This window comes from Pinus tabuliformis, chromosome 8 (genome assembly GCF_031772625.1).
Source record: "Pinus tabuliformis cultivar Carrire ecotype Pingquan chromosome 8, CPIR1, whole genome shotgun sequence".
NCBI lineage: Eukaryota > Viridiplantae > Streptophyta > Pinopsida > Pinales > Pinaceae > Pinus > Pinus tabuliformis.
Genome location: NC_142294.1, coordinates 1,505,492,939 through 1,505,637,117, shown reverse-complemented (window position 1 = coordinate 1,505,637,117; position 144,179 = coordinate 1,505,492,939). Strand labels below are relative to the sequence as shown.

Here is a 144,179-nt window from a genome sequence, read left to right as displayed (position 1 = left end):
AGACTAGTTCAGTAGAGCCAACTTGTACGACGTGCCACGAGTCACTGTTTCGATATTTGGATCTGAAAAATGCATACGAGAAACTACAGTCCGTCCTCTTTCTGTACCTTCTTACAAAATTTCAATCCGATCCCCAGAGAGAAAGTTATGACGATTTTCCCCAGGTCACCTGTTTTGAATGTAATTCAGGAGTCTGCAAAAAGACCAACTTCCTCAGATCATATCTCTGCAAATATCACGCGAACTGCTCTGAAATTTGGAGCTGAGGTTCAACGCAATTTCTTCTCAAATGGGTTTTTTTTACGACTTCTGAAACGTCATAGAAAAAAAGTTATAGCGAAAATGCCACGATGACCTGTTTGGAGCAGCGAAACCCTAGAATCCAAAGCTCTGATACCAAATGTTATGAAACCAGCTCAAGAAAAGATAGATCAACGCCTTAGAATTCAGCCTCTTTGAGGGGGCAACCTCCTTTACATTACATAAATGAACAATTCTTGGATGATTCAAATGACAAAACCTCCTTTCTATATATAGGAGTCTAAGGAGTCACAATATAATCCAGCCGACCTAACAATAATAATATAAAGCCACAAAAATAATAATAGAGGGATTCTATGGGGTACAGAAATAACAATATGGGGGTAATAGGGGCACAACAATATAAATAAGGGGTATAACTACAATAGTAATGGGGTAATCACTAGTATTATAGGGACCCAACAGACTTCAATATTTCATGCCCTTCTAATCTCATAGCAAGCGCATGATGATTCAACAACAACAGCCTCAGGGGACAACTCAAGTCTTGTGACAGGATCTATTGGCTACATTGCACCAGGTAAATACTGATACACTTGATTGATGAGCCATATTGTATATCGAATATATACATTCATGAGTCACTGATAAAGGTTTTACATATAAATTATTGATATTGTATATGGGATATATATATATATATATATATATATATGAGTCACTGATAAAGGTTTTATATATAAATTATTGATATTGTACATGGGATATATATATGAGTCACTGATAAAGGTTATTTACATAAAAATTGTTGACAAGATATTGGTTACAAAATATGAAAGGGGATGTACACAGCTACAACATCTTGGTGTTGGAAATGATCACACGAAAGAAGCTAGCAGATCTAGCATTCTTAGAAAAAGGGAAATCATTGCAAAGTTGGGTGGGCGATGCATTCCTCGATAGATTGTTGGAGGTGATTGATAGGAATTTGGTGGAGGAGATTAGAAAGGAAGAAGAGTATTAGGAACAAGAATCACATGATGTAAGTGAATTTATGGGGAATGGAATTGTTGTGATGTTGACAAAGATAGGTGTGATGTGTACCAAATGGAATCCCCATGAACAACTGACCCTTCGAGAGGTTGAGGAATCACTATAGTAGTTGGTCGCCAAAATCCACAAGAGTTCATAAAATGGTTGAACTTCGTTTGATATGTGAGTGACCAAACCATTTCAGCATCTTATTAGAACATATCTATGGACAAAAATGATTTGATTGCAGTATTCCACTTAATGTGGATGACATAAAATAGCTAGATTATATAATTTTATTTTAGATGTGATTATATGTTACATGAGTATGTTTTTAGGAATTGGTTAGATTTATTTAGATTCAAAGCTATTTTTTAGTTAAATAGTTTTGTATATTGATATGGGATTGAGAAACTTGTTCAGTAAGTTGATTATGCAATTTAAATAATTTCTCTATCTTAAAATAATATACATGTATTTATCTATATCATTATTTAATCAATGTAACACTTTTTTCTAAATTTATAATAAAATATGATAATTTGGTTAATTATTCTATTCAAATATTGTTTCTTGATGCCATTATGTTGAAAACGAAATATACACGTTTTGATTTGATTTTTTTTTGAAAACTAAGATACTTTCTTAGTCATTAACAATAATGATTATTGAATACAATGTTTTTTTAGTGGTTTAGAATAATGATGATTGAATAAGATGCTTTTTTAGCAGTTTCAACATAATAATGATGGAAATTATGGAATTTAGAATGAAAGAGACTTTGTTGAGAACAATTTTATGAATACTTTGAACAAGTTCATTTTGTCCTTTTTATAACATGATTTTTTATTAGCTTTTTTGTTGTTGTTAAGAATAATTATTATTAAACAATTTATTTTGTAAACTAAAGATTATGTATTAGTTTTGGGATTTATGTATAGTTAATGATTCAAGATTTGTTTTTTATTGACTTTTTTTAGAGATAAAATTGGTATGTTATATTTTTTTTTATTATATAGAGTTTTAATATAGTTATGAAATTTTATAATCATATAAGGTTATAAGTTGAAGCAGGATAATTCATATGTGATGATAATTGGGATGAGTTTTCTCAAAATTTTATTACCAATTTCATACTGGCCCATAACCTGTATGACAACATTACTAATAGTCTTGCATATTTAATATTACAAATATTATATACTTATATATATATATATATATATATATATATATATATATATATATATATATATATATATATATATATATATATATATATATATATATATATATATATATATATATAGATATATATCTTCATTCATAAAATATTTGTAACCCGTCCTCCCACATTTACCACTTTGGTTTTCCTAGGATAAACATGAGTTGAGGGTTACTAGGATAAGACTCAACCTCCTTTATGACCTTCAGGAAATGGATTCAATAAATTAAGACTTTACTAACTTCCCTCAAGTGCTGCAGGACCTACAGGAGCAACCCAACCCCTATAGGTGTCCAACACCTTAGATAAATATCTATTTCACTAACCTAGAGCCTTAGTCGCTTCATTGATAAGGAATGAAAGTGAATATAAGCCTCCAGTCACTCCCATAGGCCTACTTGCTAGTGACTGTGGAATTTTCCAGTCAATTCTATGCCAGTGACCTTGAATTTTGAGCCACATTTTTAGGGATAGGACTCAGGCCTCTGCCCAAAACTCAGTGAAAATTTCATAAATTATGAGTGATATAGAGGCAAAGCTTATAAACCAAAACTTGAAACAGGAATTGACCCGAACCTTCCCAACCGGGACCAGAATTCCATTAAATACATGGTAAACATGCAACCTACAAGTCATGAATGCATATATGAACGTAAGGATATGAAAACTTATCTGAGGTTTAACAATAAGGACCAATTCCTTCTCACACTAATTTTTATAACATGGGTTAGGTTGTACATTCATGAACTATACATTCATCAATTAAAATATGATAATAACCATACTTAGATCCATCAAATAACCATGCTTATAATGAGCATATAACCAGACAAATACCAATGATAGAAAAACTATTATAGCCACAAAATAACAAGTACATTTACCCATCAAAGAAAGATAAACTTAACTCTTATTAACCATATGCAAAATCCAACTAAATCTGGGACTTCCACATACCACTCGACCATAGATTGGGTTGAACTAAATATTCCTTTCAGCCAATTAGCCGCATGCCATATTCCAAGCATGAATATGGGATCTCATGGGAGAAACCAATCCATAAACAACCAAGGGAATCCAAAGGTTAAACCACCTCGACCCTCACCATATCGTGATGTCACCTAAACTAGTCATGAGATCACAAAACCAAAACGAGAGTGGATGCCTCATAAGTCCTTTACCATACCTCAAGGAATTTTTCTGTCTCCACCCACCTATTGAGGGAATCATGGAGAAAACCATCTCCAACCCAACCCTTGGGATTTTCCTGAGCCCACATCACTGAGATCCAAAACCTTATGGTAATCCAAAGCTCAACTGAGAAAGAATCCCATCACACAATGGTTTTCCAGAAATGGCAAGGGAAGGCTAAAATCAATGTCAAAACCCGAAAAAATCCATTCCACCTACAAAAAACAAACCAAGTATACACGTGCATGTACCATTCATGCCAAAAAAAGCTACGAAATCATACATGCAACCTGTTACCTGAAAGTATTCCTTTTGAAGTTTCTTGATCCTTGCTTTCCTTTGCCTTCCTTGTCCTCACTTTTCTTGTTTGTTTTCCTTCTCCTCTTGGTGCTTTTCTCCTCACTAAGACTAATCATGAAAATCAATTGACCAAAGGTTGTGAATTGATTCTTAGAAGCATTTTTATTATCGGTGCCTCTAATTTCTTCATTTCCCTTAATTTTCCTTCAATTTCCTCCTCAATACAACATGTGACCTTTCACCTCCCTTTTCTCCTAATTTCATTTATTTTCATAAATAAATTGCAAAAAATACCTTCTTTCCTTTTTAAATCCTTTGTCATTTCCTTTGCCAATTTCCCCTTAGTCCTAAACACAATAAGTGATGCCCACGAGAATATTTTTCCCAACATTAATCTAGCTCGATACAATATTTACAATAATATACACATATATACATATGCACATTTGCTCAAACAACTAATAAAAGGAGAAAGTGCTTGTATCAGCAACAAGGGAATCCAGAGGCTCACACCTCCACCCTTAAAGTAATACCAGGATTCACCTCCTTTCTAGGAATTCCAAAATCCACTGCCAAACTCAAACCTGCATCTAATGTCTAGTGCTATAATCCTTGTGTTACATGTTCCTTCAGTGAACAGTTACCAACTCATTTTCCAGGGCATACTCCCAACGTGCATCTAATTCCATATAGAAATGCTAATGACAAAAAAAATCCATCCCCTAACCTTCCCTTCTCCACTAAACAATCCCTCGAGAAATTTAGTTACTCACCTTCCAAGTTCCCTGAAATCCCTTTCCCAGGAAATCCATCCCTTGGCAAAGTTTCCTCGTATCGGAAGGTACAAAAACCAAGGCATATTCCTACCTCAAAACCAAGCCTTATTCCTACCTCAAAACCATCATACCATTCATAGCATGCTCATGGAAATCATTGGACACTATTGGGTACCAATGTCTCGCAATGACCCTTCTCCTAAATTCTTTACAAACATACTGTTGCCTATTCCAATTCCTTGTGTTGCTGTTAATTCTTCCAGTTAGTTTCAACCACCCAACTGGGAATTTTCCATACTTTCTTGTACCAAGTATTGTTGGGCATGACCTAACTTGGTCCAAATTTTGGATAAAAGACTCCACGAAAGAAGGAGCATACTGAGCGGAGCGGGCGAAGTTAGTTAGTTGCACGAAAATCTAGGGCTTTGAGGTGGGTCAAAGCCCATTATTTTGTAATGGGTATCAGGTAGTTGTCCTTGTTTTGTGGATCCATGGTATGTGGACCATGGTTTTTGTAAGAATGAAATATATTTAAGGATGTGTAATACCATAGTGAAGAATAATCAATGATAGGAGGAGATGACCAATTTGCATAAAGTCTGTAATATGTAAGTTACGTTCTGTATTTTGAGGAAAAGAGTCTGAAGCTGAGTGTGCAAACCACCTACAAACTAGGTGTGCAAGTCGACGAAGACTGTAATCATTGAAAATATGTATCAATAAGGAAGAAGAAGTTTGAAGAAACACTGTGTAATTTGAGTTATATTTGTGCTTATAGTTACCGTTATGCATGTTATATACTCCATTTGTGTGAATTAATATGTATTATGCTACTTTTCTGTTATATTTATATGATAAGTAAAATATGTTAAGTACAATATTTTTGTCGTCTTTTATAATTGTGAAGTTGTGGATAAGGTTAACATAGAAAAAATGCATTGGCGCCTTAGCTCAGTATCCCTTGGAATGTAGAAACCTGGTTTCTGCAATCTCCCATAACTGCTTTGGGTGAGACTGCGACCTACTTGCAGGTTGTTGCCAAAAGGGCCAGTGGTTGAGGCTTTTGTTGGTTGTGCAGTGCATTCTGAACCTCGATCAAGCCTATTAAGCCAACAAATGGTTCTGTTGCAAGGACTGGGATATGTGTGAGGGATATTCTATGGCGTCCCTCGAAGAAAGAGATCGAGAAGTGGGTTGATCAGAAAGAAAGAGAAATTGCATAAAAAGAAAACAAAACAAAACCCTTAGACAGTCGACTAAAGATTTGTTGCAGAGGTATAATTTTGAAGATCAGTACAAAGTTTTATTTGGTGCATTCCATGTTGAGATATATGAGTGAGTCTCAAAGTTGACCGAGCATAAGACCTATTTCAAGAACGATGAACCCAAGGAATGGAATCCCAATTTGATACAGAGACTCAAGAACACCAACAACAAGATTTCCAAAGTTGTTGACTTTTGGATTGATATTATTTTGGGAGGATTTATCACTGAATTTATAATAGACGTTGTCATATCATATATTGAAGCTGAATGAAGATTTTTCAAAGGTCTGCGAGGTAAGTTTTTACATTCTCTCAATCTCTGGATTAAGATGCTTTGTACAAAAAGGGTATACTACACATGTAGTTAGACTGTTGTTCGGGCGAAGAGGGAACTAGTTTGAATTAGGATCTACGCGAAAAGGGAAGTGTTACAGAGTACATAACAAACCAATTTTTTTTATTAACACTAACTATAATCCATTACTAGGAGGATCTAAAATCGAAGAAGAAAATTGTAACCCCGCCAACCTGCCATATTCCCCTCCCCATCCTGAAGGTGTGACAAAAGTAGGAGATGTAAAGAACCAGGCTACGCTTGGGATTCCACATATATATACATCACTCACACCCCATCCCCCTCCATATAATTCACCCACACTGCCACCCCCTCCACCTAAGCCCCTGAGAAGAAGAATGGTTGATGATATTAGGATGCCTACCTTTAAAGGCCTCATATCGGAGGATCCTGACCAATTTTGGTTCGCTGCTGATGCAGTATGGAAGGTGAAATAGGTCAATTATGAAGATGTTAAGAAGATGCAACTCATTACGACACTACGGGAAAGAGCACTAACCTGGTATATGAAGTATTCTATGAATAATCCAACTGCTATGTTGGATGAGATTAGGAAAGAAATGGTTTTAGAATTCAGAAAGTTGAAGTCGATTCAAAATGTATAACGAAGTTGAAGGAGAACAAACAAGTAGTCACTGAATCTGTAAGTGAGCTAGATCATCGATTCAATGTGTTAATGGGATAGGTGAGCTTATAAATATGTATAAAGAGGCACAAGGAATGTTTTATAGCTATGATATTGCCACATATCAGGTTGCCATTAATGCAGCAAAAGATTGGGACTCAAGCTGAAGCATTGGAGATTTTGATGAAACTAGAATCTTCGTCAATCAAAGAAACTCATACAAGAGTGCAGCAAATTTAGAGTCATTTAGTGAACTTGACCTTGGAACTACAAGACCTCGAGAAGGGAAAATAAACTAGATCATAAGTCTGGTATATGAAATGCAAAGTAGAAGGTCATTATAAGGATTAATTCCATGTGTTCATAGATTATTTTTCAAGTGGAGCACCTAATCTGGTAAATCCATAGTCGTGTTTATGGTGTGAAATATGTAGAAGTAGAGTTCAACATTGCTCAGAGGACTACTACTTAGTGTAGAAATATGTGCAGATCTGAAGCAACTATTTTGTAATTTCTGTAGATTGGTGGGCCTTGACGAGAAAAATTGTTGAAACTATGATTTAATGATGGAACACACTTCTAGTGCCTATAGATTACAAGATTAAGGACATAACCATGATGGGCTAGTCCAACACTCTGGTCGTGGAGGTTTCCCTGGACGAGAGTGAGGATGAGGAGGAGGAGCTGGCTCAGGGTGCGATCAGATTATATGTTACAACTATGGGCAGGAAGGACACTTTGCAAGGGATTGTCAGAACCCTATAACAACCTGTAGCTATTGTAGGTATTTTGATCACGTAATAGACGAATTCCATGCCCTCATTGCAAATATGTAAGGAGAGAGGAACCAGTAGCCTGCAACGAATACCCAAATGATGACCACTTAACCTAGAGAAGAAGAACCATGTGTTAACATTGTGACAAGAAATGGAGTTGTGACAGAAGATGGTGAAGGTAAAAGGAAAGTAGAAGAGGCCTATGTAAGTAATACCACTAAAAAGTCCCCTGGGTTTAACATCCAAGTGGAGAAAGAAACATTCATGGGAGTGAAGTGGAGTTTCATGGACGTTGTGGCCTCTACTTCTTCTACGCAATCAAAAGTGATACCACAAAAGGATTGTGATCGGGTGACTTCCCCAAAACAAGATGTAGACCTAGGTATTTTGAAGTCATTTTGGAAACCCTACTTGAAGTTGTTAAGAAATCAAAGGGTTGTTGAAGGACTTTAGGAGTTGATAGACTCTTGTGCTAATAAGGAGTTACCGTGAAGTGATATGCACATAATAAACAATTTACAATGGCAGAAGAAGAGAATGGGGAAATAAATGAGGTTAACTATGCAGATTGGACAATAGGACATGGACCAACTGATTCTGGACTTAAGTTCTGATGCTAACGTGTTCCGAAAATAGACATGGGAATCAATGGGGAGACTGAAGATGCAATGGTCACTCATTCAATTGAGGATTTCTAATCAACAAAAAATCATCCCTATGGGAAGATTGCCTACCATCATTGTATATATTGAAGGAGCCATAACTATTGCATATTTTGAAGTAATTGATATTGTAGATTATTGCAATCCCCATCCAACATTTCTTAGACTAGATTAGGCCTCTGACAATTTGGTAATAATCAATCTAAAGAAAAGACAGATGGTATTTGAAAAGGATGATATGAGGGTCATTGTCCCTCTAGAACCTTCAGAAGAAATGCGGTACACTGAGCCTGTATGAGATGAGTACTACACTGCAGATGTAGATAATATTTATTAGATCACTACTAAGAAATAAGATTGGATCAACCCTACTGCAGATGGAAGGTTGGGCTAGGAGCGTGACAGTTCGTGCACTTTAGATTCTGAAGAAGAATTGGAGAATTGGTAGAACAAGTTATACGAAGTCTCTACTACAAAAGCACCACGTTCCGTAACTTTAGAGGTATGTGAATTTCCTTATTATGATGGAAAAGGAGACGTAAGTTTGTTCCTTGATGAATACGAAATAAGGATCCCAGAGGAACAAAAATATCAAGATCTGGATGTCGCGTTGAGAGCCACACCCACCAGATGGTTGGGTACTCATAAGAAGAATATAGCAAAATGGCAGGAGTGTCAGAGATTAATTTGGATCAGGTTTGGTGTGATTGATATGAAGATGGGCATAAAGTATGATGGTCTAGATGATCCTTGCAAGAATATTAATCACTATACTTTAGTATGGAAAGAAATTCCATAACAAGAACGGGTGCATGGGTTCATCTACACACTTGAGATGATTCCTATGAACTGGTATCTAGAGACTAAAGTACGACATGGCACTGTGAGCTCGAAAGATGTAGTTGAAGGATTCATACTAACGTTTAGTTTTGAGGATGATTGTCCAGGAATCGATTTAGTCGTTTAGGTAATTAAAGAGAAAATCTTTGAGAATCAAACCCCGCTGATTTGGCAGCATGATCGAGCCACGCAGCTGGAAAATGATATAGACTATTATAATATCACTGCTAGAGAACACGAATATTGGTGCAACATTGATATACCAAAGTCAGAGGGACATCGCAAAGTCATTGGACCAATACTATAAATTCCAGATATTATGTAGCTAGTAAAAGAAAAGAAACTAAACATTGGGACAGAAGAGGACCTGAAGTTCGCAATGATGGAGATTATTGGGATGAATATATAGTAAGTAAAATCACATAACTATTACATGAATATGAGGAGTTGTTCCCGACAAAGTTTTCAAAGATGAAGGGCATAATGGGTGACTTAGGAGTTATGAGAATCCCTCTGAAACTTGGTGCGAAGCCTGTAAAGGAAATACCGTATAGGATCAATCCAAAATACAAGGAAAAGGTGAAGGAAGAGTTATATAATATGGTCACAGCAGGGATTATTGAGCCTGTAGAGGAGTACGAATGGATAAGCCCCATGATAGTTCATGAAAAGAAGACCAAGGGAGAAATAAGGATTTGTGTTGACTTGAGGAAACTAAATGATGCATGTGTGCATGACCCCTTTCCTACACCATTTATCGATGAAGTACTGGATAATGTAGGAGGTCATGAAGCCTACTCTTTTACAGATGGGTTTTTAGGCTATCATCAGATTCAAATTGCGTCAGAGGATTGACATAAGAAAACTTTTGCAACATAATGGGTTTCATCTTAGTACACTCTGATGTCGTTTGGATTGAAGAACGTGCATTCCATATTCTCAAGAGTCATAGTTGCAACATTAAAGCAGTATATACATAATTTTTTGGAAGTTTATTTTGATGATTAGACAGCTTTTAGGTTATTAAAGAAGCATATTGCGAGCTTGAGGCTTATGTTGGATACGTGCAGACATCATTAGATTTCATTAAACTTGAAGAAATGTATATTTTGTGCACCTTGTGGTATCCTGCTAGGACAGATTGTGTGTAAATATGGATTGCTAGTGGATCTCGTGAAGATACAAGTAACTGTGACCTTGCCACCTTTGAAATTTGTCAGACAATTACGCACTATGCTAGGACACACTGGTTATTATAAAAAAATTATAAAGGGATATGCACAAATAACCGCGTTGATGGAGAAGTTACTAAAGAAAGATGTCACATTTAAATGGGATGAAGAATGTCAAAAGAGTCTGGATATTCTGAAAGAAAAGATGGTAATTGCATTAATATTAGTTTTTCTAGACTGGAATAAGGAATTCCATGTGCACGTTGATGCATCCTGCATAGCATTATGCATAGTGTTGGAGCAACCAAGAGCAGGCAAATTTGATCCTCCTATAAAATTTGCAAGAAGGAAGTTGTCCAAGGTAGAAAATAATTACACTACGATAGAGAGGGAAGGCCTAGATATAGTTTAAGTGATGTCGAAGTTCAATAACTATTTATTGGGAGCACATTTTAAGATTTTCACTGGTCACTCTGCACTAAAGTACTTGGTGAATAAGCCTATCCTAGGAGGAAAGATCTGTCTATGGTTGTTACTATTTTAGGAGTATGATTTTGAAGTTATAGTCAAGCCAGGAAGATTAAACATTGGACCAGATCACTTGTCAAGGCTAGAGTCAAGTGAAGAACCCAACAATCTCGAAGATAACTTACCTAACACATAGTTGTTCACAATCAAGGTTGCGGATGAAAATTTCACTAACATTATTAAATTTTTGGCCATAGGAAGGGTGCTTGAGGAATACTCGACACAACAAAAGAAGGAATTCGTAGTAAAAGCAGTTGATTTCACATTGATTGCAGGACATCTATGCAATATGGGACCATATGAGATACTATGAAGATATGTCCCTAAGCATGAAAGATAAAACATCTTGATAGAAGCTCATGAAGGTGTTGCGGGTGCACATTATGTAGGGAGGGCTACTCTACAAAAGATATTGAGAGCTAGGTTATGGTGGCCGACAATGCATAAGGGTGCAAAGGATTTTTGTAGAGTGTGTGATAGATGTCAAAGAATAGGAAGAACATCGTGAAGAGATGAAATGCCATTAAATCTGCAGGTGAAATTAAAAGAATTTGATAAATGGACATTGGAATTTATTGGTCCTATTAATCCACCTAGGAAAAAGACCGGAGAGAGGTACGTTATCACTGCGACAAGCTATCTGATGAGGTGGGCTAATGCACAACTGGTGAAGGATTACATTGCAGAAACTGCCGTGAAGTTTATTTTAGAATATATTTTGTCTAGATTTGGGTGCCCAAAGATACTAATGAATGATCGATGTTCGCACTTCTTGAATGAAACTATTGAGGCATTGACTGGAGAATTCTAGGTATACCATTAGAAGAGTACCCTGTATCACCCTCAAGAAAATGGGATTGTCAAAGCATTCAACAAAATTATGGAGAACACACTTACGAAAGTATGAAATGTGAATAGGAATGCATGGGATTTAATAATTGCAGAGGTGTTGTGGGCTTACAAAACTACATGCAAGAAATTGGCAGGCTAAACACCATTTCGACTAGTATATGGGAAAGAAGCGATCATGCCCATGGTGTGTATTATGGCCAGTTTGCGAATTGTAGCTTTCACTGATATGGCGGATTCTGAGATAATGGAGGAGAGGATGGCTTAGTCTCTCACTTTAGAAGAAGACAGGTTTATTGTAGGTTTTCATCAACAAGTCTAGAAGGCAAGGGAGAAAGCCTGGCATGACTGGCATATTATGTAGAAGAAATTTTTCAAAGGAGATTTTGTGTTATTATACGATATAAAGTTCACAAAGTTCCACGGGAAGTTAAAAAACACTAGTTAGGACCTTACATTATGAAGCATATCTCGGATGGTGGTGTAGTATAACTCTCAAAAATGAATGGACAGATGATTTCAGGATGAGTGAACGACAACAGATTGAAAATATACAGGGACAATGTTGTACCTGGAACCTTACAATAAAACAATGAAGTGAAGAAAATCTTAGTGCCACTTACAGTTGAAAGTGGGCATGAGACTATAAACTACTCTATAGGAAGGGACTTCACCGAAGGGAAATTACTGTGTGATTCTCAGGAGTATAAAAAATTCCAAAGGAGCTGCGACAAAGAAGAAGTTTCTACGTGAGAAGGAGAGGTTTGACGAAGTTATCTGGAAATATGATCACTGGAAAGGAAAGAGGGAACCATCAAAAGGAAATTACCATTAAGAGGCATGGGAGAAAAGCATGTATGAACCACAATTGGTTGTATCTAGCCCATACCTACATTAAGTAAGCCAAATCTAAACCAATCATGAGGTTGGGAATTCAAAATTGTTATAAAAGCCACATCCCATGCCACAGTTTACACTTTGCTACCCAGAAAATTCAGAAATTGTGTCTAAGTGGGAAGGAGCGGTTGCATGTCTGAGAGGAGTTTTGAAGAGTTGGTTATGATATTTTCAAAGAAGGGACTAGCCGGTATCATGTAGTAACAAGTAGGAGAAACAACACCAGTCAGTGTGCCTATGTCCCCGATGTGCTTGAGGTTGCCAAGAAAACAACCACTATCACAAGCATAACCACATCTGCAGAAGACAAAGGAGAAGAGACCAGTTGAGGTCTCTACAACAGAATTAACAATATCATCCGGAAAGAAAACACAGAAAGAAGTGTGCACAAAGAATAAGGAGAATAAGGATAAGAAGCCAATACAGAAGGGCAAGAAGATGGTGTAGTAGGTCAATGATAGTGAGGAGGATGCCAGATTCCAGTGTAAGGAGGTAGAGGTCGAAGAGATCCCCTCTGTGCGCCCACCCTGCATGCCACCTAGAAAACCAAGTGCAAAATCGGTTAAGGAGCTAAAGGAAGGAAAGTTTTCTACATACACTCCCTTGCTGCCAAAGGAGGTGCCTTTTGAAGCTAAAGTGTTGGGTAAAATTCCCCAACTGAGGATGGAGGATTGGGACTTCAATCACAGGAGAAAGTATCCTCAATTCGAGCCCAGTCGGTATCTGAACTAGGTTCAGTACCCAGAAAGAGGACTTACAAGGTTGGATCCGCACACATGGGATGTGGGATTGCATAGAGCAGGGCTTCTAAACATGTTAAATGTTCCACATTTTGGCCGAAGCTCATCCAGCACAGCCTGTGTGTGAAAAATCCTTGCACTAGGGTATGATGGGACTCTGTGGTTCGAGATGAGGATCCCAATTGATGAGATGCTTATCAGAAGGATAACAACACTACCTCATCAAGGAAAAGACCCTGAAACTAAGTTTGTGGGAAATAATAAGGACAATGAGATGGCCTAGATGATGAAGAAAAAATTTGGGCTAGTGAAGAAATCCAAAGGATATGAAATAAATATATTTCTAGGAGCAGGGTGTATGCTTCACCGCACACATCATGGCAGAAAAAAATATGCAGAAGTGCATGGCCAATGAAGTGCCCACACCAGTATTATCCTTAGTTGTGCAGTGCGAGAAAGGAGTCTAGTTCAACTGGGCCTCTTATCTATGTAAGGAATTTTTAGCAGTTTGCAGGGAAGCACAAGAAGAAGGCAAGCAATTCCACTATGCTTGGCTACTAATACTCATCGTGCTGGTTTCATATAAATAGCAAGAATATTCACAATTCTCGGCTCTCAAGGTAGATGTCTACCAAGCTGTGAGATATGGTTCGTTAAGGTTTACGAAGGATTCGATGAACGCAATAGAAAATCAGATTTTCTTTGTGTTAATGGCAATGGATTTACATATGGTGGTAAATCAACATCCCAAGCTACCACCAAGCTTCTACAAACAGTATTTCCACATTACAAATTTCAAGGCAGACTTTCACAAGGCATATGTGAAAGAAAGAAAGGTCCCGACTGAGACATGGCATCCCTTACCATATCTAGTGGTTGAAGATGATTTGATGACAGTAATACAAAGTTGGCCAAAGGAATGGATGACTCCACCCAGTGGAGCAGGGGGAGTAGAGAAGGGTACCTTGTAGGGTGCAAGTACAAGTGGAAAGGATGTTGATGTCGAAGTGGAAGCAGAGGAAATAGCACATGAGTAGAAGTACAAGAACACCTCATCGATGCAGGTGTATCAGAAGACTCACCCTTCATAGTAAAACTGAGACCAAGGATCAAGAAAATGGTGGATAGGTCCAAGGGAGCAGTGCTGCTTGTTCTCACTGATGGGGACATCAATGAAATTGCAGAAAATGTATAGGAGATCAACATGGAGAACTGGGATAGGATTGATGATCACCGTAAAGCAATCTTCGTTGAGGTACATCAAGGCATTAGGGAGCTAAAGGTGTTGCCAGAAACAACGAAGCAACTTGAGCAGGTAACCCATCCATTAAATATTGAAAATAGAATAGAAACGTAGCTTGGAATTTGACATTTCCAAGTTCCAGCTAGGGCACTTCATTAGTATTCACCATAAGACAAAGAACAAGCTTAAGGATGGAAGAATGTGAGCATAAATATCATTGCACTACCCATTTAGATGGAGCATGAGTTCCATGAAAGTATAGCAACTGAGCTGTAGAAGCGGGAGCAACAAACCTCGAAAATGACGATGCAGTTGGAAAAGGAGAAAGCTACACTGAACAATAAGCTATACGAGATAGATAAGAAAAGAGACAAAGACCATCAGGGATAAGAGAAGTTGGAAAAATACATCGAGGATAGTTTCAACACATTCCTAGATGTGAAGGTCAGCAACGAAGAACCACCTGCAGAGAAGGTCATAAAGCTTTCCCTTATGATCAAAGAATCAAAGACCACAATATCCAAGATGCAGTTTGACTACAAAGTGAAGATATCGGAGCTACAAATAAGGTTGTAGCCAAGCATGCCACCAAAAGTAAGGGAGCAACGAAAAAATAATTTAAAGGCAACATTAAAAGGCATCAGTGACACAGTGGTGGACCGCAGAAAGTTGTTGGATGAGACAATGTAGATTTGAACCTCACTGTAGGAGGATCCAAATATGCAAAAGATAGAGGAGGAAATAAAGGAAAAGTGGAAATGACGTGATGAGATTCTCGAAGTTGTGAATAACCTACTAGTTTTGCAGTGGTTGGCCAGCATCATAGAAGGGAAAACCTCTAGAACTAGGTCGACAATATTTGGAGGAAGGAAAAGATTTTGAAGGAAAGGACACAACCATGAAAAGATAGGCCATCACACTCTCGCAGGTGGTAAATGGGTGGTTGAAGGACTTAAAGCAAAGAGAGGAAGACATATTAAAGAAGGGTGTTGGCCCAGTGATAGAAGCATTGTTGACAGAGGTGTGAAAAGCATATGGTAGGAATAATTCAGTAGTACAATCCAATATACAACAGGATTGCAACAAAGGTCAAGGGAATCGAAGCTGAGTGACTCAGTATGAGTCATCACTGAGTATTGGGGGCCTGTTGGGCAAGACCCAACTTGCTCCAAATTTAGATAAAAGACTCCATGAAAGGAGGAGCAGACTGCATGAAATGGGCGAAGTTAGTTAGTTGCATGAAAATCTAGGGGCTTTTGGGTGGGTCAAAGCCCCTTATTTTGCAATAGGTATCGAGTATCTTTCCTTTTTTTGTGGATCTGTGGTATGTGGACCATGGTTTTTGTAACAATGAAATGTATTTAAGAATGTGTAATACCTTAGCGAAGAATAGTCAACGATAGGAGGAGATGACCAATTGGCATAAACTATGTAATCTGTAAGTTTCAGTTTGTATTTTGGGGAAAGGCTCCATGTTTGAGTGCGTGAAGGCCTAAAGAGTCAGTATCTGAGTGTGCATACCACCTCCAGTTGGGTGTGTAGGTCGACAAAGATTGTAATCATTGAAATATTGTATCAATAAAGAAGAAGTTTGAAGAAACCTTATGTATTTTGAGTTATATTTGTGCTTATAGTTACTGTTATTCATATTATGTACTCCATTTGTGTGAATTAATTTGTATTATGAAACTTTTCTATTATACTTCTGTGATAAATATGTTAAGTACAATATTTGTGCAAAGTCTTTTACACTCGTGAAGTTGTACATAAAATTAACATAGAATAAAATATGCGGGTGCCTTAGCTCAGTATCCCTCAAATTGTAGAAACCTGGTTCTACAATCCCCCATAATCGCTTTGGGTGAGATTGCGACCTACTTCTAGGTTGCTACTGAAAGGGCCCATGGTTGAGGGTTTTATTGGATGCACGGTGCCTTCTAAACTTGGGTCAAGCCCCTTAAGCTGACAAGCACATAACCGCCATTATATTCAAAATAAATTGAAATAAACTCAAATCACACCTCATTGGTGGCTTGTCAATAAGGTACATTTGCAATTTTGTTTATTTCCTGTCACAACAAGTCAAACTAGCTCTCTGATCAAATAATCACATATAAACATATTAGATTCAGTTAGCTCAAAACTCAACCATCATAATCAAAATAATATATCACATGTAACCATCATAATTCAAATTCATAGATCACATACATAATTAGAAATTGAAATAAAATATTGATACTTATCTTTTCCTAATTCTTTGCTTATGCCTTTGTTTTTTATCCTTTTCATACACACACTGAATCGGTTTTTAAACCTAGCAAGCACCCAATGGCTTCTCTTTAAGGAGCATGGGAATTCAAAGACTAAACCAAGTCCTCCCTCAATAGCAACAAGAGTATCCTGAGACTAAACCACCTCAACCCTTAATAGCAACAAGGGTATCCTGAGACTAAACCACCTCAACCCTCAATATAAATAACAAGGGAATCGAAAGACTAAATCACCTCAACCCTCAATAGCAACAAAAAGGGGCATAAAATACCATACCTATCTGTCCCATCGCACTGTAAAACACATACACATACGCAGTTTGCCACACCACATACACCTACACTCGGTGTACAACATAATACATATAAGTACGCACCATACAATACCATGAGTATACATGTCGCATTACAACAACTGCACAATACCTATAACACCATACCAAATATACACAACACAACATGTATGATGTGTACAAAATACCCCATGTACACAGCACCACCTACACAATGTGTACACAACACCCAATGTACACAACACCTCTTTCACAACATGTACACAACACCACATGTATATTTCACTTCTATAAAACACGTACACAACACCATATATACGTAGCACCACATATACAACTCATACACAACACTATATGTACACAATACCATATATGCAACATGCACACAACACTGTATGTAGATAGTAATGCATGAAATAAGAACACACCACTATATATGAAACAATAGTACTACACAGTCGTAGGCCACATTGTCCTTACCAAGCAACCTTTCTTCTAGTGTCTCTCCACTATCCATGCTTGTCCCCATGTCATGGATTACACTACTTTCATTCCACTGATGCATCCCTTAGAATTACCTGTCCATAACACAAACATAGGAATACTATAAGCATATGAAATCAATTCATATCCACATGATACTGACCTTGTATATCTGTCAAGGTTACTCTTCCCACTTGGTTCCTCATAAACACGAGCCTCTTCATGTCATTCACCTGCATAAGAAATCATTCCTCCACAAGAATGATCCCTAATGAATCTTTCAAAAGATGACTTATATGCATTTTGTTGATGGTGTTGGACCTGCTAACATTCAGGGTATCTCATTGATAAGAAGTCCCAACTAGACCTGAATTATTTGGAGTAGGAGTCCCAAGAGTGGGTGATAGTGTACTGCCTTAACTGCAGTAGTGCACAAAGGTAAGTAAGATAAATTTGGGTGAGAGAAAGTGGGTGACCCTACAGAGATTCAAGTGTGTTTCATGAAGGTTCTAACACACGAAGGGGAAAAGGAAGTGTGCCCCTTAAAAGCCTGTAATAGTACACAGCTTGAAAGGAACACACGAGTGGAATGACATCACATGCTAAAATGCAGAATAGTCCACATATTAAAGTGATGAGTTAGTCCAACAACATGCATTCAATAGGATTCGTAAAATTGCATACAAAGTAGTTCATAAGGAAATGCATAAGTTAAACAACATATATTGCTAAATAAACTAGAATAGTCCAACTACAACAACAACATATGCAAGAAATGTGTTGGCTCTAATATTATTATTATAAGTGAAAGTTCCATCGATACATACACCGTTGATGACAGCTAGCCCCAATAGTTGAACATTACAGTCAATAACACCTCCTCCTCCAAAGAAGTATACTCGCTCTATGCTGTGGAGAAGCCAAGGCTCGTCACAATACTCCCAAGCCTTTTCTAGCCTAAGCCTAAGCCTAGACAAAAGCTTGGCTCCCAAATTCTTGTTCTATGAGTTATGCAGTTTTATTTATAACAAAGGTTGGGGTGACTCTTGACATTCCCCTTTGTGACTCTTTGACTACCCTCATGACTCTTCAACTTCCTTACAAGTAACTCATTACATAACATGATGATATTTCACATTCCACTAATGACACTTGGAATTTCACATACAACATATTCACAAATAATATTACATCTCCCCATGTACCCATGTAAGAAAAAATAGGCTAGAGACAACCTAACAAGACAAAACACTATAACTCCGAAGTTTGGGGAAAGACAAACTCAACAAACTCTACTTGGTGCTTCTCGGTCACATATTGATGCCAAGATTGGTACTGTGTGATGATGTCCCCAAACTACTTGATGCTTTCTTTTTGATAATGGACTCTTGCCTCCATAACATCCAAGTATATGGCCTTGCAATCTGTATCCAACTCATCTTGAAGCATGCACAACATGGTGTTGACCATGATCGGACCACCAATGTACTTCTGCATGTTATGTGTGCTCAGCTACAAGTCTTTCCTGGTAGCCTCTCACCTTATATTCTCCATGTACTCATCGATCTCTAGCCAGACTTGGTTCTTGGGTCTAACCTCGGTGAGGGAACCAAATGATGGGATAATCTGTGTTCTCAACATTACATCTAGATTGTTATATAATCATGCATATGAGGCTTGTATGCTACTAAAGAATGGGGTGAGCTACTCATAGTTCTGGATCAACATCCGGATCTTTTCTTTCTCTAGCTTTTCTTATCACTTCATCTTCTTTTACAAATGAAGTAGGGCCCCTTTGTACCACACTGTCCACTCATGCACATGGGTGATGGAAGCACGTATGTTCTTGAGAGTTTGAACAAACTCTTTGCAACACTGCTATAAGAAATGCACACGCAGAACTACTTTATGCACGATGACAAATCCATCATAGAGCTTTCGCATGGTAGTCTCAAGTGTTGATACTTCAGCAAGTATCACTTTCCTCGTCTCCCTCATTGCGGAAGCCACACTCTACTCTCTGATTTGTTTTGCCTCTTACCTGGGAGCTTGCAAGTTTTTTTCCAGTTTTTATTCTTGGCGAACAGGAACTTAACATTTGAATTTGTGGCTCTTGCATAGGCCAAGATGGCATCGACAAGGGAAGTTGGATGTTTTCTTGTGTCTCAAACTATCGCCCTTTCCTTCATGAATGCAGGTGATGCATGATCATCCATAAATTTTTTCCTATGTGTCTATATAATCCTCTTCTTCAACTCATCAAACGATAAATTGTACACATCCATGACCGAATCATCATCAAGGAGGACAACCTCTCCTTGCTCGCTCAGGACTGGATCTAACACTAGAGGTGGTGGAGACTAGAGCTACCCTTGGGTGCCCTGAGTATAAGGTCAGTGTCTTCATTATGTGGCTCTTCTTCCAACTCCATATCTTTCACTTCAATCAGTTGCTCAATACGCTAAGAAAGTTCCCGATCCTGCATTTATTCACTGTCTTCCTTATCTACTGGTTGTTCTGACTCCTCAACCTATATGGGCATTGTTTTCATTGTCATGGCACCTTTCTTTTCTTCTTCCTCCTGTTTTTATTCCTCTTCTCTTTCTCTCTTCCTTAGCTCCAACTCTTCCTTCAACTTCTTGTCTGTCTCCCACAACTTCAGTTTGGCTTCCTGCAGCCTCTGCTTTTCTCACTTCCTTTGCTATGCTCTCTTGATTTGTTGCTCCCTCTTTGCCTCTACTGCCAAAGTTTCTTTCTCCATGATAGGATCTGCGCTCATCATGTAGCTTTGCTCTGCCAATGGATTCTCATGAATCTTCCTTTTTCCCTTATCTCATGCTAGATTGTTGCCTATTGCTGATGTTTTTATTACTTCTTGAGTTGTTGTCTATAGAGAAAATTTCCAAGATGTTGATATATTGATCGGTTCATTGAGGTTGGAGGCATTATAATAGTACCTCCAAGGGTCCTCCTTCACCCAATGAAATGTCCCGTGGATCCAAGGAAAGTACACCCTTGCACAGTGGTCCTTGCAAATACCATGGGGATCATATGGATTAAATTCTTTAGTGCCAAACTCAAATTCCACTATCTCATTTGCTCGGGCATCTACATCCTTCAAGCTCTTAATCTCTTACAATCCAATCTGCAAGGGAAAAGTGGACCATGGTGCTTTCTTCTTCTTATGTAGTCCTAATGAAAACCTTGTGGATAGGTGATATGAGACCTCTTCCATGACCAAATTGTTAGTGGCATACCTTGGTAGAAAATGTAGAGGCTTCTCTTCACCATACACTCTGATGAAGGTGCCACCCGGTGAGGCATACCAATCTATGATTTTCACTATCACCTCCATTTCTTCTTGGGACATGCAAGGGGGATTGTGCTCAAATATAAGCTTGTACAATGGGATGATAAAATGGTTAATTAGTCTTTACATCACTCCTTGATAGCTGCAGTTGGAAAGTAACTTGCAATAAACATTGATGGTTGTCTCCTTAGGTTTCCATGTCCATCTCATGTAAGGGAACTACTGCTAGGCACAGATTGCATGAAGTAAGTATGTAGACATGTAAAATATTGCTTGCTCATTCTTAGGTAGATTCTGAGCGTTAGTCACATGGATCTTCAACTAAGGAGCCAACAAGTCTGACCAGTTTAATGGCTTCCCATCATTCACCAACTGGTCTAGCATGACTACCCAACCTTAAGGAAAGGCTGTTTTGTTCTCTTGACTGTATATTCTACATGCAAAGATGATCAAGAACTGATAAGCCTTCGTGAGATACTTTGCCTTGTAAACATGATTGGGTGTCTGTCTAATATTTGGTGACTCTTTCACCCAACACTTAATAAAATCTTTAGTGTTCACAAAGCTGTGGGTGGCATAAAAAAAATGAATCCATGCACTTCACCAGGTAAGGTAAATGATACATCTGTTGAAATTTCTCCACCTTAAAAGTGGCAATCTCTATCCTTTTGGCACTACTCAATGTCATAATATCTTGATTTGTGCGTGATACAATCCAGCTAATAATGGCTACACATGGGAAGGTGGGGTACCTACATGCAAACTTGTATAAGTCTAACTGCTAGATACTGATATATAACTTATGGTCCTCTAAGTCTTCCTTGAAGTCCTCTACGAAAGTATCCTTGATCTGCTACCATGTCAACTTTGTTCCCTTCTCAATGAACAACTGAGTGTCTGCATAAACTAGTCAATCAACTGATATCTGCTCAAATGTTTCCCCAGTACCACTCTTAGCAGTTTCCTTTGATGCGTCTCTCCTGGATGCCATGTTAACTGTAACTTTTTAAGAGATTCTTAACAACTGTTGTACCTGTGGGATATAGAGGACACTCATGGCAAGCAAATGTCATCTCAAAAACAAAAGCAACTTCAAGGCAAGATCAAGCAACAAACTGGGCTTAAGATGGGAAGGACTGTGTAATTCACATTCATAGAGGTCATACGAGGCCTGTGGGAACTATGCATTGCACAGTCGCAATAGTCAGTTGGGAAGCTTGATGAATAGAAATACGTAATGTACAATTTAGTCTGGGCAAAGGGTTGGGACAGACTATGCATTACGCATTCTCAGTGACCAAGATGGGAGTCTGGCTCCTAGAACTACATAGTGCATAGCTTGAACCAAGCCAAGACAACCTCTGCACAATTCCAAAAGCCAAGGTAGAGGCCTTGAGCTCCCTGAATGTGAAGTGCATGCAAGGAAATATAAGATCTAGGCAAGGGGAGACCATATCTTCCCAAGGGGAGTTTGAAATTGAGAATATCTGAAGGATGATGTGATGTTGAGTGCATATTTGACTAAGTGATGATGCATGCAAGTAAAAAAAGTGTAGGGACCAATCAAATTGATGGAAAATGAAGCATGTGAAGAGAGTTGCCACAACAATGGCCGTTGGTGAGAAAATGGGGAAATACTTGGCAATACATGGGAAAGGAAATCTAAATCTTGAAACGAAACATCTACAAGCTAAAAAAAAGTTAAAACGCCAGCAATCATTCAAAAAAACAAGTGAATCAACACTCTCACAAGCCAAACAAAAAAAAGTGACAGAAAAAAGCGGCAAAAGACTAGAAAATAAAAACTCACCAATAAAAATGACGACGATCTCGCTGAAGGTTCCTTGATCTCCTTGGGAATGCTAGAGGTCCAAGATCAAATGAGAAAATGAGCTTTGGCAACGTCGATTAAATAGATTTGGTTGATTTAGGGTTTATGATGTGCATGCCACAGATTAAGGAAAAAGTGACACTTGGCAGTAGTTTCCAAAATAACTCAAGTGCCTCCTTCGGGTTGCTAAAAACATATCCCTATTTTTTAGGAATTCTTTTTCTCTTTTTACTTTTTTCCTTTTTGTGAAAAAACTATCATGCATTACCCGAAGATATTTAGTAGTTCTGGGAGGAACCGAGCAATTATTTGGTTCATGCACTGAGCAACTTCTGAGTAGAAATACTTCTGCACAATTTCTGGGTTGAGTGGCTCTGGGCTGGCTCTCATGCTCTGCACAATTTCCTAGCTCAAGGCTAGCTATAATCTGATGTTGCGCACTTCTTGAGCTCAAGACTCACCATCGGCTTAGACTACACAATTCCCAAGAACAAGGCTAGTCACCCTCAAGGATTACACAATTCTCTAAGGAAAGCCTGGAACTACATGAAAACTAAGTCAAGAGATCAGATTGTGGGTTAGACAATAAACCAAGCAAGCAAGAAAAAGGTAAGATGCAAAGGATGAGGCTCAATCAAAGCACAAGTACTTGTATCAGTGCAAGATGAGTTGTTTTGATTTAGAGGGGAGGCTCCAAAATGAAGCATAGGCAATTTTGGAGAGTGGTTGTAGTTGCTACAACATTGGTGACACACTGGTAGAACTCTAGTTATCAGTATGGACCTTGTCTCGTGTAAGACATGTCTAACTCTTCTGAAAGTATTGTTTAGTTCTTCAATCATCATAGCTTCTTCACTAGATTGAGTTAAAGATGTATTCCCTACCGTTCTCTTTATCGGCAGCATACATACCAAGCCAAGTCAAATTGAGTTGTTTCAATTGGGGATGAGGGGTATGTAAATGCACAAGTAATCTAGACTGTCAGAGTTTTAGTTTCATCTATGGTGTTTCTCTGTTGTCATCAAGCCTAGACAGTACCCTAGCGGGGTCACTTTAGGAACACAAGCATTTTTTTACTGTCAGCGAGCCTAGAAAATTTCATAGTGGGGTTACTTTGTTAACCTCCCTGAGCAGGAATCCTTTCTCTTCTTTTGCATTTATTCAATTTTCCATTTTTCTTCATTTTTCAGATAATTGTGCATAGGCACTTAGTTATTTCATGAAGTAGAAGATGTATCCCGACTTTTTGAGAGAAGAAGAGTTTGTCCCTTCAAAGAAGGATATTTATATATACCTATGACATAATGTTTAAGGTTTCCCCCCTGTCCTTACTCTACTTGACTGAATTGAGAAGGGTTAACTGATAATAGAAAACCAAATAGAGTAGGCGGTACAAGTTAAGAGTGGAAGAATTGTGATTTCACCATGAATCTTTCTGAAAGGAACATCTTTTCCATCAGCGTATCATCGACTAGATGAAATGAAATATTCTCATAAAGAGAAGGAATATACATATAGCCAAGTGTTGATAGCTGTACAAGTTCCTCTTGGATTTCACCCTGCTTGTCTAAGAAGCCAAACACAGTTTCATGCAGAAACTAACCCATGGGTACAAAAGAAAACAAACAAATGAAATAAGAAAGACAACACAAAACAAAGTAGGATAATCTACAAAGAAAACACTACTCCTACTCTTAAGCTAAACGGACCATAGCCAACTCACGTGAAGTCATACTTCCAATGCAGCCATTGGCGCATTGGTTGGCCCATGTAGGTGAAAGCATGATCAACAAGAAATATATGAAGCAAACCATAGACAAGAAATATATGAAAGAAAACAATAGACAAGAAAGATAAAACAATGAAAACCAATTCATTTGAAGCTTGAATGCATCCATAGAAAATAAAAAAATGAAAGCACATGAAAGGAACTCTATGGATGTATCATGGTGTCCTGGAACATTGCACATGGAAGACAAGCATGTACACTCCTTCGAACTTGAAAAATGAGCAAACATAAAGAAATAAGAAAAATTTCGTTTCACAAAAATGCTTGCTATGTATGACTCCTCCAATGTATGAGCAATAGGATCCTGTGATTCTGGTGGAGGATGCAAAAAATGTGAAATATATTTATTTTCAATCTAAACACCTGAGTGATGAGGAGCTTGGACAGATTCAAAAAATTTCTAATCAGAAGTGGAACTAACCTCAAGGCTATAAGAACTTGACATAACCATAAGCATGAGCTAAGGTGCCTCTATAGCTTGAGGAGTTTCCACTTCATCAGAAGATGGATCATCAAAGACCGGTGGCTTAGAAAGATCAACAATATGTGAATCATAATCATGTTCAGATGAATGAATTAAGAGATAATGACAACCATGATTAGAAAGTTCAAGATGAACAATGACATCCTCATGAACTGACAAATCATAAAGAGGGGATGATGAAAAATGGGAAATTTCACCCTCTTAGTTTCCGCAAATGAAAGATGAGAGATTGGCTGGATTGGGGAAGATAGATTTTTCAACTTCACAATAAAATGAAACACTGACATCCCACATGTGTTGTGAATGATCACAAGTAGAAAAGATTGGAAATGAATTTTCACAAGATGGAATAGAAATGGAAGAACTGTGGAAGATGTCATGATAAAGCGGACGAGGTGCAGACAGAAGGAGGTCATCCTTCATCGTAGATTTTTTTTCAGACTCTCACACATGCTCCTAAAAAAAGATAGCACAAGTTGGCTATTCAACACCACCTCAGTCCAAAACTTGATCCTCATGAACATCACATGAGAGATCTGAGACAGATGAACACAACACACCAAAATACGAAGGATTAAAGGAACCAAGGGATGGAGGCTGAGGAGATAAGACCACATGATAGCCATTGGCCTTGCAGTCCAAATATGTGCAGAAATCCTGAGTGGGTGGGGTAGGAGGAGATGGTGATAGATCAACAGGTGGATTCTCAAGTTCTCCCACCTTGACCTACAGAGCTAGAGTTGATTGATGAGAAGGGGACAGAGGGTCATTTGGGACAACAACCTTGTCCGTATCAAATTTAGAAGCTCTAACACTAAGGTATTTTGGGAGAGGTTTGCAATATTCTAACTCATGCAGATTCTCATAAATGTGAACATGATACTGAAATATTTCCTCCAAAATTTTCCATTCAACTTCATCTTAAGGACATTCATAATAGTAATGAAGAAAACGATCATGAAAATTCTCAAGGGATTCATCGAGTGATTTTCAAAATTTTAAATTTCTTTATTAAGTTCTTTACAATCATAAATAATGGAAGCATGACATAATTCTCTGAAAATGTGATCAAAATAGTGTATAGAGTTGTGGGAAATGGTTGTCACCATTGCTTTTGCCCTTCTAACGTGAAAGAGAACAACCCACATGCAATGTCATCTGAGGGGACATCATGCTTATCAGAGAAGTTAGTGAAGGAAATTGTGTGCTTGAATAAGGGTGTTCCATTGTCGCCGTTGAACTTATATTTGGACAAGTCATCTATAATTCTTGCCGGCACACTGAAATAAACAAAGTTATAGAAATATTTCAAGGTTGTGATTTGGATAGAAGTCATGAAATACGTGTAGAAATTCAAAACAAACTTCAAGTGCTCAGTTTGTCATATGACCTTCCTTCTAGCACCATAAATGTTGATGGTGCTAGACCTGCCAACATTCAGGGGATCTCCACAATAAGAAGTCCCAACTAGACCTCAAATCGTTTGGAGTAGGAGTCCCAGTAGTGGGTGGTAGTATAATTCCTTGACTGCGGTAGCGCATAGAGGCAAGTAAGATAATTTTGGGTGAGAGAAAGAGTGTGACCCTATAGAGATTCAAGTGAAATTCATGAAGGTTCTAACATATGGAGGGGAAAAGGAAGTGTGACCCTTAGAATCTTGTAATAGTACACAGCTTGAAAGGAACAAACAAGCGGAAAGACATCACAAGCTAAAATGCAGAATAGTCCATAGATTAAAGTGATGAGTTAATCCAACAACACGCATTCAATAGGATTTGTACAATTGCATACAAAGTATTTCATAAGAAAATGTGTAAGTTAAACAACATAGATTGTTAAAGCAAAGAAAATAGTCCAACTACAATAACAACATATGCATGAAAGCATGATAGCTCTGATACTATTATTATAAGTGAAAGTTCCATCTATACATACACCATTGATGATCACTAGTTCCAATAGTGGAACATTACAGTCAAGAACACCTACTCCTCCAAACAAGTATACTCACTCTATGCTATGGAGAAGTCAAGACTTATCACAATACTCCCAAGCCTTTTCTAATTCTAAGCCTAGCAACAATCTTGACTCTCAAAAGACTGTTCTATGAGGTATGTGGTTCTATTTATAACAAAGGGTGCGGTGACCCTTGAAATTCTCCCTTGTGACTCTTTGACTACCCTCACGAATCTTCAACTTCCTTAGAAGTAACTCATTACATAACATGATTACCTTTCAGCTTCCACTAATGACAATTGGAATTTCACTTACAACATATTTACAAATAATGTTGCATTTCCACATGTACCCATGTAAGAAAAAATAAGCTAGAGACAACCTAACAACACAAAATGCTATGACTCCAAATTTTGGGGAAAGACCAACTCAGCGACCTCAAACTGGTGCTTCTCGACCACATACTGATGCCAATATTGGTACTGTGTGATGATATCCCCAAACTTCTTGATGGTGTCTTTCTGATAGTGGACTCTTGCCTCTAGAACATTTGGGTATATGGTCTTGGAACCTATATCCAACTCATCTTGAAGCATGTACAACATGGTGTTGACCATGACCATACCATCAATGTACTTCTACATGTTATGTTTGCTCAACTCCAAGTCTTCCCTAGTGGCCTCTCACCTTAGTTGCTCCATGTACTCAACAATCTCTAGCCAGACTTAGTTCTTGGGTCTAGCCTCAATGAGGGAACCGATTGATGGGATATTGTGTGTTCTCAACATGACATGCACACTGTTATAAAACCATGCATATGAGGCCTAAATGTTGCTAGCGAATGGGGTGAGCTGCTCATAGTTCTAGATCAACATCCAGATCTTTTCTTTCTCCAACTCTGTCTATGGCTTCATCTTCTTTGGCAAAAGAAACAAGGTCTCGTTGTAATGCATTTTCCACTCTTAAAAATTGGCGATGGAAACATGTATGTTCCTAAGAGTTTGAACAAAATCTTTGCTTCACTTCTCTAAGCCATGCATACAGACAACTGCTTTATACATGGTGACCAATTCCTCATAGAGCTTATGCATGCCAGTCTCAAGTGTGTAGAAAATCCTATAGATTCACAAGATCATGCAATTTACTAAAGCAAAAGACAAGAATCTACTTCTAATTTCAACCAGCATAAGCCAATAGATCGATGAAAACAATATGAACAAGAAGAAGATAAATGAATGGCACATAATACAAGATGTATTTGGGAAAATCCACTGCTCAAAACCTCGCTATATATATTGCATATATCAGAAATATGAGTCAAGATACAAAGCTTGTTCTCATGAGAACAATTCCGCACAAGTATGATCAACTCTCTCAGCTCACAAGCTAGCTCTTGGCCAATACATAGCCAATTATGTAGCTCTCCAAGCCTCTAATATCTTGTGTAATTCCTAGGATGAATAGCCTGTATTTAAAGGGAATTCATGCTTCCAAAACTGCACAATCCAAACATAGGATCAATCTCTGATGCATGCATGATATTTACACTCTAGTAAATAAGACAATTGACTGTATGGGTTCCAACTCCTCAAACTGTATGGTTTCTATTTGATATGTCATGGCACCTTGCCTTTCTTCTTCCTCCTGTTTATGCTTCTCTTCTCTTTCTCAACTCCTTAGCTCCCACTTTTCCTTCAAATTCTTCTCCGTCTCCTACTACTTCAGTTCTGCTTCCTGCAACCTCACTTTTCTCTCATCCTTCACTCTACTCTCTTTATCTGTTACCCCCTCTTTATGTCCACTACCAAGGTTTCTTTCTTCATGAAAGGATCTTCCCTAATCTTGCAACTTTGCTCTACATCTTGATTCTTGGAAATATTCCACTTTTCCTTATCTTGTGCTGGATTGTTGCTTATTACTACTATTGTTGTTTCTTCCTGAGTTGTTGTTGTCTGCAAAACAACTTTCTAGGTTGTTTCTATACTGACCAGTTCATTGAGGATGGAGACATTAGAATAGTACCTCCAAGGGTCCTCTTCTTCCAAATGAAATGTCACGTGGATCCATGGAAAGTACACCCTCGCATAGTGGTCCTTGAAAATACTGTGTGGATCATACATATTAAAGTCTTTGGTGCCAAACTCAAATCCCATTATCTCCTTATCTTCAACATATTCATCCTTCAAGCTCTTAATATTATACATTCTAATTCAGAAAGGAAGAGTGAGCCATGGCGCTTTCTTCTTCCTATGTAGTCCTGCTAACAACCGCATGGATAGGTGATATGAGACCTCTTACATGACCAACTTGTCAGTGGAATACCTCGGTAGAACATACAAAGGCTTCTCTCCACCATACACTCATGAAGGTTCCAACTGGTGAGGCATACCAATCTGTGATTTTCACTATCACCGCCATTGCTTCTTGGGACATGCAAGGGGGATCCTGCTCAAAGATAAGCTTGTACATTGGGATGATAAAATGGTCACCATCACTCTTCGATAGTTGCAGTCGGAAATAAACTTGCAATAAGCATTGATGATAGTCTCCTTAGGTGTCCATGTCCATCTCATGCTATGGAACTGTTGTTAGGCACATATTTTATGAAGTAAGTTTATGAACATGTAGAATCGCGCTTGCTCATTCTTAGGCAGATTCCGAGCGTTAGTCATATGGATCTTCATCTAAAGAACCAACAAGTTTGACCACTTCAATGGCTTCCCATTATTCACCAACTAGTCCATCACAAGTACCCAGCCTTCAGGAAATGTTTATGTGTTCTCTTGATTGTATATTCTTCATGAAAATATGATCAGGAACTGATAAGCCTTCCTGAGATACTTTTCCTTCTAAACATGATTGGGTTTTTGTCTAAACTTTGAAGGCTCTTTCACCGAACTCTTAATGATATCTCTAATGCTAAAAACATTGTTGGTGGAATAGAAAAATGAATCCATGCACCTCACTGGCTGAGGTAAATGATACATTTGTTAAAAATTCTTCACCCTAAAAGTGGAAATATCTATCCCACTAGCACTGCTCAATGTCACAGTCTCTTGATCTATGTGTGAGATAATCTAGCTGATAATGTCTGCACATGGGAAGGGGAGGTACTTGCATGCAACCTTATATAAGCCAGACCACTGGACACTGATATATACCTATTGGTCCTCTAAGTCTTCCTTGAAGTCCTCTCCAAAAGTATCCTTGATTTTCTACCATGTAAACTTTGTGCCCTTCTCAATGAACAACTGAGTGTCTGCATAAACTGGTAGATCAACTGATATCTACTCAAATACTTCCCCTTTACCTCTCTCGGTGGTTTCCTTTGATGTAACTCTCTTGGATTCCATGTTAACTATAACATCTTGAGAGATGCTCAACAACTGTTGTACCTTTGGGATAGAGAGGACAGTCGTGACAAGCAAATGTCATCTCAAAAACCAAATTAACTTCAAGACAAGATCAGGAAACAAACCAGGCTCAAGGTGGGAAGGAATGTGAAATTCTAGTTGTTAGAGGTCACAGGTTGATTGTGGGAACTGCACATTGTGTAGTCCCAACAGTCAGTCGAGAAGCTTGTTGACTCAAACTAGGATATGTGTAGTTTAGTCTGGGAAAAGGAGTGAGAGAGACTGCACATTGTGCAGTCTCAATGCACAAGATGGGAGGTTGACTCCTAATACTATGCAGTGTGCAGTTGGAGCCACCTTAGGACAACCTCTGTGCAATTCCTAAAGGTAAGGTAGAGGCATTGAGCTCCCAGAATGCGCAGTGCATGCAAGGAAATACAAGATATAGGTAAGGGGAGCTCATATCTACCCAAGGGGAGTGTGACAATGAGCTGATTTGATGTATGATGTGATTTTTATGCATATATAACTAAGTGATGATGAGTGCAAGTAAAACAATTGTAGGACTCAATCAAACTAAATGAAAATGAAGCATGTGAAGGGAGTCACTGCAACAGTGACCATTGGTGAAGAAAAGGGAAAATACATGCGACACTTGGGAAAGACAATCTAAAAGTTCAAACAATAATTCTACAAGATAAAACAAGTTAAAATGGCAAAATTCGTTCAAATAAACATATGAAACAACACTCTCAAAAGCTAAACAACAAAAAGCAACATAAAAAGCTGCAAAAGACTAGAAAAGAAAAACACACACAGAAAAACGATGACGATCGCATCGAAGGTTCCTTGATCTCCTTAGGAATGCCAAAGATCCAAGGTTGAATGTGAAAATGAGATTTGACATTGTCAATTAAATAGATTTGTTCAATTTAGGGTTTATGAACCACATGCCACAAATTAAGGAAAAAGTGACACTTGGCAGCATTTTCCAAAATAACTCAAGTGCCTCCTTTGGGCTGCTAAAAATAGATCCCTATTTTTTAGAGATTCTTTATTGCTTTTCTTATTTCTTTATTTTTTGGGAAAATATGTCATGCATTTCTCGGAGAGATTATGTAGTTTTGGGAGGAACCGAGTAACTCTCTGGTTCATGCACTAAGAAGCTTCTAAGTAGAAAGGCTTCTGCACAATTTCTGGGTTGAGAGCCTTTGGGTTGCCTCATGCTCTATGCAATTTCCTAGCTCAAGGCTCACTATCAGCTTATATTGCGTAATTCCCGAGAGCAAGGCTAGTTGCCCTCATGGATTTCTCAGTTCTCTAATACAAGCCCGGAACTGGATGAAAACCAAGTCAAGAGATCGGCTTGTGGGTTAGACAATAAAGCAAGTAAGAAAACAAAAGCCAAGATGTAAAGGATGAGGCTCGATCAAAGCTGAAGTACCTAGATCAATGCAATATGAGGTGTTGGGATTTAGAAGCGAGGATCCAAAATGAAGCATAGGAAAAATTTTGGAGGGTGGTTGTAGCTGCTACAACACATACATACATACATATAAACATTAGCATAAAAAAATCATGATCCTTGACAAACCCATCAAACAATTTCATATATACATACATACATATGATCACAACATAATTACCAGATATCATAAGGTTAAGGTTCGGGGAACTCCCTTTATCCGTTCACAACATGCACAAAATTGAGAACAATAGTTCCCAACATATCCAAGGCATATAACACCTTAGATCCATTTACTTCACCTTTCCTAGTACCTTTCTCATGATTCTCCTACCATCGACCATTTACCCCAATGGACCCAACTAGTCCAACTAGTTATCATACCCTTTCCTTCAACTTTCTTTTACATGCATCAAGATTCATTTGAGTCTTATATTACTTGTTGGGTTTCTTTCATTTATCCACCCCCCCCCCCCCCACCAAGCTCCATTAAATTTCCGCTTCTCCAACTAATTCCCAAGACCCTCAAAACATAAAAGGTAAGAACAAGAAACAAACAAGAATAAAACCATGAAACCAATAACAATATGACACCACAAACAAAGTGGCATGATCATGCACTAGACACAATCAAGACTGCAAATAAAATGCAAACAAATAACAAAGAATGGAAAGCATAAGACTCTCAAGAGACACCATGACTCAATCCCCATGGGTTCCCAACATCTCCAAGGGAAATCTCAACCTAAGCCTTCTTCAAGATTCCATGGCACTCTCTTTGTCATGCAATCCCTTGCATTAGGCTACCATAAATACGTAATTGTCTGTGTATAAATAGACATAACTGTCGAGCAGTAAAAAGGGTCTTTTTCACCTCTATTTACCCTACATTAATTGTCAATCCAGAAATGATTTGTTATTTCAAAGAGTGTACTTAGTTTGAGGCAATCATTTGTTAGAGTAATTCTTAGTAGTATAGTGTTCTCAATACAAGAGTAAATAGATGCTTGGAATGAAATCTACTTGCAAAAAGAAACCTGAGATTCAAATCATGCATTTAGAAAAGCTACAACTATTTATTAGTCAAGGGTACAGTAACAGTAACTCTTCCCTCTATAAACTGATGCAATCAAAAAGGCACTCAAAGGAAGGATCATCAAACTAGGAACTAGACAGCGTATGTCGATGTTCACTACAATCTTAGACCTTCTACACACCAAAGCAATGATGATCTTCAAATGATAAGAAATAGAACAGCAACTATCTCTATAAACAAGATTGAACAGCAAAAACTTAATCTATAGAAATAAGTGCAACAATCATTATAATCTATCGGAATTAAGTAACAGCTTCTGAATTAAACAACAAACAGAAATGGAACAACAGACTATCAGAAATAAAGTATAGAACAGCAACTTAAATCTGAATGTACAGCAACCCAAGTTAAACACGCGATACACCTAACATTAACAGGAACAGTAATCTGAGCTTCGATACAATATGCATGAATCACAATTATAAAGTAACAACAATTATAATGGAACAACAATCCCGAATGAACAACAGTCACAATTTAGGAATGAATCACACAGTAGTACCGATTTAGAACCATACAGCACAGTTAAATTGTAATCGAATGGCAATCTGTAAGGAACAACAATGTTATATCAATTGTCAAAAGGAACAACAATGTGATACAAAGTTAGAATGATAACATAGCATTCCAGTTGCAGATAACAACAGTATTTAGCCAAGTATATATAACAGAGCTAATATGTAAAACAGTAAAGCACGACAGATTACTGAACAGAGTAAATGGAAGAAATCAAACCACACATAAATCAAAAGTATGATATAGGAGCAAATGATCCACCAGGGCCGGGCCCTTAGCCTCCAGGGACTCACTGCTTAAAGCTACTCCAGAATCAACTATAGAATAGCAACCAGGTCTTTATATTAAAACATTAAACAGAGTTACAATGAATCACTCTTCAAAGAGAGTCGATGATCAAAGTTCAAGTATCAAGGAAACTTTCATAAAAATAACAATAGTTCTCTCCACCCCAAGCTAACAGTGCTACCCCTTTTTATAACAGCCAAATGGCGATATCAACAATGCAGAGGATTGTTAAGATAGCGATCCCTTAGGATCAAAGGATCCTGAGGGATTCACCAAGCTGTTAATTTTCAGTTATCCTCTTGTTCTTTTGCACTGATTAGAGATCTCCTTTTCCTTTTTCTGGTTGTTACATTCCAATTTGGATCGCCTTGTTTGAATGCGGTTCCTTGCCAAAGGGATAGCAGTTAACTTGGTCTCGTTATTTCCTTTGGGATGACAGTATTCCATTTTCTCCTCTTTCTGCATAGAAAAAGGGTAATTATTAGTTATTTTGTATTACATATAAATCCTCTAGATTCTATCATATTCTTTTGTCATATGCCTAGCTCATGATGTGAAAATGTTGTGAGTTTTGAAGAAAAGATAACAAAGTAAATGAAAATAACGTACCTTCTCCAGTGCACAACAATAACAATATACCAGTTACCTTATCTTATTATGCAAAGCATGCAACTTTGTAACTAAACACATCCATGTTGTCTCTCAAGGGACTCTAATTCCCTTGATGGATCTAGATATAACTAGAAACCAGTTGTCATACTTGTCAAATATATGTTTCTGAATCTAGCACATATCCACATAATTTTAGACAAAATCGAGGTTAAGAAGACTTCCTATATTCATGCAAAGCACTCATTCATTTGGAACTACGATTTCCAAACATTTCCAAATGAATTCTTAAGCAATTCATTCCTTTTACCATTTTACCTTGTTGCGATCGATTCTTACTATGTATTGTCACATCACCGAACTATAAGTTATATAGAAAAAACAAATGTTATCCTATCATGATAATACCAAGCATGTTTCCCTACAATTTTTCACACATATCAGTGACACATTCCAAAGATCAAGACCTCATATATATTAATTTGAAATCAACCCTTACTAAGACTAACAATCATGTCATAATCCACAATCAACTCATAATGATTAATCATAATACTACAACTAGCACCCACTTGCACTCAAGCACATATCAACTGTCTCAGCACATAAGATGTTATTACAACCATCTTAAGACATGACCTTTCCTTAATGTTATCTAATAGACACTTACTAATATCATGTGATTAATCAAAAATTAAAACAATAGATAGATGACATAATAGACACCAAACACTCAAACACAAAATAAACAACATAATCAAACTCATACCTCAATGTATCACGAGGAGGCTATCACATTTACACAAATCATTCCAAATTAGTATGACACAATATCAAAAGTATATCAACTCATACCTGAAACATCATAAGCATATCCATCTGCACAAAACAATCCAAATTAGCATGATACATATAAAATCAATATCTTAGTTACAATGATGATAATAATCATGCATATGACCACACAACATATAACAAGAAGTTGCTACCATTCACAACTATTCGACAAATATGCATATGACCACACTAATTAACTAGAATCTATCATGCATGTAACCATGACAAAAATAGAATGGTAGGCATGTACATAACCATAATTCTTATAAAACCATTAACTAGCATACATTGTTTCCCAACATGCAAAACTGTATGAGGATCTGCTCTTACCCCAAGGTCCAGTGCTACAAAATCACTCTAATGATATGCATCTCTTGCTTCATCTCAGCTCGCACATCAACATCATAACATACCAATAGCATCATAATGACATAAACGACATGCAATGACCTCATGCATGAAAACCTTAACCATGATAATGCATGCATAAGAACATGCATATATCCAAACAAGTCCAAGTATTGAACCATACTCTGATACCACCTTGAAACCCGCCCTCCCATATTTACCCACTTTCACTAGTTTTCCCAGGGTAAAGATCAGATGAGGCTCACTCTAACAAGTTTCAACCTTGTATATGACCTTAAGGAAATGGATTCGACAACTTAAGACTTTACTGACTTCCTTCAGGTGCTATAGGACCTCCAGGTGAAACCCAACCCCTCCAGGTGTCCAACCCCTGATATAAATTTGTTTTTCACTGACCTAGAGCCCCATCTGCTCTCTTTCCAAGGAATTCGAGTGAGTATAAGCCTTGAGTCACTCCCATAGGGCTACCTGCCAACAACTGTAGATTTTTCTAGTCAATTATATGCGAGTGACCCTGAATTCTGAGCTAGGTTTTTAGGGCTAAGACTCAATCCTCTACCCAGAACTCAATGAAACTTTCATAAGTAATGAGTCACATAAAGACAAAGCTTATAAACCAAAACTTGAAGTAGGACTTAACCTGACCCTTCCCAACCGGGACTGACATTTCATCAAGCACATTGTTATAATCCATTTTGTCACATGTGATCAATAGGCCTACAAACTGGATCCACAAACATCCATGAACACCTTGTCATCATCCCTACACAAAGCCCTAAGCATGACTCTCGTAAATCCCTTAGATTTGGATCCTCACTTCTTTATTTCAGTGGCTTTAAGTCCCAACATACCTTATCCCTTTAGGGACCTTTTTTGAGTGGCAGGTTGCTTAATTATGAACCAACTCTGATCATAGCAGGTTTTCCCTTGTTTGGGGTACACTGATCAAGATAATTTGGGAAAAGTCAAAATAATCTCAAATATTCCTCTTCCAAAAGCATCCAAGAGTTGTTACAATAATTTATCTTGGATAAGAACTTTGAATACTATCTCCCCTACCTTGGAATTTTCACTTTTTTATCCCTTTAGCTCATCCTCCCATCAAAATTGGATCTCAAACCTAGATAGGTAGATGGATAAGAATTCCTAAAATATCATTTGTTCCTATATATTTACTGCCATCCACAAGCTAGAGGTTAGCTTTTGGAGATTAATCATACCCTTATGTTGCTACTTTGATCATAAGAGAAACATCATTCCCATTCATTAGGGTGGCTTTGAGGTGTATATTGTTGCAAGGAAGGACAAGTCAACTTGGGAGGTTGTCTACAAGATCAACTTCCAATTTTGGTTGTAAACTCTCTCCCTTACATTTTAATAGAAAGAGTATACCATTTTACTACATGTGTTATGTTATGCTTATGTGCATGTGTTTCAATGTTATTCTAATCCATTGAATAAAATGATTGGATACTGCTACATAGATGGCTTAGATATTTAGCTTGTGTTGTTTTCTTGGGCGGGTTATAATTATAACCTTTAGAACTATAGTTGGAGCTGACAAGACAATATGAGAGAAGATCTTGCGACATATCACAATTAAGCATCTTTCCATTTTCGAATTTTTCTAAGGAAAACTTTTAGTCTTTGATTTCAATTGTAATAGAATGGGCCACTAGGTTTAGGGAAGATACTCTTGTCCATAGTCATAGATTCCATATAACAAATTGGCAACCATACTAGGGACTGATTCATTCCCTTAGTGGTTTCTTTCCCTTTTTCCCTTGTTACACCTCTTCATAATACCTCCAATGTCTCACTCATCTTGAATTGACCTTAGGAAGACCCTTCATTGAGTTGCAGTTCAGTGGTTGTGTTGGAAAATCCATTTTCCTTTATCAATGCACCCCCTAATCTATTGACAGAGCATTTTAAAGCACCCTGGCCTACTCTGTACTTGCATTACAAAGCGTTGGTAGCCTATTTTCACCTGCGTTGACTTCTAATTTATGCAAAAAAAATCCTTTTGATTCTTTTATCTCTGATTCAATTGATTCTAGTTGTTCGTCCTTGTGTCCCTCAGTAATTTAGTTGCAGCAATGGTCTGAGAATTCATTCTGGTGTTAGTGATGATCACCCTTTTTGTGTGAATGAAAGCAAGATGTGCTAGATCATTGGGGAAATATTTCCTCCTTTCCTACACAATTCTATTATGGAGCTCATTAAATCTTAGGCTCGGAATATCCATGATCATGTCATCATCTAGAGGAGAGATTTCTTCTTTACCACCTCGGGTTTTCCCATGTATAAGGGGAGGTGGAGGCTGACTTGTGATATGTTATTCAATACGCATGAGGTAAAAATATTAGTTTTGTTCCCCTTGTTCTATATCCATGTCCTGAGGTAATATCTTCTCATCAATCTCTTGAACAAGATCTTGATCCTACTTTTGTCTCCTCTCTTCTTCTTCAAGATGTTTTTTCCTTTCCTCTTCTACTTTCTTTAGTCTAGCTTCTTCTTCCTCCTTTATTTTTACTTATTCATGTTCATGCATTTCCTCTTGTTATTTCCTTTCCTTATCTTCCTTATGCATCCACTCTTCCTCCTATTTATTTTATTATTACTATCTCCTCTTTACATCCCACTACTTCCTTCTCCCTTCTATTTCCATAGCCGCTTTTAGAATAGTTGGGTCTACTTTGAACTTGTGGCTTTTCTCTTCTGTTGGGTTATTAGAAACCTTCCTCTTACATTTGATGCTCATTGGGGTGCACTCTTCTAGCTACTTTACTTCTTGGGAAATACTTTGCTCCGAAACTACACTGGAAGGGCCTTCCTAGTTTCCTAGTGTATGTGACTGAGAGACATTATAAAAATTCTTGATTTCTTCTTCCTGTGGCTTGGAAAAGATCCCATACGGCAAGAAAAAGCACAACTTGGCACAATGTTTCATGAAAACTCCTCTGGGATCATATTGATGAAAGTATACAATACTGAACCTGAGCCTTTCCAATTATTTGGCTTCACCTTCTATAGCCTTCAAGTTATTAATCTCGTAAGATCCCACGTACAAGGGAAAAGCAAGCCAATGTTCCTTCTTCTTCCTCTAAAGTACTACAATTAGAACTGTGACAAGACGATAAGAAACCTCTTGCATGAATACTTTATTTGTGGCATACCTCAGAAATAGATGAGATGGTTTCTAACCACCAAACACTTTGAGGTAGGTACCATCTACTGAGGAAAACCAATCTGAAACTTCCAACACTAAATTCATTTCCTCACGAGACATGCAAGGGGCTTATTATTCAAAGGTTATCTGGTATAAGACTCTAAATAAGTGATCAAACAATATTTTAAAGACTCCTCTGTAGTTTCATTCTACTAACAATTTGCAATAAATATAAGTAAGAGGCTCTTCAGGTATCCATTTCCAATCCATGATAGGGAAAGCATTGTGAGCACATATTTTGTCCAATAGGTAGGAAAAAATTAGAATTGTTCTTTCTTACCTTTTGGTGGATTTTTTTCTTTGTTCACATTGATCTTTAGTTGTTGAGTAAAAATATTGGACCAGTCAAATATATTCCCTTTTGAGACAATCTAATATAGCATGTAAAACCATATTTCTCGGAAGGATTCAATATTTCTATGTCCATAAACTCGACAATACAACACTATCAAATATTGAAACACCTTTTTAAGTGATTTGGCTTTCTAAGTATTGTTTGGTGTCTAGTAAAACTTTTTCGGTTCCTTTACCCACACCTTCACCACTTCCTTGGTGTTTATATAACCTATTTCTACATAGAAAGAATAATCCATATGTTTCTCATGCTTAATAAAGATGTGAATGAAGTGGATATCATGTGGTTGGTAAGAGGCAAGTTGTTTCCCACTAGCACTATTTAGTGACATGCTCTTTGTATCCAGGCATTGCATAATCCATTTAATGACATTTGCACATGGCAAGAATGGGTATCTACAAGCAACCCTATGAAGCCTTGACCATTGGATGTTGATGTAAACATGTGTATTCTCCATATCTACTTTAAATTCTATAGCAGTGCATGCATCCTTGATAGTATGCCAAGTGATATTAGAGTCCTTCTCAATGTACACGTGTGTATTAGATAGAATGGAAACTGATATTAAGGGAATTTCAATAGCTTCCTTGTAACTGCTCTATGTAGCCTCCTTTATGTAGATCTCTTGGGAGACATGGTGCTATCTGTTGATGAGAGAGAAATTTGTTAAAGACCTACAGTACTTGTGGAAATAGATGCACTCATAGCGATAACAAGTTATCTCTAGTAGATAAGTTCAACAATCAATCTTAAAGAAGAAAAACAGTGAATGAGGAGAGATATTACACAATGTTGGGCTGCAAGGAGGTAGACTAGGCTCTGGAATTGGACAATGCATAGTGAGAGAGGGTATTATGTAGCCTTGTCTGGTAGAGGGTTGGAATGAGGTTTGGAACTGCACAATGCACATTCTTAGCTGGCAGAAGAGGGGAAGGATTGTATAGTGTGTAGTCTCAATGGTAAGGTTGGGCCATTTAACTTGGATTGCACAATGCATAATTAGAGGAGGCCAATAATTGTACATTGCACAGTTTCAGCTAGCAAGAAGGTGGCTTGCTACTTAGGATTGCACAATGTGTGGTAGGAGGAGCCAACAAGCCTTGAGGATGTTGTAGTTCGACATAGGAGAGTAGAAAGCTTCAAATATGTGACTAAGGAAGAGAAGAGTTTAGATTTCCCTTGGAATGAGTTAGATCAATCACTAACATCAACTAGAAAATATTATGCAAAGGGAAGAACACGCATGTATAAAAATGCCCAATGATAATAGCTCATGGTAGCAAAAAAGACTAGAGAGGGATGTGACACTTCTAAAAACATCTTGATAGAATAAAACACACGTGTACAAGGTAATAATAGTAGAAACACTAATAATTGCAATAATAAACATCCAAAGAAGCACTTGCAAACACAAAAGCGACAAAATCAATAGAAAAAGCAACAAAATGTGATACTTTAGAAACTTATTTGGGAAAGGCTTGCAAACAAAATATGAAGCTCCTTGAAATCACGGAGATGGCTACAACTCTAATGTCGAATGTGAAAATGATCTCTACAATCCTCTATTATATAGATTTACCCCCATGATATTAGGGCTAGGTTTTATGATGCACATGCCTAAAATCAATGAGAAAGTGACACTTGTCCATATATCATAATTAGAAACTTGTGCCACATGGTCAAATAGGAATGTGCACTCCCTATTTACTAAGGATGCATAATTCCCTTGTTCTAGAAGACTGCACAGTCCACTGGCAAAAGAAACTGTGCAATTCCTAGTGACAAGAAATTATGCAGTTCACTCGCTTAGTGGATTGTGCAATTTTGACTCTCAAAGGAGGAATGTGTTAGGGTCCAACCCTAACCCCTTTATTTATGTAATAAACCCTATAGGGTCGAGTCATAGTCATAGTTAGTTAAAGAGTCAATAAAGCATATATTAATAATTGTAAGTGGTTGACCCGCATTTAAGAAAGGGACCACAGTTAGTTTCAAACTGGCCATAATTAATAAATAAAGTGGTTAACCCATGTTATGCAAAGGACCACTAGTCATTTAGTTGATGAAGTTCATTTAGCTATAAATAGTCGTATTTAGAAGGGAAATATCATCAAGTCTTATTTTGTAATCGAGCTCTACTCTGCTGGAGGTTGCCCCCTCGAAGAGGCAAGTGAACATTGCTTTTATCTTTGAATAAAAGAATATGTGGTTCTTTTCTCATTTTATTTTGTGTTCTAGGTTGTATTTCTTCACAAATTTGGTATTCTAGAATTTCTCACATGTCAACAGCATAACAAATGGTATCGGAGCACTTTCTAGGGCCGGTGGTACCTCCATTTTTGGCAGAATGTTTTTTAGGCTAGAGACATGTTCTGGTGTCTTTAAACCATAGGATCTATCATTGAGCATATAAACCTGTGGATTTGGGGAGGCATGCACATAGGAAATACAAGAGGTGGTCACACTTGTTGGACTCCCTTGTAACCCCTATGGGTACCCATTCGAGTAGTAGTGCATTAGACAGAACTGCACATGAACTTCACTTCAATGTACCCTCTGTGTATATCAAAATCCCCCTAGGCTCATCTAAAACCTCACCTTAGATAAGCCGTTCGTCGACTTGTTGCTACAGTACACTTAGAACAGCACTCAGAGAGATTACTCATGCATGCGATAGGGTAGTCGGGTAGTACGGCTAAGGGTATGGTTGATCCTCCTTAGTTAGTGCCCTAAAAGATTGGGCCAAGTACTATAGTTGGACCCTTATGTATATTGCGATCTCTATCACCTGACACTCCTTTGTGACCATAGTTTCCTAGACTCTCTGAAGATCACCCATTATATTATTTTCCAGATCAGCTCCACCATTTGGGGTTCTACCCCCGCAGTATGATTTAGATCTAGTAGGTGGGGTTATGTCACCGTTGCAACAATTAGATCTACCATTTGGGGTTCTACCACCGCAGTACAATTTAGATCTAGCAGTTGGGGTTCTACCGCCGCAATACAATTTAGATCTAGCAGTTTGGGTTATGTCACCACTGCACATATCAGATCCACCATTTGTGGTTCTGCCACCATAGTCCCGCTCACATTCAACTATTGGGGTTTTTTTTGCAGGAATATCTGACCCTTTGCACAGTGAGGCTTGTGGCTACTATAGTTTAGGCCCGATTTTTGCAAGAAATTGGGCAGGATCATGTTTGCTAGAATTTGGCCACTGTAGTATTGATCAACGGGGAGTAAAACTCTGTTCAGAGTAAAAAAAATAAAAAAATATGAGGCCTTGCTGTGATGCTTACAAGAGACTCAGCCCATAAGATTCAGGATGACGAGCTGATCGCAGTGGTACCATTCACTTGTCAGCTTCAATTTTCTGGCAGTCCCAAATTTTTTTGATGTGATGTCAAGTGACTAAGATCTGTGTATGGTAGAAACCAGAGCTCAAGTCATGGCCAATGAGAAGATCGAGTGCCTTGAAAAAAGGTCGGATACCTTCTAGGGAAATTTGTAGAAAATTTCACGATTCATTGAAAATGTCACTAAGAGCACATCGGGTTTGCATCAGGAGGCACATAGTATTGATGAACACCTTGAAGGATTATTGTATTGGCAAGAATATGGCTTGTGGATTGTTCTCCTTTGATGACATTCTCATCTACAACCTAACCTGGGAAAAACATCTTCAGCATGTAGACTTGATATTGCAACTGCTCCGGAATCACAAATTATTTGTCAAATTGTCCAAGTTCTATTTTGGCATGGAAGAAGTCAAGTATTTAGGACACATTGTGGGTCATGAAGGTGTTAGGGTTGATCCCAAAAAGATACAGGCAATGCAAGATTGGCCCCAGCCAAAAACCTTGAAGAGTTTGAGGGGATTCTTGGGTCTCACCGGCCACTATCGCAAATTTTTCCACAATTATGGTTGCATTTCTAGACCCCTCACTCCAGTATTGTAACTACCTGACTTCACAAAATATTTTGTGATTGAATGTGATGCTTCAGGTACTAGTATTGGTGTTGTCTTAATGCAATAAGGTCGACCCTTGGCTTTCACCAGCCAACAACTGAGTGGGAAACATCTGGGACAATCTACCTATGAGAAAGAGATGATGGCCATCATACATGAAGTAGATACCTCACGACCATACTTATTGGGGCAGAGTTCCAAATCCACACAGACCATCAAAGCCTCAAATATTTTTTGGAGAAATGTCTATCCTTGCCATTGCAAAATAAATGGCTGGCCAAAATATTGGGATATGATTATGAGATAATTTACAAGAAAGGGCATGAAAATGTAGTAGCGGATGCCTTATCATGCCAATTTTAGGATGAAAGAACATTTCTATCAATCTCTCTTCCCATACCAGATTAGATTGAAGAAGCCCGCAAGGAATTGTTTTCACACCCCTCTCTCTCCCAACTCATTAGTAACTTGAGAGCATATCCTAATTTCTCAATTGGCTACTCTTGCAAGGATGATATTCTTCGCTACAAGGATCAAGTAGTTATATCGCTGACATCCACCCTCAAAACTCACTTTTTTTAGAGTTGCACTCATCTCCCACTACACGGAGTGCAAGCTTTCAGAAGACTAATGCTCACACTCGTCATTCTTTCTTTTGGACAGGCATGAAAAATGAAATTCTTACTTTTGTAGTTGAATGTGATTTTTGTCAACACCACAAAGGAGAAACAGTCAAGTTACCGAGGACCTTACAACCATTTTCAATCCCTGCCTCCATCTAGACAGATTTTTTTATGGATTTCATTACTAATCTCCCGAAGTCGGGCAACAAATCAGTCATCATGGTGGTTGTGGATAGACTTTCTAAATGGTCATTTTTGCGCTCTACCCCACCCATTTAGCCCCACTTTGGTGGCTCAAGATTTCATGGACCAGATCTTCAAACTGCATGGCATGTGAACTCCCATTGTGTCTAATCATGACCCAACGTTCACCAACAAATTTTGGCAAGAAATTTTCAAGATACAAGCAACCCAACTCCAACCAAGTACTTCCTATCATCCCCAAATTGATGGTCAAACTAAAGCACTCAACAAATGTTTGGAGACATACCTAATGTGCTTCACTTCAGAAAAGCAGCATCTGTTATCAAGAAATCTAGTGTCCACTCGGAGCTGCTAGTCCCACTAAGACGGGTAGCTATCTTAGAAACAAACACACTAAAACTACTTTTGTTTTCCTTTATGAGAAGTACATAAGAGGGGAACAAAGGTACCAACCTTAGTCTTGCACTTGGTTCCTCACCCTTCTGACAGATCTTTGCCACTTGCTTCCTTGCTACAGAGAGCACCTGTAAATTCAAAGTAGCATAACACTATTGAAGAACAGAGATCTACAATCATAAACAATATAGGACCAGATATATATTGACCACACAAATGCATATGTCATCAAACATACAAGAATGTGGAGGAAAACTTGAATAGCTTCATTAATAAAAAGAATAGCAAAGAGGATTACAACCAATTGTTCTGACCCAGCGTCATCCTCCCAACATGAAATCCCTTCTTCACCTCATAAAAAGCTTAGATCACCCAACACTATGATGTTTCACCAAGAAACCAACAACACTTCCTTACAAAATACAAGATTCCAGCCCTGGATCTCTATGATGAGGGATCCATATATAGATGTTTGCAGGGGGGTGAGTCAACTGTTGGGTTTTTTATTAGTGTCCTCTCTCTGATAGTTCTTAGTTCCACTTGGAGATTCATGATCTCTTACTCATCCCTAGGCGAATTCAAAGAGGCAAGTATCAGAGGAGAAGTTTCTGGAAGATTCCATGATCATCCACCTTGCAAACTATCTCTGCCATTTGTCTACTCTCGCTCATTGCACCCTATAGAAGGGCTATCTAGTATGCATCACACCTTTTACACTAAGCAGGTGGGATGCATCGCACCCTTAGCACTAGGCAGTCTGTATGGTCTAGTTTTGACCAGTTCTGAGCAACTTTCCATGGAGAACTTCTGGGAGATGATGTAATCAGCTGACCTTGCTCCTGGGTGTGAAGCAACATTTTTAGGGACTTAGAAGCCCTTGGTTTATGGACATGTATGATTGGGGTTGCAGTGCCCAAAAATGTCTATAACAGTTGCCCCCTAAAGCATGAGGTCATTAATCTTTTGATGTCGGGTGAAATGCTTTATCATGAGGATCTGAGGTTTTTCGAGCTGGAAGGCGACCTGTAATAAGATACAATACAATACATTATCTTCATAATATTTTCATGATATAGCTGAGGTAGGCATTCCCATGCTCAGCTTTATAAATTCATTTTCATGTACATAGGACAGACAATCGTCTATGTGCAGACTGATGATTTTGGTAGAGCCATCATCCCTTAGTTTGGATGATTATCTATGCAGCAATGATGTACATTTGATGTCTTTATTTCCCTGAGTATATCGTAGCCCGAATGGATGACACTAGATTCAGGGTCTTCAAACTCATCCAATCTTCGCCCGAAGTACAAGTCGATCCATGTGAAAGATGTTCTGGAGTCAAACATGGATAAACATTGCCTGATTACCAGCCAATGATGTAAGCTATTAACAGGTGCGAGAGGAATAACCGATAATGATGATGACCCTCAAGGTATGACAGTACAATTTACGTGGTGTGAAAAAGGGACTTGGCGTCGAACACCACGTAAAATATTTTGGTCGAAGGCCATTGATGTAAACCTATCACCGGAAGTGAGAAACTTGCCATTGAGGCATGCAAGCTTCAAAGTACTGAAAGGGTTGTTCCTAGGTCAACTTCTTGGATAACGATCTGATGTCGACAGGAAGTGACCCGTCGTAGGAGGGCCTTAATGAATCTCACATCTACGACATGGAATGGAGCAAATGATTTTTGTGGAGGTGAAAACAATCTGATGATACAAAGTTTAGGGTGGTGGTCATGAAAGAATGGAGCGTGAATGTCCTGTAGTGAATGAGGCACAAGTGAATTCTCTGAGCGACTTCTCTTGAACATTTCGGTGACACTGAAATGGATTGGTAGCGTTAACCCCAAATATGGATGGTACGATGGACCAATGGCAATATGACCGGTGAATAGAATAACCCAACCCAACTCAGACATGGAGTGAAAGTGTCATGTTCAAGAGCGACTTGCTACCAATAAAATTTCTTCAAGTTTTCTTCCCAATTTTTCCCCAGTCATTGCTGACCAGTACCTCTTTATTTTTATCAAGCTTGAGGAGGATAACATATGCTTGTTCTATAATTTGCCCTTCGGGCGAACCCATCGCTATGTTTTAACGAGCCCAGCGATAGTGAAACTCGTTCTTGTCTATATGACAAGTTTTGTCGCTATTTGTTTTAACGATTTTAATGACAATGATAACTCGGTCCTTTTTCAATTTTAGAGAGTCTGAAAAAGGGACGGAAAGGAAACTCCAATAGTCCTTTTTCATCATATAATCCCTTAAGTCCGAAAAAGTATAAAATAATACGAAAGGGATGAATTTTTGATAGTTTTAATGAGACGAACAAGACAAGCATTCGATCTTTTTGTGTAATAATCCCTCAGGTCCAAAAAGATTAAAATCTAGAGGAGGGATAGCACTTCCAGTAGCTTTAACGATCTGGAGAGGCCAATCGCTCGGCAATATTTTCATATTTTACGAGTCAGATGCAAAGATCTTAAAGGAGACTCGTTTTTTGAGGAACGAGTGATGATTTCAGGTAGCAGCTGATTCTAGGTAAGGTTTGGAATTTTCCAATCACGGTAGTGTCACAAGGATGGCTAACAAGATCACTCGTCGCAAATGTTCCTCAGAAAGGGCAAACAATCAAATGGAGGCGTATAATCGGCCAAAACAGAGTGGAGGTGATGATGAGAACACGACCAAGGCTCAAAAGCTGATGATAATTCATTCACAATGGTTGTTTACCGGAGATTGGTTCATTTTTAAATGAGCTTAAACTCTGGGGGAAACATTTGTTCATTGCTTAGGTTTAATTTTTAACAAGCTTGAACTTCACAAAAACTGCTCGTGCCAGTCGTATAATAAGGATGTCTCATCGATAGGTTCATTTTTTAGGGAGCTCGCACCATTCGAAATTTTGCTCTGACTCCTTTTATTATGTAAGCTAGGAACAACCAATCCTATGAGTTTAAAGGGTTAAGAATCTACAAACTAGGAAAATAAATGGTCTCTTTTCACTTTCATGCAAAAAGGTTTGCATGCCTACAGGTATAGCGAAGTAGAGTTTCCCAGGTTACCCCTCAATTTGCAGACAAAAAATTTGTTTTATCGGGAAAGGCCTACCTTTTCCAGGTTACCCCTCAATTTGCAGACAAAACATTTGTTCTATCAGGAAAGGCCTACCTTCTAATAGAGGTATCTTATTATGGTCTAATCCCATTTTCCTAAATGGACGGGTGTGTCAGACGAGTCATATATCCCCTGCGGAAACCTACCCTATACCTAAAGTTTTTCTGCTGAAGCAGACTAGGGTGCATGCCCCCTCAGTTTCAGTCATGACTCCCGAATTACTCACGTTCTTCAGGTCGCCAGACTGGAGATTGATGAGACATTCCTTGCGCAAAAAGACCTGTTAGGGATGGTATTTGACTATTGGCTATGTGTGAATCGGGGAATGAAAGCTGGTCAACGAGCTGGACCACTCTGCCTTCATGCGGAAAACGCATTACTCGAAAGAGTGAGGAAACAATGGCTCCCATGCAATAAATATAGTCACGTCAGAGGAGTAGATTATAATCTAGAGGTCCCTGGACTACCATTACGTTCATGTAAATGGTTTTCCTTCTCAATGTTATAGGTACATTGGAAAGGATCCCTAACGGTCGACTGGTTCCTTTGTTGAAGCCTGTCAGATTTCTCATTTCAAGCAGAAGCAATGGCGAACCAAGCGCTTTCCAAGAAGCTAAGGAAAGGATACTCACGGAAGCCCCTTCATCTATGATGGTACCAGCCATGACCATTCTGTAAGCTTGTACAACTATTCGTAATGGTACACTAGCTAGTAAATGGGGTCTGCCTAGTAGATTCCAATCGAAGGAAATGACTAGGTTGCTTGGAGGTGGGATCGGATAGATGGCCAGATATGACTCTGACGAACTTCCTTCCTGTAGTAAAGGAACGGGTATATTTCCCCTATGTTCATTGGAGTCTGTGTTTATGAAAAGGATTTGAACGGTGTCGTTCTCATCCTCTTTAGTGACTGTATAATCTGAAGATGGACCTTCTGAAGGAAAGACCGAATCAACCACTATCTCGATCTTTTGACTTTCATCTAGTGTGGATTCAGAGGGTTTATCTTCAATGATAGATGCTTCGACTGACCACAATGGCGTTTCAATCAGATTTTCAACTAGTGATGGACTCGGCAAGAGTTTCTTGTATCTAGGAGGAAGCCATCGCGGTGAAGTAGGACGTTATCCAAGACTCTTTTAGCCTCATCTAGGAAGGGACAATGGTGGATGACGTGATCACCTTCACACAGTTTACAAGGAAATTTACATTTCCTTTTTTTTCCAAATACTTTGCTTTCACTAGTTGACGGTGTAATTTCAACATGATCCTCAGATGTTGACGACACCGGATTGTGCAAACGAGGAGACCAGTCCCTTAAGATCCAAGGGATGCAAGGACAATCTCGATGATAGTGGTCTCCTTTGCAAATGACACGGGGAGATTTAGGCTTGGATGGTGCAGTGTGTGGATTTTCGCTAGACGATGCCTGGTTACCCCTTTTTGCCTTTGGCTCCTTATTCTTCTTTTCTTTCTTCTCCTTCCCCTTCTTCTCCTTTTTAGTTACTTGATTTTTAGCTTTACCAGCTTCATCAAGCGAAGAAGAAGGAGGAGAGGGAGAAATGGATGAATTAGAAGGTTGGGGGGCAACTCTAGTATCATCTAGTTGCTGACTTGATTGTTCAAGAATCAAGGCATTCTGAACGATGGAGGTCGAGAAGAGCCATATTGGCAAGCCAATCGTCAATCCTGGAAGTGACAATGTGGCCATATGGGGTGCACCAACATCTCCCCAAGAGGAGAAAGGACTAGGATTTCCTCAAGGGGAAATCCTTGGTTGGTGGACTCCATTTTCCTCAACCTAAGACCAACACGGGAATAGTAATATTATTCCGGTTAAAATAAATTTTAGATGCTTTGACACAACTTGTTTTTTCAATTTCTAAGAGTCGAGAAAAAAAAAAATATGACTCCAGTCGCCTTCGATTTTTAATGAGCTTGAAGTGACAAGTGCTCAGATGGACCTTTTCCTTTAAGGAGTCTGAAAAAGAACGAAAGAGACTACTCTGGAAATCTAGACAAAGGGATTAGCAAACCAATCACAAAACTATAGAATACTTTTTACGGTACGGCAGTCAATCTTCTCGAATGTTGTGTTCAGTGCATTGTGATCGATAGGGTGGCAGACACGGCTTCCTAAGGATAAAGGATATAGCCTATTGTGGTCTCCCAATATATACTCGATGGTATGTGGGAGCATAAGTCCTTACTGGCACTTGTCGTCTCAAAGTGGAGGAATTACCCAACCAACAATGAAAACAACAGTTACCAGGCTTTACGACGCCGTAATGCATCTCTAGCCTAGACTTCTAAATGTTGTGCGTTAGGTTCCAAAGCGTTTTTATGTTCATTGAATTTATTTTACAGTTGATCTTGCTTAAGAAATTTTCCTTTCAGGTTCACCACAAGATGTAGATATACAATTCCTAAAATGCAATCTAAGATGATAAACAATCGTTTAATCTTCTTTTTGTAATGAAAATCTTAGTTACTAAGGAAAGAGAAATGAGATTCTTTCAACATAGAGCAGAGAGCACACACTATATGCACTATCCTAAATCAAACCAACAAGCAGTCTAAATGAAAATGCACATGCATGTATTTTTTTTTTCACTTTCTTAATGTGTGAATGACAAAAAGAATGCTGAGTACAAATCTGAATTGTCTTTTCAAGGCGACAATACTAACAAATTTTCTTCAAAACGAAAGGAAGATAATGACGACACTTTGCGATTTTGAATTGAAAATTGTTTTTGACACTTGAAAAACTACTAATCCAAATCAAATACAAGAGTAACAGTATAATCAACTATCAAGAACAATAGGATTCTCTTCTTGGACTGAAAACAACACTTGCGACACTTTCAAATCAAGAAACGACAGTTCGACTACGCTACTTTTTTGTAAAATAGAACTGAAAATGGCGCACAATACATAAAAACATTCACAATTCTTTGCACGATGGAGGCAGAATAATGGAAAGGAAGGGGGTTTCTATAGTGGTATACTGATCACAGACAGCAAAACTCCTGAATAGAGCTGAAGAGAGTGGAGAAAAACCAAAGTCTGAAGGCGAAATTAACCTTTTTTTATCATCGCACCTGTTACACAGGGAATCCAGTATGCATCCCACCTACTGCACATGGGAGGTGCGATGCATACTGATGTCCTTGAAGAGAGGGATGGTACCAGGAAGAGACTTCACTTGGCTTTTGATCACAGTTTGCAGCTCCATTCAGGGATTTAGGTCGAGCAAGTGATAGTCAGTAAATATAAATCACAGGGGCTGATCTAATGAGGTTACTAGAGCCACCACCAGGGCAATTAGGATGTTTGCAAATCGATTGTTTAGTTTATAAACCAAACCCAGAGATAGACTGAAGCAGCATTGATCTACTTTGCACTTTCATAGCAAATGCAGTTCGAAGGCTAGCTGGCTTGACTTCAGGCTCCGTTTGTAAGTTTATAAAACAAACAAATATAGACAAGCAAACAAGCTATTCGCTCCCCAGTGGAGTCACCATTTTGTTATCAGGAAATCTAGTGTCCACTCGGAGCTTCTAGTCCCACTAAAACGGGTAGCTATCTTAGAAACAAACACACTAAAACTACTTTCATTTTCCTTTATGAGAAGTAGATAAGAGGGGAACAAAGGTACCAACCTCAGTCTTGTGCTTGGTTCCTTGTTTGGTCCCTCTCCCTTTTGACAGATCATTGCCACTTGCTTCCTTGCTTCAGAGAGCACCTGTAAAGTCAAAGCAGCATAACACTATCAAAGAACAGAGATCTACAATCCTAAACAATATAGGACCAGATATATATTGACCACACAAATGCATATATCATCAAACATACAAGAATGTGGAGGAAAACTTGAATAGATTCATTAATAGAAAGAATAGCAAAGAGGATTACAACCAATTGTTCTAACCCAGTGCCATCCTCCCAGCACGAAAGCCCTTCTTCACCTCATAAAAAGCTTAGATCACCCAACACTATGATCTTTCACCAAGAAACCAACAGCACTCCCTTACAAAATACAAGATTCCATCCCCTAGATCTCTATGATGAGCGATCCATATATAGATGTTTGCAGGGGGGTGAGTCAGCAGCTGGGTTTTTGATTAGTGTCCTCTCTCTGATAGTTCTTGGTTCCACTTGGAGATTCATGATCTCTTACTCATCCCTGGGCGAATTTAGAGAGGCAAGTGTCATAGGAGAAGTTTCTGGAAGATTCCATGATCATCCACCTTGCAAATTGTCTCTGCCATTTTTCTACTTTCACTCATTGCACCCTACAGAAGGGCTATGCATCACACCTTTTACACTGAGTAGGTGGTATGCATCACACCCTTAGCAATGGGCAGTTTGTATGGTCCAGTTTTGACTAGTTCTGAGTAGCTTTCCATGGGGAACTTCCGGGAGATGATGTAATCAGCTGAACTTGCTCCTTTAGGGTGTGAAGCAACACTTTTAGGGACTTGGAAGCCCTTGGTTTATGGACATGTATGATTGGGGTTGCAGTGCCCAAAAATGTCTATAACAACATCAATGGGTAGAGTGGCTACATTTAGCTAAATGGTGGTATAATACTAACTATCATGAAGCCACCAAGATGACTCCATATGAAGAAGTGTATGGCCAACTCCCACCTTCACCTATTTTTTATATCCCTGGATGCTCTAAGGTGCAAGCAGTTGATCAACTCCTACAGAACTGTGTCGCCATGCTAGCTCATCTCAAAGATAATCTCCATCAAGCTAAAAATCGAATGAAGCAACAGGCAGACAACATCATTTAGAGCGCAGATTTCAATAAGGGGATCCAGTATTCCTGTGGATGCAACCATATAACCAAACATCGCTCAAAGAAAAGGGCTTCTAGAAATTAGCTCTGAAATTCTACGAACCTTATCAAATACTTCAATGCATTGGAGTAGTAGCGTACAAGTTGGCCTTGCCACCAACTTTAAAAATCCATCCAGTCTTCCATGTATCATGCCTCAATAAAGTGGTGGGGAACAATTGCAGAATTCAAACTAGTCTACTTGAATTGGATGAAGAAGGTTCACTCTGGCTCCAACCTGAAAAGGTCCTCGATACTCGTGAAATACATCTGGGTGGCTGCACGATCAAGGAAGTCCTTGTCAAGTGGAACGACACCTCTCCAGAAGATGTGACCTCGGAACCAACCACTACTCTTCGACAGTTTCTGCATCTTCAACCTTGAGGATAAGGCTCCTTTTGATGGGGGAGGGCATGTTAGGGTCCAACCCTAACCCGTTTATTTATGTAATAAACCCAATAGGTTCAAGTCATTGTCATAGTTAGTTAAAAAGTCAATAAAGCCTGTATTAATAATTGTAAGTGGTTGACCAACATTTAAGAAAGGGACCACAATTAGTTACAAACAGACCATAATTAATAAATAAAGTGGTTAACCCATGTTATGCAAAGGACCACTAGTCGTTAGGTTGTTGAAGGTCACTTAGCTATAATAGTCATAGTTAGAAGGGAAAGATCATTGAGTCTTATTTTGTAATCGAGCTCTGCTCTGCTGGAGGTTTCCCCCTCGAATAGGCAAGTGAACATTGCTTTTATCTCTGAATAAAAAAATACTTGTTGTTTTTCTCATTTTATTCTGTGTTCTGGGTTGTATTTCTTTGCATATTTGGTATTTTGGAATTTCTCGTAGGTCAAGAGGATAATAGATTATGCATTTCACTTACTCAATGACTACCTTTCTCATAAGATTGCATAGCTCAATTTCTCAAGGACTTTCCAATAGCAGAGAATTTTGCAGTTCCCATAGGCAAGACTAGTAATCAGTGCTAGATCAGGACAAGAGTTAGCTTGTGTTTGGGAGGGTGTTTACATGTCATCAAAAGTTGTGCAATTGTCGTCGACAAGACTCAGTTGTTGTTAAGACAACTTAGTTAAGACACCACACAAGGGCTGCATGAAAAGATAAGTGATTGTGGCACTAGATAATCAAGAGGAACACTTAACAATAATGAAAAGGATAGTCCTTATAGAAAAAAGGTAGGCTCCAAGTTTGAAGCATAGGAAAAATTTTGGAGGGGGGTTGTAGTAGCTACAACACTCTCCTAGGGATATTTGGAGAAAACTCTACAAAAATAAATATGTTCTAGATGTTGAATAACACAAGCTAATCTAAATATATGAGGACATTAAAGGCTCATACATCAAAAATGTATTGTCAGAAAACTGCTCCGTCATATAGTATCATAATTTATGGGAGGCATAAGAATTCCATCATGTCTATTTCTAGGAATATTCCTCGAATCAAATGCCTCAATTACAAGAGGAGGATAACTTCCAAGAAATAAAAAAATTAAAGAAAAAGTCAACAAGGTAAGGATAAAGTAGTTGAATATTGATAAGCACAATCATCAAGAATAGTGAATTTGGCTTACCTAAAACATAGTGATTAATCCCAGATAGGAGGAATGTGATGGACAACTTATGGACAAACCAATAGGAAAGGAAAATAAAATTTCAAAATGGACTTGATAAATTTTGATGGGGTTACAAGGAAAGAGGAAACTACAATTTAAAAGAGGCATAAAATATCATTTTAGGATTCTCATAACCGCTATAAGAAAACATATGGAGTAAAATATGGAAAATGGACTTATGGTTGAAGGTTTCACTATTTTTATTGTAGATTGCACATATGAATATGTTAACTTGGGAAAGTTACAAATATGTGGCTTTTTCGACCAATATCTTTGTCAATTATATTGTCAAAAATCTAAATCCTCAGAGACCCTACCTAACTCATGTTCAGATGTGTGTTCCCTCTAGGATAAAGTGGCTCTTATATTTCATAAATGTGGTAGAGTTAGAAACATTTTAACCATAATATCTGAGTAGTGTATGTCAGCCTTCTCATATAGTATAATCAATTAAGAATGGTAGTCGCTCCTAGGAGTTATTGAATGGGAGACTAGGAATGAAAAGAACAAAAGAATTTCCAAAAGAACTTTGCAATCAAAGGAACAAATTCGGAGAAGAATAATCAAATCTATTAGAGAAATTATTTTATCTCACTGTTTGTCTCCATAGGAATGGTAATGCAATGGTCCATGCAAACCAACTTTAATTGAATCCCTCAACCTAGATGCTCCAATTCAAAAAAATGGAGTTTCCCTCCCCTAGAAGCAATAAGGGACCTTCAAAGGAAACCTAGGCCTAACTGCATATGGACGAGCCTTCAAGATCTCTCATGAATCTATATTACATATTTATTTTGGTTCATTGGCCATCAATAGAAGCAATTCAATGTAACTTTTTGCACTAGAATATGGGATTAGAATAGACATTCAACATCAATATAACAACCTACTAATAAAACAAGATTCTCAATAGATAATAACCATGGTGAAAATAATTTAAAATGGATCTCACCAATTTTGTTGAAATATATTACAAGTACACTCATCCTTGAGTTAGAAGCGAGATTGAAGAAATTGAAATAGAGGAGTAGTTTCCTTAAATTTATTACAAGAACACTCTCCCTTAATTTAGAAGAGAGATTGAAGAAGTAGAAATAGCAGAGTAGTTTTTATGAATATATTACAAGAACACTCCTCCTTGAGTTAGAAGAGAGATTGAAGAAGTTGAATATGGTGTAAGTATAGATCGTCATTTTATTTCAAACACTGAAGTTGAATATCAAATAAGAAACAAGTTCTTGGAGAAAAGTAGCATTAGGAAGATGCAAACCTAGTATATGAAAACTATGAACATATGCTAGAAATTGAAGACCATGATGGGTAGAGTCTTGGTTAAGTGACTAGAGGAGCAAAAGGATATTTTGTTAAGGTGGATGAAGTGTAGGGTCAACTTTAGAAGTTGGATAAGAAGACATCTATGCTAGCGAAGAAGTTAGCAAATATAGAGAGTGTTGATTCTAAGGATGTAATAGGCCCATCTAATACCATTCAGCTGGATTTTCCAACTACTTAATTCATGTCATCATGTTTGTCATGTTAGTCATTAGTTTCAATTTTCTTATATATTTTGTTATAGGAGGCTTCCTAGCCACAAACATAGGATATAGTTGTAATAATACCGAAAATATGTTTAGTTTTGTAATTTTGTTCAAATTCTTTACGCAGTCTCAAAAAATTATGTTATGCTACTAATTTGGTTTTCCTACCACGACCCAAGTATTATATATAAATTTACCAAAATAGATACTCTCTCATTGTAAATACAGAAAACATAATCCCTTATACTTTTATGTTATTTCTCAAATATGTTTAGATCTCTATAACACAAGTTAGTTTTATTATTTTTAATTGAACGAAAAATTAGTTTTGTTTGAGTTGATTTCAGATTTGAATAAACATAAAAGTCGGACATATAATTTCATAGTAATAATTACATACAACATATTATTTATCAAAAACATGTTTTAAAATTTATTGTTTCTATTTTTATATTATTTATTTTATTTTAATATTTATTTTATTTTATTTTAATATTTTTTATTTTATTTTAAGTTAAAATTATCTTCACATTTATTTAATCAAAATGTTTATATATATATATTAAAATTATATATAGACAAATACAATTGTAGTCATTCAAAATATAAAAGGTATATTATAGAATCACAGTATAAAAGGAACAAATAAATACATTAATTTTTATTCATAGATTTTAGTTTTTTTTTAGGAATTTAATGTCATCTAGAGTAAATATATATATATATATATATATCTCATAGATTTTAGCTTTAAATTTATTTCTTTGAAAAAAATAAAATCTATTGTTATAAAAAAAATTAAAATAAATTTACTGTAACTTATGATGATGATGTTGATGATGATGGTTAACGTACACTGAGACCAAATTTTGATCTATCGGACCTAAAGAAACGAATTATTTAGTTTGATTTAAGAATTTATTCCTATGCTCAAAAAGCTTGGAGAGAAGCCTCCCAAGCTCACTGTAATTTTGACATTGTAAAAGGCTAGGAAGGTCAGTATTGTAGCAAAGATATTGAAACTGAGATCTAATGTGGTTGTATGCGGGGCACTCTATGAGGAAGTTATTTTCATCCTCGATGTTCGTATTCTCATAGAGATGGCAGAACCTTTCCATCCATGGTGTTTTAGGGACTGCCCAACGACCCGTTTCACTATGGAGCTCATGCGAGTTCGTTCTAATCTTGACTATATTAATTTTCTTCTTTGAGCTAGTTAAAACAGAGAGATACTTTTGATCTTCTAGGGTGGGGTTGATGACCTCCTTATAATATCTTAATTTTTCTTTTGGCTGCTAAATATTTCTCACACCACATTTTTCCTTTGAACTTAGAAGTAACATTATTTTTAATGTTATTAATGTTTTGCAATGCAACATTATCGTCGATCTCCCAATGGTTTAACCAGGCCCTGGTGTCTTTGTACCAACCTTGCTTGAGCCTTAGGTGGTTTTGGCTAGAAGTAAAAGCTAGCTTAGGAAGTCTATGGTCTCCTATGTTATTGAGTTTGTGCTTGTACAACAGAAGCCTAGTCATAGCTAGGCTCTCGATAGGGGAAAGACCCACTTCTATAAGGAGAATAGGATAGGGTGTGTTGCTTTTAATTTTGAGGTTATGCGTTATAAAACGCTTTTGGATTTGCTCAATCCTTCTCCAGGATTCTCTAGAGATGCTACAACCCCAAACCTCACATCCATATAAGATAACTAGAATGACTAAAGTTTCAAAGAGGAACTTCTTTCTATCCCACATTACGAGGTTTGTTGTTTTGCGATTATTTTCAAGACCAAAATAAGCTTTCCATCCCCCATTAATCCTTTCCTCAATGCTATAGTTCCAGTTGAGCTTGTGATGAATATCAACTCCTAGGTACTTATAAGAAGACACTTCCTCCAAGTTACTATTGTCATACATAAAATTAGCGTAAGTGTCCTTCTTGGATTTGATAATCATAAATTTTGTTTTGTTAGTGTTAACAATCATACCCATGGTAGAGAAGAAATACTTAAGAAGTATAAGTTGCTTATCAAGATCAAATGGGCACCTTGCGAGAAGAACAATATCGTCAGCGTAGAGAAGAATGATGATGACTATCCTAGCTAGGATCATGCCAGCACATCCTGCTTCCTCTAAACAACCTTCTAGCTTGTTGACGTAAATGCCAAATAGGGTAGGGGAGAGGAGGCAACCTTGTTTAACTCCGATATTACAGTTAATATCTTTCGACCACCCCTCATTGCTCTTTAACTTGGCAATTACATTCTCGTATAACCTTATAGCCGAAGCTCTCAACTCAAAAGGAACCTTTAGCTCTTCTAATCTGTTCCAAAGGTTGTTTCTAGGAACTGTATCGAAAGCCTTTCTAAAGTCTATAAAGCAACAAAAGAATTGGATTTATCATTGCAACATTCCTCCACAATGATCCTAAGTGTAACGAGGTGGTTTGTTGTTGAGTGTTGCTTTCTAAAACCCATTTGGACTTTAGCCCTCTTACCGATGATATCAAATTCTTAAAAAGATAAAATTTATCAATAAAAATTTATTTATTTATTTTTAAAAGTTTATATTGTGATCTTATTTTTTAACCCTTTTATATTGTGATTCAATAAGATGTCACATATTGACTTTGAATTTTGTTCAATATAAATTTACAATAATTTTGAGATTAAATATTATAATGATTTACTTAAATACAACATATTTTGTGAATTTTTTTGGAATTTATTGAGAAAAGAAACATTATATTGTTAGATATAACATATTTTGAAAGATTTTTGGAATTTAATGAGAAATGAAATATTATATTGTTTAGAATAAGGATATTATATATAATTATAATGATTCACTTAAATACAAAATATTTTCTAAAGACTATTGGAATTCAATGAGAAATGAAGTATTATATTGTTAGATACATCATATTTGTGAAGAATTTTGGAATCGAATAAGAAATGAAATATTATTTTGTTAAATACAACATATTTTCCGAAAGCACTTGGAATCCATTGAGAAATGAAATATTATATTGTTCCATACAACATATTTTTTGAAAAATTTTGAAATCCATTGAGAAATGAATTATTATAGTGTTACATACAACATATTTTCTGAAAACTATTGGAATTCAATGAAAAAAAATTATTATATCGTTTGAAATAATAAAATATTATATTTTTTGGAATAAGGATATTATATATAATATATATTTTGTTATTATTTGTTTTTATATAATTGATTCTTTTACTTCAACTTATTTTTATATAATGTTATTTTTTTATTTGAGTTTAATTTTTTTGTTTTCTTTAAATTTAGTATATGTTACAACTTTAGTTTAACTTATAGACAAAATAGTCTTTTTCATGGGAATTCACTAAAATACGACAATACACTTTCAAGATTTTTTGTTATTTAAAAAATATTTTTGAATGTATAAATAGATTCAGTGTCTTAAAAAACTCTTGAAATTTATGCAGATTAGGCGATTTAAACTCAAAATTTTAAAAATCTTTATCAAAATTAAATTAAAATTACCCAGAAAAAATATTATAAAAACAATCATTTCATCTATAAATTTAACTACACCTATATTTATAAAGATTGTTTTGAATTAATTAAAATTTTATAATAATAATAATATATTATTTTCCTAAATTGTCGCTGTGATTCAATACTCGATTCGCTCCGTGACTTTTGTGGGCGTGCCGCACTTTTCAAACGTGGTCCCGCTTAGTCACAAACTCGCAATAAACAAGGCCCCACCATGATCGTGAGTCCTTTCATTTTTCCGGGCCGATTTCCTGTCCTGGCGCCAAAGAATGAAGAAACACATGATGCATTCTCACTTGTATATGTCAATTTTTTTGGTTGTTATAATGTAAGCTAGTTGAATTTTATTAATAAGTTGGGTAGAAAATGATTTAGTGATATACAATTGTTATAATAGTTAGCTTTATTATTATAATAGTTAGCTTAAAACTAATTATTATATAATTAAGTATGATTATGATTATAATGTGATGTATATTAATAAAGTTACTAAGAACAACCTTTTTTACCTCATAAGAGTTTCTTTTCTATAAGTTTGGGTTTTTATCACTTATGGATTGATTGTTAGAGTGCCAGTGTTCAAGATTATTGGTATATTTTGTTTAAATTTTAATTTCAACTTGTGTGTGATTATAAAGAGCGGGTAAATGTTTATTAATGACAAATAAATAACGATAATGGATAATCCTTTTTGTAGGGTGAATTAAACATTTCAAGTTTTCAGTGTGGTGTTATCATTTGCCACAAATGTAAGTTGGTAATGAACGAAGACAAATGTTCAAGAACTAAGGTAGTTCAATTAATAGACTTAAGGATTGGAAATCTATCATCTCACTACTTAGTATAAGCCAAACCACTATTTCTACAAAAATGAATATGATGCATAATATGGAGATCACATATGTTCTTTGTAGTTCATTTGCTACAACGCACCTTAAGTTTGAAACTACCTAGGTAGGTTGAGTTAACGTAATTAACCACTTAACCTAAAAATTATATTTCAATTTACTTGTTTTGATAAAATTGCAATTGAAGTGATGGTTTGTGGAAGATGAATTAAAAAATAAGATGTGTAGCCAATGTTCAAATCCTCTTATTATGAATTTTTAAAAATGATCAATCAATATTCTAAATTCTTTTAAATTATCTTATTTATTTTCTAAGGTTTCATGTTTATGATTACTAACTTAATTATTTTGAATTATATAATTTATTTTCTAAGATTTCATGTTTATGATTACTAACTTAATGCTCACATTTATGAAAATGAGAGGATAAGCAAATGAACGCACCATCCAAAAAATGAACACAAGATGTTTCCATAGAAATATAATGCAAGAGAAAACCCACGAGGGCTTCACTCAATGAACCTATGACATATCACGTGCAATTGTGGCATACTAAACAATACCCCTAATTTGACTATGAAAGGAAAATACCTCTAAAATCCCATTATTGAACCCCCTACCAATACAAACTTAATACAACTTTCCATTTTAAAAAACCCCTACTTTCACTAGATATTGTAGGTGTTCGTTTTTTCATTAACATTTTTTATACCCCTTTATATTTTTTCATTAACTTTGAGCTCCATTTTTTATACCTACCAATATAAAAACCCTTTACCCCCTAATATATGCTCAATATATTCTATCATTTTTTCCTCAATATATACCCGATATGAACACATGTGGTATGGTATTGCTCCCCCAGTGAAGCCTCCATGAGAAAACCCAACTAGAGGGTGAGGCCTATACTCTACTCTATTTTCTTTATTTATCAAAATGCAAATATAAAGAAAGAGAACTAACTATGGAGTTGCTAGTGACACTATGGTTTGAATGACTACTACAAAGTCTTATACTTCCTTCTTTGTGCTCTCAAATCCCACTCTCTAGATGCTCTGCTCAACTATAGCACATTGATAAAAGAATGTAAAGTCTTCCTCTCTTCCTAGCAAACCCATTATTTAACTTAGTCTGATAATCATCTAGGCTTAACGTTTTCGCATATACCTCAACCCTCAATTAGTATTAGGATATTGGACCTTCTAGAATCTTCTTAAAATTCCTCATGTGGCTAGCCTCACATGTGTGTAATGGGGGATGGCATGGCATCCACTTGGTTTGCAAACAAACTTTAATGGAGGTGAATTTTGCATTGTTATTAGGGTCTTTGTGTATAAAACAATGTCAAGGGATTGTGAGCTATGCTAAAAAATATTTGAACCCAATTAGTGCCAATTGATGAACCAAAATGGCGAGGGAAAGTTCCAAACCATAAATATTGAGGCAAGGACTTGCCACTAAAATGGGCCATGCAAGCCAGTTCCTCTAAATTTTCAACTACAAATTACCAAGATAGATGAAAAATTATATGATGATCCATTCTAGATCATACATACCCATTTAGGGAGGCTTTTAGTCCCAAAAGATTTTTTACTAAATGAGGTGAGGAAAATTTTCCTCTATCTTCTCCCTAGTGTAAGATTTTTCCCTACTTCAAAATTTTCCTTTCAACTTGATCTACCAAAGGCCATGTCATGGAAAATTATATATTCTACTAACTTTTGTTATGTTTCTAGTGCTAAGTTATCTATCATAGGTATGGTTTTCTCCTTAGTTTCTTGATCCATCATGGAAGACTCATAAAGATTCATATTTTCCACTTTTACTAATAAGTAAATGTGCATAAATGGATTTTGAAAGTGGGTAAAACCATCTTGGGTAGGCCATGGACCAAAACGTTTCTTAATTTGGTTTGCATATATTTTTGAAAGAAAATGATTAGTTTATATTACACCATTTAATGTGGACTATATGATAAATTCCTTAAGCATTCAATTTAAATAGATTTATTTTCATGTGGAATCCACCTTTGATAAAGGGAGAGGGAAAATAATGTGTCTTCCACCTTTTGTAAAGGGAGAGGAAACATTAGTCTTTTTTTATTTTTTATTGTAAAAACTCTTTGTCCACTAAGATACTTTCTTAGTTTTTAAGAGTAATAATTATTGAATCATATACTTTTTTAGTGGTTGACAATGGTCTATCAAGTATAATTTACACTTTTGAGAAAACAATAGTGTTGGCATTATGGATAATGTGTTGTCCTTGATGGCAACCTGCTTCACAAACATATCCTTGATGTCAACTTGGTTATAATATCATGATTATAGAATTGTTACAAATGACATGATTGATGGTACATATGTTATAGAGAATTTGCAATTTAGTTATAGAATGCATGGAAAGTGTGAAGTTTGAAAGGTACATGCAACCCCTGTGAAGAAGAGTCACATACATACACAGGTTCGGTGAAAAAAAGTTGTATACATAATCCAAACCATGGAAAACAGGAAACCAAGGGCTACTACCATGGTAATTTCCCATAGTATTGTGGTTGAAATGCCTATTTGATCCAATCAAACAAATACCATCAACGTTACCAAAGGATTTTATTGTGGTATTGGCAAAGGAAAAATCTATATAAGGAGATGAAGATCACTTGAGTTAAGGGTGAAATGAAATGGTTTATTCTTGTATGATCTCATTTGGAATAAGTCTGCACCAAGGAGAAAGGAGAAGGCTTAGATATAAAAGATCTAAAGTGGTATTGAATATATGCTTGATTGATTTTCTTGTTGCAGAATGTTTAAATGACTAATAATGCAAGATCTATGGTTATGGTAGAACTGTGATCATGAATATATATATTTGCTAAGATATGTATGTGCGACATAGAGATATGGGTTTGACATGATTTCTAGTGGAGTTTTGATTTAGTAATTTAAATATATGCCCTGCAGTAGTCATATATGTATTCTGAAATAATTTGTTTTAGGTTACTTCTTAAGGTTTTGGTATTCAGTATTTTGAAATATATACGTGGGTTTTATGCATGATAAGTGTGCATATATGCAGATTTGGTTAATTGAAGTCACATATATATTCCAGGGTTTGAATTGTTGCTTGATGATAACAATTAATCAATTATATCTTACTTGTTGTTATTTGTCAATGATGTCTTGATCAAGATGATCTATATTTGACAATATGGATGTGATTGACTTGGTTGTGGCTTATTAATCAACGATGATGCTACAGACTTGTGATTGGGTATTCAATGATTCAATGTTGGTATATCAATGATTGAATGGTGCAGTGATTTAGAATTTGTACGTAGTGATTCAATGGCTCGGTGATTTAGTTTTTTTATTCAGTATTCAGTACACATGAGATGTGTACGTAGGATTTATGCATAGGAAGTGCATATATATGTGGGTTTGCTTTAGAGAAGCCATGTATATATATTGAATTCAATTTGATTAGGGTTTGTAATGACTGCACATTGCTTCTATGATGATTTTTTGGTATCTAACAATGTGATTAATCAGTGAATGGTTGATTATTAACTTGAATGGTTGATTGGTGTTGATCAATTATTGGTTGATTGGTAACTTGGGATTGGTTTATATTTAGTGATTCAGTTTATTTGTGGTTGGTATTTAGTTTTGATTCAATGATTGTATTGAGTTTGAGCTTATTGTTGGTGTGGGTCCAATGTGAAAAATTGATGAAAGGTGGCCTATAGGTTTTGATGTGTATTTGAGATAGATGGATCTAGTATGAAAAATTTGAAACCTGGTCAAAAAAGGGTGTTGAGGGTTGAAACCTTCAATGAGGGAGTTGGAGCTTCCTTCCAGTAGTAGCTGGTAAACTTGTTGAGGGGGTAGGTCCTCCCTTCCAGTAGTAGCTAGTAAATGAGATTAGAGGGTTGTAGCTCCCTTCTAGTGAGAGTTGGAGAACGAGTGGAGTTTGTAGCCTCCTGCAAGTGGGCTCCTGCGTGCTGGTAAAAGTCTTCGCCAGTACAAAATTGTAAGAAGATTTTATTTATAAAAAAAGAAAGAAGACAAAGATGAAAACAATGGTCATTTTCTCCCACATGGGTTTCCACCTAAAATCTCATTGTCCTTATGTGTTGATTATGTATGATGGTTTATTTTATCTTAATACTCATGGTTACTACTTAATTAATGGACAATGAAATAATCATTCAATGGTTAAGTTAATCATTGATGGTTATTATAAAAAATTAGTAATCTATATATACGTGGTTTTCATTCACTGAAGTTGTGTACACATGCAAGTTGTCTCAATAAAAGTAGTATACAAAGTTATAAATTTGAAATTAAAGGTTAAAGTGAAATTAAAAATATTGATTCACTCCCTCCCCCTAAATATTTTTCCTAACAATTAGTATCAAAACAGGTCCCTCATAGGAAGCTTGATCGCTTAAAGGGAGATATAAAGGGAGAAGCAAGAAGGAAGGAGTATTTTCTGCAAAGCCACCTTTGTTTAATGGAACTAACTTTATGTTTTGAAAGGTTAGGATGAGATCATATTTGCATTCAATAGGAACTGATGTATGGGGAGTTGTTGCAGATGGATATCAATACCCAAACTTTACACCCACATATAATGCGGGAAAGCAGCAGTATGAGAAAAATGCAAAGGAAGTAAATGTTATATAGGGAGGATTAGTAGAATCCTAATTTTTGAAAGTCATGATGCTGAACACCACTAAAGTAATATGGGACAAGATTAGCCAAAGTTATGAAGGTGACACTAAGGTAAAAAATGCTAAACTTCAATCATACAGAATTCAGTATGAATCTCTTAGAATGCATGATGATGAAATCATTGCAATTTTTTTCCTTAGAGTAGACGAGATTATTAACACAATGAGAGGCCTTAGTGATAAGATTGAAGATGTTTCTATTGTTGAAAATATTTTGATATCACTAACCCCAAAATTTGATGCCAAAGTATCTGTCATTGACTAAATGTAGGATTTGAGAAGTCTCACTCTAGAACAACTTCATGGGATCTTAATAGCTTATGATATCAGAAAATGGAAGCCATCAAATATTAGAGAGGCAACCTTCAAAGCTAGATGCAAAGGGAAAGAAAAGGAAGAACCTAAAGATACAAGCGACATTTCAGATGAGGAAGAAGTGAATTTCATGAGAAAGCTGCAAGTGGGAACTAGTAAATTTAAAGGTAAAATTCCCTTTAAATGTTTTACTTGTGGAAGAGTAGGTCACTATACATCCAAGTATCCATATAAAGAAAATTGTGATAAGAAAGAAAAGGGAAAGGAAGTTTATAGGAAAAATGCTAAAAAGAAGTATTCTGCCAAGAATTTTTTTAAGTCTAATGAAGATTGTCAAAGCAAACATGATGATTAGGAAGATACAAATTCATATTCTGACACTAGAATCAATTAGTGAATAAAATATTTGTGAAGAAGATGATTAATGGAAGCATTGAAATAAATTGATAGACTTAAGAATGCAAATAAATATCTAGAAATTAAAGAAAGAACTATGATCAAGGAAATAAACATGTTAACGATTCAATTAGAAGCATCCAATAGAAGAATACAAGTCTTAGCAAAACAACTTCAAGAAAAGGAAAGGCATTGTGAAAAATTAGAATCGTAAGTTGTGACTCTAAGGGAAGATTATGAGAAAACAAACAAATGGGTAAAGGCATCTAAATTACAAGTGAAGATTATCAATGAAAAATGACCTCCTTTAATCAAGACATCCATTAGATACAACCATAAGTTTTCATATCGACAAGATAATAATGAGGAATAACACAAATATCCTTAAAAGAAAATTGAATCAAGTTGATCAAGATCGATCCCCAATTATAAGAGATAGTTTTATGGATATTTTTTTTTCTTGTAACTCATTTGATCATAAGGCCACTGATTGCAGGTCAAACATTTGGAATGGAAGAAAGAAATCCTCTAGTTCAGTGAAATGGGATAATTTTGAACACATGATTAGAAATTGAAAACAGATTTGGAGGAAGAAGGTGCAACAATTAGAGATGTAGGGAAGATATCACCTACTATAGTCTGTTGTACTTACTGCATACTTCTAATAGAGTTTGCAGAAGTAAATGAGAGGTATGCAGCCTCATGGAAAATAGATGATGATTATCAGGTCCACATGATCAATGGTATATGATCTTAAGGGGAGCTATGCCTGTGTGCCTTAATGATGATGATTCCATATGTTATTATGTTTGTCTGATAAAGTGACTGTGACTAGGAACAAACATATTTAGGGGGAGATGTTGGTAGGAAAAATAAACATTTCATATTATTTACCTGTTTCTTATGAATGATAGTCGCGTGTATACGTGGTTATTGGCTTATACAATCACGTATGCTTCTCTGTGGTGATAAAGAAGTGGCTCAAATTTAGGGGATCTTTTCATATGCCTCCACCAATTCATTACTAGAATTTTGATCTAACAATGGTTTGTTGCAGTCTGTTCATGATGTCCTTATAAAAATGTGTGAAAGAGTATTGGTTCATGATGAGTGATGAATTGTTGCAAATTTTTATCACTGTTGTCAGTCTATCTCTTAAGTCTTTATTATTGGTGAGAAGTATATAATGTGATTAGATTTGATGATGAAAAGTTGGCACAGGTTCAAGGGGAGCATCCTCTATGCATCTAATGGTTCATTGTTGGCATTATGGTCCCTTGAGCACTCATTATGACATGATTTTTCCTATGATGAGTTCATGGTTGTTAATGTTGTCATCAATTCTATTATTATTCACTACTGGAAAATATATGTGCTACTATCACTATGACATGGGTTATAGATGATGTTTGGATTGCATGTGATGAAGTTATGGATGGTGCCTTATTGTATAAATAAGTATTTGTGATGCACTTGATGAGGAAGATATGTATACTATCCTTATTATTGATGTTGGAAGATAATCAATATGTTGTTAATCTATTCTATTCTACTTAATGTCTTGTGATGTTGGAGGTTCCCTTAGTTGTTGGTGCATGGATAAACTTTGTATATGCTTCCTATGGTGTTTTGGTCCAAGAGATTGATATGATATTTCTACTTGAATATTGTGGGTCTTCCCATATATGTAAAAAGTGTGTTGACCTTGATGACATGAATTCAAGAAGATTAGTTGCTAACAGAGACTTATTGCAGAAATCTTATGTTGTTGCTACAATTGATTAGTATGCTTAGATATATTTCATCTTTGGCCACATGATGATGCTACATAGTCGTATCTTCTTGATTGCTTCTTGATGATGAGGATGTTCTTGATGCTTATGATTCTGTTTCATATGCCCATTTGGAGCATGGTGGCTACTGATGAGTATCATGGTTTTGCTACAAAGGATACTTCATTGCTGAGATTCTTATTTATGGTTATAGATGTCATGTATGTTTCTTGATGTAAATGTCATGAAAACACCCATGTCATAAACATTGTAAAATTCATTCATGTATGGGTTATTGGGATTAGGTCATGCTATGTACGTAATCCCATTATTTTGGGTGATTGATGTAAAATTTTGGGTCAAATGTGTAACCCCATTATGTTGGCTGACTAATCATAGATTCATTGATTATAGGAATTGTCATGAATAATCAAGTATTTGATTCATGAAGTCTTGTACTTTTATTTCATATATTTAGAAGATCTAGCATATGCTCAGGGGGGGCATGGTCAGTATGCATATTTCATGATTCATATCAATAGATGCTTACAAAGGGAAGCACTTCATTCAACCTAGTTTAGGCCTTTTCCCTTGATGTCAAAGGGAGAGAGAAGACTTGGTGTTTGCAGGTGGTTTCCAAACACCAAAGAGGTTGCCATCAAATCCAAAGGGGGGTATTGTTTTCATTATGTCTAATTTGTGGCCCTTGATGGAAACCTACTTGAAAACATATCTTATTTGTAGGTGGTTTCCAAACACCAAAGAGGTTGTCATCAAGTCCAAAGTGGGAGATTATTGGCATTATGGCTAATGTGTTGTCCTTGATGTCAACCTACTTGAAAAACATATCCTTGTTGTCAATTTGGTTATAATATGTTGGTTATAGAACTATTACAAATGACATGATTGATGGTGCAAATGTTAAATAGAATTGGAAGTTTAGTTACAGAATGCATGGAAAGTGTGAATTTTGAAAGGTACGTGCAACCCCAGTGAAGAAAAGTGGCGTACATAATCCAAACCATGAAAAACAAGAAACCATGAGTTACTACCAAGGTAATTTCCCATTATAGTATTGTGGCAGTAATGTCTATTTGATCCATTGAAATGAATACCATCAACATTACCAAAGGAGTTTCCTGTGGTATTCGTCAACGAAAATATATATATAAGAAGATGAAGATCAAGGAGTTAAGAGTGCAATAAAATGGTTTATTATTGTGTGATATGATTTGGAACAGGTGTGCACCAAGGAGCAAAGATAAGTCTCAGATCTAAAATATCTAAAGTTCTATTGAATATATGCTTGATTGATTTTCCTATTGCAAAATGTTTAAATGAATAGGAATTCAAGATATGTGATTATGGTATAACTATGATCATGAATACATACATACATACACACACACACACACACACACACACACACACACACACATATATATATATCTTTATTGATATCTGTATGTGCACGGAGATCTGGGTTTGACATGTGATTTGCAACGAAGTTCTGATTTAGTAATTTAAAGATTCGTATGTAGTTTTGCTTCTGCAGAGTTGCGTATATACATGGATATGCCCCGTATTAATCATGTATATATTCTAAAATATTTTTTTTTAGATTGTTGTTGGACTTGGGTTTTGGTACATAACATTTTGAAATATATATGCAGGTTTTATGCATGATAAGCACGTATATACACATATATGGTTGATTGAATTTGCATATATATTCTAGGGTTTGAATTACTTCTTGAAGATAAAAATTAATGAATTTTGTCTTATTTTTTGTTGTTCGTCAATGATGCCATGATCAGAACGATTTGTATTTAACATCATGAATTGGGTTGAATTGGTTTTGGCTTATTGATTAGCGATGATGTTATAGACTTCTGATTGGGTATTTCATGATTCAATGTTGGTATATATGTGATTGAATCTTGTAGTGATTTAGAATTTCTACTCAATTATTCAATGGTTTAGTAATTCAATTGGTGTGTATTATGTTTTTAGTAACTTGAGATCTGTATGAAGGTTTCATGCATAGGAAGTGTGTATATATGTGGGTTTTCTTCAAATAAGTCATGTATATATACTGAAGTCAATTTGATCAGGTTTTGTAGTGACTACACATTTCTTTTGTGATGATTGTCTAGTATCTAACACTGTAATCATTCAATGAATGGTTGAGTATTAACTTAAGTGATTGATTGGTCTTGATCAGTTATTGGTTGATCGCTAACTTGGGATTGGTTCAGTATTTAATGATTCGGTTTATTGGTGATTAGTATTCAATTGTGATTCAATGATTGTATTCAGTTTGAACTTATTGCTAGTGTGGGTCCAATGGGAAAATATGATGAAATGTGGCATATAGGTTTTGATGTGCATTTGAAATAGGTGGATCTAGTATGAAAATTATCAAACATGGTCTATGAAGGGTGATTAGGGTTGGAGCCTTCAATGAGGGAGTTTGAGCTTCCTTCTAGTAGTAGCTGGTAGACTTGTTGAGGGGGTAGCTGCTCACTTCTGGTAGTAGTCGGTAAACAAGATTAGTGGGGTTGTAGCTCCCTTCTAGTGGGTGTTGGAGTACAAGTGGGGGTTATAGCCTCCTTCAGGTGGGTTCCTGCATGCTAGTAAGGGTCTGCGGTAGTACAAAATTGTAAGAAGATTTTATGTATATTAAGAGAAAGAAGATAGAGATGACAACAACGATGGGTTTATCCCACATTGGGTTTCCACCTAAAATCCCTGTGTCCTTGTGTGTTGATGATGTGTGATGGTTTATTTTCTCTTATTGCTCATGGTTTTTGCTTAAGAAATGGACAATGAAATAATGATGCAATGGTTAAGTTAAATCACTGATGGATATTATGAAAAATTAGTAATCTGGATATATAGGTTTGCATTCACTGAAAGCGCATACATACATGATTTGTTTGAATAACAGTAACACATAGAATTCTAAATTTGAAATTAAAGGTTAATAGAAATTGAAAATATTGATTCACCCCCTCCCTCTCATTATTTTTCCTAACAAATAGTAAGTCATAAGATCTTTAGGTATGGGATTAAAAAGAAAAAACTCATGTTAGACACTCTCATTATTCATGTTATTCTATATGGATGTGAGGTTTGGAGTTGTAGTATTTATAGGGAATCATGAAGGAAGATTGAGTAGATACATGTCAAGTAGTTTATAACCTAAAACATTAATATTAAAGAAAATACTACCTACCCTATCCCCCTGATTGAAGAAATACTTTCCCCCATTGAAAGCATGACTATGACTAGGTATCCTGCATATAAGAAGTTATACAACATGGAATCCAAGTAATTTTCTAAAATTACTTCTAACTTTAGCCAAAACCCCAACTTTTGGCTCAAGCTAGGATGGCATAAGGATTCCTAGCCTTAGCTAGACCATTAGTGGATAAAAAGAATATCATATTACAAAAAAAAACCATATTAAAAATATTATTACTTCCAAATTTAAGCAGAAATTGTGGGGGGATAAAGAGTTAGGGGAAAAATAAACTAAAATATTATGAGCTGAGCAACCCCAATCTCGAAAACCAAAAATATCTATTTGTCTTAACTAATGTTAAGAAGAAAATGAACATTGATAAGTTAAGAATTAATTCTTTGAGTAGCATAGTGAAATTGGGCATTTGTCAATTGCCAATATACCATGGAATGAAAGAGTATGTCACTTGTATGATATTAAGAGGGTTGAAGATGAAAATCACTTTCTCTTTGATTTTCAATATTATACTCACATTCAATTTAATTTTCAAAATATCTGTCACACAACTCACCTTCCCTTTTTTCACTTATTTTCAATATAGAAATAAAATGTTAGATAATTTTTATTAGTCCTTTACCTTATTAAGTCGAATAAACCATATAAAAAATCTTACTAAACATTAATTATCATCCACTATTTTATTCTTGAGGCTAATGAGAACCATGAACCACCATGTGGGTAGTCCATATTCAAGATGGAAAACTTGGAAAATGAAAATTATTTGCCCCATGTCTACAGTCTAGAAATTTTGTAAATTTTGTGCCCTACATGTACAATCTGTAAATAGAAAAGTTTCCCAAAATGTTGCCAAATATGGTGGAGATCATGTCATATGAGCTATCTCATGTTATATAATTGAAGAACATTCTATTGGTTACTTCAATCTAAGGGTGATGAACACCAGAGAGTGCTTGATATTCATCCTGCTTGATAATATAAAATCAGTATTAGTGGTGGATGTACCCAAGGCCTAAACTAAATGTTTAACTTCTCAAGCATATACATTATTCCATTATTCTTGAAAATGGTGGTGGTTTCCTATTTTTATCATCGAGGATTATTGAACATGATCTTTTCAAACACTATTGGAATATCTGCACATGGATTCAAATATTTCAGTACATCATTCTGAAATGGACTCTGGCATTTTTAATTAGCCTTCTAACTGGACTTGTTGTCTTCACCCTTAATCTAGCAATTGAAAACAATGTCGGGACCAAGCTAGCAATTACCAACAATTTTGTGCTGCATAAAAGGTACATCTCTACATGCATAACATGCATGCCTATTGCATTATGTGTCTTGACTCTTTTGTTACTTTCTTCCATAGTCTTGTTTCACTGTTTCTATATTTTCTATACCAAATTTTAGTTAAATGTACTTGTTTCTAGTAAGATGAATTAAACCCAACTAAAAGTTGCTTAAGCTTAACAGTGGCTCATGATGAATTAACAAAGTTGTAATGTTTTAATGCAGGTATGCATTAGCATTTGGAGTATATGCAAGATCTAATTTTATTCTAGTTATATTTGCAACAATACTTTGTGCTTATATTGCTCCAGCGGTTGTCGGATCTGGTATACCAGAAGTTAAAGCTTATTTGAATGGTATTGATGCTCCAGGAATTTTGTCTCCAAGCACACTGATAGTGAAGGTATGCATTTATGGATATGACAATGATAAGTTGATATGCAGCAATAAATATAATATGGCACACTAATACTCAAATAGTAGTCCCCAAGGAGGAGTATGCATTCTTGAAACTCTGTCTTGTGTGACAAATAGTACCGAACACAAACTATTTTTAGGCACAGTTCTTAACACGAATTGAATTAAATGTTCTTGAAATTTCAAGAAAAAAACAGAGCATAAATATGAGGGTTGAAGCTCATATCAGTTAAAAACAAGCATGTACATTATTTGCCAAACAAGTAAGAGTTAACATAGTATTCACAGTGATATGAGTGCTTATGGAATCCTATAAGCCATTTAGAGAACATTATCCACTTTGATGATTTCCATCTGTAAGTGATAACATGATAAAAGCATAAAGATGAGGGTTGAAGCTTAGATTGGATTAAAAAAAATGTGTACATCATTTGGCACACAAGTCAACGATGACATAATATTCACAGTAATATGTGTGCCCATGGAATCCTACAAGCCATTTAGAGAACAATGTTACACAGTAATTTGTCACTATCTCCCTGTCAGTCACCCTACTGTGTCAAGAATTCACAATAATCAAGTTCATGCCTTCTAAACTGGCCAAAAACCCACTTTTCCAAAGTTTTCCTCATCAGCGCGTCTGTTTCTAAAATATCCGCGATGACTGGTGCTTCATAACAGACCACGTGCACTGCCAGCGCGGAAGCACACGACTTTTCCACGCTGATCGAATTTCATGACCAGCGCAGTCTCTGTTTGTATCTACCTGCGCTGACATGGCGTTTTCCATTATGTCTTTGCGACGTCAGCGCGCCAGACCAGTTATGCACCCGCGCTGATCCAGTTTTGGCGAATTTGTTCCAACAGCCAGCCTTCCAGATAACTCCAGACTTGGTTGTTGGCCTTGTGAGTATCGACTCCCTTCTATGGCATGTCTGTTCGACCCTTTGCAACTACTTCCCTTAAGGATAAGCTCATCCTTCCACCCTTTTAGGAGGCTCCTTCTCCTATATAAACTTCCACCATTACCATGAGCAGCTAGTTTGGAATAGCTTGGATTGTGTAGAGCTTATAGTGCTCAGATTGCTGCTACTATAGGTATTGGGTGTGATAAGTGTGGAAGTGCATGATAGCTTAGGGAAGGTTGTTTTGTGTTGTTTGTGTGAGAGAGAGAGATTTCTTGTCTTGGGAGAATCATTTCCAAAGGTGAATGCTTGAGACACTTGCTGACTGGCCCCTCCTGAGAAGGTTACCGACGTCAGAACATTTGGTTGTACTCTTCTCTGCTTGATCAATAATAGATGACTACTATTATTGTTCCATTCTCATTTGTCTATGCAATGGTGAATGTGAATTACATCCTTTCTGACTGATGTATGGTTGCTTTTATTAGATTTCACGCTTGTGTTTGTTTCCTCTTCGTGTGTGCAGGTATCTATTCGCGGAGATCGCGGAGGATCGTGACCAGCCAAAGCGAAGGAGCGAAGGTGGTATCTCTTCATCAAACAGCAGCGTTGGAATCCAAGTAGGTGCTCTTTACCTCTTGTTTAATTGAAATTAGGAACTTGCATAGTAGCATTGACTGATTGTTGCTAGACCCACTCTGGGCTAGTAGGGATCGCCTCTATCCGTAGAGGGGATTTACCTCTCCAACAATTTGGCGACTCCACTGGGGATCAGCCTTCTGTCTCTTGTGTCTGTTCTTTGTGTTTGAATTTGATTGTTCTCTCTTTTCAAGTTTTGGGGATTGTTTCTCTGCTTGTAGCCTTCCTAGGTCCATCTGGGAAGTGTCTTAATTGTTAAAAGAGTTTCTACCTTTGGTTTGGGAGTTTTTGCTTTGATTCTACTTGGTTTTTACACTCAGCGCAGTTTAATTCAAAACAGACGCGCTGACGTCGCACATACGCCATGCAAGCCGTGGCTTCCTCCTTGTTCCGTGTCGTTCGCTTCCCCCATCAAGGAAGAATCATCACGGTGGACCAGCTGTCCTTTTTTGCTTCCTCTTCTGAAGGAAATGTGCCATTCGTGGAGCATACCTCCAAATCGCTAGTGAGTGTGGGTGCCGGACTGTTCAAAGATCCCTCCTTAATGGGAGTCTTTCCCCTCCCACCTCCGAATCTCGCCCCTGTCAACATGATTTCAGTACGTTCTGATCCATGGGTTCTTCCTCCCTAGAATCAGGAAGACTCTTGGGGTGATATGATGCCGTTGAGTCCTGCCAAGCTCAACTACATCGAGATTGTCACTGCATCGGCTCCCCCTCCTGAACCTGCTTTTTTAAGCAGTGTTCCTGATTCATATGATCATTTCCCTTGGCTGGGTGATGAGGCCACTTCGGATCCCCTGAATGAAACATTTCCCTCTGATGAGGCCATCATAGAGACTATGTCTCTCGAAGAGCTCCCTTGGTTAGATCACCACCATCGCTCTTCGTTTCTCTCGCCACATTCGGAAATGGTCGCATGTCTCGAGCGGTTTGCTTCATGTGTCCCATCTCCGCCTCTCCAAACACCTGTTCAGCTATATCAAGTGTCTTCGGAAGGCAATATGGGTAACATCTCGCAGACCCAGCCTATCGACATCTCTGTCAAACCAGGGATTGTCGAGAATATTTTCATTGGAGTCACATGCACTCCTGAGGAAGTTCAACTTTATACCGCTTTATTTCATGAATTCCGTGATGTCTTCGCATGGTCTTACGAGGAAATGCCCGGCATCGACCCTAGTATTGTGGTGCACGAAATACCTACTTATCCAGGCGCTAAGCCTGTTCGTCAGCGCTTACGTCCAGTGCACCCTCGAAAGGCTGCAGCCATCAAGGCCGAAGTCGAAAAGCTTCTTCGATCTGGTTTCATCTATGCCATCCCCCTTACGGAGTGGGTGTCCAATATAGTCCCTATAAATAAAAAGCAGGGCACTATCCGGGTCTGTGTTGACTACCGCGATATCAATCGTGCCTGTCCAAAAGATAACTTTCCTATGCCTTTCATTGATCAACTTATCGATGACTGCGCAGGAAGTGAGATTTATTCATTTATGGACGGCTTCTCTGGTTATAATCAGATCAACATAGCCCCTGCAGACCAGCATAAGACAGCTTTCATTTGCCCTTGGGGCACCTTCGATTATAAGAAGCTTCCTTTCGGTCTCAAAAATGCCGGTGCCACTTTCCAGCGTGCGATGTCATATGCTTTTCATGATATTCGACACATCGTACAACCTTACCTGGATGACCTCCCAGCTCATTCAGCTAAGCGACAAGACCATCCATCTCATCTACGTGAAATTTTTCTCCGCTGTCGACACTACCATATTTGACTCAATCCGCATAAGTGTGTCTTCTGCGTACAATCTGGCCGACTACTCGGGTTCATCGTCTCCCGGGAAGGCATCCGTCTGGATCCCCTCAAAGTCGAGGCCATTTTAAATCTTCCTCCCCCTGCCTCTTTGCAGCAATTGCAGAGCTTGCAGGGTAAAGCTAATTTTCTCAGACGATTCATTCCGAACTATGCCGAGGTGGCTAAGGGTTTCACACGGTTATTAAAGCGAGACACACCCTTTCGTTGGGATGCTATCGCTTAGGAATCTTTCGAGTGCCTTAAAGACCTTCTTGTCTCGGCTCCGCTCTTAAGACCTCCGAACTACCACCGTGATTACACTCTCTATCTAGCTGCCGCTGACACCACCATCGGCATGGTTCTAGTGCAGGATGACGATGCCGGCACCGAGCACGTTATTTATTATCTTAGTCGCAACCTTCTGGATACGGAAACTCGCTACGCATATGTCGAGAAGTTGGCATTGGCAGTTGTCTGCGCCGTCCAACGATTCCGGCATTATATCCTGTTGCGCTCAACGACCGTGATCTCTGATTGCAACCCAATGACCTACATTTTGTCACGTCAGCTGCTGGGGGGCAAATACTCGAAGTGGATTGTAATCCTCCAAGAGTTCGACTTGGAATTCACTGCGGCCAAGTCTAAGAAATCTCTGGTCTTTGCTGAACTGCTCTGCTCCTTACCATCTCACTCTGCACCATCTCGTTCGGAGGAGCATATCCCGGATGAAACATTGTTTCTCATCAGCACCCTCGACCCGTGGTACGGGGACATTATCGTATATTTGCAGACATCTTCCTTCCATCCAAATGTATCGAAAGATGCTCGACGGCGAATTTGTCACCAAGCTCAACCCTATCGCATTTTGGGCGATACCCTATACCGCCTCGGTGTTGATTCTGTTCTCCGCCGATGTTTGACTCTCGAGGAAGCTGAGCGGGTGTTGAATGACTGCCACTCTGGTGCTTGTGGCGGTCACATGTCCGGATATGCTACCGCCCAAAAAATTCTCCGTGCTGGTTACTTTTGGCCTTCTATCTTCAAAGATTGCATTCTTGCCGTTCGCGCATGCCATGAATGCCAAGTATACCACCGGAAAATGCGTGCTCCTCCTGCACCACTGCACCCTGTTGTCACCATAGGTCCATTTTCCAAATGGGGCATCGATTATACGTCCTGTAACCCTCGTTCGGCCGGGGGGCATGGGTACATCATCGTTGCCGTGGATTATTTCACCAAGTGGGCCGAAGCGATGCCTACATTGAACGAAGACGGTTACACAGTGGCGCAATTTTTATTCAATCATGTCATTACTCGTTTCGGAGTCCCTCAGGCTATTGTCACGGATCACGGAAAGCATTTCCGTAATCACATGATGACGGAACTAACGACCCAACTAGGCTTGCGTCAAGATAGTTCGACACCGTACTATCCACAATCCAACGGACAAGTTGAGGCAGTGAACAAAGTTTTGATCACTATGCTTCAACGCACCGTTAATACACACAAGTCTAATTGGCATCTGATGCTGTTCCCAGCCTTATGGGCCTACTGGACTTCTGTGAAGGACGCCACCAGTTTCACTCTGTTTCAGTTGGTTTACGGACTGGAGGCCACCCTTCCCGTCGAATGTGAGATTCCTTCGTTGAAATTAGCTGTCGAGTTGCTTCCCAACACCACTCCGGTGGAGGAACGACTTCTTTACCTAGAACGGTTAGACGAGACCTGTCGTTTAGCTTCTCTGGCTATCAAAGCGCAAAAGAAGAGAGTCAAGGCTCACTTTGACCAGAACATTCATCCTCGTTCCTTCTTTGAGGGAGATCTAGTACTGCTCTATGATCAAGCTAAAGATAAGCTGGGGGCAGGAAAACTCGAATCCATGTGGCTAGGTCCCTATATCGTGAAAAGAGTTTTACAAAAGGGCGCATATGAGTTGATTGATTACGAAGGAAATCCTCTTGACAAGCCCTGCAACGGGCTGTATTTGAAGAAATATTATGCATGACTTCGTGCACTCAGTTTGTACATACGTGTGTTTAGTGTGTTTTGTGTGCATGATTTCATGTTTTGCTTTGGTGTGAAGGCGTGTTTGCCTCTTATTGTGTTTTCTCCTTCTTGTGCAGATGTCTAGTGCACCTTATGTTGGTTTCGCTGATGGTGCCTGCCGTAGTACTTGCAATTTGTCCTCTGCGGCGTGGGCGATCTACGATCCTCACGGAGAGTTGCTAGATCTTCAAGGAGTCTGCCTCGGTCATACCACTAATAATGTTGCCGAATACAGTGCTGTAATTGAGCTACTAGCCGAAGCAGTTGATCTCGGCATTCAAGCAATGATGGTAAACCTGGACTCCCAGCTTGTCATTCATCAACTCAACGGGCGATATTCCGTCAGAGACCAACGTATCCTAAGGTTGTATCTACGTGTCAGATTGTTAGAAAGGAATTTTGACTATATCACATATCAACATATTCTGAGACGATTAAACACGTTGACTGATGCATTGGCAAACCATGTGTTAGACAGACATTTGCGAAATAGATAACATCATACAAGAAAGCATAGAAAGCATAATAGAGTAAAGCATATGTAAATAAGATATTTCCCAAGCATAGTTTGCATGCGTGCTGTGTGTGCTTTTAAGCTTGCATTTAAAAAATTAAAATATATGGGTCATATGTTGTGCAATTCATACATAAGATTACATTTGTACTGAACATTTGCATAGCATAAACAAAACATCATCATATGTAACAAGATCCATCCAAAAATCGGTATGTATATATATATATATCGTGTGGCGCACTAAGGCGCTCAAAAATAAGTGTGTATGTCAAAAATAGAGTCACTGTCCTCAGTACATCCGAGACATATGTCTCTCAAAACATCAGTGGAAGTAAACCTAGGCGACTAGTGTGCTGGGTTATGCTCTCTGTAGCATACAGCTGCTCGTGCCACCCGCCTCAAAAGGCGGTGCATCCTGGGTGCCACCCCCACTGTGTGGATCTGATGCTCTATCGGGACCTCCTCGACCCCCTGGTAATCCGGCACTCCCTCCAGCAAACCCTCAAGGTTGCGGGCCACAGTCTCCGACGTATCCACTCCTGGAGGAACTAAGGCCAGGGCTCCAGCTCCTTGCCCCTCTCTCCGTGCCGTTAAGGCTAGGCCAATGGGTCTCACAGGTCCCACATCTGCATACGGTGACATTTATTAAGACATGTACATGAAAAACCAAAAACATCAAAAAATGTTAAAATAAGATCAAGTGACATACCTCCATCATCCCAATGCTCTCCTGCGGGCAGTGGCATGTTAGGATCATTGCGGAAGTCCATGCCGGCATATGGCTAGTCCTCCACGATGATGACCTGGTGGTCCAGCCACTCTCTGAAATACACTCCCCAAGATACTGGGCGACCACCACCTCCACGTGGCATGACGCGGGCCCATCGGCTGGCCCTCGTCTCCCGGGGACCTCTAGGTGGGTCCACAGCCATCGTCTGTAACTGTAAATCCAACACCCACTCTAGCATGAGTGGGAGGAGAAGCGACCCATATGCAAACTGCTTCGTCTCTCCACGACGGCAGTTGCTTAGTTGCCTCTTCATGCTAGTGGTCACAGCAGTCGCCCAGTCAAAGATGGTGGGCTGTAGGCACTCCAGAGCTAGCAACAGTTGGTTCTTCGAGGCCTCATAATTGGCCAAGGAACCCGCTGCCCGTGTCACTAGGAAGAGTATCGTGCGGAGAGGCATGTCCCGCACTGTCGGGATAGCAACCTTCCCACTCCGCGTCTTTTCAGCTCCTGGGCATACTCTAGCCATCAGCTGGTCCAGAGTCTCGCCGCTGGGCCTCTGGCCCCGGCGCGACAAACCAGTCAAGAAATAGATATCCGAGGCATCGAACTCGATGTCTTGGCCGCGGATGGTGAATTTCCCATCTATTGGATTCCAAGCTCTGATCAGGAACTCCAGCAAGTCAGGTTGCGCCCTCAGGCGCGGGGTCAGGAAGAACTTCAGGAAACCGCATGCCCACATTGCATTCCGGCATTCGGCAAGTGCATATGCGGCTATATCTTCGTTATCATGGGCTCTCTCTTGCCATACAAAAGCCATTGTGCCCTGCAAAGCCATGAAGAAACATTAGAATGTTGTTTGTGGAAAATTGTACGTTCATTTTGTAAAAAATCAATTTTTTCCACGCCAGCGTGACTGTTTTAGAAACAGTCGCGCTGAAAATGGCGCCCCTGTGTTTTTTCATTGGGTCAGCGCGGAAGAACACGTGTTTTCCGCGCTGACCCAAAAGGTGGTACGTGTAATTTTAAATCGATCAGCGCGGCCCCGAGCGGGAAATCCGCGCTGACCGAGAGCGCATCCACGCTCAAAGAATTTGCCCAAAAGGGCGAATTCCACCGTTAAAATGCTACCAAAAGGACTCAAAATGGAGCGCATGGCAAGGGGAACCTACCTGGATCAAGCCGTTCGACGAATGGTGTCCGCACGGGGAAGAATTCGCTCCGTCAACTTCACAGCTTCACAACGTTCTCGAAGGCTCAATATGGTAACAATGGTAAAAATGACTATTTACCCTTCTATTTATAGTAAAAATGGCTCAATTAACTATAGATTTTGCAAATGTGGGTTTTTGTCATGCTTTTACCATGGATTTTGCACTCCTGTCAAACTCTTATACATGTTTTAATATGTTTTTTAACATGTCGAACGGATTTATGCGGGTTTTTTTACTGTGCAGGTCCTCCGAATCGCTAAAATCACTTGGTCCCAAAAAATGTCGTCTTTGAGCTCTTTTCCGACATGAAACAAGAAAAGATGGCCGAGCTTCTTTTCAGCTCGTTAAAGGGAACGAGAGGCGGTCGTTTTAAGCTCTTTTTCCGACCGTGTAACTTAAAAAGATTGCCGTGTGTTTGTCGTTTCGCACTCGTTATTGGCTCTAAAACGACGTGTTTCCGACCGCTTTTTTACTTTTTCGGGTCGGAGGCACTATTTACGAAAAGTGCTCCTCGATCGTAATGGTCGGGCGGTTCTTTCGAGCATTTTTTTATACTTTTTCAGGCTCGAGAGACGCAACTGTACGAAAAAGGACCCCCCCGGAGTCTCCTTTTCTGCTGTCTTTTCAGACTCTCTAAACAAGAAAAGACGCCGAGCTTTTCCTTTGTCAGGCTCGTTAAACACTTGATGACATCGGGCATTGTCGAAATGACACTCTTCAAGAATATGCTATCCCCGTCAAGCTTGTCATCCAAAAATAACCGGGGTACCTGCCAGAAATGGTGGGGAAAATGGAACTGCAATTGTTGCGTCGGCAATATGTCGCTCTTGAACATGGCACTGGTCTGCATTCGTGTCGGGTGGGAATTTCTCATTTTGTTTCACAACTGACCTCCGTGGGTACGGGTTATCCTATTTGGCCTCTCATTTGCTCATTGCCATCGTCATCATACCCTCTGCTCATTTGATGTCAAATACTGCCAAATCCACTGTCGTGCCGCCAATATGTTCAAGAGAAGTTGACCTCTGCAATAATACAACCTCATCTGCTATCTCACACAAATCATTTTACCTCTGTCTCGTGTCGATGATGTGGGAAACATTATGGCCCACCTTCGATCAAGGTCACTTCCTGTCAACTTCAGCTCATTATCCAGGAAGGTGACTTAGAGACTCCCTTCAGGTGCCTTAGAGCCTGCATGCCTCAATGGCAGGTTCTTCATGTTCGACGCGAGGTTTTCATCATTGGCCTCCGATCGGATGATTCTGCGGGTGTTCGACACCAGCTCATTGATTCACACGCCGCAGATTGTACCTATAGTACCTTGAGGACCATTGTCATTATTGGTGGTACCTCTCGCGTCTGTTAACAGTTTTCATCATTGACTGGTAATCAGACGATGTTCATGCATGTTCGACTTCAGCTCATGTATTCGCATGCTTGGACTTGTACTTTGTTCGGGACAGGACAGAGCGCAAGACCCTGGATATTTGTCTGTTATGATCCAGGTTGCGATTTTGTGGATGATCATTACATGACTCATTGATGGATGGCTGCGCCCATACCTGAGTCTTCTTGGATGGCTGCGACCATACCTTATCATTATTCAGGTCTCTTTAGCTGGGTGGCTGCGTCCATTCCACAGACCTTTTCGCATGTCTTTCGGATGGCTGCGCCCATGCCTATACTGCATGTACTTGATTATCAAAGATATTCGGTCCTTCCTGGTGGTGTTCCAGTTCGGCGAGTGTTGTAAAGCATTTCACCCCTCCCACTCTCTCGGTCTTCATGCTTTAGGGGGCATCTGTTACACAGTAATTTGTCACTGTCTCCCTGTCAGTCACCCTACTGTGTCAAGAATTCACAATAATCAAGTTCATGCCTTCTAAACTGGCCAAAAACCCACTTTTCCAAAGTTTTCCTCATCAGCGCGTCTGTTTCTAAAATATCCGTGATGACTGGCACTTCATAACAGACCACGTGCGCTGCCAGTGCGGAAGCACATGACTTTTCCGCGCTAATCGAATTTCATGACCAGCACAGTCTCTGTTTGTATCTACCCGCGCTGACATGGCCTTTTCCATTATGTCTTTGTGACGTCGGCGTGCCAGACTAGTTATGCACCCGCGCTGATCCAGTTTTGGTGAATTTGTTCCAACAGCCAGCCTTCTAGATAACTCCAGACTTGGTTGTTGGCCTTGTGAGTATCGACTCCCTTCTATGGCATGTCTGTTCGACCCTTTGCAACCACTTCCCTTAAGGATAAGCTCATCCTTCCACCCTTTTAGGAGGCTCCTTCTCCTATATAAGCTTCCACCATTACCATGAGCAGCTAGTTTGGAATAGCTTGGATTGTGTAGAGCTTATAGTGCTCAGATTGCTGCTACTATAGGTATTGGGTGTGATAAGTGTGGAAGTGCATGATAGCTTAGGGAAGGTTGTTTTGTGTTGTTTGTGTGAGAGAGAGATATCTCTTGTCTTGGGAGAATTATTTCCAAAGGTGAATGCTTGAGACACTTGCTGACTGGCCCCTCCTGAGAAGGTTACCGACGTCAAAACATTTGGTTGTACTCTTCTCTGCTTGATCAATAATAGATGACTACTATTATTGTTCCATTCTCATTTGTCTATGCAATGGTTAATGTGAATTACATCCTTTCTGACTGATGTATGGTTGCTTTTATTAGATTTCACGCTTGTGTTTGTTTCCTCTTCGTGTGTGCAAGTATCTATTCGCGGAGATCGCGGAGGATCGTGACCAGCCAAAGCGAAGGAGCGAAGGTGGTATCTCTTCATCAAACAGCAGCGCTGGAATCCAAGTAGGTGCTCTTTACCTCTTGTTTAATTGCAATTAGGAACTTGCATAGTAGCATTGACTGATTGTTGCTAGACCCACTCTGAGCTAGTAGGGATCGCCTCTATCCGTAGAGGGGATTTACCTCTCCAACAAACAATATCCACTTTGATGATTTCCATCATTAACTAATAACATAGAAATTTCAAGGGAAGCAAATCACAATATCCCAGGGAAATGAAAACAATCATTATGCTTCATTGATGACATGCACACCTAAAATACCATTTATTTTTGTAATCTGTTTCAGGTGAAGAAGTCCACAATGGCTTGAGCAGATGAACTCTTGTATGTTATCATATTAAAATAGTCTCATGTTCCAGCTTGATTTAGAAGCACTCCTAAAATCTCATCCTAATCATACTGCACCAGTTCTTTTGTCCTCCCCAATTCCAGATAACCACCATGTTTCAAGCATTTGATTGAAAATGTTGCAGAAGGAAGTAAAGGAATGTGAGTTTTTACTAAAAGATCGATTAATATCATTTTTTGTCTAGGCACAAAGTGGGCTCTAATATGCATGTATATTTGTACCCGACAATGGGGGACCTAAGTGATGTACTAGCACTTCATCATTCTTCATATATCATAATCCTCACTATACAAATTTGAGCTCCTCATTATCCTAAATCAAGTAAAATATGCAAAAATCCATTCTAGATGGAAAAGGGTGATGCGAGATAGAAGAAATTGGTGAGAGACTACTTCTTCTTTGCTATTATCTCATCTTAAATATTGTGGGGCCAACATTTTATTGTTGTTTCCTCTTATGATATTTATATATGATCCTATCAAATATTTCTATTGCAAGGGTTTATAACTGAATGTCATGGGTAATTTAAATTCTAGTTTATGTTGGTTTAAATGCTAGGGATAATCTACCTACAATCATGATTGGATTATATGAGTTTGAAACCTTCTTCTATATTTTTGAACACTAACACTTATGTCAATAGACAGTCTATTGTACCTCTTTTAGCATGTATCACTCAATTTTTCCCTGTTTGTCTGCACTCTTAGCACATTGAGAAAATGATATGTAATAAATGTCAGTGGAATTTTTCATTTGTAGATTTTAGGTAGCATTTAGGCATTCTCTAGTTCCTTAGATGTAGGTAAGGAGGGACCTCTTGTGCATACTGGGGCATGCATATCATCGTTGTTGGGGTAGGTGAGCTCTTGATCTGAACTTAAACAAGAATGCAATAAATCACATATATAACCATAAATAGAGAGATGCGACAAAAATAACACTTCATTTCATTAATATCAAATACTGAAATATGCTTACAAACAGAAATGGAAATAAACTAGCTTGGGCGATGGTAGCTTATCTTTGAGAAGAGATGTGGCTTCTACATGCCTCTGAATTGTGTTATAATGAGGCTCAAGGGCCTATTTATTATTGAACAATAGGGAAAACCATAAACACACACAAAATCCTAACTGTAGAAGATGGAACACCAAGAGTTTGTGGGCCCCGTTGGGGTTAGTTGAGCAGCCAACTTCCTAGGGTCGTAACTTGGTCATATTATCTTCATTTGGCGCATATAAGACCTTGTTGGAAATATCTCTTTGAGTACTAGAATATTTTCAAAATTCCCCTACCTAAGGATATAAGGTGGTTACAGATCTCAAAAAAATGTCGTTTAGGGGGTCAAAACTGCTTCGGAAGTTTAGGACTCGAAAAAGCACCTAAAAATAGTAAATGTTGCAATAAACAAGGAAAATGCTAAAAACAAACTAGAGGTCTAGGTAGAATAGGTGGGTGGCCACCAATATGCACCTAGATCAGTCCTCCCTCCTTAGGAAGTAATGGTCCCCATTGCATGTAGAGCCTCCAGGAGGTGAGGAAGTTTTTGTTGAACACGGTTCCTATTGAACCACATGCCTTGGTGAACCACTTGCCTACTTTGACAACTTGATATAGTTGGATCCTCTATTGGTGAGTGTTATTAATATATGTATCCATGATATGATTAGTTGTGTCATGTCCCATGTAGTCTAGGTTTAACTATGTTGGTGTGAGTTGTTCTGCAATGTCATATGTGTCCAACAATGGTGGAGAGTATGGCCGAAGGTGGTCTACATTGAACACTGGGTGCAGAACAGGGAATGATGGAATGATGAGCTCAAAGGAATTGTCACCTGCAACATTGGTGATGGTGTATGGCCCATATCAGAGCGGGTGAAGCTTGTAGTGGGGTCCAGCGAGGCACTCCTTCTATAAATGTAGCCAAACTTTGTCACCCACCTAGTGGAACCCAATATTGATCATGGCACTGCTTGTACTTAGCATTGGCTATGTCCAATATATCGTGGACTTGTTGGAAGATGTGTTGAATGTGCTCAATGAAGTTGTTAACCTTGTCAGATTTGGACTGGATGTGAGCTTAATCTTCCCGAATGGCTACAAATGGTATGGCCACATCAATAGGAAATAATGGCTGAAATCCCAGCCCTACCTGAAAGGGGTTGTGGCCCTTTGAATTGTGGGGAGATATGGTGTAGCTCTACTAGGAATAGGGGAGGCTTTCATGTGCATGGATGATTTGAGTTGTACATGCATGGGATATTGAAAATAACAACAAGAAATGTTAAAAATAGAATCCAAAAATTCTAATTTAATTTGTCCTTGAATTAAATTGTGAATTAAAATTGTAATTCTTTTCTCATAGAAACTTGTAATAGTTAACTAAGTTAATTTGACTTAGTTAACTCAGGAATTTCGAGTTGGACGTGTTTTGGAAGTGATGTATATCTTCTCCCTAAGTTTTAGGGGTCCATGATGAGTTTAATTGTGAGTTGTAATTAGATAAGTCTGTTTACTAAGTTATGTTAAGTTAAACTAGTTCTAACTGTTTGTGGAACTAATAAAGTATTAACAGTCAGTTGGTGCATTGGTGCATCCACAAGTGATACTCTAGTTAATTGAAGATTCCCTCATGAGAAACTCATGCATGTTAGTTCAGAGAAAGACCTAGTTGAGACTAGAGTGTAGGGACAGTGTACTATCAGTTTTACGATTTACTGAGTTGTAAATATCATGCATGCAATAAGAGAAGGACCTAATTTTGGATTGTGCAATTATGGATGAGGAATTTCCCTTTAAATGCAGGCTAATTCTCTCAGGAATTGTGCAAAGAATTAGAAGCTTGGAGGCTTATAAATTTGACTAATTATTGGCCAAAGGAAGTCATCAGGCAAAGGATAGGAAATACTTGTGCAGGTTAAGCTCAAGGTTGAGCAGAGCATATTATGTTCATCCAAATTCTTTGACCAAGGGGGCAAGGAATCAGGGGTTTGGAGAGCAGTAGAAGAGGCTATAGATTGGATTGAGCTTTCTTGTGAGCAGGGATATTGATCATATTAAGTGCTGGGACTGTTCTTGTGAGAACAAGAATTGTATTATCATCTTGGATTTATGATTTAATGCAATATAGATAGTGGGGGTTTTCAGCTGAGGCTTTCCCCAGATACATATTGTGTTATGTCCCATTGATTTATCTTCTACTTGTTCATATTGTTTTAATCGATCTACTGGCTTCTGCTGGTTGAAAGTAGAAGTATATTCTTGTCCCGTGCTTTAGTAAATTACATGATCTTGTGAATCTACAGGTAATTCTACATGGTATCGAAGCATGATTTTTTTTTGGGCCGCCAGTTTGCAGAGAAGATCTGAATTTTTGTACAAAATTTTCTGAAAAAAATAGAAGACCCAGATTACTTGCGAAAAAATATCCAAATTCAAAAAAAAAATCAGCCGAATTGATGCTTGGATGAAGAAGATATCGTTGATTTAAAATCAACATTTTTTTTCAGAAAATTCCGTGACGATGGGACAGATGAAACAAATTGGTGTACTAGCCAAGAACCTGTATGCACTTGAGGTACAAGATGTATTCCAAGAATTTAGGAGCAAGGAAAAGGTTAGAGATTTGGTGGTTGAGAGGCAGAGTAAATTACCTCTCAACAGGCAACCCCAAAAGAAGCCTCAGAAGCAGCTTTAGGAAGTTGTGGAGTAGCCACAACTAGAGCAGCTACGAGGAGACCGAGTGGAGGCATCCAATCATGTAGAGACCTCCAATAGGGGGGGATTTCGAACCATGTGGCCAGAGGGATCACATGAAGCTATACCTTCAGGTGTGAGGTGGGGTGATGTGAAGTGATAGTCCCAAGAGGGCTGAAATTGGATAGGGTCCATTAAGAGGTTTTATCTCATGGATCATACCTTGCTACGGGAACCCAAAGTACATAGTAGCGGGAGGAATCAATGGGATTGATGCAATCAGAGATCAGAGTGACAAAGGCTAGAGCAGTCAGATACTGATGAGCATAGAGAAGGGTTGACAATACTGTAGAAAGGCAGAGTCAACATAAGCGCAGAGTTTTCAATTGACAAAGGAAATTTTATTAGAGACTTTGATGACAAATGCATCATACTGATTCAGGTTGGATGTTTTATTTTTTTTATGAAGTTCCTGTAGGAACAACACTAGAGAGAAGTGTTGCATGCAAAATATTCCAAAGGCTTGGGATCGGGATCAAGTTGAATTCCTTTCTTGTTGACAGGGAGTGTTGAAAATAGAAACAAGAAATGTTAAAAATAGGATCTTAAATTTCCAATTTAATTTGTTCTTGAATTAAATTGTGAATTAAAATTGAAATTCTTTTCTCATAGAAACTTGTAAGAGTTAACTAAGTTAAGTTGACTTAGTTAACTTAGGAATTTCGAGATGGAAGTCTTTTGGAAGTCATGTATATGTTCTCCCTAAGTTTTGGGGGTCTAGGATGAGTTTAATTGTAATGGCAGAAGTGTCCTCAAACACGTAATTTTATTAATAAAAAAAAAACAATTACATATTGATTTTGCAAGAGTTTAGATCCGAACAACAAAACACTCTTGCAATGAGCTATTTATAAGCTCAATTTCCTAACTACCTCTAATTATGGATCACTTATTAAATAACAAGTGTCCACTTACAATAAATATTATTCAGAACAACTAGCTAACAAATCTCGTAAAATAGAGCCTAAGATACAACACATTTGGAGAGTCATATCTTGTTACAACAATAGACTAATTCTAAATGTCTCCATAAATAATTAAATATTCTAGAATAATAATTATTAATTTAATATCTTAAATTAATAATTATTTTATTCCAACTTTATAACCTATGATAATATTTTATTTTTGGATCATCTAACATTCCTCCCTATGATCCAAAGATACATTACAATAGATACCAAGTTCATCCTTGAACTTAGTAAATTTTATTCTGCCAAGCGGTTTCATGAAAATGTCAGAGATCTAATCTTCGGAAGGACAATAAACTGGCTTCAGGACATCTTTGGCAATGGGAGATCTGATTTGATGATACTTGGTGTCCACATGCTTTGTCTTTGAATGAAAAATTGGGTTCTTGGCAAGTTTGATGGCTGACTGGCTATCAATGAGTAATGATGTAGGTCTTGCTTGAGAAATGCCCAAGTCCTGCAAAATTTTGTGCAACCAAACAATTTCACACGCTGCTTCCCATGCTGAAATGTACTCTGCTTCTGCTAAAGAAGTGGCCACTGTAGCTTGTTTCTTACAACTCCAAGATACTGCTGCTAACCCCATGTTCATTAAATAACCTGATGTTGATGCTCGATCATTAATACTTCCAGCAAAGTCAGCATCTGAATATCCACCAAGTACAAAATTTTTAGTCTTTGTGTAAAGAAGACCAAAATCTTTTGTTCCTTGGATATATCTAAGAATTCTTTTGGCTGCATTCCAGTGGCTGTCTCATGGTTCCTGCATAAAATTTGAAAGCATACTGACTGCATAAGATAGATCAGGGCGAGTATTTGTCAAATAAATCATGCTTCCAATTAACTATCTGTAAGTAGTACTGTCAACCTTTTCCCCCGCTTCAAATTTTAAAAGTTTCAAGTTTTGCTCCATGGGGGTAAGAACGGGCTTGCAATCCTGCATTCCAAATCATTGAAGAACCTATGCTGCATATTTACTCTGAGAAATGAAAATATGATTTGGATGTTGGAAGACTTCAACTCCAAGATAGTAGTGAAGTAATCCCAAATCAGTCATCTTAAAACCTGCATGTAACTCCTTTTTCACCTATGCAATATGATCATCATTGTTTCCAGTAATGATCAAGTCATCTACATACATAACAAGAATCACCAGATATTTTCCCTGTTGTCGTACATACAAAGTATCATCAGATTCACTTCTTTGAAAACCAACTTTCCTAAGGTATTCATCCATTTTTGCATACCAAGCTCAAGGAGCTTGTTTTAACCCATATAATGCCTTGATCAATTTGCAGACTTTATGTTCTTTCCCTTCAATTTTAAAACCTGGTGGTTGTGTCATATACAGTTCTTCCTGTAAATCCCTATTGATAAAATCACTTTTCACATACATTTGATGAACTTTCCATCCTTTCTGAGCGGCCAATGCAAGTGTTAATCGAATGGTGATCCATTTAGCTATAGGAGAAAATGTTTTCTCATAATCAATGCATTCCTTCTGTGCAAAACCTTTTGCGACAATTCATGCTTTATACTTGTCAAGTTCTCCTTTTTTATTATACTTAATTCTGTAAACCCATTTGCATCCTATGGGTTTAACATTTTGTGGACAATCAACAAGTTTCCAAGTGTTGTTATCAATTACTGCTTGATATGCTTCAACCATAGCTTGTTGCCATTCTTTATGTTTTACTGCTTCTTTGTATGTGGAAGGTTCAGTAAAATCATTTTCTATCAAGGAAAAATTTCCTTCACTTCTGTGTGACTTTCTTGTTCCTATTTTAGTCTGTTCATCAGGTTTTACATCTTTCAAAAGTTGAACTGCCCATTTCAGTAGTTGTTGCTCACTTGTTTGAGATTCTAAGAAGTCCCCATTATTGTAAAGGGGATTAATGTAAACTAATGTTTGTTGTTCAGGTGAAGAGTTTGGAGAATCATTGTCAGAAGAACTGTTGCTGCTTGGAGATGCGGATGAACTTCTAGAAGACCCAGATGATGTTGTTGAAGTAGATGGATTGGATGACTCATATTCAGAGGAAGGAAAATCAAGTTCATACCAATTTGGTGAAGTTGGTTGACTTTTCATGTTTCCTTTTCTTTTACTACCCTTAGTTTCTAACTCGTGAAGAAGATTTTCGATTTCTTCAGCACTCTTACTCTCTGTTCCATCAAAAATGACATCCTTTCTCACAATAAATTTTCCATTGGTCAAAAGACAATACCCTTTCTTCTCATCAGAATAGTGAATCATTGTGCATTTCGAACTTCTTGATTCAAGCTTAGTTCTCTTTTCTTTCAGAACTAAGGCATAACATACTGATCCAAAAACTCAAAGATGTTTAACTCGAGGTTTGAAACCAAACCAAGCTTCATAAGGTTTGATTCCGTCTAAAGAAGTAGTTGGAGATTTGTTTCTTAAGTAGACATCTGTATGAATTGCTTCTGCCCAATATGTTGGACTTAACCTTTTAAAAGTTAACATAGATCTCGCCATTCCTAACAAGGTGCGATTCATTCTCTCTACTACTCCATTTTGCTATGGAGTGTAAACATTGGTAAGATGTTGTTTTATGCCATTATCACTGCAATAAGTTTTGAATTCATTTGAAGTGAATTCTCCCCCATTATCTGTCTTCAGAGTACCTATATTTTCTTTGACTTCATTTTCAACAAGCTGGCAAAAAATTTTAAACTTCTCAAATGCTTCTAACTTGTTCTTCAAAATGTAAACCCAAGTCATTCTGCTGAAATCATCAATAAATAGTAAGAAATATTTGCAACCACCGAATGAATTTTGTAGTGGTCCACAAATATCATTGTGAACTAGTTGTAGCCGTCTGTTTGCACACCATGAACTTGTTGGAAAACTCTCTCGACTTTGTTTTCCATAAATGCAAGCTTCACATTTTGCATTATCCTTTTTGAAAGTTGGTACTCCCTTAACCATCCCTTGTTTCTGCAATTGAGAAAGACTCTTAAAATTTAAATGTCCATATCTTACATGCCATAGTCTTATAGGTGAAATACCTGTAGTCACTACCCCTACAAAATCCGAATGCCTTGGAATAACTGTCCCTTTCATCCTTAACAGTTTTCCATCTTCATAACCTGTCATCACTATTTGCAAGCTCTGTTTGACTGAATTAATCTTAACTAATCCATCTTCCATAATTATCTGATGTCGTGCTTGTTGAATTGTGACTAAAGACAACAAATTTTTCTTAAAAGTTGGTACATACCATACATTTGAAATCATTTTTTCTCCAATGCCGGGGAGAAAAACTTTAACTACTCCTTTTCCATAAGGAGTATGTTTTGTATCATCTACAAGATAAATGGAATTAATTTGGCAATCTTGAAAATTCCAAAAAAAATCACGTCAACAAGTCATGTGTTGAGTTGCCCCTGAATCCAAGATCCACGCATCTTCATAATCACTTCTAAGACAGGATGAAAGTTGTAATGCTGATGAGGAAGTAAAAACATATTCTGAGTTATCATCATCTTGATCATTTGCAAATTGTGCTGAGTGCTGATGAAACTTGAGAATTTTATTAAGAGAAGTTCGACAATCTTCAGCATAATGTCCAACTTTGTCACATCTTCGACACACAATTTGACTTAAGTCTCTTCCTCTTCCTGAAGATTTCCCTCTGCCTCTGCTTTGACTTCTATTTTGAGGTTGTCCTCTACCTTGATTATTATTTCCTTGTCCTTGAAAATAGCCTCTTCCTTAATTGTTTCCTCTACCTTGAAAATTAATCATGCCTGAACTGTTGCCTCTATTAAAGTTGTTTCTTCTGCTTTGGCTTCGACCTCGACTTTGTACATTATGTGCTGCTTGATTCTGATTAAAATTCCCTTTGCCTCTATTTCTAGAACTGTCAGCCAATGATCTACTAGTGCCGCCTATGTGAAAAAGACATCTTCACAAACTTTCTTCTCTTCCCAAAGGTTTTATCATGTTGGGTCAACATTTCACAGAGCTCATCAAACTTTAGTTTCTCTAACTTTCCAATTAATTGTAGAATCTCCAAAAAATGTGTGTAGGAAGAAGGAAGTCCAACAATTAAAATTGTGACCATAAAACTATCATCCACTGCTGGAAATCCAACATTAATGATTTCCTGCCTAATATTCTTAAGTCTTGAGATATATTCAAGAACATCACCTCCTTCAGTCAATTTTTGTTGAAAAAATTTTAATTGTAGATCAACTTTCTTTGATTCAGGCTAAGTATCAAAGAAGTCTTTAAAAGTTCTCAAAGCAGACCATGCATCTGTAGCATTTTCTATATGGACATACATTTCATCATTGACAGAAGATTTAATGAGAGCTAAGGCTTTGGCATTCTTAACTTCCCATTTTGCTAGTGCAATTGCATCTGTGGGTTTATTCGGCTTAATATCACCATCACATATACCCTGCCATAATTCGTTATAAATGAGAGTGCTTTCGATGAGGCGTTGCCACGTTTTATAAGATTTTGTTCCTTCAAGTTTGTCGGAATCAAAAAACAAGTTAATCAACTTTGACATTGTAGTGTTGAAGCTTCGCACCAAGAAGCAGACTCAGAAGAAAAAAAATATCAAGATGGGCAACAAGGCATGAAACACACTACGCAAAAAAAAACGATCTATCGGGGCTTGGCCTTGACCCTCATATAGTCGTTAAAACAAGAGAAAAATGACTGAGCTTTGCACTTGGCTCTAGTCAATTTCTCAAATATTTACAAGGTAACTTTCAAAATTTGACTTTTACAACGATGCTCTTGCAAAACTTGGTGAATTATAGCTACCCCCCCTAAAACTAAAATTACTTTGGGTTATAATGTCACACTTATCACTCCAAATAAAATATTACAAATAAAATCTCCTTATTACTCAAAAAAATTACAAGTAAACTTAGTACTCCACAAATATTACAAACCTTATTACTCCAATAAAACATTATATAAAAAAATATATAATTTATCTCTCCAAATTAAAATATGCCTTATCTCTCCAAGAATTTACAAGATTAAAAAAATATTCCTTATCTCTCCAGCAAGGACTTTTCAGATTCACCTTTTAAAAATAAAACAAACACTGTTAAATGCTGGATTTTTTACCTGTCCTTTAGGCTAGTTCTTGACTGGCTGACACTGGCTGGCTGGTGCTAGCTAGCTGGCTCTCACACTGGCTAGCAGTGCTGCCTGGCTGCTATACTGGCTAGCTCTCACGCTGTCTGGATGTGTTGTAAATGTTGGGCAAAGATTCCTATGGAACCGACCTAAACGCATTGGGTGCTAAGGATTGGAAAGCCAGCTTCTACTCTGGATAAGAAGACCAATCAATTTTGATCTTGTGTACTTTGAAATGGGGTGCAGAGCCGTGATCTGTGTATCTCTATTATTATTAGTGGGAGTGGGAGAATTGGCTTGATGGATTTAGAATAGATGTGTCATATACCAAATATTATAGCCACGGCTATTGGAGGCTTCTTGTTATTGCAATGATGGCCTTGAAAATATTAAGGCCCTCTACCACCTAACCGAAGACCACATGCTTCCCATCCAACCACTTTGTCTTTGCAGTACAGATAAAGAACTACGATCCATTGGTATTCTTGCTGGCATTTGCCATCGACAGATTCTCGGCTTGGTGTGCTTCTTCACGAAATTCTTGTCAGGAAACTTGTTATCCTCAGGTCATCCCAGAATTTGACATAAGCAATCTCAACAACATGAATTGTTCCAAGGCTGCTAAACAAGCGATCCTTGAAGTTAAAATTCCTTTAGCCCGGAATAGGATGGCGATACTTATGCCTCAGGATCTCTGGGAATTTTTTCTCTGTTCTATGCTCTCACTCACCAGCGTTGATTTCACAAACAGACCATGCACAGTAGCATTTGCAGGGCGCAACTATGCAACAAGATCTCAACCAACTTTTGTGGCTAACCAAACACTCATTATCACAAGCTTTACATTTACATTGGTTCTCGACTTCAAAAAAGGAAGGCTGCGAAGCTTATTATGGAAAATAGATGGCAGCAAACACTGACAATCATGGAACGTGAATAGCAGTAAAAGAAATCTAATAATAATACACAAATTGATTTGCAGATTAAAAATCTAAAATCAATAAGAATTTTTTTGTTTGTTGAACACAAAACTGGACAATTTCATACCAATCATTTGCTGATCAATTCAATGGAGTTTTCCAAAAACTTGTAGAGCTGGAATCTCCTCCTCACATCCATTGTAGCATTACTAGAGCTCTGATACCACAATAATGGCAGAAGTGTTCTTAGACACGTATTTTATTAATAAAAAAAAACAATTACATATTGATTTTGCAAGAGTTTACACCTGAACAACAAAACACTCTTGCAATGAGCTATTTATAAGCTTAATGTCCTAACTACCTCTAATTACGGATCACTTATTAAATAACAAGTGTCCACTTACAATAAATGCTATTCAAAAAAACTAGCTAACAAATCTCCTAAAATAGAGCCTAAGATACAACACATTTGGAGAGTCATATCTTGTTACAACAATATACTAATTCTAAATGTCTCCATAAATAATTAAATATTCTAGAATAATAATTATTAATTTAATATCTTAAATTAATAATTATTTTATTCCAACTTTATAACCTATGATAATATTTTATTTTTGGATCATCTAACAAATTGTGAGTTGTAATTAGATAACTCAGTTTACTGAGTTATGTTTAGTTAAATTAGTTATAACTGTTTGCGAAACTAATAGAGTATTAACAGTTAGTTAGCACATTGGTGCACCCACAAGTATTACTCCAGTTAACTGAAGATACCCTCATGAGAAACTCATGCATGTTAGTTCAGAGAAAGACCCAGTTGAGACTATGATCTGATATTGAATGTTAGTTGTGTTGTGCTAATTTCAATTATAGATTTCTAAACATGTGCTTGCTCATTGATTCATGTGCATAGATTTCTTTACGTTGTTTGGTGATTCAAACAGGTAAATTTCATCAAGTTTTATGTGTCAGACATGAAAAAAATAACTTAAAAGACAAGAATTGAACAAAAAACATTCAAAGTACAACAAACCATCAAAGGGACATGTTAACACAGTGTTTTGATGAAGGAGTTCACCCTCGTAGGCTACATCTCCTTGGTCCAGCTTCCATGGTTTGGGCCTCTATATTAGCTCAATATGGAAAACATGTTTACAAAACTCTACTGCTCCTCATACCTGCATCAATGTGTTTAGAATGTCAAAGTTATCTCGGAACACTTTTTCCTGAACTGAATTTGGTCGAAAATTTCTCTAGTTATGCCTCTAATAGTTTTTGCCTTGAAAAGATCCTCCAAAACTAGAATGACTCTAGTTAGGGCCGCTAAATTAGGAGTTGGCACCAAAAATGTTGGAACCACCAAAACTTTGCCAGTTTAATCTCATAGTTAACTGTAAATTAGTTGAATGCTAAATCGAGATTAGCACTTAATTACATGGATAAACTTGGTCGTTTCCGAAACCGTTGGCGGCTTTCGTTAGAGGTGACACATGTCGTGGTTTGTTAACATTGTGGTTTCATAGTGCTGGCTACCAGGTTAGCTGACCTCCACCATAGCCATCAGATCCATTCGCATGGCGCTAACTGTTAGGGTCATGGTCTACGCTGGAGCCATCGCATTAACTATTTGCTGTGACATTGTTGCGTTCACATGGGGAGACCGTTACAGTTTTGGAGCCCAACGGTTAACATAACCATAACTGTTTGCAGTTATTGTCATTGGGTTCACATGGGGATGGATGGCGTACGGGATGGCCCTCCCCTAACCACCATACCAATAATCATTGCAATTTAAGTATGTATGGTCTGCTATAGGGGCAAGCAACAACTAGTAGTGGATTTGGTAGAAGGCTTTGGTCTGTGGAGGGAGGTTGCGAGGTCAAACCCCTGACGCCTCCAATAAATTTTTTCTCCATTATTGAGTCTACCTAGGATATTGGGAGGTGCCATGTGGTAGCCTCCAGGATTACCATGTGGCATTCTCCCATTGGTCCAAAACCAACTAATAGAACTACGCAACATCACCATCTAAAACCCAATACAAATATGCCACTTATCAAACTGTGATTGAATGTTGACCAAAGTTGACCCTGCCTAGTCACTTGCCATGTCAGCAGTATGAACTTTTGACTGTGTAGTGACGGGCATTTTTTTTGCAATTTTTTCCTATTTAGAAAAGTGAACAGAACTCAATAACTTCCTCATACGAACACGGTTTTCAGTGAAACAAGTTGCGTTAGGATTGTTTTTGAGCCATTCCGAGAACTTTGAATTTTGAGCTAAATACTAAGGACCTGATCATTCCTCCCCACTAGAAGCCTTTTGGACCCCAAAATATACTATCAGTTGTTCAGGAGGTGAGGGTAAAACTCCCTCGCCCTCTCAATCTACAACCATTTGGCTTTACAAGGCTTTTGTCCCTTGAGTCCCACTCTAAGGTATTTGACATCCCCTCTTTTCGAAGTTTTGGTTCTTCTGTCAAGTATGAGATCTTGCTGAAGTTCATCAAGATATTCTGGTGAGAAATCATCTATTGATGGCAGATGAGCCTACTCTTCTTGATCGTCAATCAAAATAGGTTCAAACAATCTCAAATTCTCAACATTAACAACAGGGTATATGTGCATATAAGGAGGCAAATCAAGTTTAAATGCATTGTTACCAATCTTTTCCAGAATTTTAAAAGGACCATAATGGATTGGCTTAATATTTTTACCTTCCCCTTGAAGTCTCTCTTTTCTAATATATAACCAAACTTCATCGCCAACTTGAAATTTGTGATCAACTCGGTGTTTGTTATCCCTTGCCTTGTAGCTGCTTTGACTTTTCTCAAGCTGTTCCTGCACTGTATGATGCATCAGCTAACTTTTCTCTATGAACTTACTTTCCTTATTGATGTCATTGTGACAATCGATGGTGACATCTTTCTCAAAGATGAAATCCAATGGATATCTTGGCAAGTACCCATAAAATGCCTCCAATGGCAATGTGTTTGTGGAAGAATGCTTTGTCCTATTGTATGCATGTTGTATGTAATGCAATTGTTCATCCCACAAATTGGGATGTTTTCTGTAATATCCTCTAAGAATATGAATGACCTGCTTTGTTGACTGCCTCAGTTTGTCCATCTATTTACATATGAAAGGTTGTACTCTTCTTCAACTTTGTGTCCATCATGTCCCACAAATTTGACCAAAAATTCCCAAAAAATCAAGAATCTTGATCACTTACAATAGAAGTAGGAAAACCAAAATGAACCCAAATGTTTTGGAAGAAAATATGAGTTGTTTGTTTAGCTATAATTTTCTTTTTACATGGTGTTAATATTCACATTTTTTTGAACCTGTCTACAACTACATACATGTAATAATGACCTTTCCTTGACAATGGAAGACCTCCTAGAAAATCCATTGAGATACTCTCCCATGGACGTTAAGGTACTGGAAGTGGAGTGTACAATACAAGTTTCCTATTGCTAGGCTTACTTGTTGCACACAAATAAAATCCTCTTATAAAACGAGAAACACTATCAAACATGTGTGGCCAATAACAATACCTTTGGAGATTTTCTATTGTTTTGCCTACACCAAAGTGTCCACCAATCAATGAAGTGTGCACCTCCCTTGTGATATTCTTTCTTTCTCCCTGTGGAATACATAACTTGCCCAAAATGATACCAAAAACTATTATGTACATGATAATCCAACTCTTCAATTTGGTTTCCTTGACTCAAGCTTGCATACACATCTTGAAAGTCACTATCATTTGCATATTATTCATTGTAACTTTCATGCAAAACATAACTATGCTTGAGTATAACAGATGAATTTACAATATGCCTTGAAAGGATAGCAACTACCTTATTGTAGATTCCATTTTTATACTTGATAACCAAATGAAATTGTTGTAGAAAACCCATCCATCTGAAATGTTGTGACTGCTGCAACTTTGACTGTGACTGTAAATAATGCAATGGTTGATGGTCGGTATGGATAATGGTAACCTTTCCCATCTAGTAGTGCTTCCATTGTTGACACTTTGTACCAAAGCATAAATTTATTTTTCATAAATGGGATAGTTAGTTACAACCCCATTAAAATTTTCATAATGAAATGAAATGGGCTTACCATGCTGCATAAGAACTACTCCCATGGCATAATCACTAGCATCCATTTGAATCTCAAATGGCTATCTAAGATCTAGAAGTGCCAATGCCGATGCTGAACTGATCTTCAGCTTCAAAGCATCAAATTCTTTTTGCTATACATCTCCCCAATGGAAGACATTCTTCACACTTGTCAACGCATGTAATGTTGGCATTATGATGCATGTGTTGTACTTGATGGCAACCCACTCATAGAAGAACATCTCACTTATTTATAACTAGATGAATCTACAAAAAAAATATTAGATGTGACTGAATGCATGGGATGCAGGGCAGCCCAAAGGAATCAGATGATAGTTCAGTAATGACGAGTTAGCTTTGCCATCAAGTCCAAAGGGGGAGATTGTTGGCATTATGAGACAGGTGTTGTCCTTGATGGAAAATCACACAGATGACAGATCATAGTGTAGTAGGTCAGTAGCAAAGAGTTGATGATCAGACTACAAAGAATGAAGAAAATAAGGTATACGTAGGTTACTCTTATCAAAGTCACGTATACACGCAGGATCATAGATCAAAAGGTGCGTATGCGTATACACGGACTTTCATGCAAGGGAAGGCGCGTACATTGGGTTTTGGTCCATGGTATTAAGTCCTTGGTATTTGGACCTATGGTTTTGGACCATGGTATCTCATCATAAGTATTGATCCCAAGTATTGGGTCCATGGTATTGTTTTATTATGGTTTTGGACCGTGGTATTGAGTAAGGCCTCAGACTATAAAAGGAGAAGAAGATCATTAGGCAAGGGCATGGAAAAGACTTGAATATCTGATGAAGTATGAGATCCAGTATGTAGGTAAAGGGTTTATGATGCATTGCTTGATCTGAGCTAAGGAGGAATCTCACCGTTTAATGAAGAACAAGATCTAAGGATAGATCGGGATCAAATGGTTTGAAATGAACTATCTCTATATGGTTGATTATGCTTGTTCTAGATCTGTATACTGACGCATGTAATGTTCTGAACTGGGTATAACTTAAGTTTGAAATAGCTGCAAGTCATGATTGAATATTTATAGATCTGTACGCGGGTTGGCTTTGGTGAAAGCACGTATGTACGCGGGTTTGGTTCATTGTAGTAGCGTATACCATTTGAGCTATGATGTTTGAAGTTACAGCTGGTTCTGGTTGTTGATAAGTTTTGATGATTGTTTAATGGTGTCAGTATTCTGCATATTCTGTTTGGTTGATTGTGTTTAGCTTCAGTGGTGATGGATGAGATCTAATAATGGATCAGGATCATAATGACTCATATTTATGTGATCTGATGGACTAGATCTGGTTTCTAACACACATATTATCCTTGCATATGTAATAATCTGGATATCTCTGAAGTCAAGAAGTGCATCAAGTTATAAGTAATTGATGATATATACGTTGGTTCACTTTGGTGAAGTTGCGTATACACGCTGGTTCAGCACTTCCAAGTAGCGTATGCACTCTGATGCATAATTTTGATGATACAGTTGGATATGAATATTGTTGCAGAGTTCAGTGTTCTGCTCTGTGTTCTAGTGACTGCAATTTTTGTTGACATGGTTTCAGTGATTCAGTATTGATTGCTTTTGTGCTTCAATGATATTGATGGGTCCAATATGAAAATTGGATGAAACGTGGCCTTCAGATCATAGTGTTGTGCTTCAGGAGTATCCAGTCTAAAAATGTATGAAATGTGGTCCCTTGAGGATGAAAGGAGATTGTAGGCAGGCGCCTACATACTAGTACATCAGCTAGTACAAGAGCAAAGGGGGTGGTAGCTCCCTTCCAGTAGCAGCTAGAGAACGAGTGAAGATTGAATCATTCAGTAGGCAGGCACCTACATATTAGTAAATGGATCAGCTAGTACGAGAGCTAAGGGGGTTGTAGCTCCCATCAAGGAGAGTCTGGAAAACGAGAGAGGGTTGTAGCCCTCTGCAGGTAGAAGCTTGCGTATTGGTATAACACTACACCAGTACATAACTATTGTAAAATGAGTTTCTTATTAAAAGAAGATAGAGATGACTTGCAGCAGGTGGTTTTCGCCCACATTGGGTTTCCACCTTATATCATGGTGTTCATGTGTGCTTCTTGTGTGTGATGATCTGTTTTATTTTACTGCTCCTGCTTACTATACATATCGTTAATGAAGTTATGAAGCACTAACTAAAGATCAACATTTAATGGATTAACTGAATCATAAGTATTCTAGATATATGCTAGTTGAATTAGACACAGTTGCGTATACACGCGGGTTCCCTTAATTGAAGTAGCGTATATGTATCTAAGTATGGAAATGAAAAGGTTTATTGATTTGATAATACTGATTCACCCCCCCACCCCTTCTCAATATTATTTCCAACAATTGGTATCAGAGTAGGTCCTCAGAAGAAGCTTTATCGCTTGAAGGAGATCCATAGAACAATGGGAAAGAAGCTTAAGAAGAAAGCACGTGAGAAGGAGAAGACATCTCAGAAAGTCTATGACAGTGGGAGCATCGATTGGGGATTATGTGAAAGAAGCACTTCAGGTTTAGAATCACTTCAGAATGAAGATGAAAAAGATGTATCAGGTATGAATTTGTAATCCTCTAGTATCCTTCCATGTGAAGATGATGAAAGTGATAGCGAAGCAACTGAATTTTCTCTTATGGGTGAGCAAGAAAGATATCAAATAGAGGCAGTATTTAGAAGGCTTACAAACAAAATTAGAGAACAACAAGACATATTGAACAAAAGGGAATGTGCTTTCAAAGAAGAATTTACCAAACTAAAAGCTCAACTAGAGGAAGGAAACAAGGTAAGGAAGTTACTCAAGGATAAGGAAAATCAATGTCAAAAGTTGCAGGATGAAGTGACATCATTAAGAAATGAAGTAAATGAAAGAAGCACAACTATCAAGAAACTCAGAGATAGATCTAGTTACTATGAAAGGCTTGAAGCTACGATCCTCTCGCTAAAGGAAGATCTTGAAGAATCAAAGAAGTAGAATAAAGAACTACTCCAAGCTCATGAAAAACAAGAAAATGAAGTTCTTGATCTAAGACATCAGTTGGAAGAAGGAAGAAATGTTGAAGCAAACATGAAGAAGCAGTATCTTGAAAAGGAAGAGCAACATCAGGTTGAGGTAAATATTCTAAAAGATAAATTAGAAGAAAAAGATAAGCTCTTACGATTTCAAGATAGTACTAAGATCTTGGATGATATTCTTAGTAATCAAAGGTCTCCTGCTATCAAAGATGGTCTTGGTTTTCATAAATCTGTTCAAGAAGAATCTAGTAAGACAATGGAATCTAATGTAAAATCTAAAATGCTCAACAAGGAAATGAGAGGTCAACCCCATCAACAACCAAGGAAAGAAATTCTTCAAAGAAAATCTTTTACTCCTCCAATGAATAAGGTTGAATGTTATGTATGTCATAATCTTGGACATGTTGCAGCTAGATGCAGAAGAAGAGTGGTTCAAGACCGTCATGCAGAAAGATCATCACATTCCAAGTACTTTAATGGATATTGCTTTTCTTGCAATATGTTTGGTCACAAAGCTGCTGATTGCTACAGGAGGAATATGAAACGGGTAAGATGTTATGCATGTAACAAGCTTGGACATATAGCAAAGGAATGCAGGAACAAAGTATGGGAACCATACCAAAAGGAGAAAACATCATCACGCTTAAAGATATGGAAGAAGAAGGAAGTACAGTCAGAAAGATGTGGCACAACACAATGTACTCAGACACAACACAACACAGACATAACAAACTCAGGGGGAGCTGAAAGTGTAAAACTTTAGTGTCCTAAATCTCATATGCAAGTTTCATAAAGGGAAGTCGTGTATATATGCGAGTTAGAAACTGCATAGTTGTGTATATTTCAGTCTGAGGAAAAGCAGAAGGGACAGGCTCAGAAAAAGGGTCTAATATGATTCAGTCTATTATTTGCTCTGTTTGATAATGGTTACAATCTACTAATGATGTGTGGAAATGTCTTGATACTCATAAGATGTTTAGAAGTGTTTTTGATCCTAACTTGATGATGATAATGTCGTGATGATCAGATCTGACAATAGACAGGATGGCACAAGTTTAGGGGGAGCATATGCTTTTAAATAAAGCATTGTTGGCATTATGGGTAATAGTCCTTGGTGATGATTCTTATATGGCGAAATGATATATCTTGCTATGATGTGGTTATGAGTTGTCCATGATAAAATCTCATATGATTCTTGGGGTTACATAGTTGATGTTCAGATCATATTTGTGGTTTGATTCTCAGATGGTGCACATATGATGCTTACATGGTGATCTTCATAAGGATAAGGAGAAGTACAAAGCTTGAATACACAACTTCATTACTTGATGATGCGTCACTCATATGATGCTATCGTCATATGCATAAAGATCATATAATATAGTTATGATGTAAGATTCCTATAGTTCTTGGTACTCATGTGGATGAGGATTGTTAATGTTGATGATATAAAGAAGCCTTGACAAAAGATCTTGAGCTCAAGATACATAGTGCTAGATACATGAATGATTACTCGAAGTTGCATTGTTGGAGACATGATGATGATGAGCTCTTACCTATATGTTGATAGGTTGATGCTTACATATGTTGATTGATGCAGATATTCCCAAGTGATGATACATGGATGATCTTGTTGATAAGATGGCTATGGATTTTTACACATATGATATAATTTGAATGATTTTATGATGATGAGTTGATATCTATATGCAGACATACCTTGTCATAGGACATTTATAGGTTGCTGATCTGGAAATGGTTGTACGTGAGTTTCATAAGGAGTATCTGCATATATACGCTTGTTTCTGTGGATACAGTCGTGTATATGTTAATTTGAAGGAAATCAGTGGGCCAAACTCAGAATGAGAAGAGTCTAATATGGGTCTGACAGAAACCATCTGGCATAGATGGAACAGGTACAGAGGGAGAACATGATTGCTGGTCTAGATGTTGTTGATAGATGCTTATGGAACAGATCATACATTGTGTATGATAGTTGCTAATGACTATCATGGTCTTATTTAGATGTTTGGTCTCATGTAAAGGTCATATCAAGACTCATGATGTAATAGTGTGTCTCTATCTATTGTAGTCATTTGATGAAATCTCTTCTGGTCACATGATGTAATTTGTAACCCCTTTATGCATAAGAAGGATGATGAAATATTTCAGTCATATCAAGGTCATGTAACGGCCTATGTTGGTTTCCCCACTATGCCTGGGATGAATGATGTAATGTACTTGGTTGTCATATGTAAATTTCTGGTGTATCCCCACTTGGTTGGGTGGATGAGTCAATATTGGTATATCCCCACTAGGTTGGGAGATGAATGTATGAGTCCTTAGTGATAGGAAGGCCATTTATGATAGAGTCATGTTCTTCTTGTAGAACATCTTTTTGTAGACCTTGCTTATAGTCAAGGGGAGCATGAACAACACATTTCAGCAGAGCAGAGACTTTAGCATGTACTCAGAGGGAGCATGGTTAGATTGGTACACCTTGGCATATACAAAGGGGGAGCTCATTCAGAGATTTCAGCAGGTACTCAGGGGGAGTATGGACAACAGAATGTTTATCAAGGAAAGAGAATATCTTGGTCCGCCCTTTGCCCTTGATGTCAAAGGGGGAGAGTGATATGGTGTTGTTGCCATCAAGTCCAAATGGGGAGATTGTTGGCATTATGATGCATGTGTTGTACTTGATGGCAACCCACTCATAGAAGAACATCTCACTTATTTATAACTAGATGAATCTACAGAAGAAATATCAGATGTGACTGAATGCATGGGATGCAGGACAACTCAAAGGAATCAGATGACAGTTCTCAGTAATGACAAGTTAGCTTTGCCATCAAATCCAAAGGGGGAGATTATTGGCATTATGAGACAAGTGTTGTCCTTGATGGAAAATCACACAGATGACAAATCATAGTGCAACAGGTCAGTAGCAAAGAGTTGATGATCAGACTACAAAGAATGAAGAAAAAAAGGTATACACAGGTTAGTCTTACCAAAGTCGCGTATACACGCGGGATCATAGATCAAAAGGTGCGTATGCGTATAGATGCACTTTCATGCAAGGGAAGGCGCGTACATTGGGTTTTGGTCCATGGTATTAAGTCCTTGGTATTTGGACCTATGGTTTTGGACCATGGTATCTCGTCAGAAGTATTGATCGCAAGTATTGGGTCCATGGTATTGTTTTATTATGGTTTTGGACCGTGGTATTGAGTAAGGCCTCAGACTATAAAAGGAGAAGAAGATCATTAGGCAAGGGCATGGAAAAGACTTCAATATCTGATGAAGTATGAGATCCAGTATGCAGGCAAAGGGTTTATGATGAATTGCTTGATCTGAGCTAAGGAGGAATCTCACTGGTTGATGAAGAACAAGATCTAAGGGTAGATCGGGATCAAATGGTTTGAAATGACCTATCTATATATGGTTGATTATGCTTGTTCTAGATCTGTATACTGACGCATGTAATGTTCTGAACTGGGTATAACTTAAGTTTGAAATAGCTACAAGTCATGATTGAATATTTATAGATCTGTACGCGGGTTGGCTTCGATGAAAGCACGTATGTATGCGGGTTTGGGTCATTGTAGTAGCGTATACCATTTGATCTATGATGTTTGAAGTTACAGGTGGTTCTGGTTGTTGATGAGTTCTGATGACTGTTTAATGGTGTCAGTATTCTGCAAATTCTGTTTGGTTGATTGTGTTTAGCTTCAGTGGTGATGGATGAGATCTAATAATGGATCAGGATCATAATGACTCATATTTATGTGATTTGATGGACTAGATCTGGTTGCTAACACACATATTATCCTTGCATATGTAATAATCTGGATATGTCTGAAGTCAGGAAGTGCATCAAGTTATAAGTAAGTAATTGATGATTACGCTGGTTCACTTTGGTGAAGTTGCATACACATGCTAGTTCTACCCTTCCAAGTAGCGTATGCAAAATGATGCATGATTTTTATGATGCAGTTAGTTCTGAATATTGTTGCAGAGTTCAGTGTTTTGCTCTATGTTCTGGTGACTGCAATTTTTGTTGACAGGGTTTCAGTGATTCAGTATTGATTGTTTTTGTGCTTCAATGATATTGATGGGTCCAGTATGAAAATTGGATGAAACATGGCCTTCAGATCATAGTGTTGTGCTTCAGGAGTATCCAGTCTGAAAATGTATGAAATGTGGTCCCTGGAGGATGAAAGGAGATTGTCGGCAGGTGCCTACGTACTAGTACATCAGCTAGTACAAGAGCAAAGGGGGTGGTAGCTCCCTTCCATTAGCAGCTAGAGAATGAGTGAATATTGAGACATTCAGTAGGTAGGCACCTATGTATTAGTAAATGGATCAGCTAGTATAAGAGCTAAGGGGGTTGTAGCTCCCATCAAGGAGAGTCTAGAAAACGAGAGAGGCTTGTAGCCCTCTACAGGTAGAAGCTTGCATACTGGTATAAGACTGCACCAGTACAGAACTATTGTAAAATGAGTTTCTTATTAAAAGTGGATAGAGACGACTTACAGCAGGAGGTTTTCACCCACATTGGGTTTCCACCTTATATCATGGTGTTCATGTGTGCTTCTTGTGTGCGATGATCTGTTCTGTTTTATTGCTCCTGCTTACTGTACATATGGTTAATGAAGTTCTGATGCACTAACTAAAGATCAACATTTAATGGATTAACTAAATCATAAGTATTCTGGATATAGTCTAGTTGTATTAGACATAGTTGCGTATACACGCGGGTTCCCTTAATTGAAGTAGCGTATATGTATCTAAGTATGGAAATGAAAAAGTTTTATTGATTTGATAATACTGATTCACCCCCCCCCCCCCTCTCAGTATTATTTCCAACAATTGGTATCAGAGCAGGTCCTTTGGTAGAAGCTTGATCACTTGAAGGAGATCCGTGGAACAATGGGAAAGAAGCTTAAGAAGAAAGCACCTAAGAAGAAGAAGACATCTCAGAAAGTCTATGACAGTGGGAGCATCGATTGGGGATTATGTGAAAGAAGCACTTCAGGTTCAGAATCACTTAGGAATGAAGATGAACAAGATCTATCAGGTACAAATTTGTTATCCTCTAGTATCCTTCCATGTGAAGATGATGAAAGTGATAGCGAAGCAACTGAATTTTCTCTTATGGGTGAGCAAGAAAGATATTGAATAGAGGCAGTATTTAGAAGGCTTACAGACAAAATTAGAGAACAACAAGATCTATTGAAAAAAAGGGAATGTGATTTCAAGGAAGTTACCAAACTAAAAGTTCAACTAGAGGAAGGAAACAAGGTAAGGAAGTTACTCAAGGACAAGGAAAATCAATGTCAAAAGTTGCAGGATGAAGTGACATCATTAAGAAATGAAGTAAATGAAAGAAGCACAACTATCAAGAAACTCAGAGATAGATCCAGTTACTATGAAAGGCTTGAAGCTACGATCCTCTCGCTAAAGGAAGATCTTGAAGAATCAAAGAAGCAAAATAAAGAACTACTCCAAGCTCATGAAAAACAAGAAAATGAAGTTCTTGATCTAAGACATCAGTTGGAAGAAGGAAGAAATGTTGAAGCAAACATGAAGAAGCAGTAATTTGAAAAGGAAGAGCAACATCAGGTTGAGGTAAATATTCTAAAAGATAAATTAGAAGAAAAAGATAAGCTCTTACGATTTCAAGATAGTACTAAGATCTTGGATGATATTCTTAGTAGTCAAAGGTCTCCTGCTATCAAAGCTGGTCTTGGTTTTCATGAATCTGTTGAAGAAGAATCTAGTAAGACAAGGGAATCTAATGCAAAATCTGAAATGCTCAACAAGGAAATGAGAGGTCAACCCCATCAACAGCCAAGGAAAGAAATTCTTCAAAGAAAATCTTTTACTCCTCCAATGAATAAGGTTGAATGTTATGTATGTCATAATATTGGACATGTTGCAGCCAAATGTAGAAGAAGAGTGGTTCAAGACCATCATGCAGAAAGATCATCACATTCCAGGTACTTTAATGGATATTGCTTTTCTTGCAATATGTTTGGTCACAAAGCTGCTGATTGCTACAGGAGGAATATGAAATGAGTAAGATGTTATGCATGTAACAAGCTTGGACATACAGCAAAGGAATGTAGGAACAAAGTACGGGTACCATACCAAAAGGAGAAAATATCATCACGCTTAAAGATATGGAAGAAGAAGGAAGTACAATCAGAAAGATGTGGCACAACACAATGTACTCAGACACAGCACAACACAGACATAACAGACTCAAGGGGAGCTGGAAGTGTAAAACTTTAGTGTCCTAAATCTCATACGCAAGTTTCATAAAGGGAAGTCGTGTATATACGCGAGTTAGACACTGCACAGGCGCATATATGTCAGTCTGAGGAAAAGCAGAAGGGATAGGCTCAGAAAAAGGGTCTGATATGATTCAGTCTATTATTCGCTCTGTTTGATAATGGTTACAATCTGCTAATGGTGTGTGGAAATGTCTTGATACTCATAAGATGTTTAGAATTGTTTTTGATCCTAACTTGATGATGATAATGTCGTGATGATCAGATCTGACAATAGACAGGATGGCACAGGTTCAGGGGGAGCATATGCTTTTAAATAAAGCATTGTTGGTATTATGGGTAATAGTCCTTGGTGATGATTCTGATATGGCCAAATGATATATCTTGCTATGATGTGGTTATGAGTTGTCCATGATAAAATCTCATATGATTCTTAGGGTTACATAGTTGATGTTCAGATCATATTTGTGGATTGATTCTCAGATGGTGCATATATGATGCTTACATGGTGATCTTCATAAGGATAAGGTGAAGTACAAAGCTTGAATACACAACATCATTACTTGATGATGAGTCACTCATATGCTGCTATCGTCATATGCATAAAGATCATATAGTACAGTTATGGTGCAGGATTCCTATAGTTCTTGGTACTCATGTGGATGAGGATTGTTGATGTTGATGATATAAAGAATCCTTGACAAAAGATCTTGAGCTAAAGATACATAGTGCTGGATACATGAATGATTACTCAAAGTTGCATTGTTGGAGACATGATGATGAAGAGTTCTTACCTATATGTTGATAGGTTGATACTTACGTATGTTGATTGATGCAGATATTCCCAAGTGATGATACATCGATGATCTTGTTGATAAGATGGCTATGGTGTTTTACACATATGATATAATGTGAATGATTTTATGATGATGCATTGATATCTATATGCAAACATACCTTCTCATAGGACATTTACAGGTTACTGATCTGGAAATGGTTGTACGCGAGTTTCAGAAGGAGTATCTGCGTATATACGCTTGCTTCTGTGGATACAATCGCGTATATGTTAATTTGAAGGAAATCAGTGGGCCAAACTCAGAATGAGAAGAGTCTAATATGGGCCTGACAGAAACCATCTGGCACAGATGGAATAGGTACAGAGGGAGAACATGATTGCTGGTCTAGATGGTGTTGATAGATGCTTATGGAACAGATCATACATTATGTATGATAGTTGCTAATGACTATAATAGTCTTATTTAGATGTTTGGTCTCATGTAAAGGTCATATCAAGACTCATGATGTAATAGTGTGTCTCTATCTATTGTAGTTATTTGATGAAATCTCTTTTGGTCACATGATGTAATTTGTAACCCCTTTATGCATAAGAAGGATGATGAAATATTTCAGTCATATCAAGGTCATGTAACGGCCTATGTTGGTTTCCCCACAATGCCTGGGATGAATGATGTAATGTACTTGGTTGTCATATGTAAATTTCTGGTGTATCTGCACTTGGTTGGGTGGATGAGTCAATATTGGTATATCCCCACTAGGTTGGGAGATGAATGTATGAGTCCTTAGTGATAGGAAGGCCATTTATGATAGACTCATGTTCTTCTGGTAGAACATCTTTTTGCAGACCTTGCTTACAGTTAGGGGGAGCATGAATAGTACATTTCAGCAAAGCAGAGACTTTAGCATGAACTCAGAGGGAGCATGGTCATATTGGTACACCTTGGCATATACAAAGGGGGATCTCATTCAAAGATTTCAGCAAGTACTCAGGGGGAGTATGGATAGCAGAACGTTTATCAAGGAAAGAGAATATCTTGGTCCGCCCTTTGCCCTTGATGTCAAAGGGGGAGAGTGATTTGGTGTTGTTGCAATCAAGTCCAAAGGGGGAGATTGTTGGCATTATGATGCATGTGTTGTACTTGATGGCAACCCACTCGTAGAAGAACATCTCACTTATTTATAACTAGATGAATCTACAGAAGAAATATCAGATTTGACTGAATGCATGGGATGCAGGACAACTCAAAGGAATCAGATAACAGTTCTCAGTAATGACAAGTTAGCTTTGCCATCAAGTCCAAAGGGGAAGATTGTTGGAATTATGATACAAGTGTTGTCCTTGATGGAAAATCACACAGATGACAAATCATAGTGCATCAGGTCAGTAGCAAAGAGTTGATGATAAGACTACAAAGAATGAATAAAATAAGGTATGCGCAGGTTACTCTTATCAAAGTCGCATATACACGCGGGATCATAGATCAAAAGGCATGTATGCATATACACACACTTTCATGCAAGGGAAGGCATGTACATTGGGTTTTGGTCCATGGTATTAAGTCCTTGGTATTTGGACCTATGGTTTTGGACCATGGTATCTCGTCAGAAGTATTGATCCCAAGTATTAGGTCCATGGTATTGTTTTATTATGGTTTTGGACCGTGTTATTGAGTAAGGCCTAAGACTATAAAATGAGATGAAGATTGTTATGCAAGGGCATGGAAAAGACTTGAATATCTGATGAAGTATGAGATCTAGTATGCAGGTAAAGGGTTTATGATGCATTGCTTGATCTGAGCTAAGGAGGAATCTCACTGGTTGATGAAGAACAAGATCTATGGATAGATCAGGATCAAATGGTTTGAAATGAACTATCTCTATATGGTTGATTATGCTTGTTCTAGATCTGTATACTGACACATGTAATGTTCTAAACTGGGTATAACTTAAGTTTGAAATAGCTGCAAGTCATGATTGAATATTTATAGATCTGTACGCGTGTTGGCTTTGTTGAAAGCGTGTATGAACGCGGGTTTGGTTCATTGTAGTAGCATATACCATTTGAGCTATGATGTTTGAAGTCAGGTGGTTCTGGTTGTTGATGAGTTCTGATGACTGTTTAATGGTGTCAGTATTCTACATATTCTGTTTGGTTGATTGTGTTTAGCTTCAGTGGTGATGGATGAGATCTAATAATGGATCAGGATCATAATGACTCATATTTATGTGATCTGATGGACTAGATCTGGTTGCTAACACACATATTATCCTTGCATATGTAATAATCTAGATATGTCTGAAGTCAGGAAGTGCATCAAGTTATAAGTAAGTAATTGATGATATATACATTGGTTCACTTTGGTGAGGTTGCGTATACACGCTGGTTCAGCACTTCCAAGTAGCGTATGTAATCTGATGCATGATTTTGATGATACAGTTGGTTCTGAATATTGTTGCAGAGTTCAGTGTTCTGCTCTGTGTTCTGGTGACTGCAATTTTTGTTGACAGGGTTTCAGTGATTCAGTATTGATTGTTTTTGTGCTTCAATGATATTGATGGGTCCAGTATGAAAATTGGATGAAACGTGGCCTTCAGATCATAGTGTTGTGCGTCAGGAGTATCCAGTCTGAAAATGTATGAAATGTGGTCCCTGGAGGATGAAAGGAGATTGTAGGCAGGTGCCTACATACTAGTACATTAGCTAGTACAAGAGAAAAGGGGGTGGTAGCTCCCTTCCAGTAGCAGCTAGAGAATGAGTGAAGATTGAAGCATTCAGTAGGCAGGCACCTACATATTAGTAAATGGATCAGCTAGTACGAGAGCTAAGGGGGTTGTAGCTCCCATTAAGGAGAGTCTGGAAAATGAGAGGGGGTTGTAGTCCTTTGTGGTAGAAGCCTGCATAATGGTATAAGACTGCACCAGTACAAAACTATTGTAAAATGAGTTTCTTATTAAAAGAAGATAGAGATTACTTGCAGCAGGTGGTTTTCACCCACATTGGGTTTCCACCTTATATCATGGTGTTCATGTGTGCTTCTTGTGTGTGATGATCTGTTCTGTTTTACTGCTCCTGCTTACTGTACATATGGTTAATGAAGTTCTGATGCACTAACTAAAGATCAACATTTAATGGATTAACTGAATCATAAGTATTCTGGATATACGCTAGTTGCATTAGACACAGTTGCATATACACGTGGGTTCCCTTAATTGAAGTAGCGTATATGTATCTAAGTATGGAAATGAAAAAGTTTTATTGATTTGATAATACTGATTCACCCCCCCCCCCCCCCCCCCCCTCTCAATATTATTTCCAACATGTAATGGATTTGCAATTGAAGAAAAATTAGCAATAAACTCTATCCAATATTGTGTTTCCCCTAAAAAGCTTCTTACCTATGTAACTGTATTGGTCTTGGGCCCATTCAAAATGACCTCAACTTTAGAGGGGTCTATCTTTAGCTCACCTCCTCCAACAATGTGTCCCAAATACACTAAATAAGTCTTGGCAAATTCACACTTTGACATATTTAAAAACAACTGTTCCTTTCTGAAGAAATCAACTACTTTCTTTACATGCATGACATGTTCATCTATGGATTTGTTGAATATGAGTATATCATCTAAGTACACAATGACAAAGTCATATATCAATGGTCTCAATACATCATTCATTACTCTCATGGAAGTAGCTGGAGCATTTGTAAGACCAAAAGGCATAATAAACCATTAAAACAATCCCTGTTTAGTTTTAAATGTGGTTTTCCAAATGTCCTCTTCAACTATTCTAACTTGATGATAACCACTTCATAAATATAACTTAGTGAAATACTTTTCATACCTCAAATGATCAAGAAAATCATCAAATATTGGGAGTGGATAACGATTATTTACTATGATTTTGTTCGGTGCATGGAAATACACACACATGCGCCAATTCCCATCCTTCTTTGGCACCAAAACAATGGGTGAACCACATGGTGAAGTAGATAGGCGTATGATACCTTTGATCAACAATTCTTGAATTTTCTTCTTGATTTCCATGCACTCCATAATCGACATGCAATACATGCCAATGTTATGAAGTGGAACATCCTGTTGTAACTGTATCTCATGCTGAATTCCCCTCTTGGGAGGTGTTGTGGCTAGCAACAACCCCCCTTCTTGTTTAGTGTTATTCCTAATACTAAATAAGTGGGGACCCTTAGTTAAAAAATTAAAAATCAATTAGTGCTTATATTTCCTTTTCAAATAAAACTTACCATCATAAGCTTAGGAAGAATTCCCTTGAAAAATCTAAAAAATCTAAGTTTCTTGATAAGGTAAGTTAAAATCTTTCCTTAGGAAAATTTGCATCACAAAAAGATGACAGGATACCTCCTTACAAACCAAATTCTATCACTGCGAGATCGCGACACACGATAGTAAAATATCACATCGCATGCATCAAGCACAACTTACATTGAACACCTTAAATTGCCAATATGCGATGACGCATATCGCAAATCGCATTTTGCAGAAAACAGGTTAACAAAGATTGTCATATATTGCGATTCTGCGATATTGCGATATTGCGATATCACAGCGTTGCGATAAAAACAGTAATGCAATATAGCGAGCTATCACTTATGCGATATTGCGATTTTCCGATATTGCGATTCTGCGATGTTGTGATCTGCGATATTACGAAGCAAATCACAAAATTGTTTCATCGCAGATCTTTCGGGTGCGTGTTTCAAAATTTTTTTTCCGATAAATTAACACCTGGTTATGCACTTTAATGCTAATAAATGAATGAGTTGCTAGTTATTAATGGAATATGGCTTCGTGCTTATCGAAAAATCATTTCACGTAAGGTGATATATTTGATACGTCTTCTGCATTTAAAACTTTCCCATCAACTTGCCTTACCATTATTTTCACTTCACTTGTGAATTGCAGAAATGGAGAATAGAAAACGATACAAAGCAATACACAAGGTAAAATGGGAAAGAAAATCAAAGCTCCGAGCTCTGAAGAGAAAGAAATGGTGCCCTTGTATACAGACACAGCCTGTAACAGAGATGCTGGTATTGCTAACTGGGAAGGAATGTATAATCTACTTGAGGAGGAGAATCCCAGAGTAATGGAAGTTACTGCTACTATGGGCTCACAAAGTTCTTCTAAGGAATCCATCACAAAGCTAGCTTGCTCATTCTTACACCGGATAGCAGCAAGACCCACAATTCTCCCATATATGGACATGGTTAAGTGGATACTGGAGAGTGTTGATATCAGAAATAAACAATTTAAGACTCAGGGTCAAGAGCCTACGGAAACATTATTTTCACAAAATTTGAACTTTATATCCACTAAAATAAAAAAAGCGCAAATGGCGAAAAATGCATCAAGGAAGCCCGGATCAAGAAACGGAGGCAGTTTCTGATAGCGCTTAGCACTAATCGCGCATCGTTGAGAAACAATTCTCAAAAAGGAAAGCTTCTAATTTCTCAGGCACCTACAAGCCCCGAAAATTGCAAGAAAGCAACGATAGAAACAAATTGGAAGCAGAAAGCTCAAGAAAAGGCAGAAGCAATCCAAGGGTTAACCAAGTTGAACTGGGATTATTACTCGGCATACTTGGTAAAGCCACATAACCAGTGGATGACTCTCAAGTGCATCATCAATTTGGTCGAAAAGATGGCTCCAGCTCTCGTTGATTCTGTTTTCTCAGCTCAACTAAAATCGGAAGTCGGCTAGCCAACTCTTCTCAAACAGATGCTGCATGCGTGCGATTTCAAGGAGCAGATACAGAAGTAGTTCCAATTTTAGATTCAATTTTAGTTTTAATTTTGTTTTATTTTTCCTGAAATGAGGATGGTCATTTAAACCGCATCCTACATTTTTGTAATAAGTTATTTTTAGATTTAGTTAGTAGTATTTAAACCCTTCTCATACATTTAGAGAAGGGTCCTGAAATTTGTCAAAAACTTATCCCCAGAACATGCAACTTTGTACCCTCTAAGGAGGTTTTGATGAATGAATGGAACAAGATTTATTGATATTTGCATCTGATATCTGCTACTAATGTTGCACTTTTGTACTCTTAGTGGATGTTAGATCAAGGAGAGATAAATCATTTATCGCTTGAAGCTCATGAGTAGGACTAGTTATAAATGGTACTTCTATCTCTTAACTATTTATGCCTTTGTGTTAAAGTGATATTCATGTTCAGTTGTTTATATATTGTTGCATGAATGCCTGAGTTATCATTTGGCACTTTTGTACAGTGATAGCTATTTATTTATGCTTGATATATGAGTAGCTTATTATGCGATATGTTTTTCACAACTATTTCGTCTAACTTTTTATACGAAATGGTTCATCTTTATTGAATTCTTTTCTCATAACAGTTGAATGATATTTATTACCAGTTGTTATTTGAAATCATTTTAGATCGCATAAAAGAAAGATTACACCCCGTGTTAGTGTAGACTTATATATTTCTGCTTTTTAGAATACAATTTCTATATTATTAGATTAGAGTTAGAGTAAAAGTATTCCATTTAGAAATTGTTAGAAAGAGAAATATCAATACTTCACATACACACACATAAATTGGGAAACTGGTCCCATATCCCGAGTCGGACCCACTATAGAGCTGCTAACCAAGGTCCGGACCGGGTGGGTATCCCCCTTTTTGTAGACTCGATTTTCGGGGCTTCAACATATTTGGTGCTAGAAGGAGGGCCCCCGAATTGTGAATGGCAAGCAAATCTAAATCTAAATACCATTCTGAGAGTAAATCGCCCTCACCATCTCCCCTGACTTCCCCATTTCATCTAAATCTAGAGTCAGAAGTCACTGGAGCAACAACCACTACTACAAATACTGACATTTCAGAACAATATACTATTGAACCTCCTGAAGTCGAATCTTTGATTCACAAACTTCAATGATTTTCTATATCTCCTCAAAAATCTGATAAATCTCAAGGCAGCGTGACTTCGCAATATAACCCAGCTCATCCTCTTACCAGATTAAAGAGCAAAAATTTTGGTGTTCAACCAACTGAGCTACCTCTACCTACAAGGAAAAAGAGCAAGTAAGTCTCCTAAAGGTTCCAATAGCGAGACTCTTTCATCATCATCATCCATTTCAAACTCTTCACCACGAAGTCAACCATCCACTCCTCCACTTTAGATCATTGTCCATCAGCCCACTGGATCTTCCGCAACTCCTTCTCAACCATCTAGAGTCATAGTATCGTCATCTTCTCAACTGCAAGGATCATCTTCCGCACTTTCCTCTATTAGTAGTTCAGTGATGGCCCAATCCCCAGGGAATAACCCAGGGGCAGTCCTAATGCCTGCACCCTTGAGTCAATTACTGGCCCATCCTGAAAAATGGCTGCCTAAGTTTAGTCCTGAGGCACGCATGCTAGCGCAAGAACATATAAACAACTTTATGCTATCCATAAATCTCAATGGAGTTACCAACGAAGATGTTGTTGTTCAGCTTTGTCCTTATACTTTGCAAGGAACAGCCAGATCATGGTATTTCTCATTACCATCTAGAACTATTACTAGTTGGGACATCTTCCAAGAATAATTCCTGACCAAGTTCGGTGATGACAGGTCTACGGCGACACTGATCAACTACTTGTCTAACCTTAGGGCCAAGTCAAGAGAACCTATCAAAGATTTCAATGTACATTTCAATAAAATCTTAAACAAAATTCATACCGCTTCCTAGCCTAGCGAAGAACTGCGATGTGAATGGTACATTACTGCTTTACCATCAAACATAGCAATATTTGTTGATAGGGCTAACAAAAAAACCTTAGTTGAAAATATCAAAGAAGAAATAATAGTAGAGAAACATATTATGGCCCTAGAAAATAAAAATGCCATAGAAGAATGAAAATATAAGAAGGTTTCTTTCAAAGAAGACCCCAAGAAAAAACAATCGAAAGATCCATTCGATTTAGAGGGATTACAAAAAGTTTTGAAGACCATGTCCAACGAGATGGTCGACATTAAGAAACAAGTGGCAGAAACTTCTTCTAAAAAGCCATACAGGCCTTTTAAAAGAGATCCTTCAACCGATTCCAAACCCCCTAACGCAATTTCAAATGCCGAATCAGAAGATGAAGAAGAGGAAATCGCTACCAAAGAACATACCGATGAAGAAGAAGTTGTAGAGTTATAAGGTATGTGGGATTTCATCCTCCCAGATGAAGAGGATCAAGAGGTATTCCCGGTTAGTACTCGCAGCAGAAATCAACTTGATCCTCCTCAACCTACACCTAAGCCAAAGAGCACAAGCTCGATGACTAAGGATAAAGTCGCAACCAAGAAAACATCACCTAAAGCGACTCAAACCAGCCCAGTCCAAACAGACACACTAACTCCATCTAAAACACTAATCGTTTCGGATGAAATGGAGTATAATATCATAGAAGACATGAAAAAGACTAGGGCTAATATTACTCTGTTTGAATTGAGCAAGTTAAAACACCAGCAAAAAGTACTTTTGAAAGAATTACATGCTGTACCAGTTACACCTTTACCAGCCGCTGTAATCTCTCAAGCTTCCCATGACATGGGAAGACCACCTCCAACTAATACAATGAATAAGGTTGATCCAAACGATATCGCCTTAATTGGAGGAAGATCGAGATCTCATACTCCCCCATTTCTCCTTATGAAATTTTGAATAAAAATGTGCATAATTACTTAGTGCATTCTGGAGCTTCATCGAATATTTTACCAAGATCAATATGTGAAAAATTGAACGTTCAACCCCAAAAATCTGTTGTGCGCATAGTCCAATTACATCGATCACAATTCAAAGTGATTGGCGAGTTAAATCAGGTTACCATAAGGCTATCATCCAACCCAAAGGTATGTCAAGTTATCGACATTTTAGAGTATGATATTCTAGAATTTTATGGCTTAATCCTTAGTAGAGATTGGTCAAAAAAACTTCATGGATACTTTGCAACTGACTGGTCCCACATGTGGCTCCCTTATAATGGTAAACCAAACCAAATAAAAGTTAAGCACGAACGTCATCAGAAATACATATTAACAGAACTCGAGGGAGAAAATGAACCAGTAGCATATAATTATAACAACATTGGCAACTATTCAGGAGATTCTTTCTTAGGAAATTTTAATGCTCATACATCACCTTACTTAGAACATTCTGCTTTATCTCAAGTAGAAAATTTTTCTCAAACAGATAGTTCTAAATGTATTACTTTTATAGATAGCCTTGTAAATAAATCTTTGTTTTGGAAATTATTTTTTGATGGTTCTAAGTCTAATGAAGGAACAGGAGCAGGATGCGTGTTAGTAAGTCCAGATGGAGATAAAACTATGCTAACTTGCAGACTCAAATTTGATTGCACCAACAATACCATAGAATATGAGGCTTTAATCCAACGATTATACAAAGCAATCGGATTAGACGTCAAATACCTGCAAGTTTTCGGAGATTACAAAATTGTAATCAAACAGGTACATAATACTATACACTGTTTATCAGGTCATTTAAAACACTACTAATCTTTAGTTCAAGATCTGACTGAACACTTTATAGCATTTAATATTTCATCAATTCCTAGACTACAGAATGCTAGCACAGACCTCTTAGCTAACGTAGCTTCCAAGCTCATTCCTTCAGAAGATTTTAGCCCTGACCAATTTTCAATTGAGTTAATTTTTAGACCATCTATTCCTGATAACATTACCAATTGGAGGATTTTCAACGACGATCCTAATATCGTGAGTTTCCTCACATCTAAAGGATCCTACACCAATCAAATAATTGACGAAGACCAACATGACCAACAATTTCAACAGGATAGTACTAACAATGCTATACCTAAATTAGTAGTCAAATTAGAAGACCTTTATGATTTGAAAGATCGATTCAAAAGATCTGCCAATTCAAAACTTCAAAGTTCGACTTTGAACTATGAATTGGTAAATCTAGGAACTGATGCGAAACCACAGAATATCAACCTAGGCCTTGGCCTATCCCCTGAAGAAAAAATAGCATATATGCATCTCTTGAGATAATATAAAAGGGTCTTTGCTTGGAATTATGATGAACTTAAAACATACGACACCTCCATCATCCAACATACTATCCCAATGATCGATAATGAAAAACCTGTCCAACAAAAGTTGAGAAAGATCCATCCCAATCTAGAAAACCAGTTCAAAACTGAACTCAATAAGTTATTGAAAGCCAAAATAATTTTTCCCACTAGACATTCTAAATGGGTCTCTAATATGGTACTTGTTAGAAAGAAAAACAGAGATATTAGAATCTGCATTGACTTTAGAAACCTTAACAAGGCCTGCCAAAAGGATAATTTTCCTTTGCCCCCCATGGAACAAATATTGCAGGCAATTGCGGGCTCAGAATTAATGTCATTCTTGGATGGATTCTCAGGATATAACCAAGTATTGGTACATCCCGATGATCAGTTAAAAGCTACATTCAGAACTAAATGGGGCACATACGCCTATCAAAAGATGACATTTGGATTGATTAACGTTGGTGCCACATTTCAGAGAGCCATGGACATCGCATTCAAGGGATTAATTAATAAATCAGTGGTAATCTATTTGGATGATATAACTGTTTATTCCAAGAAATGAAACAACCATCTCAGAGATTTAAAAAAAAAATTCCAATGTTTTTTAAGGTATGGGATTTCACTCAACCCGAAAAAATCCTTTTTCGTGTTAAGTGAAGGAAAACTTCTCGGACTCATAGTGTCAAAATCTGGAATTCAAATTGATCCTGACAGAATCAAGGAAATTTCCGCAGTACCCCTACCTCACAACAAGAAAGCCATCCAATCTTTCCTTGGCCAAATTAACTTTGTAAAGAGATTTGTTCCACACTTTTCAAGAATTGTGTCTCCTTTACAAGCCATGATTAAAAAGAACGCAAATTTTAAATGGGGCCAAGACGAACAAGAGGCATTCAATATGATCAAACAAGCAATAATTAATGCTCCATCTTTAGCAACTCCAAATTTTTCCGACCCTTTTATTTTGTATACATTTGCCTCCAATAGATCATATGCTGCGATACTCACTCAAGCAAATCAAGAAAAGGTGGAAGCCCCAATTGCTTTTTTCAGTTCCAATTTACAAGGAGCTGAGTTGAATTATTCAGATGTGGAAAAACAAGCTTATGCTGTTTTCAAAGCAATTAAATATTTCAAACCTTTTTTACTCAAAACACATACCAAAATCATAGTACCTTTTCCAGCAGTAAGAAATCTTCTAGTACAAAAGGATGTGGTTGAGAAAAGGGCCAATTGGGTTACTGCCTTACAGGAATATGATGTAGAAATCAAACCAGCAAGTATTGTAAAAGGTCAAGGCTTTTGCAAAATGCTGGCAGGAGCATCGCTAATGTCTGAAAATCCATCTGCAGAGGTACAAGTGTACGAGGTAAGCCTAAAAGATGTTGAGTCATTATACGCTGATATTATTTATTATCTAAAGAATGGATATGCTCCTTCAAACCTCAATTATACCAAGAAAAAAGCTCTAAGATTAAAAGCCAAACAATATTAACTCGTCAATGATGTTCTTTTTAGAATAAATTATAATTTTGTTCTCCTTAGATGTCTTGAGAAATCTGAAGCTGAAAAAGTCTTGCAGGAACTTCACGATGGGCAAGCAGGCAGACACTAAGCTGGAGATGCTACTGCTCATAAAATTTTACGCGCAGGCTATTACTAGCCCACATTATTCAAAGATGCACATAATTATGTAAGGAAATGTCAAGTCTGCCAAACCGCTACTGGAAGACAAAAGAAACCATCCTTGCCACTGCAACCAGTTAACATTGAACAACCTTTCAATCAGTGGGGATTGGACATAATAGGTGAGATCGTTCCTCACTCTTCTGAACAGCATAGATATATCCTTACAGCAATAGATTACTTTACTAAATGGGTAGAAGCAGTTCCACTCAAGACGGCTAACGCTGAGAATATCATTGAGTTCATAGATCAGTTCATAATCACCAGGTTTGGGTTCCTTCCGCTTTAATGTTCGATAATGCATCATATTTTTCTGGTAATGCAATGACTGAATTCACACTCAAAAGGGGTTTCAAGCTTAAATACTCTGCCAATTATTACCCACAAGGGAATGGGTTAGCGGAATCTACAAATAAGAACTTAATTAGAATCATTAAGTGAACCATTGACCAAAATCATAAAAATTGGCATAAGTCTTTAATATATGCTTTATGGGCAGATCGAATAATGCAGAAAGCCTCCATTGGCACTTCTCCCTTTAATTTAGTTTATGGGAAAGAAGTGGTTCTTCCGACTCATTTGGCAATTCCCTCTTTAGCCTTGGTTCAATATATTGATGAAGCACCAAATTCTTCCTTACAACTAAGGCAGCTGGAATTAATTAAGTTAGAAGAACAACGAGAAAAGGCTAAGATAACTCCCGCTCATCACCAAGCATTAGTCAAGGCTTATTTTGATTCCAATATGATATCTAGAAAATATTTTCAAATAGGAGATCTAGTTTTAAAATGGGACAAGGCTCATGAGGAAAAAGGAAAACATACAAAATTTCAAAGAATGTGGCTTGGTCCTTTTCAAATCATAGAAGTCATAGGTCCGTCCACCTTCATGTTACAAGATTTAGCAGGGAAAAGAGATTCTTTACCTGTTAATGGTCAGATTCTTAAAAAATATTTTCCTTAGAAGATCATTCTTCTATTTTTGTAGAGTAGTTGTTTTTCTTTTCATAATAAAATTGGTTGTAAATGGTTACATTTGAGATTCACTAAAAAGACACAAAGTCTCTTTTAGATAATAGAATTCTTTCTAAAAATTAATCATTACTATTGAAAGATACAGTTGAAGACTCTAGAACTAGAAATGATATTAGTTTTGACTTTGTAAATTTGATGAAAGGCCCCCTTTAGTTAGAAATTGTTTTATTTCAGTCAAATGAAAGGTATCAATAACAAAAAATGAAGGTTCTCTGTAGAAAAGCTATTTCCAAAAACTCTATCATTTTCCTCCAGAACTGTCTTAAGGAAACAATGACTTCCTCCCCACCAAGGAAACTAAAACATTCAGAGAATGATCCAAAGATACACTTCAACTTAAAGAGTAAGAGGTCTCATCATGAGCTGACTTACCATGATCATAGATATTATAGCTTGCTGACTTTGAATACTGCATACCACAACATGGCAATGACTCAATATTGTTGCAATCAAAAGACAAGGGGTCTCATCATGAGCCAACTTGTTCAACAAAGTTATAAATCAGTGAATGACTGTGTCATGAATTGGCTACCAAACCAAAACATTGTTCTTTAAGAATGAAAAAGAAAATGAAAGAAATAAGTGTGGAAATGGATTCCTCTTTGAATGTTGTAAATTTCTCTAAGTAGGATACAGGATCATTGCTGGATAACAGGTAACCCTGTCGAAGCTATAAACACTTGCTGGTAGTAGAGGCTCTACCTACGACAAATGAGCATATTTAAAACTGATTTATAGAGAAGACTTTGTTTTTATCTTTATAAACCAAGTAATGACTGATGTAGATACAAGGACTAGCTTGAGGGAGTAAATAATCAAAGTAAAAAAAAAAAAAAGAAATGAAATATCATTGATAGGCAAAAGCTTTTTGTACTTCGTCTTTCTATAATAAAGTTCAATTTTCTGGAAAAATTTCTGTTTTGGAAGTTTTGAAAATTCAAAAGAAAAGCGGAGATAACTGGTTCTTCCAAGTGAATCGCCAATTGTTGTGGCCAGCAACAACCCCCCTTCTTATTTAGTGTTATTCCTAATACTAAATAAGTGGGGACCCTTAGTTAAAAAATTAAAAAATCAATTAGTGCTTATATTTCCTTTTCGAATAAAACTTACCATCATAAGCTTAGGAAGAATTCCCTTGAAAAATTTAAAAAATCTAAACTTCTTGATAAGGTAAGTTAAAATCTTTCCTTAGGAAAATTCGCATCACAAAAAGATGACAGGATACCTCCTTACAAACCAAATTCTATCACTGCGAGATCGCGACACACGATAGTAAAATATCACATCGCATGCATCAAGCACAACTTACATTGAACACCTTAAATTGCCAATATGCGATGACGCATATCGCAAATCGCATTTTGCAGAAAACATGTTAACAAAGATTGTCATATATTGCGATTTTGTGATATTGCGATATTGCGATATTGTGATATCACAGCTTTGCGATAAAAGCAATAATGCAATATAGCGAGCTATCACTTATGCGATATTGCGATTTTCCGATATTGCGATTCTGCGATATTACGAAGCAAATCGCAAAATTGTTTCATCGCAGATCTTTCGGGCACGTGTTTCAATTTTTTTTTCCATAAATTGACACCTGGTTATGCACTTTAATGCCAATAAATGAATTAGTTTCCAGTTATTAATGGAATATGGTTTCGTGCTTATCGAAAAATGATTTCACGTAAGGTGGTATATTTGATACGTCTTCTGCATTTAAAACTTTCCCATCAACCTGCTTTACCATTATTTTCACTTCACTTGTGAATTGCAAGAACGGAGAACAGAAAACGATACAAAGCAATACGCAAGGTAAAATGCAAAGAAAAGCAAAGCTCCGAGCTCTGAAGAGAAAGAAATGGCGCCCTTGTATACAGACACAGCCTGTAACAGAGACGCTGGTATTGCTACCTGGGAAGGAATGTATAATCTGCTTGAGGAGGAGAATCCGAGAGTAATGGAAGTTACTGCTACTGCGGGCTCAAAAAAGTTCTTCTAAGGCATCCATCACAGAGCTAGCTTGCTCATTCTTACACCGAATAGCAGCAAGACCCACAATTCTCCCATATACAGACATGGTTAAGTGGATACTGGACAACGTTGATATCAGAAATAAACAATTTAAGACTCAGGGTCAAGAGCCTACGGAAACATTATTTTCACAAAATTTGAACTTTATATCCGCTAAAAGAAAAAAGCGCAAAAGGTGAAAAACGCATCAAGGAAGCCCAGATCAAGAAACGGAGGCAGTTTCCGATAGCGCCTAGCACTAATCGCGCATCGCTGAGAAAAGTTTCTTGAAAAGGAAAGCTTCTAATTGCTCAGTCACCTACAAGCCCCGAAAGTTACAAGAAAGCAACGATAGAAACAAATTGGAAGCAGAAGGCTCAAGAAAAGGCAAAAGCAATCCAAGGGTTAACCAAGTTGAACTGGGATTATTACTGGGCATACTTGGTAAAGCCACATAGCTAGTGGATGACTCTCAATTGCATCATCAATTTGGCCGAAAAGATGGCACCAGCTCTCGTCTATTTTTTTTTCTTAGCTCAGCTAAAATCGGAAGTTGTTCAGCCAACTCTTCTCAAACAAATGCTGCATGCGTGCGATTTCAAGGAGCAGATATAGAAGTAGTTCCAATTTTAGATTCAATTTTAGTTTTAATTTAGTTTTATTTTTCCTGAAATGAGGACGGTCATTTAAACCGCATCCTACATTTTTGTAATAAGTTATTTTTAGATTTAGTTAGTAGTATTTAAACCCTTCTCATGCATTTAGAGAAGGGTCCTGAAATTTGTCAAAAACTTATCCCTAGAACATGCACTTTTGTACCCTCTGAGGAGGTTTTGATGAATGAATGGAACATGATTTATTGATATTTGCATCTGATATCTACTACTAATGTTGCACTTTTGTACTCTTAGTGGATGTTAGATTAAGGAGAGATAAATCATTTATCGCTTGAAGCTCATGAGTAGGACTAGTTATAAATGGTACTTCTATCTCTTAACTATTTCTTCCTTTGTGTTAAAGTGATATTCATGTTCAGTTGTTTATATATTGTTGCATGAATGCCTGAGTTATCATTTGGCACTTTTTTACGGTGATAGCTATTTATTTATGCTTTATATATGAGTAGCTTATTATGCGATATGTTTTTCACAACTATTTCGTCTAACTTTTTATACGAAGTGGTTCATCTTTATTGAATTCTTTTCTCATAATAGTTGAATGATTTTTATTACCAGTTGTTATTTTAAATCATTTTAGATCGCATAAAATAAGGATTACACCCCGGGTTAGTGTAGACTTAAATATTTCTGCCTATTAGAATACAATTTCTATATTATTAGATTAGAGTTAGAGTAAAAGTATTCCATTTAGAAACTATTAGAAAGATAAATATCAATCCTTCACACACACACACATAAATTGGGAAGCTGGTCCCATATCCCCAGTCGGACCCACTATACCAAATAGAAAAGGAGCTGCTAACCAAGGTCCGGACCGGGTAGGTATCCCCCTGTGTTGTAGACCCGATTTTTGGGGCTTCAACAGGAGGTAACCCCTTTGGTTCTTGAAACATCTCGACATGCTTTCTTACCATATCAAACAAATTAGATTTCAATTTTTCATCACAACCTTCAAAAGATTCATAATCAATATCATTATTTTTCTTGATCATGAGAAGCACAAAATTTTACTTGCATTTACTAGTCTCTTCATCTACCCTGCATTAACCAAAGAAATGTTCAGCCTTTTACAATGGGCTCTCACAATGTACTCCACCCCATTCTTGAGCAATATGTATTTGTTTTGATGGCGATAAAATACTTCTTTCCTATCATACAAATAAGGACTACCAAAAATGATTCCTGAGATGTCAAGTGGAACTACATCTAACTCAACTTTATCAATGGAATTTTTAGTAATGGCTAACTTGAACAAACACTTCCTTGTAACCTGTAAGTTTGCATTGTTAACTATCCAACCCAATTGATATGGCTTATGATGAGGTACTGTTTCAAGGTTTAGATTTTTTACCAAGTATTCTGAAATTAAGTTTGATTGTGTCCACTATTGAATAATGCATCAATCTTTGTATGATTTGAAATTACCCTTACATGAAACAACTCTATTCTTGATTCTTCATTTGGAGTGTTGTTTTGACTATTTGAGGAACTAGTGCTTGCAACACCTTCTTTCCCTTTTGTAATCATGGCTGAAATCTTCTTCTCATCACGAGAATGTGAACCAAGGTCATGTTGTATGGTAGCGGTCGTCTTTCTTTTCCCTTATTGTTTTATTTCTTGGGACTTAGTTTGGGATATAATTTCCAACAATGGGCTTCATCATGCCCAACTTTGGAACAATGTTGGCATATGGTTTTATCCCCTTATTTCTTCACACTTGCATTTTTCTTTCCCTTCCATTTTCCACCCTTCTCTTTCTCCTTACCCTTGAAAGGATTCTTCTTACTACCCTCTTCCTGAATGTTCTTTCCCCTTCCTTCAAGGTGTGTCTCTTGCACACATACCTCATCCAAATTTCTTGGATTGAACATAAGGATAGTATTTTTCAAATAGGAATGTAAACCCCCAATATATTTCAAGAGTATATCTTTGGAATTCAAGTTTACTCCTAACAACAAAGCCCTCTTTCTAAACTCATGTGTATAGTCTTGGACTATTTGGCCTTTAAGTTGCCTAAAATTCTGCCAACTCATAATGGTTTTTTTCATATAGGCTAAAGGATAAAATTGTCTAATTTCATAAGAAAATTCAACACCAAGAAATGGATATCTTACCATGAATTCGCATTTCCTCTTGAGTCTTTGCTTCCCACCAGACTAATGCTACTCCTTCTAGCCTCAATGAAGCCAACTAGATCTTTATGTCATCTTCTTGAAGGTTCTAGATCTTACAGTATACCTCCAATTGTCGAATCCAATTGTCTAACTTTTCTGCATTCACTTCACCATTGTACATGGGAAGTTCAAACTTAATGTCCAATTTGAGTAAGGGAGTTTTTCCTTTTGGGGTTTTTGAATGAGTATGGACAGTTTTAGTGGTGGTAGTGGAAGATGATGTTGTGTGAGATGACGAAGATGATGAATATGGTGGAGATGGGGGTGGATTTCCACCATTAACCTTGGAATCCTTCTTATCATATTTTTTGTCTCCGGAGCTTCCTTCTCCATGTAGAGATTTAGAACTCTCTCCAATCATTCTAGTGTCCCTCTCTTCATAGAGGAATTTAATCATCTCAGTTCAAGTGAAGAAAGCTTTCTTGAATTATTCCTCTTCTGAAGAAGGGCCTTCAGTATCTCTTTCTCCAGACATAATGGTTGTGGATTCAGGCTCAAAGACTGGTACTGCTTGTACGTCTTCAATCTCAGTTGAAGGTAAAACTTGAGGTGTTTCAGTGCAACTGGAATTGGAAATTTGGGTGGTGGAGATTGCGACCTTGTGGCTCTCCTTCTTCTGGGCATAACATCATGACTTACAACCAACTATTTTCCTTCTCCTCTCTACAACTTTAACCTTGTAAGCACCACAATTTTGCAACCATTAAAACTCTAATTGCACAAAACTCAAGCAGTCAAGTAAATCAACCTTTGCTCTGATACCAGCTTGATTTGATATTGAATGTTAGTTTTGTTGTGCTAATTTCAATTATAAATTTATAAAAATGTGCTTGTTCATTGCTTCCTGTGCATATATTTCCTTAGGTTGTTTGGTGATTGAAACAGGTAAATTTCATCAAGTTTTATGTGACAAACATGAACAAAATAGCTTCAAAAACAAGTACTGAACAACATACATTCAAAGTACAACAAACCATCAAAGAGACACTTTAACACAATGTTTTGATGAAGGAGTTCACCCCTCCTGGGCTACATCTCTTTGGTCTAGCTTCCATGGCTTGGGCCTCTGTATTAGCTCAATATGGCAAAAATGTTGTTTACAAAGCTCTACTGCTCCTCATACCTGCACCAATGTGTTCATAATGTCAAAATTAGCTAGGAACACCTTTTCTTGAGCTCAATTTGTTTGAACATTTCTCCAGTTATGCCTCTGACAGTTTTTCCCTCGAAAAGCTCCTCCAAAACTGGAATGACTCCAATTAGGGCTACTAAATTAGGTGTTGGTGTTAAAAAAGTTGGAACCACCAGAACTCTGCCAGTTTAATCTTAGAGTTAATTGCAAATTAGTTGAATGCTAGACCATGATTAGTGCTTAATTATGTGGATAAACCTTACTGTTTCTGAAACCGTTGGCGGCTTCGTCGGAGGTGACACATGTCACGGTTTGTTAACATCGCGGTTTCATAGTGTTTGATGCCAGGTTACTTGATCTCCACTAGCCTTCAGATTTGTTCACATGGCACTAACCGCCAGGGTCATGGCCTACGCTCGAGCTTCTGCATTAACTGTTTGGTGTAACATCGTTGCACTCACATGGGAAGACCATTACAGTTTTGGAGCTTGGCGGTTAACATAACCATAACTTTTTGCAGTGACTGTCATTGTGTTCACATGGGGAGGGTTGCCCTATGGGCTGGCTTTCCCCTAACTACCATACCAATAACTGTTACAGTTTAAATATGTATGGTCGACTATAGGGGTAAGCAACAACTGATAGCGGAGTTGGTAGAAGGCTTTGGTCTATGGAGGGAGGTTGCAGGGTTGAACCCCAACACCTCTAATAAAAAATTTCTCCACTATTGAGTCTACCTAGGATGTTGGGAGGTGCCACGTGGTGGCCTTTGGGCTTGCCACGTGGCATTCTCCCATTGGTGCAAAACCAACCAATAGAACTGCGCCACATCACCACCTAAAACCTAATAAAAATATGCCACTTGTAAAACTATGATTGAATGTTGACCAAAATTGACCCTCCCTAGTTGCTTTCCACATCAGTAGTATGGACTGCTGACTATGCAGTGACTGTGCATTTTTTTTACAAATTTCATGTGTTTAGAAAAGTGAACAAAACTCAATAACTTCGTCATACAAACTTAGTTTTCAGTGAAACGAGTTGCGTTAGGATCAGTTTTCCGAGACGGACGTGGTCATTCAGGTTTCGAGCCATTCTGAGAACTTTGATTTTGGAGCTAAATACTAAGCGCCTAATCAGACTAAAGTGCATGGACAGTGTACTATCAGTTGTATGATTTACTGAGGTGTAAATATCATGCATGCAATCAGAGAAGGACCTAATTTTGGATTGTGTAGTTATGGATGAGGAATTTCCCTTTAAATATGGGCTAATTCTCTCAGGAATTGTGCAAAGAATTAGAAGCTTGGAGGCTTGGAAATTTGGCTAAGTACTGTTCAAAGGAAGTAATCAAGTAGAGTATAGGAAATACTTGTGCAGGTTAAGCTCAAGATTGAGTAGAGCGTATTGTATTCATCCAAATTCTTTGATCATGGGGGCAAAGAATCAGGGGCTTGGAGAGCAACAGAAGAGGCTAGAGATTAGCTTGAGATGGCTTGTGAGTAGGGAGATTGATCATACTGAGTGTTGGGATTGTTCTTGTGAGAAAAAACATTATATTATAATCTTTGATTTCTGACTTAATGCAATACAGATAGTGGGGGTTTTCAACTGAGGCTTTCCCTGGATACATATTGTGTTATGCGCCATTGATTTATCTTCTTCTTGTTCATATTGCTTTCATTGATCTATTGGCTTCCACTGTTTGAAACTAGAAGTAGATTCTTGTCCTATGCTTTAGTAAATTGCATGAGCTTGTGAATTTATAGGTAATTCTACACACAATGTGTATGATCATCCTGTTGATGCCCTCTGTTTGGCCATCAGTTTGGGGATGGAAAGTCATGATCTTAGTAAGTTTGGTATCCAACATCGACCAAAGACTTGACCAAATGACACTTAGGAATCTGATGGCCTGATCTAAGATAATGGAGTGTGGTATTCCAAAGTGTACCCACACTCACTCAAAGAAGAGCTTAGCAGTGTCCTCTTCTGTGATAATCTTCTTGTAGGCCACCATAATGGTCATCTTAGAGAATATGTTGAAGACCATAAAAACATAGTCATTGTCGTGCTTAAAAGAAGGAAGGACTGACATATAATCCATGGAGATGGATTCCCAATGTCAACTAGGAGTAGGAAGAGGAGTATATAGCCCTTGTTCCTTGATGGTTGTTTTGGAAATGGCACAGGAAGTGCAGGATTTAATATACCTCCTAGCATCCCGATGAAGGTTCCGCCAATAAAAATACTTCTACAGTACTGCCACTGTTTTATCTACTCTGAAATGTCCAGTGATCCGGTTGTAGTTCACCTCCCAAATCATCATAGCATGCTCGCTTGAAGGAACACAAAAAGTGTCCCAGGTAGAAAAACAGTGCATCCTAGAGGTGAAAATTTGGAACTTGCTTACCTTCTAAGAGTGTCTCGTATGTGGTGCCAAATTCTAGATCGCTCTTGTAAAGATGCGGCCACCTCGAAGTCTCGTGGCCACAAGAGTCAAGAAAAGTGATTAGCACCACGATTAGTGGTCAGTTGAGGTAGTTTGAAATATTATTGGTGCTTCCCTTCTTGTACTTAATTTTCAAATGGAATTGTTTTAGGTATGTGGACCATTTCTAAAGGTGATCATTCTACAACTTCCCTTGTGTCTGCATGAACTGTAGGGGTTGGTGGTCTTTGTGGATGATTGTTTCCTTCCCCATAATGTAATGCTTCCATTCATGGCAGGCCTGCATAATGAAATACATTTATTTCTCATAGGTGGGATAATTTCAGACTATGTATAAAAGTGTCTCATTGTGGTAAGCCACTGGATACCCATGCTGAGTAAGAACTATGCCAATAGCATAGTTGGAGGCATCTATCTGAATCTCAAATGGTTGTTGCAGGTATGGTAATGTGAGAACTGGTGTAGAGTAGAGGCACTTCTTCAACTCAAAAAACGCCTTCTGTTTTGTTTCATACCAAAAGAACTTTTATTTCGCTCTGCCCTTGGTGACTTGAATTAAAGGCCAAGTGATATGAGAGAACCCCAACATGAACATGCGGTAGAAATTTGCAAGGCCCAAAAAGCTGTGGAGCTCTACTAGAGTGGTTGGGGCTGGCTAATCCTGAATGACTTGTATCTTGGTTGGGTCCACATGCACACCCTTTTCATCAATGATCTACCATATATATTGAACCTAGGTCATGCCAAAATTGCATTTCTCTGGATTGGCACACAACTTGTGTTGTCACGGGGTTTGGAGGACCTATCAAATATGTTGGAGGTGCTCTTCCCAACTTTGGCTAAAGATCAAGATGTCATCTAAATACACCACCATGAATGCATTGATGAAGGGTCAAAAGATGTCTTTGATCAACCTCATGAAGGTTACGAGGGCATTTGTCAACTCTAAAGGCATGACCAACCATTTGAAAAAGGCCCTCCTTCAATTTGAAGGCAGCCTTCCACACATTGGAGGGTTTGATAGGCACCTAGTGATAACCGTACTTTAAGTAAATCTTGCTGAAATATTTTCCCCCCTTGAGCTGGTCCAGAAGGTCATAAATCCATGCGATTGGGTACCTATTCTGTATAGTGATCTTGTTCAATTCTCGAGATTCAATACAGAGTCTCCAGGTCCCATCGTTCTTTTAGACCAATACAATTGGGCTCCCATAGGGTGATGAGCTTGTCTTGATGTGCCCTTTCTGTAACAACTCCTGAATCTTCCTCTTGATCCCATCATTCTCCATAATAGAGCATTGATAGATTGATCCATTGGGTAGTGGCATGCCTGGGGTCAGATCAATGGAGTTCTTGACCTAATAGTGCAAAGGCACCCCCGTAGGTGAGGCAAAAATGTCCCCATACTCCTCCACTGCCTTGTCCATCTGTTGTTTTTGTGAAAAGGAGCCGTGTTTGGAAGTTGTCGCCACAATATTATTCTTGCCTTGAGGGTGAATCATAAGGAAAACAAATTTCCGGGTCTGTGAAATGATCTTACTACATTTCTTTGCAGAGATCAAAGAGATGGCAGTAGGTGGGGCTACCTCCAGTATCCTGTACACCTTGTTTCCCAAATTAATATTCACATAGTGAGGTCTAGACTCATATACAACATGTCACTTCCATAAGTATGGTTGTCCTAATAATACATCATAAACTTCAAGAGGAGAAACATCACACAATACCTCATTCGTGAAGGGCTTAATGCTGTAGGGAAGGCGACACTGCTGGCTGAAGTGGAGATCTTGTCCTTGGTGAAGCCACCCGATGGTGTATGACTGTGGATTTGTTGTAGTCAGTAGACCTGTCCGCTTCACGAACTCTATTTAAATGAGGTTCTTTTGGCTCCCGTTGTTGATAATGAACTGTAGTAGAGAATACTTCGCCCACATCTGTGAGTGGAAGAGGCATCCCCCCTCCTCTGGATCTTTAGGATCATTCTTTTGGATATTGGTGGTGGCCATGGTGGCACTAGGCTCCACACCAATGATCTACTTCCCTTTGTCATTCTCCTTGTTAGATTCTGACTTAGAGTCGGAACATGCATTTGATTCAGAAGCCTTCATCTTGACCACTAGTGACTACTTGGCCCGACACTCACTTGTGTTGTGAGTGGAGCTCTTATGTAACTCACATCATTCTCCCATGTCCTTCTTTGTCATCGGGGAGTTTTTATTTTCTTGCAGTTTCAGTGGGTTTTCTTCAGTCACCCCGCCTCGGCTTTGTCATTTTCTCTGTAGTTTGGCGGTGCCTTTCCGTTGCTTCGGATTCACAGATCCAAAGTATCACTTCTTCTGTTTAAGCTTCTACTCAGTCTTGATAGTGTATCGGTATGCCATGCCGAGCGAGGAGATATTCAAGAACTCCATCTCCTCATGGATGTATTTGTGTAGACAATCACGGTAGTTGAGTACCAAATATCGCTAAGAATCCTTAATACCCAACTTCGTGCAAAGGGTATGAAAAACATTGGTAAACTTTGACACATCTTGGTCCCTTCCCTGCCGTACCATGGTCCACTTTATGTATTTATCCTCATAGCTCCCAATAGGAATAACTATTCGTTGATGGCATCCTGAAATGAGTCCCAAGTGGGTGGGGCTGAAAATAGTGAGGGCGTACTTTCACCCTTCTTCTCACAGTAGGTCTCCCACCAGTCCTTGGCATGGGGCGACTTTGAGAAGTGCAAAAGTAATCTTTTCCCGATTGTAAAAATCATTAACATAAAAATACCCTTCTATAAGATTTAACCATTTATCTACAACGTCCACATCTATTTGATCTTCAAATATGGGGATGTCAAAGTTAACATATACCTTAAAGGGTGTGGTTCTTCTGAAGTGGCTATTGGAAGAAGATGCATCACCTTTGGGTCTTCGTTGAAGGATCTAGGCAATGTTATCTGTCATTGCGTTCCTTTGTCACTCAAGGGCTTCTTGAAGCAAGATTTTGAAAGGATCTCTAGCCCCCTCATATTTCTTCTCTTCTGCCATGGGAGGTCATCGAGATTTTTTAGGCTAGTCTTGCAAAATTTCGACCAATTTGAGCCCTAACTCCTTATATCCCAACCTCATTGGGGACATGTAACGAAAAACAGAGAAAGAGCAGACAACTCTAATACCACTGATTCGAACTTAAACAGGAACACAGCAAATCACATATTTAACGATAAATACAGAGATGCGGAAGAAATAACACTTCATTTCATTAATATCCAATACTGAAATATGGTTACAAACATAAATGGAAATAAACTAGTTGAGGTGATGGTCGCTTATCTCTGACAAGAGATGTGTCAGCTACATGCCTATGAACTATGTTACAATAAGGCTCAAGGGCCTATTTATTATTGAACAACAAGGGAAAACCCTAACCCCAGGAGATGGAACACCCATAGTTTGTGGGCCTCGTTGGGGTTAGTTGGGAAGCCAACTTCCTGGGGTTGTAATTTGGTCATATTATCTCTGTTTGGCGCATACGATACCTTGTTGGAAATATATCTCTGAGTACTTTAGGATTTACTATAGGCCACTTCCAATAGCAATGGGCCTATTGTGGACCTCAAGAAAACGTTGTTTATGGTGTTAAAACTGCGTCGAAAGTTTAGGACCCAAAAAACTACTAAAATAGTAAAAACTACAATAAACAACGAAACAGATGAAAAACAACTAGAGGTCTAGGTGGAATAGGTGGGTGGACACAAATATCCACCTGGATTTTCTCCAAATGGTACCATTTAACATAGATATGGTTGTGGTATTTCAAAAATGATAGAGATAGATGTGATCTCATAACATGTGGTTCTGCTGCGGGAGTTGCTACTACATTTCGTGCCCCTGTGGGTGGTGTTCTCTTTGCCCTTGAAGAAGTATCATCATGGTAATGCTAAATGTTGTTTACCTTGTTTAAATAGTTATTCAGAGGCATGATGGATTGTTAAAAGCGAGAATATGTTCACTTTCTTCATTAGGGTTCAAGTGATAGGGAAGATACTTAAAGAGGGAATTGTTTCTAGATAGAAGTGTCTAGATTCTTCAATGTTTAGGGGGTTGATAATTTCATTGATTTAAGTCTGTTACTACCTTTGGCATAATTTTAAACAAACATATTTCTCACAATTCTAAGGGTCTAGTCCATCTTATTAGCAGAAAACTGACCAACTGCATTAGGTTACTAAATTGTGTTGGTAAAGGCTCTGACAGTTTTTTGTTCTTCAGGTGGCGGAGTGCTCTTCTTTGGAGAACATTTTTCACTACAACAGTGGTTGTTGTGGTTTTGAGGGCACTCAAAGAATTCTGTGAAACAAGAAAATGTGGACTCTTTGGAAAGGGTGGTCTGATAATGTTTGATATTAGCTCAGTGAAAATTTCCTATCGGACTACTAATCTTCTGCCAGTGATAATCCTTGGAATTATTGGGGGATTAATTGGAAGTCGTTTTAATTACCTTCTGGACAAGATCCTAAGATTTTATAATCTTATTAATGGGTATGTACTTGATCCCTTTAACATTTTAATTGGTATCAATATGTTATGTTGGACCTTGATGCACTAAATGTAGTTAGAAATGATTTCCAATCAAAACATTCCTCCTAAGCATGCATTTAGGACTAATACATACAATCATCAATGTCATTAGAACTAATACATACAATCAAATTTAATTTGATGAACTCAATTAATATTTTTTATTGTTGTTATTTTTTTTACATGATTGAATATTGAATGGTTAATAAAATTTTGAGGAAATCCATTACCAAAAAAATATGATAGACGTGTTACACTATTTCACCAATACCAAATCAAGTAATAAAACAATCTTATATATACAAAAAAATAGTTATGATGCACATAATTCATCTATACAAAAAAATGCAATGACATGCCACCTTGTGGCTCTTGTTATACAAATTTCAATAATTTATTTAGATTTTATTAATAGTTTAGATAAATGATTCGATCGATTGAATTAATATGTAATGTTGTCTCTCTATATTGGTTTTTAATATTTTTTTATTTATGTATTATCATAAAAGTTTACTTTTTAATATTTTATCATTCTTTGTGTATTGAGAGTGGCTTTACATGTTAGTATAGGAGAGACTTGTAAATGTAATGTAAAATAAATTATCAACATTTTTAATGTAAGGAAAAGAGGTGTAAGTATAATGTAAGAAATATTGTAAACATTTTTAATGTAGGGAATATATATATACACTTTGAGTGGGCCTAATGGTTAAAAGCATGTGTTTCCTCCTAAGAGGTCACAGGTTCAAAACCAGAGGGGGGTATAGTATGTATGCCTCCATATCCATGGAGGTGGGTCCTTTGTCCCACAAACAAGGGGGTCTCATACAACAATTTGGTGTATTAATAGAAATTAAAAAAAAAAAATCATAATTTAATAATATTTCTAAAATCAATTAAGATTAATAAAAAATAACTAATAACAATGTACGGTAGTTAAATTTGATTATCAAAATTTATCGTAGTAATGAATTTATTATACAAATTATGTGTGTGGTCCATTAAAATAATTAATGCAAAATATAATTGAATATATTAATGATTTAATAAATGCAAATAATATATATGAAAATGTTCATCTCAATTTATAAGTGAAATTAAAAAATTATAAATAAATAAATCAAGAATTAAACACTCTAATTTATGAATGGATTAATAATTAAAGGATGACATTTTTTCATCAATGTTATGAATTAAATTTAGGTAGTCTAAGTAATATATGAAATGGTTCTAATAGAACTATTTTTTTGGGTCAATTTTATTCAAAATCCAATACAAATTTTTAAAAATCATATGTTTAAGTTGTTTATTTGCAAAAATCAAATTGTCTTAGAAGTTTTTGAATGTGAAGAATCCATTTATACATTCAAAAGTGTATTTTAAACAACAAGAAATAACAATCTTGCTAGAAATTGTATTGCGAGATTTAGGCAAAAAAACTATTTCATCTATTAATTAGACTACACATAATTAAGTTTAAGATAATAATTATTTTTTATTGATTTGCAAGTTTAAATTTCAACAATTTAAAATTAATAATTTAAAAAAGTAATAAATAAATAAATAAATAAAGATATATATATATATATATATATATATATATATAGATATATATATATATAGATATTCCAAAATTTTCAACATAAACTACTATTAATATATTATATTTTATAAAATTAATATTTAGCAAACAAAACACTAATACCTATATTTGAGACATGAAATAAAAACTATACTTTATATTATTTCTCTAAGAGATTTGATCCCTTTAGGTGCTTCATAGATATGGAGTTGAGAGGATCTAAGATGGTTTTTTAATGATTAATCAAAATAAATTTATTTTAATTTTGGGGCTATCAAGTGTTGAGAGGAAATTTGAATCAAATTTCCATAAATATAAATTTCTCCTCAAATTTCTCTAAAAAAAACTTGCATACTGAAAGATTTAATCTCTCTAGATTCTTGGTAGATCCCAATTAATACATAGAATTATTTTAATGTGATATACATATTAGGAAATTTTCTCCAAAAAATGATTTATAATTTTATTAATAAAAACAAAAATATAATAGAACAAATTGAATTAAATCATTTTTTTTATTATTTAATTATTTTTAACTAAGCCTACATTATATTATTATTATATGATTAAATACTTCCTCTAATATGCCACTAAAACTAGGCCATAAAGAACTTATATATTAAGACAAATCATAATCTCTAAATATATTTTTAACAATATTATAATTATAAATGCATCAATAATAATAAGTTATCTTTTGGATGAGTTTGTAAGGAAATTTTCATATAAAATATATATTTTGAGTGATTAAGAAGATGTGTTTCCTCCTAAAACAATATAGGATTCAATGGAAAGTAGAGTATGCATTCATTAATAAATTTTAGCAAAAGTCCCAGGGGGCACCTCAATTGGTGATCAAAGTAATGTGAAATCTGTGAAAACTAAAAGATCCAAGGTTCAAATTTCCTCAATTTTGACCCAAGTTTACAAAGAGGAGGATAGGTCATAGAACCCCAGAGGTTTACTAGTACCTACATGTCAGGTGGGATGTTGGGTTCCTTTGGGAATATATATATATATATATATATAGATAACTCTTAGGGGGCAGCTTAATTGGTGATCAAAGTAATGTGAAATTTGTAGAAAAATGAGATATTCAAGTTTCAAATCATCCCAGTTATGACCCAGTTTATGGAGAGGATGACAGGCCATAGACCCGAGAGGTTTACTAGCAGTTACTTATTAGACATGCTGTTGGGTTCCTCTAGGATACAAAATAATAATAATAATAAATTTTAGCAATCAAATCATTAAGCATTTAATCTCTAACTTCGCCAAGAACTCAAAGTTAAACTCTTATTATTATTATTATTATTATTATTATTATTATTATTATGATTGTAAGTTCTACAATGGTGAGGTTACATCATGGTCATGTCCAAGAATAACACTGAATAGGGTGGGGGAATGGAACCAGTGACTTAACATGTAGGAGTTCCTTAACAACACATCTAATCGTTGTCTATCCAAGACCCCGTAGAAATAGTTAAACTCTTATTATTAAATAAAAAAATAGCTTATTTCTTTATATAAATCAAATTACTTATAATAAGACATATGTATTTATAAAATAAATCTAAATTAATTTTTGTATTCAGAGGAATAATATTGAATCTATAATTGTCAAAAAGATATTGGTACAATTGGACTCAACCTTACCAAAAATTTCTATTAACACTATTCTTTAACTAGTCTTCAGAATCCCAAAATCCTGTGTTCGACCATCAGTTAAAACTTCTTCCTTTATTTATTATTTGAGTAACGTACCAAATTTCAATTAACATTGCACGTTTTTCACCATGATTATCGACTGAGTCACTAGGCCCCTAAGCCACTGGAAGAGCCAAACTATGAACCTTGTTCTTTGAACTATTCCACTTGACAAAATGTGCATGTTGATTAACAAAAATTAGTTGTATTAGTCATGCCAATAGGAATTTAATATGTAGGATTGGGGTTAGTTGTATTAGTCATGCCAATAGGAATTTAATATGTAGGATTGGGGTGAGCTGACAGTGTTCACCAAGGGTAATAGGAGGCTTTGATTTTCATCATCCTCCCTTCAATAAAAAATTGACACGTGGAATTAAAAATATGATAAAACATTTAATGTGGGTTTTTGACATTATTTTCCTCATCCTCGTCACCATCAGACTTTATGTGGCTTTCATCAGTACATGTCTCACAGATGGAAACAGTGGAACGAGCTTCGCATTGAGGCCCACAATGCAGTCATAGACTGAAAAATCTAGCACAGCAAGCTTCGATAATGTTGTGCCATGAGAAAATTTGCACTATGAACTTTGGCATCACAGACATCCACTTCATCCAACTCACAATAAAGTCTAGCATGTAATTCACATAGATCACATTCCTTCATTGATTTAGCCGTTTTTAGATCTATGAGAGACCCCCAAATTACTTAAGACAAAAAAAAACGCTAGATTTATTCACTAACCAAATTCAAAACAAAATGGAGTTCACAGAGCCTCTTCGGATTGTGGACATGTGGAACAGTGTGGGCATGACAAGAACTTGACTTTAAGAATTGGAGATTATCTCGTTCTAGACGATTGCACTCGCTATTACCTTGTGCTAAGGATTGAAAAAAATATGTATCAACCAAGCTACTATTCATAGGGGATTGGTTATGGCACAATCCTTAGGGATTAAAAACAAAAATATAGTGCAAGTGATAATTCACCCATACCATCACCTAAATTTATACCATGTTAACAATAAGCTTGAAACAAAAAGAAATTCCAAAGTTTTTTGTAAAGTAATACCAAGCACTAATCATAGAGTTTTAGAGAATTGCAACCATGGAAACACCAAGAAAAGTGAAAAAGTGCTCAAGATGCACAATTAAACCTTCCATAGAACTCAACAAATTTCCCAACCACTCTACTTTCAAAAAATTTGAGTCACCATTAGAACCAAGTCCTTACATGTCACTCCATTGTTGATATTTCTAGTTAATTTGAAACTGACAACACTAGGAAGAACCATACTCATTGGTTGTGGATGCATAAACAAATGTTCATAAGTAATTTAACTCCATAGTATACTGACTCTAGAAAATATTTTAGTGAATCTTAAACCTTCAAAAACACGCTACCTATAACTAACAAATGAAAAAACACTCGAGCACACTTTAACTTAATAAACATCCAACAACTAAAATATATCAGTAATTGTGCAATTTTAAATTGAATGACTGGTTATTTCCAACTATTAAATCGTTTTTTTTCTTGTTTCTCTGCACCAGCGAAAAATTCTTCAATTTCGTTGGTGGTGGGAATGTGAAATTGGTTCCGAGTGCCATGCTCCCTTGGTTCTGTAATCTTCTTCTAGCAGCGTTGGAGGAAGGCCCAGTCGTGGACCGCGGGGTTTCTGTCATCTCCACGTCACTTATGTGGCTCAATGGCGTTGTTTCTCTATTTCTTCTGCCCAATCCCCCAATCGTCCCCCCGTAAAAAAAAAAATACCAGTTAGCCAAGGGTAAATTATTCCATTCTCACCTGAACGAGAGGGGAATCATACGAGACGTGGCATGTTGTTATCCGGGTAACGCATCTTTTCCCATGGCGACTCTTATATCCAACTTTATAGCAAAGTTAATGTGGCTTGACATGGTCGCTCCATACCGTTATAGCTATCGAGCAGCCATATCAAACCACATTAACTTTGCTATAGGGTTGCGTTTCGACATAATTATGATACATATAACGGGACCCACCGGATATCTCAACCACATTTCAAGAAGTGTTTCTTTCTCCACCAATACTCAGCCTCATGTTGTCCGTATTTCAATTTCCAGCCACATAAAAAATGCAATACTAAATGTTATCAATAAATAATGACCATTCAAAACATGTTGACACTAACTGTTTATTTATTGTCTAAGCAATTCAAGATTGGTGAGGATAGTGACCATAGTTCCCCAATCCTTGGGTGGTATTTCTATTTGGCCGAGCTTCAATGGGTTTATATATAATTTTGTTTTTTTCTTAAAAATACAATTAATTTGTGAGGAGTTCTTTTTTTTAATAAAGAAAACACGTTAACGATCTAACAGCATGAGGTTTGGCTAAGAATGAAAGTTTACATATAAATTATTAATAATACACAAAACGATGATTTAATTTTAAGTATTGAAATTATATAAATAAAAATCGGCCTGGAGTATGCCGTAAAACTGCTTCTGCTTGGCTAAGAGCTCGTCTTCCTCGGACGTAAGGAAACAGGTTAACGGCCCAAGACCCAGAGGCATCTGGCAGGAGTGAGAGCCTGCTCCCGATTACGGACCACCAGCAGGGTTATGCCAGGTGGCGTGGTTTTCCTATTTAACAGTGATGAGTCAACCCAGCATTCGCGGATAGCAGCCAGAGATGGCTGTCCTCACTGTTGGTTTGACACCTGAGTTGATAGGTTTTACCACCTTCGGAAAAATATATAAATAAAAATTGGGTTGGTAATTTTATGGAAGTTTATATCCTTATAAATTATTTATGTTGGGGTAAAGTATGCTTTAAAATTATTTTTTGGCTAATAATTTGTCTTCCTAATGTGTAAGGAAAATAAGTTAACATTCGAGGACCTAGATGTATCTAGCAGGAGTGAAAGCCAACCCACTTTATGGATCACCAACATGTCATTCTAGGTGGTGTGGTTTTCCTTGAAAAATAATGACAAATCAACCTGCATTTGTGGATAGCAGCCGAGATAGTTATCCTCAGTGCTAGTTTGACAACTATGTTATAATAGCTTCTCCCCCTAAATATATAGATCACTAAATGTGATTAGATTTTAGATACATAAAACGGTGATGTCAATTTAGGGATTGAAATTATATTGTTAAAAAATAGCTTATTAATCTTCGAAAAAATAAGCTAATTTAATTATTAACATTTTTGGGTTTTGGGTTGAAATTACATGATAATTTTTTATAAGAGTGTAAAATTCCGTTATTTAAAATGTTTTTTTAAATACATGATTTATCACTCTAAAAAATGGTTTGAGCACTTGAATTGTACAAATTAGAAAACTCAAATTTATGATTCCAACAAATCTTTACTATATTTAAAGCAAAATTAAATAAAAAATATACTTAAAAAAATCAAAACATTTAATAATAAACTACATTAAAAAAAATTAAAACTAATAAATAAAAAAATTAGTTTATAATAATTTTTTTTTTCTCCTATCAAATGATTTAAACCTTTTATTGTTTAAAGCATGATTTAAACATCGGCTAGATATGTCCTCATTTTTTTTTTTCAGTGGTTTTAGTTTTTCATATTTTGAAGGAGTCCGTGGATGGCGCCAACCACCCCACATAATTTTGGTATCATGAAGGAGCTTAAACAATTATACATGATATTGGTATGTTGAAGAAGTTTAAACGATGACATATGACATTGGTCATAGGAACAAGGTGCAAGGGAAGAAATCACGGTTTCTAACTCAAAATATCTTTTCGAATTAAGTAAGAAAAAATCGTTTTACGAGAGATTGTATAGCTAATATCTTTAAACTTGTAAAGTGCATAAATGAACATGTTTCTAAAATTTGATTTCTTTATGTGTATTAGGAAAATATTTCTAAGGTAAATCATCATTGTTGTAGAAGAGTTTCATAAACAACAAAACTGCATTTTGATTCATAATCACTGCAAACAACATTTTCAAAAAAAAATAAAAATTGAGTTGTTGATGTTCAGATATCAAATATAATTGCATGTTCCCAAATATTAATATACATATGGTTTCTGAATATTAATATAGGTATGGTTTCTACTATTTTTTAAAATTCAAAATTTGTTAATTTTATTTTCACACAATATTTTAGTGCATTGTTTTGTGAATATTATGTTTCAATGAACAAGGAACATCACACATACTCAAAATATTGCAAAGTTTTTCATTATATTGAAGTACAAAAATATATGTATCAAGAATTTCTTATTGTATCTCAATAATTCTTATAGACAAGATAAATGACATGATCTATGCCACAAAATTGTTTCTTCAAACTAAGAGTGCAAAATAGAATAGTGGGAACCATGATGCTTGGAGATCAATTTAATTGAGTAAGTGCCTAATTTCTTACTTGTTAAATATGGTGAACCATTTGTGGATTTCAAGAGAGTCATCTCAAATCCTTTTGCAAAGGACTATTGTACATAAATGGCATATGCATCCAACAACATTCATAGAGATGCTAACGTAGGCTTTCTTAAAAGGCACACATGACTCGGTTGTCCCCATCACATAGTTTTTCACAAGTACTTTCTCAACATTCATTGATACAACAATTCTATTTGTAACCCCGTGTTTGCTCATCTTCCCAACAACTTACTGATAAAAGTCATTTCTCCCTATTAGCTAATAGATACCTCATAATTCTCATGTTCATAATTAATTTCATGTCATTTAAAAAAACCCCAAAGAAATTGAAGTCCTCATTTCTCACAAGTGCTTTCACAACATTCATTGATACAACAATTCTATTTGTAACCCCATTTTTTCTCATCTTCCCAGCAACTTAATGATAAAATTCATTTCTCCCCAGTGTAAGTTATATCTTTAGCTGATAGATACCTCATAATTCTCATGTTCAGAATTAATTTCATGCCATTTAAAAAAAATCCCAAAGAAATTGAACTCCTCTATTATGTACCTTGTTCCATCAAGGATTTCTATTGGTTTGAAACATTTATGTTAGTGTAGCATTCTTTTTAAATTTAACCTTGTACTACAATCTTTAGAAAATATATAGAAATTCAAATTTGTATTGTGTTTCATCCTTTATATATTTTGCTTGATTATTTTCTTCCACATTCTCCACTCCTCTTATCAATGTTTCTTTGCACCTTTTACTATGTTATCATTTGAACATACCCATGCTTGAGTAGTTTAAATTAGCCTCATGAAAAATAGTAGTGTTAATTAATAAAAAATAATAGTGTTACTTACTATTTTATTGACCATACACATCATCATCATTTGAACATACCTATACTTAAATGGTTTGAATTAGCCTAACCACTTAATCTCCAAATTATATTTCTATTGACTTATCTCAACAAAAACGCACTTGAGATGATGGTTTTAAAAAAAATGGTGAGAAAAGTTAGGATGTGCAGCCTAGGTTTATATCCTCTTTCGTGTAAAATAAAAAAAAATATAAAAACCCCAAAAACAATAATAATACATAGATATTAATAGTATATTAACATTATAAATTAATTTAATTATTATTAGTATTTAAATTAATTTAGAATAATAAATTTATTACTTCTCATTTAATTTAATGTAAAAAATTTAATAAAAAATATAAAGCAAAACTATAGGTTATCAATTTACCCCGGTATGAAATTTATCCCAACTATCTTAACTATTTCTTTCTATTTATTCTATATGTTTACTAGCCTTAAAATTCATACAATTTTATATATATTTTAAGTAAATAAAAATGAAAACGTGTTTATCAATACTACATAAACATAAAAGATTGAAAATTTTAAACCAACATAGATCCATCTTTACTCTAGATACTACATAAACATAAAAGATTGAAAATTTTAAACCAACATAGATCCATCTTTACTCTAGATCTACCAAGAGCCCAGAGGGATCAAATCTTTTTTCACTCTATGCTAGTTTTCATATCAAGATATTTGATCCCTCTCAATGCTTAGTAGATCCAGAGTAAAGATGGATCTATGATGGTTTAATTCCCCCCTTTAAATAGGCTACATTCCATGTGAATGCCATGGGTCAATACCATTGGTTCTCAATACCATGGATCAATACCATGTGCCATCTTTATTTTTATTAATATTAGTATTATGGTTAATAATGTTTTTTTGCATAGTATTAATAATAATTTGGCCCATAGGCTTCACCTAAATAAAACCTCATTTTTGAGTGTTCGTAAATATAAAGTGAATTATGGAATAAATATAGAAAAGTATTTCATTTATTTACCACACCTCTCGTTTATTTATATTTATATCTATTTACCATACCTATTTTTTTTAGAGTTCATCATAAATCTTATTACATGAAAAGCTAACGTTAAAAAGCAGAGTATGTAAATTTTAAGAGATTCAATTTTGAAGTAGATAAAAAAGACAGGTGATATAGATAAATGTTAAAAGTGAAATTAATTTTAAAAGGTAAGAAATGATGATTTTTTTTTTCTTCATAGATTTTGTAGTAGGTATGTCCACACAATATATTTGTGTATACCAATTGAAAGAATGTTGAAAGAATTGAACTCATAATTTTTCAATAACAAAAGCATGTTAATGATGTGGTGGTTTAGTCCCCACAAATTCCGAGGTTCATTCCCATACAGACTTATATAGACTCTTCTTTAATTCATATGAATAATAAGAAAAATATACTTGTATGAAAAAAAACACCTTAATAATAAAAACTCAACCAATTAAACTAACTCTCATAATAATATAAAAATACTATTAAAAACAAATTGAATCAATTAA

General features: G+C 37.0%; 1 pseudogene; it reads left to right on the top strand.

Moving 5' to 3' along the window:
* Window positions 1–68,140: 68,140 nt before the first annotated feature.
* Window positions 68,141–134,113, top strand: LOC149241564 (chloride channel protein CLC-c-like; annotated as a pseudogene).
* Window positions 134,114–144,179: the final 10,066 nt, after the last annotated feature.